At 41.8% G+C, this 140,618-nt stretch overlaps 11 protein-coding genes across 18 annotated transcripts in view; 3 read left to right on the top strand and 8 right to left on the bottom strand.

Annotated features, from left to right (window-relative positions):
- Positions 1–6,435: 6,435 nt before the first annotated feature.
- LOC132995402 (endoplasmic reticulum resident protein 27) lies at positions 6,436–10,834 on the bottom strand. The gene is made up of 7 exons (XM_061065365.1): positions 10,663–10,834; positions 9,405–9,490; positions 7,560–7,697; positions 7,350–7,466; positions 7,139–7,264; positions 6,759–6,956; positions 6,436–6,534 (listed from the first exon to the last, which is right to left on the bottom strand). The coding sequence occupies exons 1-7, from the start codon at positions 10,718–10,720 to the stop codon at positions 6,493–6,495; spliced, it is 765 nt and encodes a 254-aa protein (XP_060921348.1). The 5' UTR covers positions 10,721–10,834; the 3' UTR covers positions 6,436–6,492.
- An 8,853-nt stretch (positions 10,835–19,687) lies between these two features.
- Positions 19,688–21,296, bottom strand: LOC132995560 (retinal rod rhodopsin-sensitive cGMP 3',5'-cyclic phosphodiesterase subunit gamma-like). Its single transcript, XM_061065594.1, has 3 exons — positions 21,263–21,296; positions 20,482–20,599; positions 19,688–20,370 (listed from the first exon to the last, which is right to left on the bottom strand). The coding sequence occupies exons 2-3, from the start codon at positions 20,583–20,585 to the stop codon at positions 20,253–20,255; spliced, it is 222 nt and encodes a 73-aa protein (XP_060921577.1). The 5' UTR covers positions 20,586–20,599; positions 21,263–21,296; the 3' UTR covers positions 19,688–20,252.
- A 4,028-nt stretch (positions 21,297–25,324) lies between these two features.
- LOC132995551 (retinal cone rhodopsin-sensitive cGMP 3',5'-cyclic phosphodiesterase subunit gamma-like) lies at positions 25,325–28,640 on the top strand. The gene is made up of 3 exons (XM_061065583.1): positions 25,325–25,482; positions 27,285–27,404; positions 27,962–28,640. The coding sequence occupies exons 2-3, from the start codon at positions 27,295–27,297 to the stop codon at positions 28,077–28,079; spliced, it is 228 nt and encodes a 75-aa protein (XP_060921566.1). The 5' UTR covers positions 25,325–25,482; positions 27,285–27,294; the 3' UTR covers positions 28,080–28,640.
- Positions 28,641–29,594: 954 nt separating this feature from the next.
- Positions 29,595–67,147, bottom strand: rbfox2 (RNA binding fox-1 homolog 2). 6 transcript variants are annotated; one of them, XM_061065231.1, is made up of 13 exons: positions 66,051–67,146; positions 59,507–59,557; positions 46,316–46,519; positions 44,357–44,524; positions 43,714–43,767; positions 43,496–43,588; positions 39,593–39,680; positions 38,667–38,723; positions 38,427–38,574; positions 37,798–37,843; positions 34,555–34,643; positions 33,661–33,733; positions 29,595–32,641 (listed from the first exon to the last, which is right to left on the bottom strand). In XM_061065231.1, exons 1-13 carry the CDS (start codon positions 66,300–66,302, stop codon positions 32,597–32,599), a joined length of 1,368 nt encoding a protein of 455 aa, XP_060921214.1. In that variant the 5' UTR covers positions 66,303–67,146; the 3' UTR covers positions 29,595–32,596. The 6 variants fall into 6 exon arrangements, 4 of the variants coding, with proteins under 4 accessions (XP_060921214.1, XP_060921231.1, XP_060921222.1 ...); XM_061065248.1 differs by lacking the exon at positions 37,798–37,843 and adding an exon at positions 37,300–37,336; XM_061065239.1 differs by having other exon boundaries at positions 44,357–44,521.
- A 2,258-nt stretch (positions 67,148–69,405) lies between these two features.
- Positions 69,406–73,892, bottom strand: LOC132995383 (zona pellucida sperm-binding protein 4). Its single transcript, XM_061065342.1, has 8 exons — positions 73,779–73,892; positions 73,543–73,665; positions 73,093–73,265; positions 72,771–72,868; positions 71,237–71,364; positions 70,809–70,989; positions 70,446–70,590; positions 69,406–69,555 (listed from the first exon to the last, which is right to left on the bottom strand). Exons 1-8 carry the CDS (start codon positions 73,867–73,869, stop codon positions 69,481–69,483), a joined length of 1,014 nt encoding a protein of 337 aa, XP_060921325.1. The 5' UTR covers positions 73,870–73,892; the 3' UTR covers positions 69,406–69,480.
- A 47-nt stretch (positions 73,893–73,939) lies between these two features.
- LOC132954976 (uncharacterized) lies at positions 73,940–79,107 on the bottom strand. The gene is made up of 10 exons (XM_061027547.1): positions 78,592–79,107; positions 78,006–78,155; positions 77,514–77,629; positions 77,244–77,427; positions 76,837–76,949; positions 76,657–76,752; positions 75,923–76,112; positions 75,447–75,571; positions 74,352–74,598; positions 73,940–74,103 (listed from the first exon to the last, which is right to left on the bottom strand). The coding sequence occupies exons 1-10, from the start codon at positions 78,992–78,994 to the stop codon at positions 73,940–73,942; spliced, it is 1,788 nt and encodes a 595-aa protein (XP_060883530.1). The 5' UTR covers positions 78,995–79,107.
- A 7,413-nt stretch (positions 79,108–86,520) lies between these two features.
- Positions 86,521–90,241, top strand: emp1 (epithelial membrane protein 1). Its single transcript, XM_061065514.1, has 4 exons — positions 86,521–86,658; positions 86,992–87,091; positions 87,341–87,481; positions 88,855–90,241. Exons 1-4 carry the CDS (start codon positions 86,584–86,586, stop codon positions 89,013–89,015), a joined length of 477 nt encoding a protein of 158 aa, XP_060921497.1. The 5' UTR covers positions 86,521–86,583; the 3' UTR covers positions 89,016–90,241.
- Positions 90,237–95,190, bottom strand: f8a (coagulation factor VIII associated). The gene is made up of 12 exons (XM_061065331.1): positions 95,068–95,190; positions 94,669–94,715; positions 94,431–94,503; positions 93,849–94,008; positions 93,565–93,633; positions 93,316–93,436; positions 93,110–93,202; positions 92,467–92,531; positions 91,426–91,507; positions 91,245–91,291; positions 90,797–90,852; positions 90,237–90,692 (listed from the first exon to the last, which is right to left on the bottom strand). Exons 1-12 carry the CDS (start codon positions 95,124–95,126, stop codon positions 90,611–90,613), a joined length of 954 nt encoding a protein of 317 aa, XP_060921314.1. The 5' UTR covers positions 95,127–95,190; the 3' UTR covers positions 90,237–90,610.
- Positions 95,191–95,690: 500 nt separating this feature from the next.
- Positions 95,691–100,888, bottom strand: si:ch211-243a20.4 (uncharacterized). Its single transcript, XM_061065354.1, has 6 exons — positions 100,582–100,888; positions 99,505–99,774; positions 98,281–98,399; positions 96,606–96,734; positions 96,394–96,504; positions 95,691–96,305 (listed from the first exon to the last, which is right to left on the bottom strand). The coding sequence occupies exons 1-6, from the start codon at positions 100,883–100,885 to the stop codon at positions 96,243–96,245; spliced, it is 996 nt and encodes a 331-aa protein (XP_060921337.1). The 5' UTR covers positions 100,886–100,888; the 3' UTR covers positions 95,691–96,242.
- A 2,348-nt stretch (positions 100,889–103,236) lies between these two features.
- On the top strand, positions 103,237–108,183 carry si:ch211-243a20.3 (uncharacterized protein LOC100151507 homolog). Its single transcript, XM_061065489.1, has 4 exons — positions 103,237–103,549; positions 106,400–106,541; positions 106,832–106,961; positions 107,643–108,183. Exons 2-4 carry the CDS (start codon positions 106,427–106,429, stop codon positions 107,977–107,979), a joined length of 582 nt encoding a protein of 193 aa, XP_060921472.1. The 5' UTR covers positions 103,237–103,549; positions 106,400–106,426; the 3' UTR covers positions 107,980–108,183.
- A 4,323-nt stretch (positions 108,184–112,506) lies between these two features.
- grin2bb (glutamate receptor, ionotropic, N-methyl D-aspartate 2B, genome duplicate b) overlaps positions 112,507–140,618 on the bottom strand; it is a 109,140-nt gene continuing 81,028 nt past the window's right edge. Inside the window, exons 8-17 of one of the 3 annotated variants that reach the window (XM_061065162.1) lie at positions 140,444–140,618; positions 139,086–139,257; positions 136,930–137,083; positions 134,650–134,775; positions 132,348–132,577; positions 130,338–130,498; positions 127,625–127,812; positions 122,032–122,270; positions 117,923–118,925; positions 112,507–116,917 (exon numbers count right to left, since the gene is read on the bottom strand). The exon at positions 140,444–140,618 is cut by the window's right edge and continues 31 nt beyond it. In XM_061065162.1, coding sequence (XP_060921145.1) covers positions 116,523–116,917; positions 117,923–118,925; positions 122,032–122,270; positions 127,625–127,812; positions 130,338–130,498; positions 132,348–132,577; positions 134,650–134,775; positions 136,930–137,083; positions 139,086–139,257; positions 140,444–140,618 — 2,843 coding nt within the window. In that variant the 3' untranslated portion in view covers positions 112,507–116,522. Of the gene's footprint in view, positions 118,926–122,031; positions 122,271–127,624; positions 127,813–130,337; positions 130,499–132,347; positions 132,578–134,649; positions 134,776–136,929; positions 137,084–139,085; positions 139,258–140,443 lie in introns of all 3 variants that reach the window. The other 2 variants (XM_061065163.1, XM_061065160.1) reach the window with 2 other exon arrangements.

The raw sequence follows: 140,618 nt of genomic DNA, 5'->3' as shown, positions 1-140,618 counted from the left end.
AAGTCTAATCTGATTGGTCGGCCTGTCGGCTCTGCCGTAATTGGTCAGTCACTCAGCATGGTTCTTGGAAATGTCCCGCCCCTTTTACCATATTGGGAATGCAGCCACTCTGTCCGAGGGTAGCAAATACATTAGCACCTTAGCACTATCAATCAATCAATCAATCAATTTTTATTTGTATAGCGTCAACTCATAACAAGTGTTATCTCGAGACACTTCACAAAAAGCAGGTAAAAGACCTTACTCTTTGTCTGTTAACATTACAAAAGAACAGGTAAAAAGACCTTACTCATTGTTATGTTACAAAGAGCAGGTAAAAAGACCTTACTTATTGTTATGTTACAAAGAGCAGGTAAAAAGACCTTACTCATTGTTATGTTACAAAAAGCAGGTAAAAAGACCTTACTCATTGTTATGTTACAAAGAGCAGGTAAAAAGACCTTACTCATTGTTATGTTACAAAAAGCAGGTAAAAAGACCTTACTTATTGTTATGTTACAAAGAGCAGGTAAAAAGACCTTACTTATTGTTATGTTACAAAGATCCGGCAGGCCGTCAACCAACGATCTTGAGGAGCCTAAGAGAGCTCAAGAGCTTCCAGGAAAGTAGGTGGTTAGTGACTGAGATTTATAGATAGATACATGCAGTAATATGATGTACTGTATCTGCACAGAGAGAGAGAGAGAGAGAGAGAGAGGAGCTCAAGGTGCCAGTTCCCCCGGTAGTCTAAGCCTATAGCAGCATAACTAAGAGCTGGTCTACACCAGCACCAGCCCTAACTATAAGATTTATCAAAAAGGAAAGTTTTAAGTCTATTCTTAAAAATACAGACTGTGTCTGGAAGGCGATTCCAGAGGAGAGGAGCCCGATAACTGAAGGCTTTACCTCCCATAGTACATTTAGAGACTGTAGGTACCACCAGCAGGCCTGCATTCTGGGACCGTAATGTTCTCGAGGGGCAGTACGGCAATAGTAGCTCCTTAAGATAAGATGGTGCCTGGCCATTTAGAGCTTTGTAAGTGAGAAGAAGGATCTTGAATTCTATTCTAGACTGTATAGGGAGCCAGGAGCACCCTGACAAAAGAGAATTACAATAATCCAGTCTGGAGGTAACAAATGCATGAACTAGTTTTTCTGCATCATTTTGCGACAGGATATTCCTGATCTTGGATATATTACGATGGTGAAAATAGGCTGTTCTTGAAATTTGCCTGATGTGAGAGCTAAAGGACATATCTTGATCAAATAGAACTCCTAGATTCCTAACAGTGGTGCTAGATGCCAGGCTGATGTCATTAAGGACAGTCACATCACTAGAAAAAGTCTCTCTGAGGTTCTTAGGGCCTAGCACAATAACTTCAGTCTTGTCTGAGTTAAGTAGCAAAACATTTCTGGTCATCCAGGTCCTAACGTCCTTAAGGCACGTTTCTAGCTGACATAACTGACTGGTGCCATCGGGCTTCATTGATACATAAAGCTGAGTATCATCTGCATAACAATGAAACTGTATGGAGTGTTTTCTCATAATATTTCCCAGAGGAAGCACACACTACTGTGCTACCGCAGGCTACGGCATATCGTGGGCGTGCTACAGAAGTTAACGGGCGTGCAACATGAGCTGCTGGGCTTGCCACAACGTGCCAATGGGCTTAGATCAGTGATCTCACACTGACAAGACGTCACACTGGCAAATTTTTTTCGAGGGGGTCTAGAACCGAGCGTTACATGCAGCTAATGCTGCAGCTAACAGGAGGACGTAGGAGAAGCTGCGTTTCCGCGGACTTTGAATTTTTTTTGCACAGGACACTTGGAAAACACACTAAAGAGCATATAAAACCAGAAAAAGCATAATATGAGACCTTTAATATGAAGGGTGTGAAAGGGTGTGTTTTTGTCAGAGGGCATGGCTTTGGGGGTTCAGCAAACAAAGTTCACCATGATGTCTCAACATGAGAATTAAAGCTGTCAAAACTCGTACATTATCTCAGAAATTCACAAAAGTCACAGTGTCACCTTCTGTCAACAGGGAGTCACTGCTTCTGAATGATTCTTATCAGGTTGGTTGAATCCAACTCAAATTTGATCATGCCAACCTTCAGACCTTCACCATGCTCCATTATAAAACCCATATTTCTACATTTGACACTGTTGCCATGGCAATGAATTGTTCATTGTGAAAAAGGAAGTGCTTTTTGAGGGGCTGGTATTGATACAATTACCAAACTTGGTAGAGATGAGCCCAGTGAAGAACTTAATAATGTGATGTGGGTTTTGTCAGTTCGTAAATAAAAAAAAAAAATCAGCCCACAATTGTTTAGCATGTCTCTTGTATTCAACCAATCAACCAACCAACCAACCAACCAACCAACCCCTCCCAGGGAATTAACTAGGTCCACTTCAGTTTTGGTATACAGGTAGAGGTGGCCTTTATGAGGATAATATATCAAAGTCCTGTTCATAAATCAAAAGGTGCCGTCTCCGTGAAAGGCCAAATTAGATTTCACACGATGAGACAGGCTGTGGCTACAACTTCAAACTACTAGGTCCAAACTGAGATAGACTTCTGTGTCCATCTGTTCTGTGTCTGATGAAGACACTGCGACTGCAGCACACTCTTCATCTGTGCCACATTCTGTACCAAGTACTGGAGAGTCGTGCATTGGAGGACAAAGAGCAATCTGGAAACATGTAGGTGAGAAGAAGAAGGCGGACATATTGACTTGATTACAGATGAGAAGCATCTGTTTGCACAGGTGAGCAGAGTTGAGGTTGATGAGGTGGGCGTGGCTTACATGCAGAGTGGCGCAGAGGGGAGCTGGAAAATTGCTCGGAAGGGTCACTTGAGCAGAGGAGCGGAACTGTGACAATTTGATTACTGTTTAAGTAAGTCCTTGCTTTGTTCATATTTGTATTATTAGTTGCCATTCCATAAAGTAACAATGAACTAATGAACTCCCCCCTCATAACAATCACACATTGATTACATTTACTTTTATTTTTAAGGACATTTTCCTGGATAATTCATTAATAATTTTCAAGGCAGGACTTTTAACCAACCTTACTACACCTCTGGGATCAGCAGTCTTGGCAAAGGTTCAGATATCTTGAAGGACACATTTTCCCTTGTCAAACTGTAATGTTTACATGCTGGTGTTTTAAAGGAAAACACAGAAAAACACATGCAATATAAAAAAAGATTGATGTGTTTAAAAACAATGTTTTATACCAACAGTATACTTATTGCTTACTTATTAGAGACTTGTCTTACATAGAAACCAGATATAGTTCAAGATTTATGAGGCTTAGGATGGTAAGGGCCAAGTTACTGCTCAGTAGACCAGCGGGACAGTGAGATCTCCAGGATTTACTGGTGCTTTGAAGACAAATACTGTATCTGCAATTAGAAGTTGTTTTCGAGCATAGATGAAATGGTGGAGTTGCGTCCCATGAGACTCATTAAGAGAGAAGGGCTTGTTTTCTCACCAGTGGATCAAGAAATTTCAAATAGTTTATTGAAGAGAGATGCTTCACATTTGTGAAAAATAATTCTAAAACCCGTGTTATCCACAGCAGTGCACCATTATACATAGGATCATCATATGTTCAATGTTTGTCAGTCATAGGAAAACCAACGACTGCCACATTTTTTATAAACTCCTGGAAATATCCCTGTTTTCAGATTTGTGATATTTGCAAACACATTTATACATTTCCCTGCTCATCTATGGGAATTATTGTTTTTAAAGGAGGTTCATGATCTCACCACACAAAGAATGTCCTAATCTTTAAATTGATGAGAAAAATAATTTAATTCAAAATGTAATATTTTTTTACTGAAGACAAAGGGGACAGAAATTTTCAACCATCCATCCCACCATCCATCCATCCGTCCATCCATCCAACCGTCCCACCATCCATCAATCCGTCTATCCATCCGTCCGTCCATCCATCTATCCAACCGTCCCACCATCCATCCGTCCATCCAACCATCATCCATCCGTCCATTCGTCCGTCCATCCATCATCCATCCATCTTTCCATCCATCCATCTTTCCATCCATCCATCCGTCCATCTTTCCGTCCGTTCCATCCGTCCATCCATCCATCCATCCATCCATCTTTCCATCCATCCATCCCTTCATCCATCCGTCCTTCCGTCCGTCCATCCGTCCATTCATCTGTCCCTACGTCCCTCAGTCCCTCCATCCATCCGTCCGTCCATCCATCCATTTTTCCACTTATTCTTGTCGGGACACATTGCAGCAGGCTGAGCAAGTGGCCTAGACGTCCCTCTTTCTGGGAATGTAATCCAGTTTCAGTTGCCAGTCCAGATTGGATGTATAATCCTTGAAGCAAGCTTTGGTTCAATTCCCTGGAAAACGTGTCTGGAAAACGTCCAAAGGCAGGCGCCAAGGACACATAATGAGATGTCCAAAGCGACTCAAATGGCTCCATTTGATGTTGAAGGAGCAACACATTTGCTCTGAGCTTCCTCTGGATGTCCTTACCTCAAACTCTAAAGCGGAGCCCACCCATCCTACAGATGAAATTCATTTCAATAGCTTGTATCCACCGTCTCATTCTTTTGTTTACTACCTAGAGTTCATAATCATAGGTCAGGGTTGGTACATAGGGTATTGCTGTCCTGGGCCAACTTTGCTAAAAAGATTTCCTTCTAACTCCTGAAGCCTTCCTTCTCTTCTTGTGTATGACAATGAGTTCTCGGGTTTTGACAAAAAAAAGACACTGACGGCCTTCTGTTCACTTCTACCAGGTATGTTCAGTTCAGTTCACCAGGTGGTGATCAGCTCTACTCCGCTTTACACCAAGACTTTGCAGATAAGGTCACTTATTTCTCACCCTCATTATGGCAAATCCATGTATAGAACAGAAGTCCAATAAAAAACAACTTGGGTTCTGATTGGACAGGCCGTTTCACCCACTCGTCCCCCTACATGTTTCCCTACTCAGCAGAACTATGGGGCCCTATACCTGATCTTCCCCCAGAGACATTTGGCGCATAAGCACAAACAAAAGCCATTACTTTACTCTGATTGTTATGATCATAAATTGTCTGTTAGTGATCATAAACTCTGATTTAAAAAAAAAAAAAGGATCTGATACACCCCATCCTGAGGCGACCCTGTGCTCAACTAACCACAATTTGAACAAATAAAATCACAGATAGACAAACAAAGAACTTAATCATATAACAACAATCAACTTAAGACTGAAGTAACTAAACACAACAACGCACGGCAACACACAGCAGCCCCCACTCCAACAACCCCCCTCTTTAGATGTCAGCACCTGGCTTTATAGAACTGAGGCCAGGTGTACCTCGTTGAGCAATCAGTAGCCTCACCTGGGCAGAGCTGGAGACAACAGAGGAGAAAGGACATCATACAACACAGGAACAACACAGAGCTGTAACACCACCCAAACACATACATTTCTTTTAATGTTGCAAAAAAATGTAAGAAACCTTTATGTCATTTGTTAAAAGAATTACCTATTTGTATTATTAAAACTATGGAGACGGTCATTTGTAACATAATTAAACAGTTTTTCCAGTATTGACTAGTGAACATACATTGTTTCTGGATTGAGCATGCACTTAAAATCAGTTGTTTTAGGAGAAACATTTAAATAAAATGGTGTTTCGGTGGTGTAATACTAAAAGACTGTAATCCCACTACCACCCAGTGACCCCCGACTGTGCCTTATGTAACACTGACTTAACTGTAGCCGTACTCTCTGTTTCCTTTGGTCTCTGAGAAACGTCCACCTGCCAGGCTTTCCCATTTCCTCCGGATGTATCTGCTACACGACACCACTAATTATACCGATTCCAGTCTTGGCCTTGAAATTCCCTTCTCGCTCACTTGAGAGAATATTTCTGGGACAAGCCCAATCTTTATGATTCTTGAAGTCTGCAACCCATCTGTTGTTCTCTTTTGGAGGCTTATAGGCTTTACCGTATTAAATACTCTACCCAGATTTAGAGCCTGCTATGTCATTAAGTCAAATCTCTTGACTTGACTTTGACTGTGTGAGATCCAATAAAACCATTTATGTGGGGGTTTTCCATGTAAGTTCATCCAGCACTGAAGATGTTTTTCAATTCTTTTTTTCCCCCTTTTTCTCCTGAGGATGAATCATATGTGAAATTACTACTTCTTGACTTCCCAGTCTGCTCTCTGTCACTCTCTCTGAGGTCGGTGTGTTGTGGTTCTGACAATAACTTTTGTGGACAGACTAACAAAATCCGCCAGAACTCTACGACTTGTGGCCAGTGACCTGCGGTCAAGTAACCAGGCTGCAGACTGGCTCATACACGGGTGAACACACAAAACATAACCCGCTGTAAACGCATAGCTTCCTTTGTTTCGGAAAGAGCAAGTTGCAGGGAAAGATGGAGGCACACAGAGGACAATTCCTGTTTTATTGAATGTTTTATTTGATTTATTAGACATTAATTACATGTGTTCCTCTAGAGCTCACTTTTGGGTTCAGCTCCCGCCTGCTTCACCTCCTAAAAAAGCATAAACAAGTAAAGAGTGAAATACAGCAGACAATAAAACATAATGTGAGACTCTACATCACTGTGAACTTGATATACACCAAGTTGTCCTCTTGTTAAATGATGCAGACTTTCACAGACACAGATATAAAAAAAAAAAAAAAGTTCATAAGAGGAATTGTTATAGTTATCGTTGGTGTTTGCTTCCAAGAGAAGAAGCCTTAATGGATGCTCACCTTCAGTTCCCCTCGTAGAAAGGACTGGCAGAACTCTTGCACTCGTTCAGCAGAGATCTCTCCTTCGGGTAGGAGCCACTTCATGTCAGAGTCAGCGTCATAGATACCGACTCGTGGGAGGTCCTGAGACTTGAGGCCGAAGTAGCCCAGTGACCGGAAATTTGACTTCACCGCTCCATTTATGAGCACAAACAAAAACTGGAACACAGTTTTTAAATATCATTAAGATGCTTATAAATTAGATCAAGTTTCCTCAGAAATGGAAAATCACTCTGTCTAAATGTAAAGAAAGATGCCAACGCTGTATTTCCTTTGGTATACTCATGTGACCCGATCAGCACACAAATCTGCTGGTAAATTAAACTCCTTGATGTTCTCACCTTCCCTGTGAAGTCGGGGGCAAGAGCCCCGAGTTTCTTCTTGAGATCGGCGTATTCTTTAGTCCCTCTGTTGGCGAAGAGCACGAGATGTGACTTCACCTCTGAGTGGAACAAACCCACCGCCGTCTGAGGAGAAAGAGAACAGCAATGAGGGTTTGGATGGGAAAAGTGAAGTTACTGTTAATGCCTGTGAGACGTGAGTTGGACCTACCACTTGGTTATATTCTGTGATGTATCGGACTTCATTGACGGTGATGAAGTTCACGAGGCCGTCAGCTTCTATCTTCTTGATCTCAGTTACAACGAGGTTCTCTTGGTGGTTGTCGGCCTGACACACAGAACACACATTCACGTTATCGTCGTCATCATAAAAAAAAATGACAGCCCTCCTCACATCTGAAAAGATGAGTTTAAAGATTACCTTTCTGAAAAGGGTGATGGTGTCTGAGGAGACGCTGTAATCGGCCCACACCTCTTTCACTGAGCAGATGGCAACGGGGACTGAGTCAACTCGCTTTGCGGCGGCAACAAGCTCCTTGTAGCTGTCACTCTCCTCTCCCTGATACACCAGAGAGAAGAGGGAAATGTTTGCACACAATCAAGATCATCTGATAACTTTTTGTTTCTCTTTCTTCTTCTAATTTTATACCATCATGCTTTGGCAAAGCAGGAGAATAACCCAGAGGACTTAAACAATGACCTGAGGCTCAGTGTGCTAATTTGAGAACAGATGTGTTAAAGTCAATTCTCTAAAGTTCTTCACCTCAGTCAGACATCTCACATTTGTATCGTTTAAAATATTTATTGCAGCAGAACATAGTTTGTGATTCACGTCTAGGCTCCGCCCTCATCACTCCTCAAAGTTTTAATTTATGCAGACATTTGAGGCGTGATTGGATGAGATCTTAAACCCCCCCCCCCAGTCGGAGCTTACAGGTGGATGATGGGGTGATGATGGTGAGAGCTGAGCAAGAGAGCAGAACTGGTGCAGGTCAGAGCTGGAAATTAAAGAGCAGAGGGAGGGTCTTGCAGACCGCTAATTGGAAGGAGGTGTTGTCAGGCGATTGTTGAGAATGACGCATGTCAAGTATGAAATCAGTGCGGCTCGAGTTGACGGACTGAACGAGTAGCATCGCCTCATTTGTGCTACATCACATGAGAGAAATGTTTCTTTTGCTTCAATTTGATTGTCTGACAATCTTGTCAAACTGTTAAATGAAAGAACAGCATATACCAAGTAAATGATGGTCTTATAAAAAACAGAATACTGCTTCTTATCAAAGCACAGCAGGGTGACATTATAATCCTGTTTGCATGTGAATGCATCCATAAAAAAAATCATTTGTATATCAAATACAAAAAATACAAAAATGATGCAAAACCACTCAGGAAAACGACTCGTTGAAGCAATTTAACACTAATATTTCTACTTATACTCCAACGAGTCAAAGTTACTTTTCTTTGTAAGTAAACTTCTGAGTATGTCTTCCTTTGCAGTGATTGGATGACTGGATGTTTATATAACATATAAACCTTTTCTTGAGAGGGACAAAAACAAAAGCAAGTGAAATTTGTTGAAAAATGCAGCGAGGTGAGGATGACTCAAAGCAAGGTGAATCATTTCTATTTCGGAGACTGTGCTGCATGAGCTCTGGCTCTGCGTTTTATCATTTCGCAGCCTGTAATATATGATCATTCCCCCGTGAGTCACAGCGACAATATTTTGGTGTCTCCTTGCCTTCAGCATCAGCGTCCAGCTTGGAGTTATCCTCGTGTGCTCTCGGCCGCCTCTCTCCTCTCGTGAACCTATACTCCCAGCCTCTTGCACTTGTTTACAGACGGGTCAATGGAGCCAATACCACAAATCATTGGATATGTATGTCCTGTCAAAACACGCCATCTTCCCACTCACAAAGAGTCTGGCCAAAGGGCTCGCCTTTTAAGGGACGGCCAGCCACCCTCTGCCCTCACAGCTCCGGCCCTGCCAAAGGTGTGGCTACAGGAAATACATTCTTCAGTCAAAATCTGTTTGTGTATAGCAGCATCAGCAAGACCAGGGCACAAACAAAAGCAGTATTTTTGGAGCCTTTCACTTTTGGTATCTATCCACAAGCTCATTAGTCTGATTGTGTCTGGTTTGCCGCACGCGTGTTAGCGTCATAAACTAGCTATGAAGCAGCTCCAAAGGCTTTTTGAACGATGTCTGAAAGCTTTTTCAAGCCTGTGGTAAAGACATTTTTTGCTCTTATGCAATGTATTCTCTGACCTCTAGGAATCCGATGACCACCACCTCAGCAGAGTCGATGAACGCCTCAGTAGCTTTGGTGTCATTCAGCCTGGGAAGGGCACTGTCTGAAAAAGAAAACATTTAAATACGTTTCTTAGAAACACTTTTCAACTCATAGTTTGGACCTGAAGTCCCAGGCGATCAACGATACTAAGATTCAACACTCACTCATACATACTGCACTGGGACAGAGCTGTTGGCTGATACTAACATTAGCATGCTAACATCTTTCAAAATTTAAGCTGCACCTTGCTGAAGTTTGGACACAAGCCAAAGTTTTGGAATAATTAAGATATTGAAAGTCAAAGGACTTACACATCATCATGAGGGGAAATATGTCCGTTCCAAAATGAAATTCATGCAAATTTAAAAATGATTGTGGAGATCTTTGACACAAAATGACCAATGTCCAACTTTTGGCAGCGCTGATGAGCCTTTTTCAAACGTGCACTCCTGAAATTGTCTAGTAAAGTTCAAAACAGGTTGCATGTTCACATGTACACCTCACAGAGGGAGACTTTCCCTGTCGGTCAGACGCTCAAGACGGGGTCTCAGGAGGCAGGACGGGCATAGAAAAGACGACTCAACAGAGTCTGCGCTACAGTTTTTTGACTTTGACAAGTTGAGAGATCTGAACGCCATCCCTGCTCGCTTACAGGAAATGTTCCTGCTGTGTTCACACGTCGGCTCAACCCAACTTCACATGGTCATTTTACTTTGGGGCTGGCAGCAAAGAAATCCATGTAAAGTCGGGGTGAAGCAACCAGCCGTTTGCGTTCACACATGCAGCTCACCCCAAACATTTCAGGAATGTTCAGGTGTTTTGTGAATGAGTGAAAACACCAAAAGAATTAAACTCAGTAAAAACACATGATATACCAAGTGGATTGTGGATCTATCCAGTAAATGCTGAACTATTTGACAGATAAGAGGAATATTTGACTTGCTGGGGGGCTTGGGAGAAATCACCAGAGTAAGTGATCCATCCTCCAGGCACCGTGAGTGAATGTCTGTGCAGTAGTTCTTCTAATCCTTGAAACAGATGTTAAATTATAGTTTCACACTTCTGGATTCAGAAGTGCAAGATTAAAAGCCTAAGAGCTAAACTCAGTTCTCAGTAGTAGCAGTCCACAAATGGCTAATTAACAGAACAACAAACAGACCCACAATGAAATTCATTAGAGCTGCAACCCGGAAATTCACATAAAAGTCAAACTTTAAAGTTTAATAGATGTACCTTTCTCTGTAGCAAGGACAGAAGACACCAGGAGGGAGAAAAGCACGGTGATCAGCATGTTTTTAATGATCCGACTGACAGGGAGGCAGGCTAAAGAGATCAGAGACCGAGTGCCCAGAACTCTTTGTAGCTGTTTGACTCTTTTGAAAGAGATGCGTCACCTCTGCTCAGTCGCTGAACGATTGCCAAATGGCAGCTGGCTGTGGCTGCTGCAGATTCTCTGAGATGTGATTGGAGGCTTCGTGGGAACCGGGCAGGTGTTCTGGTTGAGTGGGGGTGGGGGGGGGGGTTGCTGGGACTTTGGACGACGTGTCACCATTCAAAAAGGGGACAGGTGTGAAAGTATGTGTGCAGTATGGCACCTGAGGTTAACAGGGATAATACTGATGACACAGTCTTCTTCATCTTTACTCCAGTGAAGCATCACACAGCTTTCATTTCTCATTAGTAGAACATTTGTCATCCATTGTGGCTCTGAGGCTCTCCTGTCGTATACTTCATGCTCATGTTTTTTTTATCCACGAGAAGGCCTCTGCTTCAGGTACAGAGCCAAGATAAACCAGGCTGCATTTTGGTACATTCACCACTAGAGGGACACGGCTTCCATCTAATCCATTCACTCACCTCAGTGGAGAGTGTGTGGTGTAAAGAGTGAGATATCTGGACACACATTGAAGTGTAACGATGCCTTATATGGGCATAACTGTTCAAACCAAAGTCTTTGTGATTGTACCATCTTATTAACCCTTTTTCTATATGATTCAAACTCCTGAAGTGTCCATTGAAAAGTGAAATATAACTCATGATTTATTGATTTAGTTGTTAGTGTAAAGTTACAGCTATGTATTTCCTGCAAAAACTCAAATATTATCAAGTGTATCTGTCTTATTTCTACTTTGAAATGATATCTCATCACACTTATTATAAGCCACATTCACCTGACAAGTCCAGATAAACATTTTATTGCCCGGATTTTTTTTCAATTAGTAAAAATATTTGCCAATGCAGTGACAGATTTGAGAGTGTCTTGAAATGATGTGTCTTTATTTAAATGAGCTATTATTTCAGGATTCTCAACAAGTATCATTTTCTTACCATATTGGTAAAGTTATTTGCCTATTACAAACACTAAGAGAGACCTAATTTATTGTGTTTTATATCTTGAAATAAGAGGATTATTTTGGGCTTGTCGGGTATTGTAGCTTACATGAAGTGTAAAGAGATATTTATGACCAGAAATTAGAGAACTTGCTGAGATTTGAGTTTGTTTTTTGTGTTTTTAAGATATCTATTACTTTCTCAGTAATGATCCCAACGATCTTTTATGAGAAAAAGATTAAATCAGAGAACTTTAAGATAATCTGCAAATTGATCTGGTAGCTGGAGAGGTGCCAGATCATTTCCTGAGCTTTGCAGAGGTGCTCTTGAGCAAGGCACCGACGCCCCCCCCCCCCCCAAAAAAAAAAAAATGTCATGGCACCATGATGAAGTCAGTTCCAAAACACTAAATCATTTTGTATCAAACACCTGCTTACATGCTTTGAAAAAACAAAGTCCAGTTTGCATGATACATTTCTAAGAGCACACTTCAGTGCGTCTACTGGGAAATATCCTTAAAAACTATTGTAAAAAATGCTTTTCATCAAACACCCTGATTTTAAAGTGATACAGGGAATAATGATGCAGTAACAACTGTTCAAATCTCAACTTTAAGGAGAGAAAACATATCTTTTAAGAAAGTCTCAAACTACCAAAACCACCAGAGAAATGTTGAAATATTTCCGTATTACAAACCAAAAGCCTCTGAAATGCAAACGTACTTATGGCAGCTCATCGGCAAATGTTACACTAAACCAAAAAGATATATTTATGATATGGTTTTTTTTCTTCAAGTAACAAAGAACCTCATAAATCGCAGACAAACAAACAGTTTGGTCGACCGCAGAGCAGAAGAAATTCTTCTGGATGCACAAAAATACAGTGACCTCTAAAGGAAAGGAAAGCAGGGGCAGTTTTTTAGTGCAAACTCTATGAACCTTCTCCTGTACATCCATCAAATCCAGAAACCTTTCACATATCATTCTTAAAATGCTGGATAATTTAAGTTTTTTCTAAAGTCTTAACTCGGTCAGTGGAAGCAGAATAATAAGTGTTACATCTAGAAAATCCCTCAAGGTCATAGATGAACTTTGTAGAGCAACAAAATAAACAAAAACAAAAAAAGAACACACGGCTATTAGTGTTGATGAGCTTCATGCTATTCTAAAGGCTTGTTTGTGTGTTCTTCTTTCTCATGGGGCTTAACTGGGAAACACTAATACTGCAAACTAGGGCAACACCTAACGTCATTGCCGTATGAGTTGTGTGAAACACACTAACAGATGTCCGAGCCGTGACGCCTGAAACATGAGCATGCAACTCTGCACAGGTGAGAATAAAGCTTCTTACAGACACTTGTTCTGTCCCTCTGGTTTCACAGAATATTACAGGGCACGGCTTTAGATTACAGCCCACAATAAACTGTTTTATGAGTTTCAGAGTTTACACAGAGAAATCCATGATACTTTATTGGTTTATTTAAGGACAAGGAAAGAGACAAAGTGTCAGGGAGTATGAGGAAGATTATCATCTAAATATCTCTATTTACATCCAAATAAAGCTGAATTAAAAAAATATGAAGTGTTTTTCAAAAAGCTTAGGACCTCAGGGCGCCGGTAGCCTGGTGGTTGGTGCACGTGCCCAATGTGCGGAGTCCAGAGGTGTTGCTTGTCCACAGGCAAGGCAGGCAACTGCTTGGGGCCCCAGACCAGTAAGGGGTGGCCCAACATGTCCAAATTTTGCAATGACAGTAGAAAATCTCCCTAATGGGGCCCCATCTGACAGCACTCATTCTTGTTGCCCTGCCATGTGTTGCATGCGCTATGACCGTGAAAAACAAAGTTTGTCAATGAAAGTGAAAAAAGTTGGAGGGCCCCCCAATTGATTTTTGCCCCAACAGACTCTAGAATCGCCGCTGATGGAGGGTGTGGTCCTCTGGGCGGGTGGCCCGGGTCCAACCTGTCGCTTCTTTCCCGCATGTCAATCTCTATTTGTATAGCACACATTCATAACTAATGTTAATCATAACATAAACTACAACTTTCAGTCTCCTCAGACGAGAATCTGGATATAACCGTTTAAAAAAGCTTCTTCTGCGTAAATGTCTCCTTCAAGATTTTATTTGCAGACGGCTGTAAGACTTTCTTTGCCTCGCTGCATTCTCAAAGACACCCAAACAGCACTTCAAGATCTTTATGTTATAACCAGAGCCGACACATATGCTTTGCAGTAAAGACAGCGTTTATTGCATTCCTGACACAACAGCAGGCCGGAGAACGCTCGGAAAATGGAAAGGGAGGAAGAACAGAAATAAAAAAATGTAAAAACTAACGCTGTGTTTGGAAATTTCCGACTCTTTGTGGACGAGTGTTTAGTGTTCGACTGGCTGGAAGAAGATACAGTTTAGGTTGAAATTACAGACACACACGCTCATAAAGTTGGTGCTGCAAATGAGAGAAGGCTAAAGTGATTATTACAAACGCACAGAGGAAGAAACTCAGACAGCAGAGTATTACAGAGGCCCGTTGGTGTTTTTATATTCTAAAAAGGATTGTGGTGACCGTTCATCTTTTTCAGGAAGAACATTGTACGGTTTAGCAAGTTTTTAGTTTTTATTATTGGTATTATTTCAGGTTATTGTCGACAAAAATGAGACAATATTTGTCTAATATGATGATTAAAGATGAAACAATCTCTCAGACTTTGGTTGAAACCCTCAGGGATATATGTTTAGACAATAATTTAAGACAAACTTAGAAAAGAATGAAGACATTTTGCTCTCAATCCATCGTCCCCTCTTTGTTAGACACTGATGAGAAACAGAAAGAGAGGATCACTGCACGCTCAAGGTTCAATTAGTGTTGCACACTTGAAAGGGACAACCGGGCGTGCATGGATTTCATAATAACCTTTTCCTCCTTTAGGTAATACAGACACTTAAACGTCTGAGCCCCCCTGAGGCTCAGGTAAAAAAATAAAATCTGTTTTAAAATCAGACCTGGGAGCAAATTTGTAAACTGTGCGCGCAGTTTTTTGCCAAGTGTTGGCATGCTTTCATAATCTGTGCCAATAGTTAACAAATCAGCCGGCACGGATTTCTAAACCTTTGGAATGGATTCACACACAGAGTTTGAATTTTTCTTACCTGAGCTTTTTAAGTCGCCATAGAAACAAGAAAATATAGCTTAGCGTGGACTGAATGACGCATGTACAGAACACTTTCTCACTGACACACACACACATTCAAAATGTCCACACACACTGTAAATTACACTTATATTCTGCACACTCCTTACAAGACATCTGAGTAAGTGAAATATTATTGCAGGTGCTTCAGTTTAAAAGAGTGACCTTGTTAGCTGGCTGCTTTCAGCGGAATGCGTCAGTGGTTGTCATAGTTACAACCGATGTTGAAGACTGCAGGTTAGGTGTCCAAACAAATGCTTTCTTGATTTAAGTTTTTATTTGATTGTTAAACACTCACCACATATGTCTTTATTGTAAAAAAACAAAAAACAAAGCAGCATTCATTAGGGTTACACGTTCTGTCTCTGACATTAGTTGTAACAAAAACAACCTCTAAAGCTTTCAGCTGAAAGTCTCCAGGTGACATGTTCATGCAAACAAGAAGTTCTTCAACAACAAAAAAACCCACTGATCTGCGTCTCTTATCGTGTGATTGTAAGCGTTTGCATGAGCGGCACCATCAGCTCACTCTTTGAGTCTTACAGTGCAGGCAGACAGTTGAGCTCAGTTTCTCGGTGACGTGACATCAGTGATGTAATGCAGGTAAACAAGAGCTGCATGAGATTAATGGTATTCAGATTGTGGCCGGATTAAAACTGTCACTGTTTGTCAGTCTTCAGCGGTTACACAACCTTTAACTCCGTGAGGCTTTGAGAAAGCCTCGGAGCGTAAAGGTCTCACAACATGTGTTATTAATCCTCCCGCACTGCTGCTCATCTTCTCCTCGCACTGACAGTGTCTTTTTAACTTTTAAGGGAATCGGGTTGTCACGACACCAATCGCCTACCTGTTTTGATACCAACAGGAATGAAGGTAGAATTCCAAACATAGTAACACATCAAGACGATCACACCTGTGTGTCTGTTTTCACACTACATGGTCATTTCTTCTCTTCTGCTTCCAGCCCCAATTAATTACTATAAAAAATAATGTGGTTTTTTCGGCTGCTGTATTCTTTTGTGGTGTTCTTTTGAGTTACCCGTGTTTGGATGTGCCCGTCAGTGCGTCTGTGAGGACAGTGCCTTTACCAACTCGAGGGACAGTGGGGGTCCCCAGTCTCTGGCGCCCTTGTTTAGGGGGGTCACAACGCTGCAATGATTTATTCTCTTTGAATTGAAACCAGTGTCTGAAGCCAACACTTCAATGAAATGAAAGTTTAAAACAGCAACAAAGGGACAGCTGCTTGTTTACTGAAGTCCCTGCAGGTATCGGAATATAATTATATTTATCATTTTTCTATCTCTGAAGATGTGATGTATTACACCAAACAACATGCAGTGATGTCATCTCTGCACTGTGCACATTAGCGTGAATATCAATACACTTTTCACACTTGTTTAATGTGAAATCGTAGCTGAGTTGTAGCCACAAAAAGCCGCCTGAATGGGTGCACGTGTTGTCCTTAAATAGCAGTCGTGGTCAGTTTTAGCAGGGTGATCTTGGCTATTAAAACTCTCGTACTGTGACTGTCTGCACTGACCCACATGGGCGAGTCCCAATCCTCTTACAGGCCGATTAAGGTGCCAGCACGTCGAGCCTCAGAGTCAGGAGTCAGACCGACGTGTCAGAACAGAGGTTTAGTGCGTATACTCTCAGCTTTCTGAGACGTTTTTGTTGTTGTTGTTTTTGTTTTTGTTGCAGAGCTGCTGCTTGAAAAGGAATATACAGCGTTATGTGTTTTTAATGTTAGAGCATCCAAAACTAATTTAACTGTGAACATGTTTCAATAACTTACACAGATCTTTGTTATTAATGAAATATTTGCTTTAATGTCAGCAGCATTCTGACACTACAGTGGTCATGCACCTATGAGCAGTGACGGGAAAGTTACTGAACATAAGTTACTACAGTCACTACCAATAGCAGTTTGTTAATGGTGCTTAATTATGGTGCGTTCTAATTGATAACTCCTTCATATGAACGCGAGGAGAGGGGGGGTTGGCGGTGTGTCGCTGGAGGAGAGCGGAGACTTTTACTATGGCGGCGGTGTCGTCAAACAGCAGTTTGTTTTGGTTTCATGCTGGTGCTCAAGGGCGACATCTACTGGATCAAAAAGTTGCACATCCATCCTTTAAATATAATAATAAACTTGTACAAATTGCCAGTACATGTCATATACATGTGAGCTTGACTTTGCTGCAAAGACACTCAGAGGCACCATGATTTGAGGGTTATAACCTGTAGATAAACCCTGCTGTAATTATCTGTAAAGTGGAAGTGATGCAGGGTAAGTGGAAAATTACAAAGAGAGAGAGAGAGAGAGCAGGTGGGCAGTGAAGCCAAACGGTGGCATCGTTCCAAAAAACGAAATGGTGACGTTTGTTGGAGAGACAGGAACAACCACCACTTCACCAGAACTGATGTGCAAGATCATTTCTGGGGTTGGCTTTCAGGTTTGAGTGCCTGAAAAAGTTCTTGAGGACAAATAGTGCCATCATGAATTTTGACTTTAGCAACTAAACTTCTCTGATATTTCATTGGAAAAGCAAGGAGATAAAATCAGGAAAAAAACCCCATCTATAAGTGCAATTCTCTCCGGGCTGAACCACGATTCACTATTCTTCAGGAAAATTGTGCAAAATGTTTTGTATGTTTGTGTTACTAATCCGAATTTTACTGACAAAATCCATGTATTTTATATTAATTTCACGTGTGTCTGCAGCTTTAATGAGTCATATACAGTATCACATTGTATTGTCTCTAAAAGCACACTCACCATTCTAGGATTATTGCAGGCCACACTGAACAAATGACTGTTTACAAACTCATCATTCCAGCAGAACAGAGGCTGGCTAAGACTGTTTGGGCTCATTCTCTTAAACTGAAGCGAACACTCTTGTTGTATTTTTGAAATATTAGCGACTGGATTTGACTGTTTTCTCCCGATCAATTCAAAAATATAATGAATTCTTAAAGCGAAATCTTCCAGTCACTTGTAGATACATGTTGAATGGACTCTCAGAATAAAATCAAAGAAAGGAAGTCATCATGAACTAGATTTAAAACCACAATGAGAGGACTTAAACGTTGCAGCAGCCGGCAGCTGTTCGCTGACTCAGATCTGTTCTTCGGAGCATAAATATGCCAAACGCTTGTTAAAGCAGTCAGAAAACTTAATGTGAGGGCCGCACATCTCAACGTAAACAAACAGCAGGTTAACTTTGTGATGCATCACGCTGATTATACTCCTCTGTGCCTCAGAGAGAGAGAGGCTTCACATTGGCAACCGCACATTTTTGTAGATTCAGAATGCAAAGCTGCAGGACTCAATCAAGGTCAAATTAAGACACAGTGCTTCAGTCTATATGATCACTGCATGTGCTCAATATGACTCTGCAAAGTCGAATCCTGCAGCCAGAGTGTACAAATAGACACAAGAGGACAAATATGAATCATAACCCAAAGACTTCTTGTTATTTCCTCACACCCTCGTGCTGCTGTAGTGAGATGAGGTCTCAGTGAGCGGCCTCCTCGTTCTTTCTTTAACCAGCAGATAAAGCGCCTGCACTCTGCCAACCTCCACTCAGAGAACGACCTGCAGCCTAATCATCCCGACCGCTCGAGCCAGCTCCGACAGATAATCTCACTTAATGCGACTGGAGGGGGCACGCTGACCGACCGTAACACAATTAAAACAAGAGAGGGCTAATCATCTTACATTAAAGATGTTAAGCAGCTTACACATGTCTATTTTTTGATTTGATAAAAACACAGTTTGGGGATCTTAAGAAACAAAAAGGCCACTTTCTCAAAATAAACTAGTGATTTTTTAAATCTCTCTTCTTGTCATCAATAATTACAGAAAACTTGAAGATCATTATCTGATTTCATGGCCACACCTGATCTGAGGTGTAATTCATTAACTTAATTAGAAAGGCGTGTAAGAGAAGAACGAGTCTATCAACAGACACTGTCTCTAAACCGCAGAAACACATTGGCAACGTGTTTGCTTGCAATTTTTTTTAGTAACCGTGTCATAACAAGCTGAAGTCATAATTCCTCATCTGAAGACGTGTAAACATTTGGCTAAGTTGTCTTTGATTTTCTTTCATCACTAACAGCATACTGTACAGGAGGTGGACAAAATCATCGCCCACGTTTTCCAACCAGTTTCTATTGTGTGCCTGTCTTTAATGCTTTGTGTTTCCGCCTCCTTCAGTGGGAGGGTATTTATCTCAATTATTGATACTTTCTTTGTTTTTTTAAAGGTCATGTCTTGAATTGAACTGATTGTATTTTTTTTAACCTTTTCTTGCACTGTTTGTTGACATTCAATCTGTTTGTCTCTGTATTAAATCTTTTCTCTGTTTACTGGGCAAAAAAAAAAAAGACTTATAGCCTCTGCAGTCAGCAAGTCTTGGTTGCCGTGACAACAGCAGCTTCAGATATATACCCATTCTGCCCTTGATGCCAGATTTATTTTTGTAATTTCAGTGAATAATGACAGAATGACAGCCACGGCGGCGTCAGTGACGGATTAAGTGAGTTATTATGCAGGTGTTTTATATTTCATGGACTCAGGAGAAAGAGCCGAGAAGGACAAACAGCGAGCTGGTTTTTTATCGTTAGGTTTTTTTGCTGCCTGCATGTCAGGCGCATTGCGTACAAAATGTTTGAATCATTTGTCTCTCTCAAAAGGGTAGCACTCGTTGTTAGTATAGTAAACACACATAGACAGATACTCTTTGGAAAATATCAGATTTATTGAGTTGATGGATTTGTTCCTCTCTTCTGACACAACAGAGAGAATTAGTTAAACTTTGTCATAAAAATATATTTCAAACTCTCTCTAATACACAAAATAGACCTCTGTGCATGTTGGGTTGGCAGCTTTGAGGAGAAGAGGTAGAAGAAGAGGAGGACAAAACTGAGAGCAATCCATACTTGATGTTTCAAATTGTTAATTTATTTTCTCCTCAGTGGAGAGTACAAATTATCACTCTTTAGAAAGCAGATTTTTTTAGTTGGAGGAAGAGCGGGTAAGAAAAGTATAAAAGGGCATTATGGCAAATCGCTGGACAGGGTAAATAAAGTGCATGAGACAAGAGCTGGATTCTTCTTTGTCCAGGTCAAACCTCTGAATCATCAAAAGCTGCCTCCTCTCTAGATCACACAAGGACAACGTTTTCAGCTGCTGAGTCTACAGCTGGAGTAAGATGACGGGTAATGGTGGTAGAAGGCAAAGGAAAGGAAAGGAGAGGAGGAGAGGAGAGGAGAGGAGAGGAGGAGAGGAGAGGAGAGGAGGGTTAAACGATTCCATATTTCGCCAAGTCGCTGAGCTCCATGTCGCCGAAGGCCTCCCATGGGCAGACCACTGTGATGTCAGTGCCCAGACCCTCCATGCCGGGGATGTCGTCTCCGAATCTGAGAGCAGAGAAGAAAAACAAATCAGACGATTTACAAACTGGGAAAAAAACAACAACAACAACATGGCCTGTGTCAGTTTGTGTTTGTGTGATCTTTGATCAGACTCACCCCTTCTGGCCGGGCTTGGGCGCCTTGCTCTTGAAGGTACGAGCGGCCCTCTGCTTGAACTTGGGTGGGGCCTTCTTGTCAGCTGGAGTTGCAACGTCTCCCATTTCGATGAGTTACTAAAAACAAAAAGAAGAACAGAAGACTGAATCCCTGCTTTTCATTTAATTGCTTTTTAGTATTAATTCATGTCTTAATCGCAGCACAGCTGAAATGATTTTCATTCAAATTAGCTCATTTTCTTATCTTCAAATCTCTTATAGTCCTTTTTTTATTAAATGACATCACTCCTTTTAATGCCCTCCTACATCCAATGCACAGCACTTCACATGGCCTTGTTGCTATACAAATGAAGTGCCATTATTTTTAAGCCATATCATCCAATCATTTCCCCCCTTTGTTTAGTGTTGCTGCAGTAAAAATACTCCCCTCTGTGTGAGGAAACACACCAATCTCTACGATACCTTTTTCAACATCCTGGTATATAACAGAGGGGTAACTGCATCAAGCATTGATTCAAAATAAAAGTGCAACCAGTGCTCAAAAATCAACTCATTTCATCCAAATCCATCCAGGTAAAAAGACCTGAAGACATGATGAAGAGGACAGCCGTCTCTACTCGGTGCAGAGTCCACTCAGGTGTCATTCAAATCAAACTATGAAGAGGAATGCTTAAAAGCCTTTGCTCTGTCCGTCCATCTCTTCTAGCTAAGTTGTTACATGTTATCAGAGCAGCAAACCCTCCTGTACCTCGGCTGAGAAGAAAAGGTTTTCCTCTTACCTTTTCGCTGAGTGTTTCCTGATGCCGTCTGATGAGTCTCTCTCTTACTCCTCTGCTGCAGGATTTCTTTCTCTCTGTGGCCGACTGTCCCCCTTTTAAAGGCCTGCGAGCTCTTAATCCCCTCAGGTGTTCACTCATCTCTCCTTCTGGTGCCAACTCGGCTCTGCCCGTTCAGTACCAGCTCAGCCGAGAATAGACGAGAGAAAAGACAGCAGGTACAAACAAGAGGTATATTTAGAAGTGTCTGTAACCTGTAGGAGAGAAAGCGTCTTTAAATGGAAGGAGTTAGGCACCGTATTATTATCATCAAATTAACGTCTTGAACTCCTCTTTCTATCTTAGGGAAGCTTGCATTGTGCTGGCACGTTTTACAGTTTTAACACATTTAACTGACCGCTTGAGTTTTTCACACAAATAATGAAATGAAAAGTGACTTTGGGTGTAAAGCAATGTGCTCAAAAACTAAAAAGAATCAAGTCTCTACAAAGAATGACAGACAGGAGCCGTCTGATGCAGAAAGCAATACAATGAAAAATGCTAAATGTGCACAAATACCACACATGCAATATAGCTTGACTAAACACACACACACACACACACACACCTTACCTTACCTTCCTTCCTTTAACTTTGTTTTTTCTACCTAGAACAGGTACACATGCAAAGCAGGAGCCATGCATGCAGGTTTATTAAACAGTTCACAGTTTTATTTTTACACTATTGTAAGGTGAACTCTCTAACCTGCAGACATGCTTTAGATATCCATACTCACAACTCTCTGCTGTCTCACAAATACACCACCATGTCAAGAGTTTGGACACACAACAGTAACAGTATGATCAATAATACAGTAAACTACATTATCATAATAAATCTACTGTAAGCTGTATGGAGGGCACACTTACTAATAGAAAGGTTTTTCTTTATTTTGATTATTATCCACATGTTAGAATAATAGTAGATATTAAAACAATAAAAACATTTCCCTTTTGTTTTGGAAAGAAATGCATACAAACGCAGGCATCAACTTCACTATTTCTATGTATATAAGAAACTCATGTAAAACATTTAAGCATACGCCTTTAGATCAAAATGTATTTAAGATAATAACGTGCATTTCAATCAGGTGTGTCACAACTTTTGACTGGTAGAGTTTATCTGATCCAAAGTGTTTTAACATCATCATGTCTGCAGCTGTCTATTCTAAATGTATTTATATTGCTACTGTCATTATTGCTCTTTAATGATCATAGGTCTGATTTTGCCCAATGTGGCTGCTACATGGTCATATTGTTCAGTCCTAATCATCTCAGGGTCTTCGTTAAAAATCTCGATCTCTTACTTTTGAATCCAAGTTTCATACTGACATACTTTTTATCTATGTACAAAAAGAGAAAAGTATAATCTGAATGACCAACAGGGTGCATCGTGCCACCTATATGTTCTCAGGTGCACACATAACATACCATGAAAAATAAATCAAAAATCTGTGACACACTGAAAACAACTTTACTGTGTTTTATTGTGAGCGAACAACTCGTTTTGTCTGTAGATGTAAATAGAAACAGAATCCTTACTTGTGTTTACCACCCTGCCCCATGATTTATTATCTGGAAGAATGACTTTTGCATGAAAAGGATGAGTGGGCATCTCTAAAAGTTTTGCATTAAAGGTGTGATGTGTTTGAGAAACCCTTAATGGGGACTTGGAATCATTCATCCTTTCCTTATTAAAGTGTTGCTTAGTTTGTATATTTGGTCATTTTTCCAGAGATTGAAGATTAAAGTCCTGCAAATAAACATAATTGGACATCCCCCTTTAGTTTTTCTATTTCCTACAGGTGCAGTAACCAATCAATCGGATCACTTTTCTCCCTTTAGGTCAGTAAAGAAACCAGGAAACACACACTGACAGAATCTATAACAGTGATAGAATACAGCTCTGGCCGAGGTGGCAGCTTGTTTGTACACAAACATGTGTCCTAACTTAGCCTGCACGAGAATATACACATGTGATGTAAGAGCAGCGACGGCCTGAGCTGCATTGCAGGTGATGACTCGCTTAGAGGTAAAGAAAGAACACTTAACTTTTCAGCCTTTAAGCTGCAGCCTCATGGCGAGGCTGCAGAGGAATAACACGAGACACCGCCAGCTGCAACAATATGGATGATAACTGTGACATACATTGTGCCAAAACTCAAATCTTACCGTCTCATTTCTAGTCACAAATATCTCATTACACTTAACATACCCAGATTCTCCGGACACGTCCAGAGAAACGACGTATTTCAAGATATTAAGAGGAAAAGAAAGGAGGCTTGTATTAGATTCGATGAAATGTTAATGTTAAAATATCTGTAAATGTAGAAAATAAAATGTGCTCATTAAGCTTTTTGAAATTCAATCAGTATCTTATTACAAGAAATGTATCGATCAAGTTCAGCTTGATGCAGTGGCTGCTATTAAAACATGTTGCTGCATGCAATACAAGCCTTAGTTTTACTTTTCAGTGTCTTGAAAAATATTTGAAACCTGGACTTGTGCGGTGAATGAGGCGTGTTTTTGAGAGGGTTTTTTTTGTCTTTTTAACAAGAAATTAGAAAATACAGTTGATAAGATTTGAGTATTTGCAGCATCAGGAAATGACGCTCTTGATACACTCTCACACTGATCTGCTCTGTTCACGTTATCACATAAAGAAAATGTGATCAAAGATACTTTTCCATCTTTTTTCAGACGCTTATCTTTTATTTTATCAGCAGATTATGAGATATGATTTGTGAATGGAAGCAAGAGAAACTCAAGCAGACATGGAAGATGAGTTTTTCTGTCATATTATTGTTTTTAATAATAAATAATAAACGTATAGACTCAGAATCAGAATCAGATTTATTGGTCAGGTATGCTTAAACACACACAAGGACTTTAACTACGGTGAACTGTGCTCTCTATGTACAACGTACAACATTAAATATCAACATTAAACACAAATGAGCAAAGACTGATATGTACAAGACTAAATAATCATAATAATACATTTAATTTATAAGCGCTTTTGAAACACTCAAAGACAAATAAGATAAGATAAATGAGATGGTGTAGTGGTGAGTAGTGCAAAAGATGCTGAAGTAAACATGATAATAAAAAAGTGTAATTATGTGACAGGTGGTTTAATTTACATGAGGTTGAGCTTTTTTATCTATACTGTATAAACTAGCTGCACTTCATAAGTACATATGTAGATCAGCTGATGATGGTCTGCATTCAAAAAAAAGACCTCCGTCATTGTCACTTTAAATGTCCCTTTACCTGCTTCAGTCACTTTAAATTGTTGTTAACTGTTTTGTTCACCACTTGCTTGTTTATTAATTTAAACTCTCGATAACCATCTTCTTGTCTTTACATTTCATCTCATATTCCCACCTCTTAACTTTTAATTCTCAATCGTCTTGTGAAGCATCACACTTCTACAGGAGCAACATGTCTCACCGTGAACTTTGTGAATGTTTGAAATGACAATAAAGAGAACTGGACCTGGACTTGTACTTGACGTTAATGGTCCAGAACAAACCAGCACAAACATGTGTTTATGTTTCACAGCTCAACTGTGAACTCAGAGTAATTTAATGTCATTGTATAAATTGTATTTTAATGTCTTCCTATGGCTTAATGTCATGTTTCTGTATTTCTATTGGATCTTGTGTTTTAAAAATATGTATTTTCTGTGATTGTGAATGGTTTGTTTTAGTGATTTTTAAATTGTAGTGATTCCGTCTTTGTCACGATGCGTTTGATGTCTTGTGTGATTGCACTTCGAGTTGCCCGGTTGCTGAAATATTCTCTATAAATAAACTTCCCTTGACTCATCTAAACATCATAATATACTTTTTTGAATGCACATTCAGAACTTTGTATTCAGGATCACATCTAACGTGAGCTCCCATGGTTCAGAGATGTTTTCAGTTCTTCAGGCGTCATACTTCTTGTCAGCATCATTATGTAAACGACTTCACATGTTATGACATTCAGTCCAGTCCTGAGCCCCCTCCTAATCTAGCAGAGCGGCTTATTAGACAGCTGGTGTCAAAAAGGGACAGAAAGTTATGGATGAGCACGCCAGGGGGGATTTGTTGGGTGGAGTATATAAGATACCCAGGAGGGAGAGGAGATACACAAACTGACCAGAGAGACTTCTACCAGCATCCGACTGAACCACTGAGACAGGTAAGAGCAAGCTCTGAACATTACTCCTGGAAGTTTTCTGGCTCACTTTCAACAGCGTAGGAAGGATTAAGGTTAGTGTTAGGATCAGAAACGTGCAGATAAAGACTGCAGGCAGATACTGGGGTAGGCGCATGTCACAGATTGGATCTTCTGGAAACATTATTCATTACATTTTGACTTGGACAAGCGGTGGTTGAAAAAGAGAATCATATAACGGGAGCCATATCTTTAAAAGCTCCTTAAAACTCAGCTGATTTCTTTGTTGTATTCTTTTTTATATGTTGTTATTTGTGCAGTTTGAAACCTTATTTGAGTTTCATTCTCTATCTGTCTTCATCATGACACCTGTCTGTAAAACACTTAAGTATTGTTTGAAGCATTAGAGAAGTAGATGTTTGGCTCTTCTATTTCGGCTTTGACTCTCCAGAAGTCATTCCTTATCTTCTCTAAGTTGAAGATATATTTTGCAATTTTTAAAAAGATGATAGAAGACAGATTACATGAAGTCCTGTGAAGTTGTGTTTCAGTGCTTCAAAAGAAAGTTTGATTAAATTTGAACGTGAAGTCTTTTGGTGCAGAGTACAGAACTTTGATTGTTGTCACTTTCGATGCATGGTGATTCTTCAGCCAAACATGTTTCAACGTGTCTTCAGAGGCAAATTATTAAATGCATGTTAAACAATAGATAAATATTTCAAATTCTCCATCTTTAGATCAACTCAGTCTTTATTCTGCTGCAATGTGCATGCAACATACACATTTAAAAGACGGATCAGAAAATAGCAAACAGTGCTGAAAAGTATTTTCTATTTAAAAATCAAAGAAAAAAGCATCAATGATTTGAGAGATCTGAACGAGTTTATACTAATTAAACAGACAAAAAAGGAAAGAAAAAAATCAAGAAATGATTGTTTCAATGAAGCGCGAGAGTATAGCCATCACTTTCAGCGTGAGATATTTGCATGACATGAAGTCATTGTGTACAAACTGAGATGACAGGTCTTCCTTTCTTACTTTTATTTGTTCTCTAAGTGCTGGATCTAATCATGGTTTATCATAAAGTTTGTCTGCCGTCTTGTCTGAAACAAATCATTCCAATGCAAAGAATCTTGCAGGCTTAAAAAAAGTGAAAGGTTGGAGAATGTTTCTCACACAGATCATCAAAACCTGCTGATTAATAATGTTTGTGTTGTTTGTTCTGTCTGATCAGTTAAAGGAGCGCTGTGTTTCTAGTTTGGACATTTTTTTAAAATCAGGCAGGGTTTGAAAGTTTAAATCCTACGGGTTAACTTGGACCTGATTAGGGATTTAAAGAGAGTATTATATTAGCGTGCACGTTCAAATATGAATCCAGTGAGCTCAAAGAACCTTCTGGTGAAGTCCAGATCATTGCTGAGCTTTCTCTCAACTCTAACTGAGATCAGAGTCAGATGAAAGCAGATTTGAAAATCACCTGCTCAGGTCAACATGTCCTTACACTCCTGGTTTATTATTCAACATAAGCTATGCGTGTTAGCATCAGACTCAGTTTGGAATTAGGAGAACTTAGTAATATCCTGGACTCAAGATGCCTGATGTGTCCAAGAGTAAATCTTTAAAGCCAAGGTGTAAAAATAGACAAAGCCGTTTGTGTAACAGGCTCTACCGGAGCTGTATGACTGCGTTAAGCTATGATTTCACCTCACTTAGGCACCTTATCTCATCCAAGCAAGGGGGGCAGTGGGACTTAGCGGGGGAAGGAGGAAGAGGGTCTTACAAAGGAGTTTTAACTAATTGAGCGTAAATTGTTTTTTTTCTTTCAGTGAATAAAAGATGGCAGACGCAGCTGTTGCAACTCCCGCCGACAAGAAGGCTCCTCCTAAGTTCAAGCAGAGGGCCGCTCGTACCTTCAAGAGCAAGGCCCCCAAGCCAGGCCAGAAGGGGTGAGAGAAGAGCACAGTCAACGCTGTGTAACTTTGTTCATTTATGCATGCAGATCGCAGCACGTCGAGATATTTATACTTTGAGTTTTTAAGTTTTCTACTACTTTATAACTTGCCAGTATTTCAGTGTGAAAGTCAAAGTTTTTTCTCGACTGCAAAAAATCAATAAACTGATGAGATTGAACCACGAGAACCACAGTTTTTGGCTTCTCACCTCTTAAGAAAGTTTTCATATAGCTGTGACCTGAGTCATGTTGCAGAGCTGTTTAAGAGATTTACATCTCATGCTGTTGTATCTGAAAGTGTTAAAGGCCGAATAGGTCCAACCTTGTATTATAAAAATGGAATCTATAAGTTAAATTTAAAGTTCAAACTTGCACGGACATGCAGAAAATCTGAATTTAGCTGATTATTCTCTTGTATTTTTTGTTTTATTTTGTTTTTAACGTGGTAAAAGACCAGATATATTCCACCCCTGGGAGTTATTAGTTCAAATAAAACACCACAAAATAAAAACATTCACAGAAAGTTAATCGATACTTCTGCCTCTTTTTCAGATTTGGAGATGACATCCCCGGCATGGAGGGTCTGGGCACAGACATCACAGTGGTCTGCCCATGGGAGGCCTTCGGCGACATGGAGCTCAGCGACCTGGCGAAATATGGAATTGTCTAGAAGCCTCGTCATGTCTTCTACAAAATCAAAATACATCCCTGGACTAATTTTCCTTCGCCCATTTCTCCCGAATCGCCCTTTTCTCCTTCGCCCTCAAACATACCCGTACTGATGTCTGTTGTTGTGTTAGGCCCACACGGGCTACAGGAAAGATTGCACAAACACTGTTATTAAAGCTAAAACCAACTAAGGAACGATTGGCAGAAAAATTAAAGAGATTAATTTGTTGATGCTTCATTGAGGTCCTCATGCTCTGAGTCATAATTCTAACTTTCCTCCCTGTACTTTGCACTTGGCTTGTCCACTTTTGAGAGACAGTGAACAAGCCTAAACCTGTTGTAAGCTGCTAATTCTGCATATCACAACTGAACCTTTGACCTCTCTCCTGCCTTTTCCACTCCATCCCCTTCCCCCTCTTTGGAGCAACTACTTTTGAATGTACAGCTGTTTATGATATAAATATATTTTTATTTTTATGAACAATTGAAGTAGAGAATACTATCAATAGGAATTTGGAGTTGCAGTTGATTGTGTCAATAAATATTTTCCCCAAAAAAGAAATGTTGTTGTCCTTCAATAAACTGAGCAAGTTAATAAATTATATCTGAGCACAGATGAAGAATACTTAGGTATACCGTTTAATATAGGCTACATAGGCTATTATTTGTATTTCTCTGTGAATTTAGACATCAGTACATGCTGATTTGGCCAATGTTAGCATGCTAACACACTGAAGATAGGAAACATGAAAACATGAATGCTGCTAAATTATATCTTAGCATTTGCATGTAGCCAGATGGCTGACATATAGCTTGCCTAACAAATGTAAGCTTGATCACTACAGGTGAACATGATACCAGTTTGGGATACATTGAAGCTGCTAAACAAAATATTTGCCTTTTCATTGTGAGCATGTTAGCATGTAGCTCAAAACACTAACCGAACATCCAACTCCTCAGACCCACTATCACAACGGAGAAGAGTGGATCCTTAGACAATACCATTTATAATGTGAAAGGTTTTGACATTTACAAAACCATGTAAGCTCCACCAATCGTTTAAATGTTTGGATCTACACTTATAGTTGGTAATTAAACGGTAAACACACAGCATGCTAACGCTATGCTACCTGTTCTCAACCAATCAGTAAAATGAAGTGAGCAGTTAGCTTACAACATTGTTAAGAATTAAGATAATTAAGGTTGATATATTTGTTGTTGGAGACTAAAAGAAAGATTTAAGCAGGCTTTGTGTTTAAGCTAATTGTTTGCTAGCAGTTCTCATGACTTAAGCTTGCTGTATGTTGGCTAAGTGCTGTGTTTCTTTCCTCTTAAGTGGTCAGAGGTACAGGATGCATTTGAAGCAGCTGTTACAGACTTCTCTGATCACTATTTTAAATCAGCACTCACAGTCTGACAATGACTGTGTGTAGTTTAATGTGAGAAACTACAAAATAGCACCCTTACATTTGACTGAATAAATAGAATACGTAAAGAAAACAATCTGAAAGCTGGATCACAACAAAACATTTTTATATAAAACATTTTATATGGACATTCAATAACAAAAAAAACATAATGGCAGTCAAAAGGATATAGACATGAGATAAGGAGAGGACTGGTTGTTAACAAACCATATAGCAACTATGAAGAATGGCCACATAGCTGACTATAATACATGGGCAAGAAGACTACGACAGGAAAATGACGCTGCCACGATTCCTTTGCGTGGCAGCCATTTTGTTTGTCAGCCGGTCTTTTTGTCAAACAGCACTGTGCTCTTTGTTGTGCTAGCTAGCGTCAAACTGCTAGCTGCCTGACATTCTCCAGAGTGTACAGCGGTAAAGAAGAACGCAACCGGGCTCGGCTGCTAAGGAGTCAAAATATGATAGACACAAGATTCATGCAAATTGTTTTCTTTTTTTTTTTGTTGTATATATATATATATATTACTTGACAAGTATCACTCATGCTGGTTTGTCCATGCCTTCAGTGGCTTTGTAAGTCCATCTTTGTGTATTTTGTGTAGCATTTCTCAAGTTGGGAGGCAGAACGTGCTGGGGACTACAAGTTAGCATCTTTGGCTAGATTTCTTTTTTCTTCCCCTTTTTTGTCCAGAGCACATTCTAAATGTAACTTGGAAATCTATCATGAAAAATGTCAGATGTGAAGAAAAATTCAACAGCAGCACACATACAAAAAAAACTAAACAAAAAAAAAAAAACGTGTTTTGACCTGTATGTTTTTCCAAGTGTGAGAAGTGAAAAACAAAACGGTAGCTTTGAAATTATTTACGGGCAAAAAAAACCCCACAAAAATAAAAACCTGCCCCATTGAACACACAATATAGATCAAATCCCACAAAGACATTTTGTTTTTCAACATGTTGGAATATAATCTTCCTATGTATGAGAGATAACACTTTCAGACGTTTTATTTGATATCTTCAAACAAACCTGGAGCAAATTAAATGAAATGTAGGGAGAAATAAATAGAAAAACTTACAAAAGAAAAACACAGAAAAGGAGCATGTTTGGTTTGACCAAAGTGCTACAGACCTATGTTCATTTATTCCAAATGTCTCAGTCAAAATATAACCACAGAAAGAGTCTGTTTCCCGCCCATGTTGTATATTTTAAAGAGATAATCATACGTCATGCTAATGTGTATAACGAACTAAACAAAAACAAATAAAGCCAGAAATGCCTGAATATATTTCACTAAAGGGATCAACGTTTGGTAGTGTTACAAGCAAACCTTTAGTCCGTCACTTCTCAGGTATGCAACCGGCTCGAGATCAAGCACAAAAAAAAAAAAAAAAAACTGTTAACTTGCACCTTACTGGAAAGGATTCAGATATATATTTAAAAAAGAAACGAATGAAAGATGAATATAAGTAAATAAAGACAGCAATAGGATTATCAAGGATTATGAGAACATCAATAACAAAGATAATATATTTATACATACGGCAGAAAAATGTGCTTTCTACAAATCTTTGGAACAAAAACAAAAGCCAAAACAAAAAAAAAAAAAGCCACGATTTGGAAATTAAGAATACAACGGTAAAGAAATATGCACAATAGTAAGGTGTTTTGCATTTAAATATTTTCTATTCACTCACGGACAGAATCTCTCTCTTGCTCAGTAATAGCTGCTGGAAAACACAATCACCAACTAAAGTATGTTTCAGGAAGACTCTTTCGATGTTGGACGCTGCTCTAAAAAAAATAAAAATAAAATAAAAAGATGTAGTCTGAGGGGAAAATCCAAACAATTAATCTCTACATTGAAGGATCAACACGTGCTTGAACCTGGGAGGTTTGTGGGCGGAGGATTTTCTTTTTGATCTAAAAGCTAAAAATCCTTTCCAAGAAGAAGAACAACAACATGTTGAAGGAGTAGTGTTGAACTTTCTGTAGTGTTCACACACAGTGCAGTGACATCCTGTGCGCAGGAGGAATCACATGAGACTACAGTTGTGTCGTTTAGTCAAAAGGTGGAACATGTTGGTTATACAGATTCTCAGATTTTAACCCCAAGTTTCACTGTTGGATCTACATGACAGCAGAAGCTGCTGAGCTCAACTAAATCATGGTTTTGTAAGAATAGTAATGAGAATAATTACAATAATAATAATAATTTGGTAACATTTCTCTAAACTAATTTCTTTGCATATCATAACAATTTTAAGTTTAAAGGTTCGTCATTTCCACATACTAAGAAAACTTGAGGTAAGGAGCAGCTCTAATAATCCTCCTCCCTTCAGCTTTCAGACGTGACTTCTGTAGCGTTATAAACCGTCACCTCGTTTCTCCGAGCCGCCATGTTCAGTCCCCCCCCCCCCTCCCTCTTCCGTCTACCAGAACCCACAGCTACAATGGACCTCCTCTCCCCTCTCTATCTGCCCGCACTCTGAGGAGGAACGACCAAATCCGTCTGTGGGTTGTTGTTGTTGTTTTTAAAAATCATTTTAGAGACTCGTCATTCTGCTTTAAAATGTTTTTAGGTGCTCTTTCGTGCATCTTCCTGCTTCCTACAGCTCTGATGGTTTTTTTTATTTGAGGAGGCTTCGATTTGCTCCTTTCCCTCCCAGCTCTTGGCTCCGTCTCAAACATGGTCGACAGCTATTTAAATGTCAGCTTTCCACACACAGCCTTTGGAAGAACATGTGGGCTCCGTCCCGAGTCTTGTGCTGCTGAGTGCCGAGGGAATAAGAAGAAGGGGACTATAATACAGCCGTGCAATAGGGAAGGTGGCCTTTTTAAAGTCTTTTTTTTTTCTTCTTTTTTTTTTTTCTTTTAAGGCCATCCGTCAGTCTTTAATACAGCATTCCTCTATTTCTGTAGTAGCGTATATAAGAAAATGTGGGACTGCTCGGGGTTTGGGATCTGAAATATCTTTGTTTTGGTCGACTCCACACTTTAAAACTGGGTGCAGTCCACCTCCACGACAACAGAGGGAGCTCTTTCAGAGTAAATCAATGGAAGAGAGGAGCTCCTGGGAAATGTAGTGTCTTTAGTAAGGGGCAAACCTACTGTAGCCTCCCCTGTACAGCGTGGCCTGTGGAACAGCAAAGTACAGACATTTAGTGAATTAAACATTTACCTTTATGACATTTTTCATTCAACACTTATTGTCCAGAAATTTCACCCAAAGACTAAAACCCGTTAATCGAGTCTTTCAAGTAGATTTTTTTTAAACAAATAACCTCTTCAAAGCCTACATCATGTCCGCTGTTTTGTTTCATTGCCTCAAATTCAAAACTACATTTTGTCAAATCAAGAGAGCTTTGTTTCCTCTGTACACATTGTTTTGAAGCACTCATAGTGATGTTAATACAGAGTACAGCAAACACACAGTAACTAACAGTTAAAAGCAAGTTAAAAAAAAACAACAAATAATTCATTTAAAATAAAAATGTGAGCCTCGACGGATGATAACACTACTTTTTTTATGACCTATTCTGAAATATCTTTGTCTTCTGCTTTAATGCAACCAGTCAGGACAGAAGATTGTAAATATGGAGAGATGGACTGAAATATTTTGTAGAGCCCGACCGATTAATCATCCAGCTGATATTTTCATATCCGGTGACTATCGGTATCGGCTAATTTCATTGCCGATATTACTAGATTTATTCACCAATCAAAAAGCATTTCATTTGAGTTTCATTGAATTAAACTAGCAGTTCTCTGTCACCAGCAGAGGGCGCTATTTGGATTACAACAACCATCACCACTCTCCAGAGTGTTGAGTGGTGACGCACATACATGCACAGTTACTTTTTCAGTTAAGTGACCATCTTGTCTTCATGATATATCTTTTCCACAAGTGTTTGATAACTGCATACGAGGGCTCAACGTAATAAATGTTTATATCTAAATCTATCTCTACAGATCAAACATGGATACAAGAAAGATATCGGTCAAAAAGTCAGTATCTGATTTTTTTCTCTCCTCAATTTCAATATCGGCCGCAGAAATCCCATATCGGCTGGGCCCTGTTATTTCCTCATCATTACATGGACATAGTTGATAATATGTTGCACATAATAATATAAAGCAGCTGAAGGTACTCACCATGGCTCCTACACCATAGGCAGCTGGGGCCAGGGCAGCGTGGTAAGGGTCTGTTGTGTAAACTCTCCCGTAGCTGTCAGAAAACAGTAAAAAAAACATCAGAAATTAGATCACACATTTTCTGATAACAAAAAGAAAGGAGACATTTGGTTCATGGTACAAAGTGACTGTAATGAAAGCTGCTGAATGGTTTACATTTATTCACTTATTGCCTTCCCCGTCCATGATTTTTATGGGATGAAACTCTAAACTTCTCTTAGTCTTTCCTCATCCAAACCACTTTACTTTATTAATTACATGTTGTTGAATTGTATTGCTTTTAGTTCTTTTTACAACTTTATTCTGTCTTTACATATCTGCATTGTCGTATTTATCCAATTCTTTGTAATGTCTTGTTTTCTAACCACGATTGTAGGCTAACTCCTGCATAAAATTTTGGGTAAGGGTCTACATTGCACAAATACTAAATTGCATCAAACGTTCTAAAGTCTAAACTGTGGTCTCTCTTTTTCTAGTGGCAGCTTGTGGTTAAAAATATGACTGACGACCTGAACGTTTTTTTAAAGCTTAAGAGCTTAATGCCACTATTGATTATTAAAATAATGGAGATTGTATTGATTAAAAACACATGGCATAGATGAGTATCATAGTATAGAACATTTCAACAACATTATGTCCCAGATCTCTGGTGCTTCTTCTTTTTCCTTCACCTAAACGTCTCAGACCGTCTTTTCCAGACCAGTCTTGATTAAATGTTAAATCCCTAACTACTATTTCTAATGTGATTGTGAATTGACTCTTAAACAAAACGACTAGAACACTTTGTGTAAGCAAGCAACTATCATCTGAAGGACCGCCTCAGGTGTTAGAAGAGGAGCTGGACAGCGCACTCACCTGTCACTGTAAGCTGCTGCTGCAGCCGCTGCTGCTGCAGGAGTCGCTACTGCTGTCGGCTGGGCGTAACGATACGCTGCATAGCCGCCCTGTGATTAAAGATGGAGGATGGCGAGGGGGTAAAGGGAAGCATGTGATGGAGGTAGAGGTGAGGAGAAACAGAAACAAGTGTAAATTCTTGTTAGAAGTTTGCCGTATTTCTTGTGCACTCTAACAGACTAGTGGTGAATCTAATGGGTTACATTGTGAGAAAATAAAACTGCTGAGACAGCGAAAGATTAACAAGCAGACAGTCGGCACAACTGGCTAATCTGGTGCAGAACAGCATTCACAAGGATGTAGCTCAGGCTCTGAGGGTCTCTCCCTCCATGACCAACATAGAAACCTGTTTCATCAGGTACACCTTTAAAGTCTGTTCTCTTTTTCTCTGTGTGTTGGACATGGAGGGAGAGAGGTCATGCCCATTACTATGCCCCACCCCTTTTCCCCTCCCAAAAACACACAGTTAAAGAAAGGGGAAGGGGTGGCAGGATGATTATGTCATTATTTATGTTTGGATGGACAGCTGATGAACAGTCACAAAAAAAAAACAACTACAGGTGTAAGAAGACAGTCAGCCATTGGGATTAAAGAGAGCACACACACACACCACGCTCACATGGCCAGCGACCAATCACTGACAGACACAGCATGCTTTCCCAAACTCAGAACGTCCAGAATATTAGGCCAAACATCCCTATACAAAAAAAAAAAAAACATAACAAAAACACACACCGCTGCATTCTACCCTAAAGGATCAGTCAAGACCAAGTCCCCACATTCAGGACCACACAGTGGCTGCTATGGGAGGAAGGCTGGAGGGGGGAGCAGGGAAGAAGAGGGGGGAAGGGGTGACTAAGAGGTCAAAACAGAAGGGTGAAGAGAGAGAGAGGAGGCGTAGAAAAAAAGAGGGGGAGAGAGAGACACAGCGCTAGCGTTATGAGTGAAATCAAAAGGACAGAAGAAGAGGATGAAAAAGGGGAAGTGCCTGAGACACTTTAAAAGGAAACGAACAGAAAGAAAAAGAACGTGAAATAAAGAACGATGAAAAAAAGAAAAGGGGTTTATAGCTGGACCAGTGGAGGGAGGGGGGATAAAGGGGGAACTGGGGGAGGAGTCAGCCTTGTAAGTATGTCTGCATGCCGACATTGATTCAGTTAGCATGCCACAGGTGAAACAGATCGGGAGATTCCTGGAAGGGGTCTGAAGACACTGCCCTACATCCCTCTGACTACTGAAGAAGTGTTTCTGTGTTTTTATCCACCACTTGTTTATCACATTTCTTATTTGTATGTGTTTATAGAATGACAATGCAGCTTGCTAAAAAAAAGTTGTATTTTATTGACGTGCCAGATTTGAAAGTTTGTGCCCTACGAACAAAAAACTCTAAACTGAATTTACATGTGATAAATGAAAACTTCCTTTAAGATTTAGTCTCATTTTGGAGTAAATACATGAAAAATAGCCAAATAATAAAGTCAAAAGTTCATTTTTTTAAAGGCGTGTTCCCTCCATAACATAAAGGAACTTTGCTGCAGGGATGAAATCTGTGGCTATGACGCCAAATTCAAATGAAATCCTTGTTTTTTAAAACATAAGAGAAAAAAAGGGAACAGACTTAATCCCAATTGCAGTTTAAGGTTGTCAAAATCTCAGAAACGTTGATAGTATTTTGATACCAAGTGTCTTAAAACCATCGACTGTTAATATTTATGGACGAAGCATGACGTCAGACATCTGTTCCTGCAGGGAGGCTCATCAGCAGCAGCCGCCATGTTGGAAATCCTGTCTCAGCCTAACTTTCAGTCAACCTAACGACAGGCTGAGAGCTGGAGCTGAGGCGGGTTTTAAACGTCTTGACAAACCGTTACATCGCCCCGCCTGTCAATCATGTCAGCTATGAGCCTCACTATGGACAACACATATCGGATGGACTGCAGGATTTCGCATTGGCTTCATTTTACAACACCAGAGGTTGCCGCTTGCATAAAACGTTACAATCTCGGCTTCTTTAATGATCTATAGTATCAAAAGGAACTGAAGCTTTAAAAGAACACAGACGGATCTTCAGTCATAGTTTAACCTGCAGCTGCAGCGAGCAAGAGAGAGCAGCTGTGGTCGACTCAGATTCAAAAAAGGTTGACAAATGGTGACGTCCTCTCTGCGTTAAAGTAACATTCATGTCTTTTACAAACAGACAGCGAGCAGATGATGTCAAATGTCTGAACTGCAAAGATACATTGATTTTGTTACCGAAATGTTGCCAACGTATTTATGCAATATGACAGCGTGCAGTAGTTTGATGCAATCTTTGGGAGTTTAAAAGAAGAAATTGGGGTGTTTAGACTTTCATTATGTTGCTGTGGTATCAAAAGTGTTTGATTTGTTTCTAGTCTTTTCTTGAGTTAAATTCTGATATAATGACAACCCTTGTGCAGAAGAAAGCGTTCTACCTTTGACCTATCCTACCCTTATCTACCCTGCTTTGAAGTTTTCTGTCGTCTATTCTTCCTGGTTCAGAATCAGATCTAGCCTATTTGTTTTCTCCCCCTTCCGCAACTCCGCCCATGTCAGAATCCAGTGAGTTAGTAGAAGTAGACAGAGAAGGCATTTCAATCTCAGATGGTAAATAATGTCTAGCAGCACGCAGTCATTGGAGACGAGGAGGATGCACACTGGCTCTCAAACAGAGTGTGTAAACCCTACCTGGGGCAATCTGCCACTAATGTCCTGAAACACTAGTCTACAGAGAGAACAGAAACAGCTATTGTCAACCTTGTCACACATGCGCGCGCACGCACACACACAGACCCACACACGCTCAAAATCACATTGGTACAAACTAACTCACAAATGCACAGAGACAAACCCGAGGGGAGTGAACTCGTGAATGAAGACTTTGATGGAAGTGTGTGTGTGTGTGTGTGATATTGATTTTTATATATCTGTGTGGATCAACAAAGAAAATCCTAAATGACATTCTGCATGATGTACATTGAACAAAGTGCTGAGTTTGTATTTAAGAGAATCATAAGTTAAGATTAAGTGAATGTTTATGTAGGTGTGATGAATCAAAGCATCCAGAAGTGCACATCTCTTTGAGTTTGGTCTGTGCTGTTTCACACTTGTCAACCCACAGGCAAGAGGGGGGGGGGGGAAACGTAGGTGAGGAGTGAGGCAGTGGAAGAGAGACGGTATACTTACATAGAGATCAGCCGCACCGTAAAAGCCATCCTGATAGGCCATCACGCTGAGAGAGAGAGAGAGAAAGAGAGAGAGAGAGAGGCGAGGATGGAAGGGAGGAAGGATGGAAAGAAAAGAAGAGAGTCCAGAGAAGCGGTGGTGGAAAGTAGAGGCACAACAAAACAAAAGAATGGTGTGATGCGCCACCATGTGGGCATTGTGGAGAACAACAGAAAAGAGTGACAATAGAGGGAGAAAGATGTGAGAAAATGGTGCCAAACAGATCGTGAAGAGAGAAGAGAAAGAAGGGTGAGATTATTACACACCGTGCAACATGCAAGACAAAATACCACCTCTTTGTATACAAATGCTCTGACGTCAGAGTGATACTATTGTTACTGCGAGTGCTGAGACTAATGTCTCTTAACACATCTGAGAATCATTTCATTATCATTTTTGAGATACAAGGAAATGGTATTTCAGCTCAGCAAACTAGCACTGTCATTACTTCATTAAAATGATATTAAACACACTGCAAGCACGATTATGATGTTCTAATTTTAACCAAGTGAAACATGCATTAGAGTGTAGCTGCTATCATTAATAGTAGTTTACTGATTGTCTGTGTAGGTGTTGGTGTGTGTGTTTACCCAGGGTAGGTGGGGATGGCAGGCTGTGGCACAGCTGCCCTGACCGCGCTGTAGACGGGCCGGGCCCGACCCCGAAGGTGAGCACCTCGGAAGGTGGCAGCGGTCGAGGCAGCTGCTGCTGCAGCGGCCGGGTACGGAAACCCGGGTACTGAGGGAGAGAGAGCGAGAACAGCTTCTTCAGTACAGTTTACATTACAGTATTAGTTTTAAAAAGTATCAATCTAATCCTTAGTGTCATACCTGTGTAGAGTTCAGGACTGTACATGGCTCCAACCATGGGACTCAACTTCCAACCAGCTACAGTCAAAGACAAAAGTCAAATGTAAATATGAAGCCATGATTTTACAGAGAACTCACAGAGAAATGTCATCTTTTTAAATGCTGACATTGATGTCTGTTATTTTAGTCTCGGTTGTAAATTAATTAAGTACAAAGCTTTTTTTTTTTAAAGATGGTTTTTTGTGTGACATTTGTGTCTTTATTAGATATTATATAAAGGACAGAGACACCCGATATTTTAATATCAGGGCTTGTTAAACTGCTGAAAAGTTAGATTAAAGTGGTTTTCTAATACTTTCGAGGTTCCTTAATCAAAAAGTAAAAGTCTCTCTGAGTCTTCATCATCAAGTGTGAAGATCATTATCATTGCCATCATTTTTCAGTTTCCTTTAAACTGATAATAATCTGTGTATGCAGTGACTGTATTTCTGTTACCAGCTGTACGACGGCCGCCTTGTTGCTCCTCTACAAAAGCGTTTTTTTATTTTATCTGTTAGACAAAAAGTTGTCTGCAAAACGCAATCTGGCTTGTTGCTGACGCAAAAAAAAAATCCTGTTATTTAGAAACCGTTAACCATCTGGTGTGAGACATCAGGAGACAACAAATAAATATGACAAAGGATTTTTTTCATAATTTTTTTTTAGGTTCAGTTAACGAAGAGAAAATGGAACACCAGATTTTGTAGAAAAGTAAAATTACAGGAGAATATTAAAATAAAAATCTAACCCTGAAAATGGTGACTGTCTTCTAACACGGTGTAATACATTTAAGACATTTTAGGACTGAGCAGCGTTCCTGTTTCATTGTCATGGTGACACTAAAGCCGTATTCTCCGTACTGTCAGAACAGTCCAACGGGCTCTTTGTGGAGTGTGAAAGGTCGTTACCATATGGCAGAGTGGCGAGGCCCTCTCCGTTAGAGTAAGGTGTGGTCATCTTCTTGTTTGTCATCACTCTGGCTGTGGCATTGTTCACCTGGACACCAGAAGAAGCGATCAGACACTCAGTCAACCCGCTCAAACACAGAAATAGGAATCGATAAATTTAGCAGAATCCAATAATGTTTGAAAGTGTTTGTATATGTTGTGTGCTTTGATAAAAAAGCTGCGCTTGACTTGAGGTGTCAATAAAGTTCAAATCCTTTTTTTTTTTTACTTATGACAGAGGTTAATTCTGTTGATGAGCAACGATGGTATTTAATGCATGCGCTTCTTTTGAAGGAGAAAGACATTTAAAACGAGGTTCTGGTGAGTAGTCAGGCAGTTTTGCACACAAACAATGCAACCGTTGGCACACAGAACAAAGAAAATAACTCAAATATTGAAGAAAAGCATTCAAAAAGAAATCCAAGACCATTATATTGCTACCTTTAAAAAAAAAAAAAAAAAAAAAAGAGGGGAAAAGAAGGTGAATTAAGCGGCAGATTCATCAGTTGAACACAATGCAAAAAAACATCAATCCAAGAGTTCATACACAAATTACACGCAGCCAATCAAGAGCGCATCACATCACCAGAGGTGAGCAGAATTAGCCAATCAGCAAGCATCAGATGCAGCAAGAAACCAATCCAAAAAGTTTGGCGGCCCTCCCAATCAATTACACGTCATACAGAAAAAAAGGAGGACGGGGAGGGAAGGGGAACGACAGAGAAAAGACAGAAATATAGAGGGATGCAGGAGGAGGAGCCAGTCCACATGGAAAGACACAGAAAAAACACAGACATGACGAGGAGAAGAGAGAGGCAGAGAGTGAACAATCCATCCACATGTGCAAATCTTCTAATGAGCAAACAGAAACGACACACACGCACAGGACACATCTGACCGTTTGCCTACATTGGATCTAACCGTACATGAGCAACAATGGAGAAACGTTGAATGGAGAAATAAATAAATAAATAAAAAAACACAAAGAGAGTGAGAGGAGTCTAAAGACAGAGAGGATGGGGGATGCAAATATCATTCCTCAAAATAAATCAAATCAAACCATGGTTGTGAAACACTGCCAGGCATTCCAGATCAGTGTCGCACACCAGAGAGACCTCGAAGCGCACGACAACCAACACACACCATCCAGAACCAAACTGATCAGAAAGTAAAACAAAGACACCTCCTTTGGGGAAATCAGAACAAAGAAAAGCTGACAGATTCAGACGTTCGCTTTTCTTGGGGGCTAGAAAATTATTTCACTACAGCTTTTTTTGTGCTGTTTTTTTTTTTTTTTTTTTGAAAGGCCGTAACGCTAATATGCTCACGGAGCAGTTTTATGTAGAACACACTTCAACATACATATCTTTAATTTGAATTGTTAAATCTGAACAGCCATACCTCTACAACTGTCTGCAGTCTACAAAGTGGCACAGAGAGTGATAGTCAAGTACTCCATGATAAACAGACACCTATTCTCCTCTCTCCGGTTAAGCTAACAGAGCGTTCATGCTTCAGCATGCCGTCCCACTAAGGTGCAGAAATGCAGCTATTGGCTGACACATGACACAGAGAGATGACATAGTACTATATGGCGTCATACAGATGACGAGAAAGAGAGTAAACCATGCAGGATACAGCTCTGAATTAAATGCTGAATGCAGTTAGAGAGGTGATTGGAATGAATGCATAAGAAGTGGTAGTCATAGTTGTTGCACTTGCAGATAGATGCAGTACATTCAGTTATACAAGTGGCCTTTGTAATGCCATGCGGTCACTGGCTAATCTCGTAATCGTTTCATTCACCACCTCCCCAATCAATCACAGGATTAGCCAATCAGGGTCTGTCAATCAATCAAGCTCCCTCCAGTCAAGGAGTCCTTCATTTGGGTGTTGGGTGCATTTTATTTTGATTTTTTTTTTTTTTGACAGATGGGGTGGGGTGGGGGGGGGGAGGGGTCATTCAAAGATGATGCCATGTGTACACAACTTACCGTTGCCTGGGAAACGGCGTGAGGACACGCGAGCAGTTACCGTGGAGACTGACAACAACAACAACATACAAAAATCATCAGGGAAATAGAGAAAATATATGTAAGAAAGAAATGATGAACCAAAAAAAAAAAAAAAAAAAAAAAAAAATCAAACAAACAAAACGAGGTAATGAAAAGCAACCCCCACCCGAAGGCAGAGAGGAAGTGATGTCACAGGTCACGTGTCAACAGTCACCTACAGGTATCAGCCATTTGACAGCAAACTGAACCTCCCAAACCCACTACAAACACAGATTGAAGAGGTTGATAAAGGAGAAAACAAATGGAAACAGAAAATGTTGGGATTCTGGGAGGATCGCTATCCGTCATTATTGCCCTCATTTAAATCAAATAAATCAAAAATAATCCCCTGAAATCAAACTTAATCTCATTCTAAGCTACCTGACTATATCACAGCTATGGGAAATGGACAGAGAAATGGGGGGGAGGGGGGGAGGGGGGTACAGAAGAAATGCAGTTGCATATGGGGGGGACACACAAACTGGGAGAGACGGACAGACAGACTGGCCTGGTGAAAAAGAGCGAAAGAGATGAAGGAGAAACAATAAAGAAATAAAGAAGAGGAGAGGGAACGACAGCTATCGTATGCATTCTCGTCACATGTTCATTCTCTCCCCGCCCTCCATGTTTCTAATTCCACTTCCACACACATACACCCACCCACGCACAGACACACACACACACACACACACACACACAGAAGAGTGCAGCACATTTGAGACCATGCAGAAGAGCTCTAGTAGCGAGTTTAAAATCATAAATAAAAGCGTGATTCAAAAACCAAGAGCCAGAGCAAATGGTGAAAGCGTGGTGCGTTTGATCTCTGATGCCATTTGCAACTGAAACCCCGAGCTCATGCTGAGAAATCAAATTTAAAAAAAAAAAAAAAAAAGATGTCACGACAAAATGCACTTCCATGAGATCCGGTGTTCTTTTTCAGGAGTGGTGGATGCAGGTGTGTGTAAACAAAACATTTTCTTTATTCTTTTTTTTTTTTTTTTGGACCATCCATTTTGCACATCTGAAATTAAACAATGACACCACACTTCTTCACTGCAGTCTCATTCCAAAAAAAAAAAAAAAAGAAAAACTGCCCTTTGAAAATGCCCCCAACATGCATCAATCTCTTAACACATCAAACATAAGAAATGCCACCCAGAGGCCCCCACCGTATTTGAACAGAAACTCCCAACATGACATCTGACCTTATGATCCATCCATGCAACATACCTCGTACTGACACACGCAAGCACTGTTGTTGTTTTATTTTTCAGAGAAAAAAATAACCGCCCGTCCAGTCATAAACACAACCATAAAATCAAAATGGCCGCTCATCATGATCATGGAAGAAGTGATGATGGAAAAGGTGCAGGAAAACAAACAAACAAACAAAAAAAGATCCTACATGCTGTGACAGAAGCGCATATCATCGGCAACCGTGTCGTAGTAGTGATGTCTCACCGGCCATGCCTGTTGTGTAGCCAATCCACCGAGCATGCTTTGCAAACCACACATCTTTTAAGATCAAGGTGCAATGGACAGCCCACAACATCAACACCATCATCATCAACAACAACAGCATAAACATCAGCAGAGGTGCTGTCAGAGAGACGTCTGTGTGCGCAGCACCACTGCACCATGCTATTGTGAAGCCAGAGGGGTTAGAGTTAAACACATACAGCCATCCGAAAACCTCTGGGGCAGAAACGACCAGAACAAACTCATTCTCATGGAGGGAAAACAGAGGAGAAAACGGTCACTGATTCTAAAAAAAAAAAAAAGAAAAAGGGGCGAGGGTGGTGAGTTATACCTCGATTTTACGTCCTTCCACCAGTGTACCGTGAAGCTTCTCCCGGGCCCTCTCTGCATCTGCACTAGTCTCGAATGTTACAAAACCAAAGCCCTGCGAGCAGAGGAGAGTGGAAAATGGAAAAAAAAGAAGGAGGAGGGGGGGGGATGAGGGGAGGTTGAAAATAGCTTGAAAGGCTGAGCTCATTTTTGTTTTTCCAAGACCTTCCATTTTCCTACCTTGGATCCCCGCTCATTGAAAATGATCTCCACATCAAGGATTTTTCCGTATTGCTGTGAAAGAAAAAGAAAAAAGAAAATGAAGCAGCTGAAAAAAAAAAAAAAAAGCATGTCAGCTCATGTCCTACATCTTGCCACAGGGTGTCAGCACTGTGCAACCATGACGGTCTGGCTCTGAGCCAGCTCTACTAGTCTTTCCTTCCACCATATCTTTCTCCCCTCTGCACCGCAATTAAAAGACATTCCACTTACAGAAAACCCAGGCACAAGGCCAGATTCTTTAAACCTTTTGTTCCAATAACCTTTCTACAAATTACATTCTGAGTTTCAGTTTTTCAAGTCAAAAAGTGTAAGACTGGTTCTTCTTAGCTGAACACGTACAACAGGATTTTACTTGTGTTAAAAATCCCACTTGAGGACAGGAAATAACGAGTCTGGGGTCACCCAAGCGTCCTTGTGTCCCTTGAAAGGGGCTTTAAAACTCCAATTCATCATCATTATTATTAGTTCTATCATTATTGGATTTCTCCTTTGAGTCATTAAATCTTCTTTACTTCACATTTTTGATCCATGTGAACTTCTCTGGTTTGTTTTTATGTGATGAGGCAAAAAGGAAAAGAGAGGAATAATCCAGTCTACATACCCCAAACATCTGCCGTAGGTCAGGGTCCCGGAAGCGGAAGGGGATGTTCGACACATGGAGACGTTTCGGGGTCCCCTTGCCGTCTGAATCATCCCCAATCGACCCTCCGCCTCCTCCTCCTGAGCCGACGCCTGACTGTACGTCAATCTGGGAGGACCCATCTGTCTGCTGGGACGGACGGACGGACGGACGGACGGGAGAACAGAAGAGATAAGAAAAGGGAAAAACAAAAAGTGGTGTTTAACAAATGAGTGCTGTCAGTACTGTGTCACCAATAGACCTGCGACCCATGATATGATTATTTTCATTATTTATCTTTCAGCCAGTTATTTCTTTCAGCCAGTTATTTCTGAGATTCATTGATTTGATATTTTAGTCAATTTCTAGAAATACAGAAAATTGTACAATCTAGACACACACCATATAAGAATAATAGTATAACATAACTATTAACTTTAGGTTGTTGTTTCACATAATGAAAGGGGAAAAGTGCATGTAAATGTTGAACATAAAACAAGTTTAAAGCCTCTTAATCGTATAATTAAACTGGGGAATATAAAACTCTGAGAACGCAGATGCATTTGTTTTAAGAGCTGTTTAAATGCTAGCTTGATATTTATCTAGTATTTCTACAACTTTAATATTTGTACAGCAACCTTTTTTATGTTATTCCATTTTTCTAGGAGGTTTCTCTGGGTTCCTATTTTAAGCTTCCTATAGCGCTGAGAGCCGCTTTAACTGCTAGTTTAGCGTTAGCTTAAAGTGCTGTAAATGTAAAGTTACAAACACTACATGCTACACTTCAAGTCCTGGCTAAAGTTGTATTTCTCCAGAAACTATTCTATGTTCCCTATCTCTCACCTCTACACGTCGAGGAGACCTTTCAAAAAACAGTTGCTAATTTCTCCGTGTGTCCTTCAGGTAGTGTTTCATAATCAAAAACGCTGAATGCTGTTTTAAGCTTAATGTTAGCTTAAAGAGCTGTAGATGTAGCATGTTGTAAACACGTCAAACTACTTTCCCGTTACTACTTTCAAAAAACATTTGCAAAATATTAATTGTACCCTTTCCCTTCTTCCGTTGATATCTGCGGCTCGAAGCTACTGAGGCTATCGGCTACAGGTTAAGACTCAAGAGTTGAAATGACTATCTCCAAAGTGGCTAAATATTTTTTAAACACAGGCCTACATCCTTCGATTCAAAACATCCATCTCCCTTCTTTTTCTCTGCAGTTCAGCACAATATTAAACAACCGGCTACATTTACAACGCTTTAAGCTAACATTAAGCTAGCAGTCGAAACAGCTCTCACACTGTGGGATTTAAAACGGACACAGGGAAACAATTAGAAAATGTTTTGTTTTTAATGTCTTCTAATGCCTCATAGAAAAAAAAAAGCTGGGGATGAAGTTGTTGCTGTACAAATATTAAAGTAGAAGAAATAGCCTACTTAGGCCTACTATTACACCCCTCGTAGCTAACGTCAAAGTAGCATTAAAACAGCTTGGCAAATGAGTCCATCCATGTCCTCAGGGTTATATATTGTAAAGCAAAGATAGGCCTTATCAAGAGGTTTAGTGGACTTAGGTAACACAGAGATGACATCTCTGAACAGTGAGTGAGTGCTGGAGCTAAAATGGCTTTTGATCTTTAAAATTAACAGCTGCAGCTTCCTCACGCAAAAACATTGTGAAAGGCTTCCATCAGTTTGGACCTGAGAGGTTCACAGAGTATTTGGAATCAATTCAAAATGTCAGATCTGTATTTGGTATCGGTCAGTAGGCTGGTTCTGCGATACAGAAATTGGTTGTGAGGTGGTGGATGTCAAATTGCCGCATCCAATCGACTTACTACATTTTAATCTAAACACACATTTTTCACTCTCGCTCTCGCTCTCGGCGCCCTCTCCAGGCAAAGACCTGATGTGGGCTGCACACAGAGGAACGCGGCTGGCACTCACTTGAGCGCCGAGGCTGTTGGCAGCGTTGGCGGCGCTGTTCGCTGCTCCGCCGGCTTCCACGGGGCCCTGCACGGCCCCCGCTGTGTACAAGCTGCCCCCGTAATCCAGGGCCAGGCCGTTCTGGGGGGGCGGCGGGGGAGGTGGAGGGAACGCCGAGAAAGGTGGTACGAGTCCCTCCTGACCGCCAGCACTATCCTGAGAGCCCTGTTGGTGGAAGAAAGACAGAGGAAGAAGAGTGAGGGGAGGGAAACTTCAACGGCATCTTTTACTGAGAGAATCACCCGACAACACAGTGACCACTTTCCAGAGAGCTCCAGCCTAAAAGTCATACAAGCATGGATATTATATTTCTATCTCCCTGTGTGTGTGTGTGTGTGTGTGTGCGTATGTGTGCATGTATCTATCCCCCCCACCATTAAATATTCACTGCAGCCACATCTATTATTGAGGGTCAGATGCCTCCACGCTCAGAGTGTTGTAAAATGGTGAGTGTCTAACGCCTGCACATACACTCACAAACGCCTCTGCACACAGATCACCTTTGACACGCAGAACACCCACACGCCTAAACGCTCACACAGAGACCAACTGTTAGTGAGGAAGCCTGCCCAAGTATTTAGCGCACATTATTACCCCCCCATGAAAATAACCGAACGTTACACCAACATTGGAGTGTGTAGGAGGACAGAACAGGCACCCACAAACACACGGCGACACACAAATACAACACGTGCATTAACACACAACACACACACACACACACACACACACACACACACACACAGACACACAGACATTCCTGGCTTTTGGCAGTGGGGCACGGATACCCTAAATGGTAATGGTTAGTGAGCGGACTGAGACAGCAGGGATGACAGAGAAGGCGAGATGGACGATAAAAGGTGATGACTGATAGAAGAGGAATGGCCCGACTCTGAACCGTAGCTGTTAAAGATAAACCCACCCGACACTGTCTTTTTTTTTTTTTTTTTTTTTTTTTTTTCCCCCTGATCTTTTTATAACTGCACCGCACAGCCAATCAATTCGAGACGAGCTGAGAAACTCTTCACGTACACCACGGCTGAGTCTGCACTGCAGTCATGCTAGCAGCTCTGTCGGGTCAGAACAGTGCTTGAAGCTAAAAGCTAATGTTAGCAGACTTACACGCGCACAATGAGGATGCTAAAATGCTGATGTGTCGGTGCTAAAATATTTATGCAAGTATGTTTAACATCTACGTTTTTTTTTATTGTGTTTTTACCGCAGGAGGTCAGCATGACTTACTAAAACACTGCATGTAATTTGCTCAGGGAAAACCATCTTTCTCTTTGGCGTTCACACAGTCTATTGACCTTTTCACAGAAACAAATGGTCACTGTCTGACTCCAAGATGTACGAGGAATTAAAAAAAGATTCATATCTAACAGACGCAGGTTGTTAAACAAGTTAAATGCAAATCAATGACAATCACAGGTATACTACATAAACAAAGAAATGTGGCTTTATGATTATTTTCAGTGCTATCATCATTAATCATTATTATTAGAAGTGACATCATTAGCAGAAGCGCTAAAGCAGAAAGTATCAATAATTATGATAACTGGATATACCTCCACTAATGAGAATCAATATACCTTACAAGACATCTGCTACACTGGAAGAGGGACTGCGTGTGTGTGTGTGTGTGTGTGTGTGTGTGTGTGTGTGTGTGTGTGTGTGTGTGTGTGTGTGTGTGTGTGTGTGTGTGTGTGTGTGTGAGTGACAGGCTGCAGCTATGCCCATCTGAGTCGCACAATAGATCTCTGTCCCTTTGGGAGAGTTAAAAGTGTGTGGGAGAGTGTGTGTGTGTGTGTGTGCCATCTGTCTCCCAGCTTTTGACCTTTCTCAGCATCACACCTGTGACACGGTAGCCAGCCCCCTCGCCTTAGTGACAAACCAGAGGTTGCACACGGTCGACATGGATCACATCGACATTGTGACACGATAGCATCTACTGCGACACGGCAAGAGGCAAACTTTGTTTCTTAAATAACAAAAAAAAATACATCAGAATAAAGGCAGATCAACTTCCTGCATTGTATTGCAATAAAGAAATCATTTAGGTCTTTACAAGAGGTTGGACATTTCTGATTGGATTGGATTTTTAACATCAGGAAAATGTGTATTAAACATTCTATCTTTCTACACCGAGTCTTTAATTCAATCTCATCATGTGGAGCTTATTCATTAAAACAGAGGCCACTTAGGACTCATTTTGATTTTCACAGTCGCTTAAATATTCTGTTGAAAGAAAGAAGAAGAAAAAAAGCAGCCCCTTCTTTCATGGCTTGCAGGCCCTGTGCATATAAACGGCCAGTGTTGCATGTATTTAATAATGTTATCATCAAGTATATGCACAAACTGCTGCACGCTTTATTTTTGAAGCAATGACTTGTTTTTTTTTTAAATGAACTGCCACAAATATATTTTTATTTTCTAACTTGCACGTTCGACTGATTGTCTGTCAGCTGCTTAAATACATGAATCACAAACATCTGACTATGTGGAGTCTAATAGTTGCTTTTGTGCTGCTGTAAGAGCGGAGGAGCAGCATCCGATACTTGAAGAGCGATGCTTTGAACTCAACCTTTTATAACTAAAGCACAGTGGTCATTTCAGCTGGGTGATCACCACCAGCAAGTCCCGTCATCTCACTCGCTCCTCACAGTAAATACGTGTTTATGATTAATCTTGAACACGGTAACTCTGGTGCCAAACTGCTCTGCCTGTTCTCCAGGCCTAAATCCCTGGAACACTTCCTCTACCCTCCCGCATGTGAAGAGACACCATTTTCTCTTTTCTTCTGCGCCCGGCACTCAGGCGATACAGCCTCAGATTACTGACCGCAGAGTCCAAGTTTTAACTTTTCATACAGCAGCTGTGTCCGCTCCTCTCAGCAGCTGTATGAACCTCTTCCAATCTTGTCCACAAGCCTTGAATTTAAGATTTCGCTCAGTGATAACATCCCACATTTGAATTATACCCCGAGAGGGTTTTTGATTATATGATACGACCAAGTAACTACACATCTGAAGATTACTCCACCCATCCTTCTGTTTTAATTGTTAATATCATAATTCCAGGCACAGGGGCTTTGAAAGGAAAATGTATAATAAGGGGAGCTTCTCTGTATTATAAGATTTAATAAAAGATCCACACTGTTACATCACTGGATGTAATGATGTGAACATGAGCTGAAAACCTCTGCTGAGACATCCTGAATATATTAAATTCAGAGAGACAGAAAAATGAGAGCAAAAACAAGGAAATTAGTCAGTGTAGCTCAGGCTTTTGACTGCAGGAGACAAATTACATCAAATGCTTAATGACACACTGGATGGCTTCCTCTTGCATCAGCCCGGCCCGTTAGATTAACTTTTCTTGATGATGTTAGAACGATAGTGGGTGGAGCAAGTCATTCTGGGTCACCAGGTACGGGCCAACTTGGATGACACACAGGATTAGAGAAACTAGACCCAACTCCTGTCATGCTGGAAAGGGAAAGTTGATCACTGAAGTTGGGTCAGATGAGGTAGAGAAAGTAGAAGTTGCAGCAATGAGGTAGCACGCTAAGAGCAACGCAGCATCACTATGTTAAAAACAAACCTGAAGACATTCCCTGTCTTACCAATCAACCCCATCCTTCACTATCAACATCCCCTTATCAGCAGCTCCTCTTGGGTGAGTCCCCACAACTGGTTGGCTAGTAAAATTACATTTGCTTACTCTGGTTTTTGGCCAGAAGCCTTCATGACATTCCCTTCATTCTCAGCTGAACTTTGTGTCAAGGGCTGATTAGCAAATGTTTGCATAGTAAGAGGCCCTAACAGAAAGCAGGTAAACATTGTACCTGCTCAACGTCAGCATGTTAGTATGAAGACATTTAGCGAAAAGCACTGTGTCTACAGCTGTTTTCACACATGCTCTCTGGATTTTTTTAAATTTTTTTTAGAAACTTTCAGCCAGCCTGCCCCCTAACATCATCCTGAGTTGTTTATTAACACATGTCCCTCACATTGTGAAGCTTTCCCCTGTACAGTATGTAGAGGGCGGGGTCTAACAAAGCAAGTCATGACAAAGAAGAGACACTGTGGAAATTCAAGAAGGCAGACAATACTCCAGAGACCTCCACTATACTGACACTTTTTTGCCTAGCTATAAGTGCTACATGGAACTGGACGTATGGACTTGTGCTTTTCTAGTTTTCTGACTACTCAAAGCACTTCTGGCAGAGGCTGCTATGTTGAGTGACCATCAGTATTAGCCAATACACTGCAGACAAAGCAGCGGGAGCTACTTGGGGTTCTTGCCCAACGACACATCGTGACTGCAGGACTTCCCGGTTGAGAGACGAGCGGCTCTACCACTGAGCCACATAATCACAAATGAGTGTGAAGGAATATACCGGCGAGCAGGAAAGACAATTAGTCTGCTTTGTGACAAGAACGTAGATTGCACCAGTCATGTGATCTAAAAGTCATCATCCCCCCCCCCTGCCTGCTTGTGGTGGATTTTCTTGAATATTTCCTGCTGCATTCACACATCAGCTGATCCAACTTCACACAGAAATTCTACTAGTAGGCTGGCAGGAAAATATCTGTTTTCGATAACTGATTCCAGTTAAATTCCGGAAAAAAAAATTGGAAAATCTGTGCATGGGGGAGTTTTGTGCGTGTGAGAAAACACACTGATCAGTAGGCTTAAGTTTGCATAGCTTATCTGAAAGGTCACACTCAAGAGTCAGGGTGTAAAGCTGACCATTGGAGAGTCATTAGCCTGGTTTATAATCCGAAGCAAACATGTAGCCCCTCAAAATAAGCTGCCTTCAAGCAGACAGCCAACCTATTTGGAAAATAAGCAAAAAAAAGATAATAAGAGGAAGAAATGAAGAAAAGGTATTAAAGCGCCCTCAGAGATTTCTTCAACAACAAAACAAAGAAAGAGCCCAAAAAAAAAAACCTTTAGTCAACTTTGTTGGGAAAACTACCCTCCCACTCTGCTTTAAAATGTTAATCATTGCTCCTGTGTTGTCGCACTCGAGTCAACACTGATGACTCATGACACAACTCACTCAACCAGAGATGAGTCAGTCTTTGACTTGACAGGTTGTGATGCAATCAGACAAAATGATAGTGGCTTGGATTTTTAATAACGGCACACTTGGGACTTTCTGTTTTGACATCACTGAATATTACTTCCAGAGAATATACCACTGTTTAGATTTGTATCTCTAGCAGTCATAACCTCCCCCTCATTGTCGAGGCTCATGCACCGCAACAGACTACAACCTAGCAGGAGAATGGACAACCCCGGCTGTTGCTGCTCCTTCTGCCAGACCAAAATAGAAAATGGGAATACGAGCCAAAAACAACCGTGTATTTGTGTTCTACGATTGGCCTTTTCAGAGAAGATGTACTTTAACTTCATCTCTACAGCACTCTCTCTAGATGATAGCCTGGTATATACAAAAATAGTGTGTGCCTGCTTGATGCCCCCCCCCCCCCACCACCACCACCACCACCTCCCCTCTCAAACAAGTTACGGGCCTTTAGCTCACTGCCTTTGTGCTTATGAATAAACGCACAAAGATTGCAGCGTAAGAGGAGAGCCAGAGAAAAGGACGGAGGGCATTTTCGTCAATTTGATCAAAAGAGCGGCCCTGCAGACAAACGGTAGGCTCGTTTTTTTTTCTTTTCTTTATTTTGTGCCGGCACTCAGGTCTGCGTACGTTTTGTTTGTGTACATGTCGTGTGCATGTCAGCGCGTGAGTGTGTGTGTGTTTGTGCTTCCGCTCCCCTGGCGTTAAGGCGTCAGGCATCAAGGGGTTGTGTAAGTGTATGCGTTGGCCAGGCAGAGCCAGTGACTCAGAGCAGTAGCAGTGGCTGGCTTTCTTTCGGGTCAGTTAGCAGCAGCAAGTGTGTCTGAGGAGGCATGTTATAAAATGTGCTCTTCTGCAGCAGTCTCACTACGCTGTGCGGGAAGGAGCCGAGGAGGAGAAAAGAGGAAGCTGGCTAAGAGCTAACTGGGGCAACACTGGGTCATTTAACATGAATAATGACATTTCAGTATCTTACTTTATCAGGCCCCTGAGCCCATTAGTCTGAAGCCTAATTCGACCAAGTTGCTGATGGAAAATGTGATGCGAGCCGTTAGCGCCGCTCGCATTTATGCAGAAAAAAAAACAACATTAAACTGAAGAAGTTGTTTTCCACTCAGATTTTTGGGCTTTTTGACTCCATGCTGATGTTACCCGAGCTGAAAAACAGCTGGAGAAACGTTCACGCCGTGTCTGTGGCATACTGATGAGCCAGGAGACACCCTCTTGTTAAATTATTCCATCCCACGTCAACTCCCCCCCCCCCCCCCCCCCCGTCCTCCTCCAGCTCCATCACTCTTCCTCCTCCCCCTCTCGCTCTTCCTCTCTGCTCCTCTTGCTGCTGTTCTCCCTTTCCTCCCACTCCCTCTCTCTCTCTGCTGACTGCTTTGCTTCTTTACGCTTCATAAAATCCAGACGGGACCCTCGCAAACGTCCCGCCCCCCCCCACGCCTGTCAATCAAGCCCATTTGCTTAGCAACAGGATATCAGCAATGCCCTGGCTCCTCCCCCCCGATACTCTTCTCCATCTCCTTATAGGGTAACGTGTCTGCTCGTCAAACAAACCCCTCCCATTACACCCCCCATCCTTTTCCTTGTAGGGTCTCCCGTATTGTTCCTCTTCCTCACACGGTATTTCTCGGGAGGCTCCTCTTCATCATCATGCATGCCGTGCAGAGACACAAACATGAACACTGGCTTCCCCCTGTCATCTCGCCTCTCGCTGTGACAAAAAAGTCCACCTCGCTTCTCTGCCGCATTTATATTAAAGGTAAACACTCCAAAACAAAAAGCTTGATGACATTATTGTCCACATGTATTCCTCATTAAACACACACACACACACACACACACACACCATGCAGGTGAACACACAAACTCTCAAACAGACATGTGTTTACACAGCATGGACACGCCTCCTCAAGTACATTCAGTATGACCGTGAACGAGTTAGTCTTGTTTGGAGCTCAGGTAATAAAGCAAACACTCGTCCTGCTGTCCAGCGTGCGGCTTCAAAAATGTACACAAGCCAGCTACAGCAGCATGTTGTCACCGTCAACCGCACCGTGCACAGTCAGCGAGGGCAGCCCCCTATCTATTTCAAAGGCAGGTTCTTTGCAACAAAAAAAAAAGGCCACGCAGATGCCTCGCAGTGACTCATTAGAGATGCAAATAGCTTCTAAAGAGGCATAATTGTTAATGCAACCTGAGCTTTGGGGTCATTTCATAACACGCGCTCTTTTCAGAGGCGCGGTGCAAAAGGTGTCTACCTCGCACGGCTTCCTCGCGCCTCGGAAACCATCTAACAAATCTGCACAAAATGAATGACTCATGCAAGTTGCCACGGCAACACGTCTCATTGGGATCATTTAACGACCAGCATTGTTAACCCAGCGAAGAATCAATAACAAGATTTGGGAAAAAGGGTGGGAGTCGGAGGAGGCTGGTGAAACCTCGCTGCCTGTTTTGGGTTTTATGCAAGCTTTGCAGTGTGTGTGTGTGTGTGTGTGTGTGTGTGTGTGTAGTTTTGCAGTAGGTAGGCGTCTCTCCCTAGCCTAAGGGCACAAGCTAAGGTGGGGCTTGAGAAAATATTTTAGTCTTTTGCACCTGATATGCTTCTTCAACTTTCTTGCAGCAAGGGATACAAGTATTAGCGTAGAGTAGCACCGGAAGACAGAAAATAAATTCCCCTGTTTCATAAGGAAACTATGAATAATTCCACACACACACACACACACACACACACACACACACACATACATGTAACTTGCAAAGTCAGCTCTACTGAAATTGCATCACAGAGGCAAACTAGCTCTCTCCAGTTGACCTACAATATTGTCAACTCTGAACGTGGCTCTCCATCTCACTCATTTTTGTCCCGTGTCTGCATGAATTCAACCTCCTCGTCCATGGGCTTTCCCTGCTCAATTGCCAGAGGGTGCCCTGTCACCTTAAAAATCAATTTTCTATTCTCCAGCTCTCATTCTCTCGCTCTCTTTTTTCAAACCCCCATCCCCCTCTTCCAGGGGCTCTTGGAGGAAAACATTGAGATAACAGCTGCCAGGGCCCCAGGGAGAGCGAGAGGAGGGAGAAAAGAGGTCAAACAGTAAAGAGAGCAGGAATCCAAGGTACGGCTGAAAAGAGAAGCACACGCAAGCAAAAGGCAGGAAGAAAGAAACACACACACACACACACACACACACACACACAGACAGAGAGCCTAATTCACACCAAATGAAATGATACAAACGTGACACTTCATGCACCAACTTTGCGGCCCACTGTGTGCCTGAGCTTGTGTGTGCGTTTGTGAAATGTGTGACACAGAAATTACAGTGAGGAGGTGTTGTTAGCTGAATAGAAGAGAGGCAGAAGGGAGGAAGGGAGAGAGAGAGAGAGCGAGGACAGCAATGAGAAAAAAAAAAAAAAAAAGACAGAGACAACTGTTCTGGGGACACCTGTCCCTTTCGCTCACAGGCTGGAGCGATGTGCAGAGACAGCTGCAGAGGCAATAAAGAAGAAAGACTTTTTTTTTTTTTTTTAAACTTACCTCTCCTCCCCCTAATCCTTCACAGTTTCCACTCTGAGATCTCACAAGACTTTACTGCAGAAGCAGCACACTTCAACAGCTTCATGCCGCCACGACAAACCAGACATGTCGTACTGTATGTTCACATGGATTCTTCTGAGCATGCATAATACATGGCAGAGCCGAGTTTCTGGCAGTTGCGGCTCTTGATGTTTCGGATTGCGTGCGCTTTTCTAGCTCTGGGCAGGAGAACAGATGCCACAACAACAACGGCGTGCACTAATACACTGCAGCCCGTGCGCTTCAACCACAACCGAGCATAATTGTGGCGATGCAATCTCCGAAGCCTTTATCTCGCTGTCATCTACGCCTACTATGCTAGTTCTTTCTGTGTTTGTATCCCCGCGTAGCGTACTGGCGGCCGAGTCGTAATGAGAGTCTGAACTGCCCTGACTGGGCCACTCTAGTAAAGGGGGTCAAGTAGAGTCCTCATCTGTTAGTAGTTAATTATCATTTCATGCTCGATGACAGTGCTGCTCCCGCTCTGACGCCTGTGTTCGCTTACAGTGGAGCCCCGATGCTTGGCGAGGAGACGCAGCTTTACACAGCGGAGGATATGAAAAGATATGAAAAGATAAACACTCACCGACAACACGGAAGGATAGTACAGTCCCATCATCGTATTCTGTGCAACAACTCTCACTGTCGCCGCCGCTCCTCTCTCCTCTCCTCTCTCTCTCTCTCTCTCTCCTTTCCTCTTCTCACACTGCCTCGCTTTCTCTCCCCTCTCTCCCAGCCTGTGTCACCTCACCAGCTCCGTCTCTCTTGTCTGTCTCACAGATTCAAAATCTCCCTCTCTCTGCCCCCGCTCGCTCTGTCTGCCATGCCAACCCCCCACCCCTCCCCTCTTCCACCTCTTCTTCTTCCTCCGCCTCCTTCTCCTCCTGTGCTGGCCTCTGTCCCTGTCACTCTCCCTCGCCTGCTTTTCTTTACCCCCCCCTTCCTTCTTTCTCCCTCTCCCTCTCTCTCTCGGTCTCCCACTCACTCTTTTCTTTCCTTTCCTTTTCTCCCACTCGCTCTTTCCTCTCCCTCTACCCTCAGCCTTCTGTTATGCTGCCGTGCCCTTGCCTGCTCATCTCTTCTGTTTCCTTCTTTAGTCCTCCTCCTCCTCTTACTCTCCTCTCTCACCCAGATAGCCTGACGCCTCCCTCCCTCCCTCCCTCCCTCCTACTTCTCTTCCACTGTCACACCTGCAAACTTTCCCCTCCCACTCTGCTCTCATGTCGCAGCCCCTCCCTCCTCTCTCTCTCTCTCGCTCTCTCTCCCTCCCTCTCCCTCCCTCTCTCTCTTTTCTGCTGCTGCTCTCTTTCTCCATATAGGTGAAGTAACTGGGACTGCTGGCACCACTGGGAGAGAAAGTGAACATTCTTCTTCCCTCTCTCACCTCAGGCATGCACCTTGTTAAATAAATCTGCAGCCAAATGTATGTGTCATACGGAGAGTCTTAGCATCTTTCAGCTCTTTATTTTGGTTTTTGAGCAGAATTTTAAAAAATGACTCGCATCGCTCCTACCAAAGCTCGATTCAGAATTCTAACAGATGTTTTGGGGGAGAATGGCTCAAAAAAAAAAAAAATCTAATATGAGGATCCTGCTCAGCACAAAAACCAAAGACAGACAAGGCTAGCGCCTAGCTTGTGAGCACAATGGAGAATTTAGCAGCAACATTTTCCCCTCACACACATTAAGAGATGTGACTCTGATCCATCCAGAGACGTGAACGACTTGAGAACGACTTTCTGAAAGGTTCAGAGGAACAGCTTATGTAACTCTTTTAAAGCGGAAAGTCTGACAAGATATTCTTCATATCCCGTGATTGTATAAAGATATTAGAGGGCAAGTCAACAATGTCTTCCAGCACGGGTTACACTTGGCACACACTGCACTTTTCTTTAGCACGACAGCCAATAAACGCACGCATCTGTGACTCCCCTTGTGCATCGCTTGGCAATTTGAATGTCGCACGAGAAAGGAAGAATCCGCCGGTTACAATGAAACGACAACAACAACGATTGTTCGTTGAGCGAGCCAGTCGAATAATCTAACCGGGGTTTAAGGTATGATTCAAAATATGCAAAATAAATGTAACACATATTCTTTTGGCTTTCTTAAAACGTGTCACTTAAATAATGAATATTTCCATATGTACAAATGAAACAAAATGCTTAAAAAAAATCTTAGGTTTTTGTCACCCTTGGTTAAAAAAAACAAACAAAAAAAATCTGGAGTATCAGACCAAGAGGATCCAAGGCAAGATTTTGGAAAAAGTACAGAGAATAAAACCACTGCAGGCGGTCTCCCTGAACGTCCAATCACATGTAGGTTCACAGTTTGACAACCAATCAGGGCTGGGTATCGCTAAGAAACCTCCCATTTCAATTTGATTTTGAATCTTTGTGTCCTGAATGGATTCGATATTGATCAAGTGCTTTTTTTTTTTTTTTTTTATCAATTCATTAATTCACATCGATGATAGAAACATCCAGAGAATTCAGTACAGTACCTTCTGATATGAGTTAAATAATAATGTGAGCGTTATCTCTTCACAGATGTTGTTTAGGGAAGCGAGGCCTCTGTACAACATGAATCAAAGTGTTGCAACATTTCTAAGGAAATAAACGATTTCAGGATTTTCTGAATGGATATTGTAATTCAGCAGCCCTTCGACCGATCCAAACATTTTGGGCAGCAGCAGCTAAATCAGAGTTTTTCATACATCTGATGCTTTTCGGCACGACCCTGATGAAGGCCACAAGCTGAAACGCGTCGGTCTAATCTGTCAATAAAGTATGATCTTCGCACCACAAAGTGTTGCTGGAGCTTTTTGACCTCTTCTAAGCCTTTCGCTCTTCGTGCACCTTGTTAGCCGGCGAAGTTGTGCCAGAAATTCCTTTTGCTTTTCAGCATGAGAAAATATGCAGAGGCATCAAACATTCATTTCAATAAATCATGAAAAAGAAAAGCCTAGTGTGAGGCGAGGTGAGAGAAGCGATGGCAGGCGTCCTTCATTCTCACAATGGGCTTCAACTGCAGGAAAAATTATTTCATTTTTCTGATTTAGCCACGACTACCACTCAACACCAAATCTGACTTTAGACGTTTGGCTCTTTAAGTTTTAACTGTCATGGATAACCATTGATAAATAAGAAAGCCTGAATTGTGTAATTTTCAGACTTTTAAAGCCAGTAGGGAGACCAAGTTATAAAGTATAAAGACTAAAAGACCACATGACAAATAACCTCATCTTGAGTTTTCATCTCGTGTCTTATGTGCATTTTGTGATTTTCTCGAATGCACAAAACTCTCCCCTGACTTCTTCTGTAAGTTTTCAGGGGTGCATGTGTGAAGACCGCTTACAGGGCTTGTCTCGGACTTCACACATCAGCTTCTGCTGCTCTCCAGGCCCTTCCTTCAGGAGCCTTTGATCACATCATTCTCACACGGCTGCTGACAGTTTAGCACCTCCGTGTTGTGGGAGTCTCCCCGCTGCCCGGCATTGTTTTCTTCCTCCCTGTCTTTTCTCTCTCCTGGTCAGAGGCCAGTTCACACTTTCAGAGTCCCTCAAGTACTGCTCGACTGACTTCTTTACATCCCGACGAGGGGTTTCTCACACGTTGCCTTCTCTATGATTCATTCCTGGAACATTATCATTAGGAGGGAAAAGGCTTCAAAGCGGCATCATCTTACAGTGAAATGAAAACTGGCTAATTGGCTTCCAGGCTTCTGCTGTAGCCGCTAAACAGAACAAAACACAGCCAAGGAGAGAAAATAACCTCAGAGTGAGGCAATTAAGAGCATGCAAGTGAAGGCTTAAAGACAGATACTGTGCAGATAAGTGAGCAGAGGTTGCTGGGCGTCACGGAGAGCGAGGGATGAGGGGATTATGGGTAGAGCATGAGGGGATGAGTGGATGAAGGGAGGATGATCTAAGGATTAACCACATAAACTAAGCAGTCTAATAACACAATCAGCAGGCAAATACAAACACTGGTTAGCAGATTGTAGCCTGACACACACACACACACACACACACACACACACACACACACACACACACACACACACACACACACACACACACACACACTGCTGTCCCTTTTCTCTGGGTGTGTGTTGGTGTTCGTTTGAGGAGAGGAAAAGAGGAATATGGGTGTTGCGCAGCGCTCAAATGAATCCTCAAGTCAGATGTAGAGGCTCGGTAATTGTGGCTGATCATTTGCGAGTACAAAGAAATGCAGTGGGAGGGTGGGAGAGAAAGAGTGAAGGGTATGGAGGCATGTCTTCTTCTACACGGCTGATAAATGATAATCTACACCCCCACCGTGTGGTTTAGAGAGCCTCAGCGAGCCGTGTTCATGCTATATGAAAACGGTATCCAGATGGGAAATCATGAGAGAGGAAGGTGGAATATGATGAATAAACTGTTTTTTTTCTCCTTTGTGTACATGTTTCAGATTAAAACGTGTCCTTACCTGACTGTGAGATGGGTAACCGTGGTAACCAAGGGTCAGCGGGTCGTTGTTCTGAAAAGAGAAGAGAGCGGATTTTTGAATACGCGATCAATAATCTTCAAAAGCAGAACGAGCCAGGAGACAAGTCACTTGATGTAATTTTTATTACTCATTCATTTATTCACTCTCCCCTGTGATCCCTCCATATTTGACGTTACACATCTTCGGGTGTTACTGACTCCTAATCAAATTAACTCCTCCGGCGGTGACACACTCCCCGCGCTATCTCCTGCAAGAGTTCTTCCACCCGGCAGCTCTTTTTTTTTTTTTTTTGTCTGCTTTTAAAAAAGACGCGATAACGGGGGCGAGTGAGATCATGCGAGGAAGCCGCAGATGAGAAAGAACAAAGTGTCACCCACCACTCTTAAATCAGAAAATAGGTCAGGAGTGTCAGGGAGCACGACGTCCGCGGGTGAGACACGGCAACATGAGCCCGTGATGAAATCTCAGACACATTAGTCGTAATGTTCGGGCTGTGTAAAGCAAAGTAGGATACATCAAACATCTGCAGACTAATTACAGTTAAACAAGGCGCAGAGAAAAAAAAGAGAAGCTCGTTCTGTTTCGGAGACAAATAGGAAGCACAAATGACATCCTAACTCCCTGATAAAATGTTATGAGTACAAATAAGAGAGTTGCAAACTGCGCTCTGGCTTTTATGCTAATGTATTCCATTGAAAAGGGAGATTTTCACAGCAATTACAACATGCTTTGAAGGGGGACGACGACGACAGATTTGTGGCTTCATATCACCAGATTAGAAAACAACTCTGCTCCTCCCTCCTCTTTCTGTCCCCCCCCCCCCCCCCCACCCCCCCCTCCTCCTCCCCTCCTCCCCCCCACCCCCAGATCTCGCTTTCATGTGGAACCAATGTCCCTCATCTGCTCCGTCCCCAAGGGGAACACTTTGCTCTGCGCGCTTCACAGCTTGAGTTCTCCTGATTAATACCATAGCCATGTAACTGTGGACCTCATGGGGCTGTTTCACCAAAAACGCAGCACAATGTTTCCAAATTCAAGAGGCTCGCTCCTTGAAGAGAGAAGAAGATGGAGGAGGAGGAGGAAGAGGAGGAAGCATCTTCTGGATCGAGAAATGCAGTTTGTGCGATTTTCTCTCAGAGCCAAAAATGTACTTAGTGAACTGGCTTTGGGAGGTAGAAGCTCTAAATAATAAATCACCTCTTAGAGGCTTGAATAACATGAATAAAGTATAAACTGCATTTTACAGCGAGGCCAAACTCGCTAGGAGACAAACTAGGAGAGAGAGAGAGAGAGATCTAAACAAAACTACAAAAAAAAAGGAGGAGACAGAAACAGACTTAAAGAGCAGTGTGTTGTTTCAGAGTGAAGGGGGAGGTGTTGTCAAAACACATCTGGAATTGATATTATTGCGAGCGGGTGGGGGAGGAATCAGAGCTGGAAATACAACAGGAAATGGACAGCAAGGAGAAGGAGGGGGGGAAAAAAGGGAAAAAAAAAAAAAAGATGGAGGGGGGAAAGACAATGACTCATACATGAGCGGAGTCATGTGCTTAATTTCCTTAAGGAACAGAGAGGAATGAGAGAGGGAGGGAGGGAGGGAGGGAGGGAGGGGCTGCATGGAGGCTGCTCCGCAACACTACAGGCACTCGCAGAGAACTACACAACACAGAAAGGAGTCGTTTTATTTCACGCATGTTAACTAAGCATGATTTTACACTTCATAGGGTCCTGACAAATGATGCACAGCTGATTCCCGGCTGTGGTGGGGGCGGGTGGGGTGGGTGGGGGTTCCTGACAGTGATCGTTTTACGCAGGGTGGGGTGCATTCAACACGAGAAGAGACTGCCTGGGGAGACCGAGTGAGCAATCAGGAGAAAGTACTAAAATGACTTGAAGTCAACAGATGGCACAGAGGGGAGGAGAAAGAGGAGGAGGGGGGAGGGGAGGGGAGGGGGGGGCTCACCCTGTAATATTAAAATCTAAACAAGACAGGGGCGAGGAGCAAGTTTCTCCTTCAAACCAAATCTTTTCACAAGTCGAGTAATCCTTATGAAGCGGGCCACGTCCCCCTACGTAAACTACAGGTGGTGCTCCTGTAGGTGTGTTTGTGAAGGGGATTTCTAATTTTGGTCACAAGACTCGAGTCTATTCCTATCGTGCCTCGAGACCGCCGCTCTGTCGAGGCGGAGCAGAGGAGAAACTACATTTCACCGCTCGGCGAGAGTCATCGTACCTCGCTGCACAGCACTCAGGAGGATGTGAATCCATTTCATCCACAGAGCACTTATGTGCTAAGCCTCCAAACCGTCAGCCAGATGATCTGCAGTTTATTTTCCCTCCGTGTACTTCACATCCCTTCCGACTTTCCGCAGTAAACCTACACGTGCTCTTTCAAGGGGGGGGGGGGGGGGGGGGAGATGTTGGCCGCAGTCGGAGAGAGGATTTTTTTGGAAGCAGCCTCGACAGTCCTGGCTTCGTAATAATAATCAATCACAGAGCTGTGTCAGCAAAATCACATGCTGCATCAGCCAATCACAATGCAGCATAAACACACAGATGTCCACCGTGCTGATCTGCATCTCAAGATAAAACTGTCATCTTCTTTATCGCCCAATTTAGTTCACATCTGATTATTTGCATTTCATTACTCACTGCAGGACATAATTGCTCATCATGATTAAATCGACATCATTTTGTTGCAACATAATGCAAACGGAACTAGAGCCTGACACTGGACTCCAGGGACCCATGTGGATGCCCACGTTGGGGAGAAAACTGTGGCTGCCGTTTGTGTTTGACATTTTAGCAGGGAGCCGTTAAAAGTGATCTCGTGGAAAAACTCCTCATCGAGGAGGCAGGTACGTACATTTTGTGCGTACGGCTCACTGCCAACACCTGCTCACACTAAATAATGATGAGCATTTTTTTCATTACATGGTCTTAATTAGCATGCACTTTTACTTTAATTATGTGTGTAATTGCTTCAACTCATTTTCAATCTGTGGGGTATTTTTATTAATAAGGCTTTCATTTCCTCTTTGCATTTTAAGAAAATAAAAAAAGACCTGTCCTTATTTTCAAACACTCAATAATCAACATCACATATATATGGGGGGGGGGGGGGGCATTATATTATGTAAAAAAAAAGAAGCTATATTCTTACTTTGGAGTCTGGGAATTCTTAAGAGTATCTTGCAATTTTTTTTTCTTGACCAGAAAAGTATGATGAAGGCCTGGATCAAATGTTTTGACTTTATTCTTTCAAAAACTTTCCAAATCAACATCAGCACAGTAAAAGTAAAAAAAAAAAAAATAATCACTTAACTGCAGCTAATAACTGAGCACAGTCAAAGCACATCAGAGCAGCCCAAGAGCACAACACCAGAAACACGCAGCAGTGATTCTCTGAAAAACCAGTATTCAGTGAACAACATCTGCAGGCAATTTATCACAAAAAAAAAAACCCCACTAGGTCCAACAAACTAAATAAATATTCTAAACTGGCAGCAGAAATGTATTTTTCTTGCTGACGTTTTCATTCTATTTCAGCGCCGGGGCTCTGTGATGGAAGCACACAGAGGGGTGATCCACCTACATTAATGTCCGAGTCAAGTCATTTGTCCTCACCGCTGTCACCTCAGGCAAGACCTTACTGGGTAAAAGAGAGAGAGAGAGAGAGAGCCCCCGATCCTCCACACAGTGACTGCAAAACACGGGCCGCTCAGCAGCACAAGGATTGATATTGAATCTGACAACCTCCTCTCGACATTTCCCAAAATCGGGGTCTGAGATGGAGGACATGATTATGAAACCTGCATCGTCCTGAATATGCAGGACTTCCCCTGTGCTAAGCAGACTGAATCTCTTTTATTGGGATAGTCCTCGCTGGGTGAGTGACTTCATATTCATATAAAATCTATAATATTGGATGAGCAGAGTGTCAGCTCCAGGAGGTCAGCGACTCATTTCTCTGAGCAGCGGTGAACATTTGAACTCTGCTGGATGCACTCGGTGAGCTTCATTCGGCCCCGTTAGCGGAGCGCTCACTCGTGCACTGCGATGATTTCTACATGCATTGCTGCTCTTCTTAGACTTTGCATGTTTGGAATTGAGACCTCAACTCCTCCATCCTTAACTTCACAAGCCTAATGAGACAAACAGTGGTGTCAACGGCCAAATGGGAAAGATCTCATTACTGGGCGGCAGAGGGGCAAACGGATTGATCTTTGCCACAGCCACACCCCTTTGTGTCTGCAGCAGTTACAGGTCAGAGTTTAACTCCTGCCATAATGCTTGCTGCAATAAATGTTTTTTTTTTTTAATCAATGGTGGAGGAAGGGAGAGAGCCAGTCTACTGTCTGCTGTAATGTTTTCCATCTTGTACCCTCCTCTGGTGATCGGCTCTACAGAAGTGCTTTTGTGCATTTTTCTTTTTTTATAGACGTTACTTTGAAAGCCAAGAGCTCCGATTTAAAAAGAGGAAAAATTGAATGTCACTCAACACAGTTTGCTTCAAGAATATTAATGGTGCCAATGTGTTGGGCCAATAGAAATACGTCACACGTGCTTTATACATGCTCTGGGATTTGGAAGTTGGATTTTTTTGTGGAACAGAAGTTTACATTTTTTTTGGTACAGGTTTTGTAACCACAAGGCTTTATTTTCAAAAGATTCAGGGCTGCCCGAACTATTTTCAATGCTGATTCATATGCGAGCACTTTCTCGGTTAATCATTTAAAAACACAAACTACAATTATGAGTCAGTCCAATCTGGTATCTGTGCATATTTTATTCTGTCAGGAATCAAAATTATTATCTTAAAACGGAAAGTGTTCAAAATCAGGAACATTTTTGGGTCCTTTTTAAAAAATAAATATCATCATGTATTAATCTGTTGAACAGCTAATTAATTCAATCACATCTCTATCTGCATTAAAACAACTGATGTGTGTGTGTGTGTGTGTGTGTGCCTGTAAGTTGTATAAGCCCTCTGCCTTAGATAAGGATCTCAGGATCAGTGTGGTTATAATGCCCCCTCCAGTATGAGATGTGATCCCATTAGCTGGAAACAAAGCCTCTTTGCTGCCAGTGATAGGGCAAATCTGTTCCTGCACCAACTGAGAGGCAGAGAGGGGGTGTGGGGGGGGTGTGGGGGTGGTGAGGGCATCTCTCCCACTCTCATTTCCGGACAGTCCAGCCAGCTCACATTCAATACATTTTAGGGGCTGGAGCTATTGATCTGTGCTTCTCTTTCTCCCCCACACAAAACACTCTTCCACTCACATCTGATTCTGTAAGTGCATTACGTTCCTAAGCCTCTCTGTCAGCACTCGCCGGCAGCATGACGACGTAAAGCCAGCCATTTAGGTTTCCAAACAGGAGCAAACAGGCCACTTCACCTCCATTACTGGCGCTCTCAATGGCCAGGAAATAGCTTCCTGTCTTCCAATGGAGTACTTCACACTACATATTACGCCATAATGGTGTCCAGAGCATCCTCCTGTGCTCCTGTGATTCTCTATTAGGAATCATTTGACCTATTTCGGATCGCTGACAGGCAAAAAAAAAAACGGGCAATTGATTTGACTGACTCGGAAAGAAAAAAGGAGTTAAGAGGGTCTATCACATTTGATGACACAAGCACAAAAATGTTGCAGGTCAAGTGTTGAGACAAGCAGGGGTCTGAGCATCAAGGTAATTAGACTGATTACACTCTGGGCTGCTGCCCCCCCCCCCCCCCCAGTAAACCTGCAGGTCTTTGTTTGGCTCAAACACCCCCTCATGTCTGCCCTCCCCCAACAAAGATCACACATGCAAACACTGACATCAATCCCTATTCTTAACCAAATGTTACCCACACCATTACGCCACATGGCAAAGGGGGGTTTTGCATATCAAAGGTCAAGTTTGTTTACATTGCCAACACTCTGCTGGGACTGTGTCTGAGCATTACAGATATTCATAAAGCACATGCCGCTGTTTGTGGATGTTTTTTTTGTTTTTTTAAAGCAACATAATACCCGAGCTGCAATCAGATAACCCTGGATAGATATAAATGAGACTATTGGACATGTCTCATTGAACCTTAAACTAAATGTCTGAGCTGCAATAATACTGCAGCTGCTAAACAGCCCTGTGAACATCATGTATTACATTCTCACATTTGCAGTCCTCTCTTTCATCTGAATTAGCAGCATGTAGAGACATTTACTACAGCTGTGAAATGTGCTGGTGTTTCCTGCAGTGCTTGTCATGGCCAGTCGATAGCAGATGCTATGCTGGGCCATTGGGGTGGGGGGGGGCTTATGCTGCAAATGCTGCTACAATATATATGCAGTTTTCACATAGACAAGTGACACAAATCCACTTTGGAATAACTCAATAAGTCAAGATAAGATAAATGCATTATATATTCTCAACATGCACACAAATAGCATCGTGCACCACGCTGCCTGCGTTACTGTATGTGGACAAAAGAATAAACCCCCCGCCCTCCCCTTCCTTATTTTTTTTTTCTCCTTACCTGACCAACCTCGCCGATGCCCCCTGAGCCGTCGATCCGGGGGCGCTTGCACTCCGCCCCGGCAGCGTCCACCAGAGCTGCCGCTGTCTGAACGTCGGGCTCCGGGTCTCCACGCTTCATGCCCCGGACGACCGCTGGAGCTCCACCCGCGTTTGGATGCACCCCGGCGAGGGTTTCCAGCTCTCTATCCCGGTCCATGAGACCCCGGGACACAGGCAGCATAATGGATGCGACGTCGGTCGACATTAACATTTAAAAATCCTATTTTTCACCCCCCCTCCTCTCTCTCTTAAAATATTCTAATAATGCTTTCCTTTACTGCGTTTCCTATTGGGCCTTTTGCATGACCCCCTTAAAGAGTTTAGTTATCTAGAAATGTGTTGGCTGCGTGTTGAAAAATATCATCTGAACACTGCAAAACACATATAATAAACGCGTATTTGACCTCACTAGGAAACACGGCGGCTTAATAATAATAATAATAATAATAAAAAAAGATGTTTCCTTAAATGTAAGCAGGCTAATTACCGACCCCTTGTTTGGTCGTGTATTTATTTACTGTAGGGCTTCTTAAGAGGCCTACGCTTTTTTCAGTTCATAACAAACCAATTAAACACCGACCAAAACAATAGCTCCCGAGCGTAGCCTACCGCCCAATTTCCATTAGCTCACGTTTTGGAAAAAAAAAAAAAAAAACTCCTCTGTTTTAACGGCACAACATGAACATCCTACCGCAGCCCTTAAGACGAGAAGCCCCTCAACATGTCTTCCCTGTCGCCTTTTTTTTTTCTCCTTCTCCTGCCTGTCTATTGACCACAGAGCAGAGGTTCACTGAAAGTCAATCCTCGTCAGGAGCTCTCTCTTCCCCCCATGTTAGTCCGCAAGTCTCCGTTAAAAGAAAAGACGATTTTTCTGTTGCCCCCCCCACCAACACCTTCACTTTAAAAAAAAAAAAAAAAAAAAAAAACAACAAGCAGCGGACGAACAGGCAGGTTGCGGTGTTTCCTTCCCTCCCTCTCTTTCTTTCTCTCGCCTATTATTTCCTTTCCTCTCTCCGTTTTCCCGGTGTGATCTTGTAGCGTGTGTGTTACAGAAAGGAAATCGTCCTCCCCTGCCTCCCTCCCTCCCTCCTACTCTCTTGGTGTAGTCATTCCCCTCCTCCTATCTTCCGCTCTCCGTTTGAACGCTGAGCCAGGCAGCCATGCAGCCTGCAGACACACGCAGTATGCCGCAGTGCCTCCATACATTTCACTGAGGGGGGGAGTGTGTGTGTGTGTGTGAGGAGGGGGGTCCAAAAGCTCTGAAATACAGTCGTGGTCTTACAGTACCCAAATCTTTAATCCAAATGCTTATTTTCTCTCTAAATAAAGACACACCGACAATTAAGAACTATTTCAAATCACAGGCTATTTCTATAAAACCACATTTCCCTTCTTTGTTTGCAGTGGGTCGTTGTTTTATGGCGGAGCAGCAGAGAGTGTGTGTGCTTATCATGTCCAGCAAACCCAAGATTTCATTCCTAACTCATTACACAATCGGCACACACAGGCCAAGGTCTTCACACACAAGCCCAGCTGTGAGTCATGCAGCATGGAGTACCTTATGTTCTCTTAGTATTTTTATTGCTTGGATGACACCCAGTGGTCAAAGGCGACCACAAGAGGAGAAATCTTTAAAGCCAATTTGCTGTAGCAAATTATAATCAAAAGAAAATAATGATTCTGACTTGCAGAGGTTGATGTGGTTTGGCTTACTAAATATGTATTTAACCTTATGTCATATATGCCACCATGTCCTTTACACTCTCTGACCCTATTTGACATTCATTTAAAAAGACAATCTGTGTGTTACGCTTCCTCCTGGAAAACATTACTGATTCCAACTTAAGCATACCCGTTATCTTTAAGCAACAACACATTTCTTTAAATACTATTATTTGTTGTTTTGCTTTGAAATAGTTTAGCACAAAGACTTCACACAGAGCAGAACAAGCAGCTTGGTTTAAACAAAAAAAAAAAAAAAAAAAAAAGCACATTTATGGGGGTATGCACTTCACTATTTCTTCTTGGCTGGGAGCGGTGATTTCCTGAACTCTAACCTTCCAAACATGAAAAATCACAAAACAAATCCTCTCATTTTAATGGTCACAAATGAGGACTTATTAGTGAGCGAGCTCCAAAGACGCCGCAAGGGTCTGTTTCTTATCTTACAGGCGGCCAAGTCATTTGTTGCCCCCAATTAACGGTCTCAAGTCCACGATGAATAAACATGTTTTCATCACATTTAAAACGATTGTCCCGTGTGATAAAACTCCCTGTAAACTTTAAATTAACTTTTTGAACACTTGATTGGATTACAGAAAAGGTGTGGCTGGATTAGCGATGTGGAGGTCTGCCGCGGGGGAACTAGAAGGCCGAGGTTCACTGTACCCTGAGGCAATTTGTTAGCACTTATTTATTAACTGTTAGATTATTTCAGAGGGGAAAAAAAACTAAAGTTACAAGATCAAAAACGGTACAAGAGCTTTTGCATCAATAGATGCCTTAGCACACATCGTTTTTATTCCTAGTTTATTTTAATCAAATTAACACGCAGTTACCTGAAGACTGTGATGTACCAGCAGAGGACAGAGGGGAGAGATCAGCACACAGAAACTCCCTTTACTCTCAGCGCTTTAAATCAACTGTATCTGGTTATAACCGCGTGACAAGAGTTTGGCTGGAAATAATCTGAAGCTCCATTTCAGATGCAGCGACAGTACTGATGTGTAGCACCTCATTTCCCTCTCCTATGGATCATTGGATAGATGCAAAACATCCCCGTTTCTTGCCATTTCATTTATAATGCATTGCTGTCAACCTACGCAGTCTGAGAGCCCGTCTGAGTCTCAGATAGTTAGTCCGCAAGGGCCAAATGTTCATGTAAACAATGCTGCCTCCCACATTTAGATGGTGAGCCACTTCCTGCTGTAAAACCTAGTGGCTGCCAGTTTGGGAACAAAAAAAAAAAACACACTCAGACATTTAGGAACTTTTATTGGTGGTTGAAGGGGTGATGTCAGAAAGCCTGAAAAATAGAAAATATAGTCAGCGTAGAAATGTAACTTTTTTTTCCCTTTTCTACATGAGCTCAACATATAGCTTACCAGATCATCATCATCTCCCACACAAACGTGTAGCCTCTTTGTAACTGGAAAACAGGAAATGGATCAGTCTTGATAAATAATTCAAAACACTCCTCATTACTAAGTCATTGTCCTGCTGTCATGTGGAACTGCAGCCACTGCTGGCTCTCGGGCTGTTTTCAGTCAGGAGTGTTGTAATGGGACTCATTCATGGGTGTTTTCATGTGATCTTCCAGAATTAAAAAAAAATAATAAAAAAGGGCGTGGAGGGTAATAGGAGAACAGAGTGCTCGTTTTTCTTACCGGTCACTGGCCAAAGCATCCCTCGACACAGGGCCCATCCTCTGGTGAGCAGATTTCCGTTGAGCACATGAAGTAGATCTGGGAGGAGGCAAAAGTACAGCAGGCTCTGATGTATTGTCCGGTATGAGAGCGTGCAAAGTAGTATGACAAACAGCTGTTGCAAATTGAGAATTGGACAAAATATGCGGCCTACGAAATGGCCTCTCCACATTTTCATGTAATGAATGCTGACTCCAGAGATTCAGAGACACAGATGTCAATGGTTTAGTGTTCCATGGATTTTGTGTCTATGCAGACGGGAGGAGGGGGGGAAAGTGTGTATTTATTCTAAGTGGAAAGGCACACACTTTGACAAACAAAGACAGAGATGTTGCCCTCCAACTGTTACTCTGACATGAGAATAATTCAATCTTCGGTCCTAAATGAATGCACTCAGCAGACAAGATTTTCTCTTCTCTTTATAAAAACAAAAAATGTAGGTAAAACTTTGGCAAAATTCTGATCAGAAGACCTATATCACTCACGTATAGCCTATGGTCATTAAATATAAGGCTGCAAACAAGGAGAATCAGATAATCTTACTGTATCAAGGTAAGAAATAAATACATATAAAAGCACCTTACAAACCACAATCTGACTGTTTTACACTCGGATGAAATGGAGAAACTGAAATATATGTGTTCTTTGGAGATGCTGGTAGGTGTAGTTTTCACCATGAATGAAGCCAGACCTACATTTACCCCTCATTTTAATTATTTAATGTTACGCTAAACTATCTCTTAGCTTCATATATCCTACAATTGCACAAGTTTTCCACATTTATTTTATGGCACATGAGCTTCTTGTAATGTAAATTCAATAAATCATACCGTGAGATGTCTACAAAACCGTAAAATAGAACAAACTTAATAAAGTAAAGATGTATCAATCATTATTTCTAGGACTGTAGGGCCCCTGTTTATCCTTACCTCTTCGTCGGGGTCCTTGAACTCACCATCCGGAAGGAACTGGAAGGTGGTGATTGTGAAGCGGCGGGTCTGAGCCTGAGGAGGGGGCGGTGGAGGATGTAACAGAACAGCCTGCTGCAAAGCCGGGTCCAAGGGGTTTGGACATCTACATGTTAAAAACACATCAGTTAGACCATTAGATATATAAAAAAAAAACACTTCCCCCCTATGTCACCTCTCGAAGAAAAAAAATTATCAAAATATGATATATATATATATAAGTTTATCAATGTTGGCTCCTTTTGCACCGATGTCTTCCTCTGCTGAGCTCAATCGACTTTTTTCATTTTTTGTTTCCTTCACATCAGAGATACTCCGACGTACCCGTTGTAAAGCAGCAGCCACACAGCTTTGCCAGAGCGGGGGTATGCCACACAGAAGTGAACCAGCAGCACCAAATCTGGATCCGGGGAGTTGAGCAGCCGCACTTCCAAGTAAAGGGGTCTCCCCAGCAACATCTGCAGGGGCTGGTGATACTGAGGGTAGTAGCTGGTGTACAAGTCATCTAAGATTGAAAGAGTGTGTTTAAACAGCAGCATGTTATCACTTGAATCCAAACTTTAAACGCATTTAAACCAACATTTTTTTTGTTGTTGTCCTAATTGGATTCAAGCATTCATACGTTGCCAATATATCTGATAAAAGTATACGTATCATTAAATTATTGTTTTCATCCGACCCGACAAGCAGAATATTTAAATCCTAGCATTTACAAAGTAGTTTTTTTTAGTATTGCAATGGAGACCACCCACTTTCGGCAATCCTGAGCTGGACTCCAAACACCGCCTGAGACTGGACATTAGGTCCCAGTGTGGGAGTTTTGACCATGTAGCTCACACTCAGAACAGTATTTGGCACATACCGGCACTCCACCAACAACCTGAAAGTGATACAGAACACATGATGCTGAAAATAGATACAGTTTATTTGCTCTCTTTTTCTGCCTTCATATTTGAGTGTGAAGATATAAGAGAAATGCCCGTTCAGAAGGGATCCTTCAGTTGCATCTTTTACTACTAAACACAACATCGGTATAAAAAGTACATTCTGCCAAGACAGTCAACGTCAGATCGGCATTAAGAGTCAGCTTCAATTAATTGAGTTTCCTCCCAGAATGAACAGGAAAAGTCATTATGGACCACTTTTGTCAAAGTACCAACGCATTCCTGTGTCAAACTTACAGACTGTTTTATAACTTAATAATCTCGGTCTTGTGAATATCAACAAAACATTTTTTCCAGATTTTTCCCATTAACCTTTATCTTTCCCTTTCCAAAGAATCTTTGATCAGATTTTTTATTCTAACAATGCAAAAACTATGAATGTAATGCTACGTGAAAAGGGTCATCAACACGCCTACTCGCTCCATGCAGAATTTTTACTCGAGGGTCTGACAGGAAAAGGACCAAGTCAGCTGATGCAGAGATTGATGATCTTAAACGCCGCCTACCAAAGTACTGTTTGGATATTTTTAGAAGTGCAGCGCATGTGTGAAGGGGCTGAAGTGAACTAGATTTCTGCATAGTAACAGCTGGATGTCGAATAGCAACCATTTCTTCTTATTAACTTGAGGTGATCCGTCAATGTTGTGTTCAACCTCCAAGTAGCAGGAAAAACACTTGATGTACGCTTTGCGGGTGATCAACTGAGAAAAATTGTGAAAAATTGTGCAGGTGGTAGAATTTGAATTAAGGTTTTGCCTGTTTTTAATGTTCCGTTTCAATGGGCCACAATAAATTTGTTTCATGATGGTGCTTTTCTTCGTTAAAGATTATAGAATGGGAATAAATGCATGTCATTCCAAACATGTTTACATTTCAAGAAATAAAAAAAAACACGTTCTTTACGCCTTTGTCTCCTCCTTGCTACAATAAGCAGCCATCTGTTTGTAACAATTGGCACCTGGATTAGCATCTTCCTTTCAATGGTAAATAAAGAAACACAATGTGACATTCCCCGCTATTATTTCCAGAATAGGTAAATCGCAATGCTTGTAATAAATTAACTTATTTTCTCCTCCTAGAATTTTGCACTCTAGGGAAAAAACGCCCCATATTGCATATCCATTATGGCAAACGTACTTAAATGGACAATGTGTGTTGTCTTGCACATTTGAAAGACGCAATCCTCACTGCACGCTGCAAGTAGATCAGTTTGCACATCTGGTGGCAAATATCAAGTTTACACACACACAAATCTTTAGTACATCAGGCCCTAAGTGTGTAGTAAGAAAGAAACTCTTATCATTTAGTTGTATTCTTATTATCAAAGTGTCTCTGGCCGGACCTGACAGGAGAATCTCTTGTAATGGTGCCGTAGTTGAGGGAGAGCGTCTGAACCGTGTTGATGACCTCCACTATGTAGACCATGGTTTTTCCCACCATCTGCACAAAACAGAAACAAACATGGAATTTAGTTTTTGATGACAAGAAAAATTGTTCAAGGAACTGTGACACATTAACTAAGATAGTTTGGCTCGGGGGAATTGTTGCACCTTCAGTTCATTGTCTGTTTTGATTTTGCATGGGTATGTTGACGTTAAGAAAAACGTGTGACATCACAGGACAATCCACTTGCCGTTGTTTTTGGATACGTTTTAATTCATTACCACTCTGTGCGTCCCACAGCTGTCCATTGGGATCTTGAACAAGGCGTAGCTAGACGTCACTTTCTGAGGTTTGCAGGGCGAGTTACCAGCAGTAGCAAGCAGGGCAGGGGAGAGAGGGGGCTCAGTGAGGGAGGCAGGCACCGAGAAGACAAAGTGACGGTCGACAGTGCACTCTGGAGGAAGACGCAGATACACAAGCACGGTTATGTGTATGTCAGACAATTAAAAAGGTCAGAAATCTCAGGAGGCAATTGATAATGAGACCCAAGGTATCTTTTACCCTTTCCTCAATCTGTGTCACTGCCAGCTTGAATCATGCTAGGCAGGCACTGAATGTGCCTCTTCACACATCCAGCAGCGGTTACATTTTCTAACCAAAACCAGCTCAACTGAACTCAGCCAAGTGGCACCAAAATGTCAGTGGGGGGGGGGACACAAACTGCAGCTCACCATCCATGGGGTAGTAGCAGGCACGGGGTTTCTTGCTGAAGCAGCAGCCCTTGGAGAGGCAGTGTGGCTTGGATACAGAGCGGTGTCCGCAGAGGAGACGCTGTTCCATGGGAAGGTTGCACTCTGAGGGACAGCACGACAAATGTCAGCCCCACGGTTAAAGTAACTCTGGACGGCCAAGAGGACGTTGGTGAATTGAAAAGCCTTTCAGAGGAGCGCAGATAAAATCCACCTACCTTGTCCTGGGATTTTGATGCTGACTGGACAGGAAAACTGAGCCTCTCGTCTCTCATTTACTATCATGTAGTCGATGGTGATGACGTACATATTACCCTTTTAGAGAAACATGTTCATGCAAGAGTTAATAGCACAGCAAATGGTCAATTATACCAAAAGGTCACAGGCTCAGTGTGAAATCTGAGTCAATACTTGCCTGCACACTCATGTGGCAGCGTGAGTGCAACTGGAGACTCAAACTGATTTTGCCATCGTCGCCTTTTTTTGCAGAATACCCACAGTGCTTTGGGGCATCTTGGAGGTTCACCTGGTTCCCTTCGATGTCTGAAAAAGTAAATGTTGAATCATAAAATTTATTATTTTCTTTCAAGAGAATTTAAACAGCACAATTAAAGCTAGAGAATCAAAGTTTAAGTGTTACCGTATTAAAACAAAAGCTACCCCCCCACACACACACAGTCCCACCCCCAAAATGGCCCCCCTGAACTATGTTTAAATTCAACCCATGCAGGTATGATGGCAACCATATGCACCCAGAACATATACACCATGATACACAAGCACACACACACCCTTTACAATAATTTCAGAGATGGGACCAGAGGGGAGCTCAACAGTCATCTGATCGGAGTGACAGACAACTTCAGGCTTTGGGACATCGGGCTTGCTCTTGGTGGTCTCGGGTAGGGTAGTGGTAGGGGACGGTGATGGTGCAGGAGTTCCAGGAACAGTTTCATATTGGCATTGCAGGTCAACGGTCTTATACTGAACCAAAGAATGGTCCCAGAACTTCAGGTTTAAGGACATGGTCGTGGGAGTCTAAAGAGAAAGAGAGATCAATAAAGTCAGCGTGAACGACCATGCACAGCTTTATGCTACAGTTCAAGTTTAGCACAACAAACACAAAAACTGAGTTCTCAACATTTGAGTTGTACAGAACAGAAAAAAAACTACACCCAGCACAGATGCATGCAGAGCGAATGATGCAAATTCCATATGGGATTAATCATAAAAATGAGCCGCCGACTGGGAAAAACTGCTGGCCTGAGTTTTATATACAAGCAGGAGTGGTGTCATAAATCTCTTTAGGGACAATCCATGTGATTTAAACCACCTGCATCAGACATCTCATTGTGTTAGACTACATGAATTAAGTATTTTTACCATCCATCTATATAAAGAAAAGCAGAATAAGAAACAGCCCTTCCAACCAAATTCCAACCCAATCTCATGTTATGATGAAAAAGACAGTGCTGATTATTACTCATTCCCTCTGTGGTTTCCTGTGTCAGTGCTCTACTCATGCTGTTCCCGATAAATTGCATGTATTGATCACAACCTTCTAATTAAAGTTCATGTCTTTATAAATAGCTGTGGCATTGTTAATATTACGGCGTGTTAAGGAGTCAATAAATGCTTGTTTTTTTAACATTTATATACAGACAAAAAAAATGTCTGCCTTGTGAATAGTTTGATGAAACTGTGACCGTCTCAAATGTCAACAATAATGTGAAAATTAATCTTGATTTAAATAGTTTCCCACTGCAACAGATAAACAAAATCCAATTATTGATTAAAAATAAAAATCAGGGACTTGATTAAAGTAAAGCAATAAGATAAAGATCACACATTTGTATAGGTTGACAAAGTGTAGCAAACTCGCTCACCGTCTGGTGGCTGTAGCAGGCAGGCAGAGGAGATTGAAGGAATACCCCAGAGTCTTTAGCCACGTGCAGCATGAAGCCACACTGTGAAGGCACCTTGGAGAGGAACAGCCATGACTTCCCCTGGGCTGATATCAGAAACAGTAAATGTTAGAATATTGATCACAGACTGTATAAAACATAGACACTACAGTGGCATCACCCATTGGTTTCTGAAAAAGGCTTTAAAAACCCCAAAATGGCATTCACTGTTGGAAAATCCTGTCTCAACCTAACTTTCGGTCTACATAGAAACAGGAAAAGAGCTGGAGCTGAATTGGGCCTTTAGGCTCTTGGCAAACAGCATTAGTACAATGAAAACAGACAGCTGTAAATATACCTGGGCAGCCCGCCAAGGTATAGTACAAGTGTTGGAAACACTGCGCACTATATGTTACCCCTGGCCACCTGCCCCACACTGATTTAAAAAAAACACTTACCTCTAACCTGGATAGATTCTGGTTGAGCAAAACGCAGGAAAACAACCATCCTGTCCTTCAGACACCGAAGATCGGGGGTCTGTGGTGTGGGCCTAGGTGGGGTCCATTTTTCGGAAATTGTGGTGGGAGGATATGTAGTAGGAACAGAGCTGGTAGTAGAAGGCTTTTCAGTCGTCGTTGGTGGTGGAGTCTGAGGATAAAAACAATGATAAGAGGCATGCGGATAAAACGGGTGCTGTGATTGACCTAAAGGTTGTTTTGGTGGAGATGGAGGAGCTGGTGGGCTGGGGAGAATAGCAGGTGCTTGGGTCAATGGTGCAGAAGCGGGTTCAGGATAGTAAGGGATTTGATGATAATAAGGATTTGCTGGAGGTTGTGGTGGCCGGGTAGATGGAGGAACTGTAGTAGTAGTCGTTTTTTTTTTAGCTTTAGTGGTCGGAGGTTGGGTCACTGCCGGGTAGTAATACCCAACAGATGGATATTGGTTAGGGCCAACAGGTAATTGGGGAATTTGATGAGGATATCTTTCCAGCTCTGGGCCAGGTATTTTGGTTTCCTGGTGAGGCGGGGAAGAGTATTCTGGGAGCGCTCTAAAAAGAGTAGGGCAGCTTTCCAGGCCCAGAGGGGGGTAAAGGGACTGATGGGGTTTTGGCTGTGGCCCAGGTGGGCTGCCATGTTGTGGGCCAGGAGGGTAGACCTGGGGAAGCTGCTGGTAATGGGGGTACTGAAGGTACCTGAGGAAACTGAAGATTCCTAGGAGACGGAAGAGGAGATGGACAAGAGAGGATGTATCCCCGACAGTTTAATATTAGGTGGAGGTGGAAACCATCCTGGAAAAAAGGCATCACATACAAACATTACTGGTGAAAAAACAGAAGCAGACTACAAATATAATTTCTAGTAGAACAACTTACCATACTGGTGAAACAAGGAGCACTGTAGGAGATGAAGAAGTTAAGCGCTCCAGAACAGGAGCGCACACGGTACGCACACTTTTCAGATACAAATGGACCCCAGAATCCATTCACTGGAAAGTCCATCACATGTTTTTGTTTAAACAAGTTTGAAACACTGCAGTGAATAACATGGGGAGAATCTGAATTTATATTGGACTACTTTTCAAAAGGCCAAAAAAAATATGAAAAACTGAGCTGAAAATATATACAAAATTAATGTATATAATCGGAGGGAATTTTTTTAATTCATTCAGGGTGTGATTCTATGTATTTAGTAATAAAGTACTATGCACAAGGTTTAAAAAATTGCCAACTATTGAAATCAGCGTCAAAACACTAATTATTGCCAAAAAGCGCCAACATACCTGCTACTTCCATCATGGGCATTTCCTGCTCCTGCCAAGGTATCTGCACTGCCATGCCGTACTGGGAGCAGAAGAGGGCGGGTCCAGAATGAGAAGGTGTCGGGGCGGGAGTGGATAACGGCATCGGGCAGGAGAGCGTCAGTGGGAGGCCCCGCCACAGCAGGGGCAACACATAATCGCCATCCTGACAGAAAGATAGGGGGGGGGGGGGGGGGTGATAAATGCAAGATAACTGGGGGTGAAGTTACGGATGGGTGCTTCTTCTGGTACCTCCTCTGTGACGTAACATGCACCATAAGGCACCGTCAACTCAAGGTAACTCCATGTTGTCCTCACTGAGTAACCACAGCATGGAGGTAAATGGAAGGGGGAGATGGGAGTGGCCCCTTCTGTAAAGACAAATGTTGAACAGCTCATTTTAGTGTGAGGATACTAGAATGATTAATCTAATGAAAAGCTATTTTTGATAGGGGTGGGGGGGGCTTAAACTGTTTCTAGTTTCTAAGAGTAGGGTTTACCGATTTTCTTGAGGGTAGAGTTTTACACTTTAGTCCACACAAAAGTTGTAAATTAAAAATAAAAGTTTATAAAATCTCATGCTGTTATCCATTTTCAGTCATCGTTATGTTGAATATAGACCTTACAAGTATGGGGAACTGTGTGCTTCTTGTAATAAATACTGGCATCCTGAACAAACAAAAAAAATAAAAACAGTTTCTGAACTCCACAATCACTTTTCATAATTATCACCACATGTCCTACCGCTGGAAACTAACAGGTGTGTTAGTCCTTCTCCAGATGCTGTGAAGGTCATGCCATTATTATCACAGTACAACAACGGCCTCATGGCCTGCCACTCTGGATTGGAGTCAAGTGATGGGCCCAAAATCTCCCCTTGGACCCCTTCAAAATCTAAAAAAGGACAAAAACCATGGAAACAAGGGAAGGTTTGTTTATCCTGGCGTGTTTGGTGTAAAAAAAATAAAAAAATAAAAAACCTCCCAATTCACAAGTGTGAAATGAAGCTCATCAAAATTTAATTGACAGATTCTTCATTTGATTCCAGGCGCCTACATTACCCACATTGCAACTCTCTAAAATCTAGCTAAAAGTTTGGGGGTTAATGTCAGCTTTCAGTTGCTTACCTTATGTATCCTAGACATGAGGAACATTATACACCTTTCTCTCTAAATAAACAAACATATGGACTGAAATATCTTCTTCAGCACCAAGCAACGCTGACTCAAGTGACGTCACTGGACATTTAGCTATATGCATGCATGCATTTCCCTCTCTGAGGCCTCAGCTGCGTAGATTACCATAGAGGCTTTCCTTTAGTAGCCATTACCTATAGAATCCGCTTGATATCCATCTCCATCTCCATCTCCAGAGCTCGAGGATGAAGACTTTGGTCGTGGGTTGGTGTGACCAAGTGTCCAGGAAGAGCCATTAAGAGCGACGTTCCTGTCAGTTTCATCCGGTGTACTTACGCTGAAACACGGGACTGGCCCTTCAGGGAAGCCAGCAGATTGACGCCGAAGCTCGTCGATACCTGTCTGGACGGGTTCACGCAGACGTGGACTCTTGTTGGCCTGCCCCACCAGACGCCATCCCCGCTGCTGGGCGTCGGAGTGAGTCCTTAAATCCTCCCCCTGCTGTCCTAAACTTACCGAATAAGTTACTCCAAACGCTATAAAGTAAAAAGTTATCGCCACTAACAACCAAGTTGTGTTTTTCTGTTCGCAAGACATCGCTGGATTGTTGACGCTATTTGCTCCCGCGTGCTCAGAGGCGTCATCTGAACATGAAGGCGATCAATTAAGAGCAATCAAGAATGGACCAATGAAAACGCTGCAAGTGCACAGACGACAAGAACAAGGAAAGTGACACGTTCAGCCGTGTATATAACGCGTTACTCTTTTTAAAAATACATTATTTTGATTTTAGTTCAAGCATGTTTTAACTGTAATTAATCACAAGTTGTTTTCACAGTGAATGAGAGGTGAGTGCAGCTTGCAGGGATGAGTCATGAGGTGTAGGGCAAATTCGGAAGAGTCTGTGAGTCACAGTATTTCGCAGTAGTCTACTTTACAGGATCAGGAGTCTCTAGAGGCCACACAAGTGTTTCCAGTGAATAAAAAAAAAAGTTCAGGACCTTTTTAAGGCTTCGGAATAATCGAGTAGTTATTATAAGAAATGGAAGTGGTGGTTCAAAAGGAATCATGTAGACTTGGAGCTGAAGGGTGCAGGACTCAAAGGAACTTCTTGCGGGTAACCAACTATAGGCGATAGCCAGTGCCGATTCTAGACTCTGTTGGGGTCCGAGGCAAAAACTCACAGGGGGGCCCGTCCAACCAGCGTTCATCACCATAAATAAACATGGTGACTTTAAGTTACACGGGGATATTGTGACACTTGTGAGCACTTTCAGGTGGGGCCCACTTAGGGAGATTTCCTACAGTCATGTAGACATGTAGTGTTTAAAATTCAAAACATTGGAGAGAGCTATTTGCCCGAGCCCTGACAGAGTCCATGTGGATGCAGGTTGCCATACTGAAACTTCAGTGTTTAGCCTGCGCTGTACCGGTCCTGAAACCTTTCTGTGTTCTAATTTTTCTCCATATTTCAAAAGCCTCTCTAGTTTTACCACGTTTCTGGTCGTGGAGCTTATTAGAAAAATGCTGAAACGTATTACGTCGGGTAGAATCAGTTATAGCTGAATCCGTTGGATTGTCCAGGAGTGTCCAAAATGGCTGTGTCGGGATGGGGGTGCCTTAAAACTGTCTACCTTCTCTGGTCAAAAGAAAAACAAACCATTTTCGCACCAGAAACTTAAGATGAGGACAAACATTTGATGAACGTCAGACGAGTGGTCAAAGTCCTGAGAGTTGTTCTTGTGTGCTGAATCTGTGTCTGACACATTTTACTTGAAACCCAAAATGTTTATATGGTGGCGCTACATGAAGGCATCACCAGTAGATCCACAATGGCACACTCAGTCATGTATCTTGCCTGGCTGAAATTTGAAAACAAGCCTCTTTTGGAAAGGTGGGAAACTTAGGAGTTCGTCAGTTTGATTTTTTTAAAATTTGTGTAAACATTTTGTAGCAAAAAAAACATATCGAGCAAGGTAATAAGTAAGACCATTTTGCAGCCACTTGTCTTCAAAAACCAAAGTCTCTGCGATGGACACCCACTGCACAGTTGATGTTAAATTGAACTTCCTGCAGAGGCTGACATGCTGTGACAAGAATAGAAAACTCCAGTGACTCAGATGTGACATACTGAGGGGAACCAGCACGGCTAAGCAAGGACCCACTCACTACTGTGAGGATATGACAAACCAACGAGGGTCAGGTGGTTTCAATCTTAACTTCTATTCAGACTCGCTGCCAGAGAAAGTACTTCCGTCGACTCTCTTCCTACACGCCCTGACAAAAACACAGCTCTGCCATGATTTTCATCTCAGCTGCACTGTAATGAAAACAGAGACTTACTCCACTGGCTCCACTCTATCAGCACACAGTCAGTATTGCAAAAAGCTGTGTGACACAGAGCCTGAAAGAAATCATTCCTTCTAAAAACCGAAACCCCAGTGATGGCCTCGAATGTGTTATCACCTTTCAATGACAGAGCAAAGCATCAGATTTTCATCTTCACCTTAGAACAACATTTTGTTCTGAGGTTTTCCTGAAGTCTCACTCCACTTATTCTTTATGCAATCGAGGATTTTTTAATACATTATTGAGATCTCTTCCTAAGTACCAATATGAGGTGCCTGTACTATACTTAAACTACAACTTCATTACATCACAGCAGGGAACTATTGTGTTTCCTCCAAATGATTATTTGTGGATTGACAGAAAATAATTGATTGTTTTGATAATCATGCAAGTTTGCTCTGTACATGTGTTTGCTCTGTTTTGACCTCTAGCACGTCTGTGTGACCCTTGTGATTTGTATTGTATGTGAACGATGTGATGAACAGTATTCCTCTGATCCTCAGGTGTCAACACACCAAGAATGAAGCAATGCTCAGACAAAGGCAGGAAAGAAGAGAGCTGCAGGGTAGTGAGTATGCATTTAAATGTTGTTGGATTTAAATTACTTTAGAAATCAGCTGGTCACATGTTTTCTGGCATAGGAAGTTTCATTTTCATGCCAAAAATATGAAACATTTCATGGTCCTGCTTTTTAAAGATTGTGATTTACTGCTTTCTCTTGTTATTATTTTATGTGACTTGATTCAAATTCATTTAGATTGCTTGCAAAACTGTTCTTTGGGTCAGACCTACTGATATATAACCAGCATGTTTTCAGATGAACATAATTCTGTTCTATGTCAAATAAATATTAAGTAAATAGCGAAGATGCTACGATTGGAAAAATCAAATCAGGGCCGATCCCGATGATAGGAGAAAAAAGATCATTATGAGGGAATCTTTCAAACCGTCTCCTCTTCATCCTCTACTTTAAGTGCAGCTCATGTTTTATTTAAAGGTCACCTTGAGTCTGCTTATTACATTATGTCTACAGATTGTTTCATTAATGACACTATACAAACATTAGTATGAGAGCGTATAGCCCTCGGTGGAGATCCAAGCCAAACCACAGAAGCAATACATTCGTCTTCCTGTTGAACTTCTGTCACAGTAGCTGTACATTCTGTACGTTCCCTGCTCTCGGCACTGAGCCACGTTAACTGGATATTTGACTGGCTTCATTTTTTTTCCAATATTTTTATTGCCATTTTTTATAAACACAAAGGAAACATACAGTAACAGTTAAACAGTTTCAGACCTTAAACCCATACATGTATCGAAAAATGACACAAACTCACATGCCCACACTCTTGCACACATTTTTAGATATAAAAATAAATAAATAAATGACTGGCTTCATATTATTGTAACGACCACAGACGAGCAGAGAGAGTGGGGACGTGTTGGCGTAATTCCTTAGTCTGGTGTTCTTCCAGGTCAGTCTGCTCGTTCTGAGTAAATGTTCTGTCAGCAAAATAAAAAGGACGTAGTTAAATCTCTCCTCATCCCACCTCCAGGAGGATAAAGCAGCCTTTGTAGTATTCAGATCAAGACGCCCCTGGTCCATGTGGTCTTCAGTGAGAGACCACGGCCTGAGGGGAGATAAGACAGAGGCACAGATTATCTGAGTCCTGTTAGAACAAGAAGATCTTTTACTGTTTTATTTTCTGCATGTTGGGATGAAAGCATTTCGATTCAGTTCCTTAGCAAAGGGCTTAAAGGACACTTTGTCCTAAAATACTCTGCTAGATTAAAAGCCCTGCACAGAAAGTGTACTTAAAGGGTTAAAACACTAAACTCGACAAACATGTCCCCTGTGGCTGTTCTAGTAAACATGAGATATTAAAAGTCGTGAAGCAACATTTAGCAAAGTAACAATGGCAGATAAAAACTTCCTTTGACATGCAGAAACCTCGAGCAGAACCAGACAGCTGAAACCGTGTTGGGGATGGAGCGAGATGCAGGAAGAAAGAGACGGATAGAGTCCAATAAAGCAACAACAGTAATGAATAAGACAGATTTTTAAAGCTACAATGCCAGTAATAATGGTAACAGTACGTGGGATCAGGTGTTTATGAAGCCTTCACAATGATTCTTGCATGAACAAGGACTGAAATTTAAAAAAAAAAGTTTCTATGAATCCTGTCTCAACCCTCCTATAGAATCAACTTCAGGATCATTTATTTAATACAAAACATTATGTTTTTAAACTCATGATGTGTCTCGTACAAAGTGTTCAGAAATCACAAAGTAACGAAAGCTTGACTGATAAGGTGTTCATTAGGGCTGGGAATCTTTGGGTGTCTCACGATTCGATTTCGATTCTTGGGGTCTCAGAATCTATTTTCCATTCAAAACGATTCTGGATTCATGGATTCAAGGTCTAATTTTGAATAAGTACATCCTTCAGGATCAACTCCAGTCATCTGTCAGACTGGCTGAATTTCTTGCTGCTCCATTTGGCATTCTGCTGAGTGAAAGAGCTAGCATTAGCACGTAGCAGGGAGCGACTGATTAGCCAAAATAAAAAAAACTTTTGGAAGTTATGAATCTATTTAAAATCTCAGAATCTCCATTTTTTTGGTTCATAAAATGTTTTTTTTCCCACCTCTACTGTTCATGTTAAAATAACTTTCTGTATGAAATGTAATAAAGTAAAAGTAGCATTAGAAGAAAAACTGAATGACAGTGAAAAACTCTGATTTTGTGTGAAGAACAGTCTCTGATGTCATTAACTTAATAACCATCCAGCACTGTACACTTCTTCTCTGCAGACTCATAACTACTGGAGTTCTCTCAGCTGAGACAGGTGATAAAAGGCTTGACTGTGTCTGCCCACTTATCCCCTAATACCATGGTATCATATGACTGCAGCCAGTAGGAACTCCTACCTGACTGTCTCTATTACACATGTCTCTGTTTGAGCTGCTGTATTCATCTTTGTGTTGGCTGTGTGAGATAACAGTCAGAAGTTTCTTTTCTGCTCAGTCCTCACCTCTTGTGTTTCTATTTGACAAAGGAAGCATGTAGCGTTAAAAACGAAATGTCTCGTAGGCCACTGATGAGTTTAAATGCCAGAAACAAGTTTCTTACTCTTCTTATTTTAATGACATTTGTAGCAAAGACTCGGGCTGCTGCTGCATGTGTTATGTGGAAATACCAAGGACGTGAATGTCAAAGTAGAGCTCATGTAAAAGCTTAGTGAATATGTCATCTATAATCTATATCTCATCCAGCCCCACAGTCAGAGAACATTACCGTAAAGTGAAGACTAAAACAGATTTTATGCGCTACAGTAACTCACACTGGACTTGTTCTGTTTACACTGTGAGGAGATTAATCCTGGAAGATACTTTGACTGTTAATCATTAAACATGTTCCTCCATGACTGAACAGCTCCTCCAGTGCACCTTTGGTACATTAAGTGCTTTTATATTTCTATTTTATATAATTTAAAGTTGCTTATTATATTTTATGTTATTCTATTTCAGGTGCACTGCTGTCTTATAGCTTCTTACTCTTTTTTGGTTTGACCTTTGCTGAATGTTTTGCACCAAACATCTACATTCAAGATTCAATATTCAAGATTAAAAAGAAAAACTTAATTGTCTATCACATTGTGACAGCAAATTACCTTTTGTTGAGGCTCAACACGAAAACATACAAACATTCACAGTCAGATTCATTGAAAATCTTCTTGGCAATAAAAAAAAAGGGATAAAAGATAACACTTTAACAAATCATTTCACATTAAGAGCAGTTATATGACCTCAAGCCTTTATTTGTAACCTCTTTTGCGTCCTTATTTTGTGAGTCAGTATTTGTTTATTACCTCATTTAAACCCTGGAGGATTTTTGCTTCATCTGCTGTTTTATTATAAACAAATAAAGCTAGGCCGGTCTGGAGTGTGTAAGCTTTAAAACTCACTCTACTTAAGCTGTATACGTTTTCACTGGCATCATTTACAAATCAGAATATTCTCCTTTTGAGATACAAACATCTTTCTTTCTGTTTCAGCTTCTCCTATACAACGCAGAGCGGCCCCTGTGTTCTCAGTGTTAAAGTTGATCCTGTTGTGTTGCAGTATTTTCCCTGATCCCACTTTGTATCGCCCAGCAAAATCGAAGGACCATAGTGTGAGGAGAGAAAAACTGCACTTCAAATCCACGAGCTTGATGATAATGTGTCTCTCTTAAACGAATCAAACTAGCAACAATAAAGCAAAACTTTCATATCCTATTTGTTTATTTCCTCAGTGTGTTTCAGCTTTAGGAAAGATGAAGATGCCTCTGGTGTCACTTCACTGCTGTCTGTGATGCTTCTTAATGTCCCAGCTTTGTTGAAGTCATTATACTTGCATAATGAACCAGCAAATGTGTCTGAAGGCGGATGGGGAAAAAACAAAAACCATTAGCGCAGCTCTGCAAGCCATTTATCTGTCCATACATAATTTCATATTCATGAGGAAACAGCTGAAGCTGATGTGGCCAGGATGAGGCACGGAGGTGAGACACTAAACTGAAGAAATCATTTTGAAGCAGCTTGTTGGGAGGGTATTTGAGGAATGATAACAGCCAAAACATCACTGCACATCCAGAGGCTTGAGGTGTTTAAAAAAACCTTTTTTAATAGATGCATTTTGAAGTCTTCGCTGCTCTTTGCGCAGCGTTTGGAGTTTAAGGGTGCAACCTGAAACCGTTTGGGTTGGTCTGGAGATTTCATTGAGGAGGGAAAAAAAAAAAAGTAAACTTTCTGGGTGGGGCTTGGTGAGAGGAAAGAGAGGGAATAGAGAGAGGGAAAACAGAGTGATGTGTGTGCTGTGAAGTCAAAGCTGGGTGGGTCTACTGTGTCTCACATTCCCAAATATCTCCCGGGCTGTGCCGCGTTAAAGCGCTTGCAGGTAACGTTTATCCACGCTGTTTGTATTATCTGAAGTCTTAATAGTGCACTGTGAGGTGATTCATTTGTGTGATTTTTTGTTTTGTTTTGTGTGAAGTTCAGGAGAAAGCTAAACATTGAGCAGTTTTTCAGAAGTGTATAGATTTGACCTTAAGCGCAAAAATGGCACAAAAAGCATTTTTCTTACTGAACTTTTTACACCACCACAGAGTTAAGAAGATACGAGTGTTTCTATTCTTTGGGTTAAGATTTAGTTGTTTGTTGGGTTTTCATTTGGTTGTGGTGTTCTCGCGCTCTTTTTAAAGTTGCTGTCTATAGTAAAGCAGGGCCTGTGTGTGTGTGTGCGCGCGCGTGTGTGTGTGTGTGTGTGCGCGTGTGTGTGTGTGACGGAGCGGCACTATACGGGAAAGCCCTAACACCGTCCAAACAAATGCGCCTTTCTTGTCGACGGAAACAGACGAAGGCCATTAAAGTTTGGTCATTAAGCAGACGGCTGCGTGTTTCTCCCTCACTACAAATGGACGGTGTTTCATTTAAGCCCTCTTACTCTTTGTTTACATGTTTTCCCCCCCCTCTCTTTGCGTGACGTTTTGAAACGTGAATCCATGAGCAGAGGGTTCAGAGAGGTGAGTCAGTTTGACAGCAGATGTGTGTGATTCACTTTTGGGGGGGCAAGTTTGGACCTGCATGTCACAGCTCACCTCTCAGGCTGAGTGTTTTCTTTTTCTGTTCTTTCTGTTTGAGACAGTATTCATTTGGGGTGTGTGTGCGCGCGTGTGAGAATGGATGCTTCCCCGTGCACGAGCCTGTGTTACAATAACTCTGTTTCTGGAAAATAAATAATGATGTGCATCCTTCCGCCTCTCCCTGTTATCAGTTTTTTTTTTAGAAGGCCACAATGTTGGTGCTGGCTGGAATCGTTGTTGTGCACATTACCACCATCATCCTGCTGCTGGTGGCCACCATTGATAATGTGAGTGGATCTGATTTTCTTTGGTTCCACACATTGAAAACACAAGACCCTCAACTTTTATTAACAGACAAAACACACCTCTATCAGTGTGTATTTCTCTTTTAAAGCTCAGGACAGCACTGCTATTAAACCACTTAGTAGTATAGTCAAAGTGTGTTCATGTATTCAGCCACAAACTGTGTTTCAATACTGACTTTAACATCACAAGTATATTTAAAAAAGAAAACGGCATTAGATCTGTGTGTTAACACGGTGACGATGAGCTAAAACGTACGTTGTTGTATATTTACTTGATGTTCATGCTACCTGTGATTTCTTCCTGTTTGTCCTCAGGCCTGGTGGATCACTAACACGGTGTCCACTGACCTGTGGGGCAAGTGGGTGTTGACGGGCTCAGACTGGCATTACACCAACCTGAACGACTACCCAGAGGGTAATACATGGAGGGGATTGGGAATGGGATTCAAAATCAAAGTTTAAATGTTGACTTGATCGGACATTCCAGATGTTCAGATAAAGAAAGGGACAGGCTTTTAAACAGAACTGGTCATGTGATTAAAACAAAAAAAAACTGCTGTTATAATTCATTGTCAATAATAATTTGATCAGTTTAATGGTATGAGTCGACCTGTTCCTTGTGTTGTTGTGACTGTGTGTCTGTGCTCTCATCTTGCTGCTGCAGAGTTCCTGCAGGCGGTTCAGGCCACCTCGGTGCTGGCCTGTGTTTTCGCCATCCTGGCCTTGTTTGTGTTTGTGGCCCAGCTGTTCACCCTGCCCAAAGGCCAGAGGTTCACCTTCACCGGCGTGCTCCAGCTAATCGCCTGTAAGTAACCTGGAGTCAAACCTCCTCGCCTGCAGCTGCGAGAAATATTGATTTATGAGACAGCTGATATTTGTACGCTGTTCAAGACCTCGGGGTTTCTACACTGAAACTATTTTATATGGAAGGGGTGAGCATCAACATTTCAAGAGTTTAACTCGTTAAAATGATTATTTTATTTGCCAGAGCATGTCTGACCTCTGCTGGCATCACTTACACCCCATTAGACACTTCATCTATGGAGGCAGCATGCACAGTCTGTCTGCATGTAGTGTTAGAGATAACATTGATAAAGACACGGGGGGGGGGGGGGGGGGGGGGAATCAAGAGTCTGCAGGCTCTCAGTTTAACTAAACTCTAAATCAGCAGTTTTTACATGAAGCTGAAGAAGGTCAGACCTGATGGACTCTCACTGCTGATGGTTTTTCTTAACTGAAGCCTTAATGTGTCCTACACACTCAGATTGTAGTTTTAACATTCACCTCCAGCCTCTGTAATGTTTGTTTGGATAGTATTTGTAGCTGGTAGATAGAATCACAAGACAGGAGTATATATTTAAGTAATGTGTCTCAGACTTAGACAGATAATGTCCGCAGTGTGGCTGAACGATACTGGAACACACGGCTGCTATTTCTCTTCTTTCTGTGATATTTTTCAATATGGAAAAAAAAACAGGAAGTTTTTCCAAATGCATGCGGTGAGTTTATGTAGACTGAAATATAGGAAATTAACATTTGAAGTTTGTTTTCTCTTAGGCCTACATGAAATGACAAAAACAATGTGAGGTGCAATAATAATGTTCAATATTGATATATGGTGTGATAAATATACTAACATTAAAGAATCAGTATTTGCTTTAGCTGCAGCTGTTTGCAACATGTCTCTACTGAAGCCCCCAAAAAAATCTAATAAGCATCTTTTTATTACCACTAAATAATCACTAATAAATATGACTGCATCAAAATGATGTGAGATCATGGACGTCATACTCAGGCCTCTATTCAGAGGGTATTATGTAAAAGCATTGCTTGTCTCCATGAAATAAGAGTTCTTATTTATTGTGATGGATCCAGACTTTTCTGTGATTTGTTTATTGTGGATGCTCATATTGTGATTTATTTTCAGCCCTAGTCTGAAGTTATATCATTGGATGGTTTGTCATTTATCCAATCACGACAATGTCACAACCTACAGTTTCATTAGTCCCACCATCAGCCAGTTATTCAAAGGAATGCCAGCTGTGGCTCAGTGGTTGACTCGGTCGTCTCTCTACTTCTTGTGTTCCTGATCTCGATCACATATCAGGGAATATATGAACCTCTTGATTGTCTCGTCTTTGTGTATATCATAGTTGTCTCCTCTCCCCCCCCCCGCAGGCCTCTGTATAATGATCGCAGCCTCAATCTACACGGCGGAGCTTCACCCCAACGACACAGAGGGAGGGTACGGACACTCCTACGTCCTGGCCTGGATCTCTTTTGTCCTCACCTTCCTCCTAGCAGTCACCTACCTCGTCCTGCGGAAGAAGGGCGAGTGAGAGGGAGGAGAAGAGGAACGAGGGGCGGGCCTGGGATCAGATTCCCTGTTTGAATTGAGGGGGGGGGGGGGGGGGTTAAACAATAGGATTTTTGTTTTAAGAATAGGTCAACAGAAAGATTGTTGATCGACATTTGCAGCTAGAAAATTGTGTGGGAATGATGTTCAAATGCTAACTAGAGCCATTTGTGTAAAAAATATTATAGATTGGAAAAGAAGCCAGGACACACGACACGAAGTGCTCGACAGTCTGACTTTAGATTTCTCTTCGAGAGAGAATAGGGAAATATTCAAATCATTTCAGTACTGTAACGGGGGGATTCACATTATTTGATCTACTTATTCACTTAGAGAGCTGGATAAGAAGATCTACTCCGCTCATTTCCGTTAATGTTTAAGGATGGCACTAGCAGACAGTTAGCTTAGCATCAGGATGGGAAACAAGGTTACATGCCCAGCTTAGTCCAAACAACAGTCTCTAAACTCTCACTATTTTGTAGTTTAGTTTTTCAAAAGGACAATAAGTGGATGTTTCTGGTTAAAAAACGAACAACAGGTGCTGTGTGTTATTTTGTTACCTTTGTACAGCAGTTTCCTGTCTGTATGCTAACATGTTAGCTGCTCTGGTGCTTTCAGTAGCTTCCTGTTTACTGCATCATCATGAGTGGATTAAATCTTTTCATCAAAATCTCAGGAAGAAAAATAGAAACATTTCCAAAAACGTCAAACTGTCCCTTTAAGAATCAAACAGAGGTGAAGCGGAACGAGTCAGGCCCCTTTTAGAGAGTTAGTTTATGTCAACGTTAGGGAAGATTATCATCCAGTTTATTCCCCTCGTGAGGCCGACAGTTTTCACTGCAGGTCTCTTAAGTCTAGGATCTGTGAAGTTCCTCTTGAAGTTCTTGACCAATCAGAAGAGACGAGCCTTCGTTTTCTGTACAAGTGGCTTTAATCATGTATCGTTATTTTACAACTGAAGTCTAGTGTATCCTTTTTATCCATGTACATTATAACCAATATATTTTTGTAACATTTTGTACGGAGTGTTGTGTTGTTTTTTTTAAACCGTGTTTGATTCTGTGTAGTCGGCTGCTATCGTAAGAAACGTACATGAAGCCTTCATGTTTCATGTCACCATGTTTCATAACTTTACAATAAAAGGTTGTGTTTGTAATTACAGTGGAATGAAAGCCATATCGTTTAATAATAAAAACAAACTATATCACAGAGCTTGTGTGTTTAATGAACTGTTACATCATAAATAGGTGTGAACGGGGGGAGTCAGGTGAACACAGCAGCTCAACAATGTGTTTACATTTAGAGTTCACATTTGAATAAAAGTCCAATCAGGATAATAAAATTGAACATAACAGTTCTAAAGGTCTAATTGAACATTCATACTTTGTTTAATCTTCACGACTCTGCCTGATAAGAGCAAAGTTTGCCGTGTGTGTGTGTGTTTCTTAGTGCAGGCGACAACAGAGCGGTTTGGAGAACAACACTTCTTCAGGCCTTACAACAGACCCAGTCAGAAACAGGAATGTTCCACCATATAAAGTATCGCTCCCAGAGGAAGTGAGTCAACACTGGACTGTACTAGATGCCTTGCCCAGACGGTGTGATGCGCTCCTGAACCACCAGGTGGAGAAGGTGATTCTGCTCGGCAGTAAGAAACGGCCTGGGAGGAAAGGAAACAGAAACACAATCAATATGGAAAGTTAGAAAAAAAAAGCTGCTCAAATCGCCAACACGTGATGGAAATCGACATATTTGAATGCTCACCATAGCTCAGTCTGGAGAGACTTGAGGGACTCTGTGTCTTTCTCCTGACACGCCATCTGCAAAACAGATCTGCTGTTATAAAGTGCACACATAAAACCAGAACGGACGATTCAGACGACCTTCACGGGTTCTTGTCAGTGTTTATTCTCTCTTATATCTCCAGCCTGTTCATCCCGGGGCTAACTGCTCTACAGCATATTTGTCTTACCAAAGAACATTTCAGGTCATAAATAAACATCAAGCATGAACAGCAGGTATCGACTGTTTCACATGAATGAGAATTTAAAGTGGATTAACTCCAACATGACTCCGCTGACACAAAGCGACAGACTCGGGCACATGAATCAGTGTTCTGTGAAGGACACGAGGACCATCACTCTTCCTGTGTGAGGCAGGAAGGATCAGGAAATCCTGTGAAGTGTACAAGTATGTGGGTGATGAAACTCACCACGACTGACTGCAGGAGCAGGAAAACATTCTCAGGCAGGAAGGTCACTGAAAGAGAGGACGAGAGGCGAGTTAACGGCACTTCAAATAAACGGCACATGAAGTATTCATGATACAACATCTGCTATAAGAGTGGAAAAATGTTTGAAACGTGTGCTTTCATACCAGCTCGGTGTATTTACCTTGGCTGTGAGGGTCAAAAGACTCCCATGCGTATCGCTCCAGAGTCTGAGCATGTTCTGGTAACAGCTTCTGAGGCGGAGGCTGAACAGGAAATCAGCAAGAAAGGAGCATTAATGTTTCTGCTGCTGTATCAGTAAGTCATGGGTGATGTCAATACTCTTGGCATCAGTACTGCAGTATTCTCTGTAGCTCTTCTGGTGTGGAGGTGTTCCCTTCTTTTAAAGCATGCTCTGCTTTGTGGCAGGTTGATCTTTGGCCACTTGTTGGACGAAGTATTGGCAGGTGTTGCTAAGTATCTGAGGTAAAAATACTCGGCTCAGGAAACACATCTCAAATATCTCAAATAAAATAATTCTGTTTAACTGCATGTTCTAAACCGGCCACTTTGGAGAGACAGAAATGCAGAACTTATTTGATTCACAAGCTGTGAACATTGATTTCAAGTTGTTGAGGTTATATTTTCCCCTTCAGTCACATAAACATTATCGATGACTTTACAAAAAGCTGTTTTCACATAATACACTCCTGAAAATATCTAGATTATTTCAGGAGGACTGCTCCGGAGATTCTCCTGACCCGGCTGTTCAGATGATCGTCACAGCAGGAGACTATCCCTCTCAGACAGGAGGGGGGGGGGGGGGGGGTCTACTGAGGTAAGATGTGACTGCGGGCAACTAGTGGACGAAGCAACAGAGCTCGATATACAACGATATAATGAGAATATTTTCCTTTATATCAATGCTAAGTGTAGTCCAATGGAATCAAACTATCAATTAAAGAGCGGTGAACAACATACTGACGAACAGAAAACACAATGCAGCTGTTTAAATACTTGCACAGGGGTCGTAGCGTTCCCGTGCAGATAGACTATGCATGAACCTCGGCAACATGATGTAACCGCCATGACCGAGTGTGACACTGACTTCAAAGCTACAAATAAAAAATGTACCTCCAGGGTCCAGAGGAACTCCCCTCAGACAAACTATTCAATCAGGATGATTTTCTTGTTATGTCTTTATGTTTAAAATCAAGGAGCTTACCTCAAGCAACATCAGCAGCAAGACTCTGGAGATCTCACATTTTGCCACAATGTCCAGAAAAGCTCCTTTATCAGAGAAAACATAAAAAGAAACAGAAGAGAAATGAACACAGTTTAATATTACACAGTTTATCAGTCAGTGTCATCACATTAACAATCACACAGAAGATGAAACAAACACTGCTTTATCTTTCTTTAGTATGTTTGAACAGCCACCATTTCTCAGTTTTTGTTTAAATGTTATCTTCCTTCATTTGGATCTGTTCATGTTTGAGAATCAAACAAGCAGGTTGTAGAAAATCCCCCTCCTTCTGTTACTGTCACCTGGCTCTGTGGGAAATCCCCCCCCTCCTTCCCTGACTCTCCTCACTCCCCTACCTGCATGGGCGGGCCTTCACCTCAGAGCCAATCAACGCTGCCAGCTCAGCCGTGTCATCCCTCTCAGAACAATGGAGCACATCACCTCATGAGTTTGTACTGAGTGTTTGAAGTGTGAGCTCTGCTTCTGTGTTTCTTCTTCCTCATCAACAACAGCCCGTTAGGATGGAATTAAACCTTGAACTGGTGTACCCTGCTACAGTTACAGTGTTCCTTACTATCAAACATTCTTCCCAGGTCGAGCCTGTAAGTAAACCCAGTCTTACCAACAGGTGTGCTGGTGCCCGGTAGCTGCAGTCCTCTCTCCTGACACATCAGCTGCATCTCTGTGAACACTGACAACGCACCGTCGTAGTCGCCTGTAAATAAAAAAAATGAAAAAAAGAGGATAAATCTCAAACTGCAGAAGATCAAGCTGAATCATAAACATTAACTTTGAATATCAGAAACATAGTCGATCAAATAGACTTACGGGTGAAAATTTTGCATGTGGCCATTTCTCCCATTGACAGCAGAGCTTCTATTGGAGTCTGTGTCTGTAACTCTGCAGCCCTCTGGTAATGAACGATAGCTTCTCCTGGTCTGTTCATCTCCTATTAATACCACCCGAGGAGTTTGGATTGACAGGTTAAAGAATATCCAGTAAATCAAATAAAAAAATAAAAAAATCTAACAAAGCACAGTTGTGTTTTAGGACATGTTGAAGCCGTGATGTTTTTACCTTGAGCGCGTTGCCAAGTTCTAGACATAAGCTGGCTGCCATCACAGGCTGGTTCATCTCGATGTAAACCTGTACACCATATGTACATCAGCATTACTTTCATGTCTCTATAAGAATGTGTGAACAATACTGTGATGTAGAGACTTTAATATGTGTTCTTCTACATGATGTGCCAACAGAAAACTAGTGTCACAAACTACTACTACTACTTTCTCTTCTCAGATATTTTCAGGGCACATCTGTCGCTCTATTAAAAACTGTCAAAGAAGGAGTCACAGTTTTACCTTGATGGCAAAGCTGTAGCAGTTGAGCGCAGCCTGAAGATGCTCATCGAATCCTGGAGCCTGCAGCGCCCTGTTCTCCTTCTCGGATAAGAGGAAAAGGCGGGCAGCGTCCGTTAATGCCAGAGCCTCTCCAGGAGCGTTGAACAGCGTCTGCTCACACCTGCAAGTCGTGAACATATTCAGGATGAGAAACCTCATCCAACGGGAAAGCTGCAGTGTTTCCCCTACCATTATATATATATATATATATTTTTTTTTTTAAGATTGATTTTTGGGCTTTTTGTGCCTTTATTGTAGGGATAGGATAGTGGATAGAGTCGGAAATCAGGGAAAGAAGTCATTTAAGGATACCTTTCCGATAGAAAAGGACAGCTGTCATTAAAAGTAACGCATGAACACCAAGATTCCTTCAAGTGTTTGTGTCGGCTTGTCCCCACCCCCCCAACGCTGTAAACCTGAGCTGGTAAAGCCAATTACATGAAACTGGGGGAAACACAATTATGTATTGCTCTGTACATGGTGGAACACTTGATTCTGTAGCATGAAGCAAAGTTTGGTAAAAAAAAAAAGGGGACAACTCACCGAGCCATGGCGAGGTTACAGAAGGCAGCATACTGAAGGCAGTCCTGCTGCTTCAGCTCCTTGGCTAGCTGACCTGAAACAAAGGTAAAAACAAAACACAAAATGAGACACACATTTTTTTTTTTTGCAATTTAACCTCTAGAAGGAAAAGGACAGATGCTGGTGTTAAAATACTGTTATTTTGATGTTTAATAATAATATAAATTTGTCGTTAGGATAAAAAAACATTTGCACTTACCAAACTGCTCACTCGCCTCCGCCACATTTGGCTTCCGTAGAAAACGTCTGCGTCAAAGAAACATATTTAATTACCTCAATATAAGAGCTTTCATCGTTTTAGCAAAGTGTAGGTAATAAAATTAAAGTTACTGTTATCTATCAGACCCACAACACATCCTTTAGTTCGTCTCATTAAACATTAAAAACATTAAAACCATTAAAATGCACATAACGGGATGTATTGTTATGAATGTGACAGCTGCTCCACTAGCAGTGGCTGGCTAACAGTTAGCTTAACCGAGCTAACATCCAATGGCTGGCTGTTTACTTATCTTTAACATCGTTGTCAAGTAACGTTTGTTTTAATATGTTAACTGGACGTCGTCTATTCAACCTGATAAGTCTTAGAGAGCCTTACTTCTTCAGTTTATTTGACACAGCACGGTATCTCGCTAGGAAATCGCCCTCCGCAGCCATGATCGATACAGAAAACACAACAAACCGACCCGGAAGTGCGACCGAAAGACGCTCGTAATCTACGGCTCTCATTGGTCAATGTAATTAAAAAGGGGGTGGGGCTTATGGTGATGAGTGGAATGATGTGAGAGATTTTTTAAAGAAAGTCAGAAATCAGGCCGAGTCAGTTGACTGAACAGATTTATTTTATTTATGAATTCTTTTTTTTTTTTTTTAATTCACAGCCAAGAGGGGGTGGGTTTATGGAAGCCCATTTTCGCCAGTTAAAAAAATAAAAATGAAAATAATAAAATCATAATAATGAGATATAAAGTCATAATAATGAGATAAAAAGTCAAAATATGAGATATAAAGTCATAATAATGAGATGAAAAGTCAAAATATGAGATATAAAGTCATAATAATGAGATGAAAAGTCAAAATAATGAGATAAAAAGTCAAAATTATGAGATACAAAGTCAAAATAATGAGATAAAAAATCATAATAATGAGATATAAAGTCATAATAATGAGATAAAAAGTCAAAATATGAGATATAAAGTCATAATAATGAGATGAAAAGTTGAAATTATGAGACTTTATTATTTTCATTTTTTTTACTGGCGGAAATGGGCTTCCATAGTGGGTTACTATCTCCATTCACTCCAGTAGTGCACAAAAGTACAATGATGATGTGCAACACTTTGCTTTTAACTACTAATCTTACCGCAGAATTTCACAGGAAATTTCACAAGTATTTTTTTTCTGTTCACATGATACAACTTCATTTTTTTTCATTGTGTTACTTGGTATAGATTCACAATCGACAAACAAATAATGTACAAGACTTGTTATGGAGTAAATCCAAAATAACAAAACAAAATAGGTCAAATGAGTGGTTAACACACAGTATTATCCATTATGAGTCAGCTCTTAGAGGCCATTCTTTCTGCATTGTGACCTTTATTAATTTTAGCACAGTTTCTAATACTTCTGTATTTTTCATTTAGGGTTAGAGTCATTCGAAACATTTTTCTTGTTCGGTGTAAATACTTTTGTCTAAAGTTAAAGGTGACAATGACACAGCAAAATACAGATATAAATATCAAAACCTGTTGAAACAAGTTTGTTAATGTTTTAAAAATTCTCATAGACAGACTCGAAAACACCTTCTTGCTGGATCTCTGTTGTTTGGACCATCTGTGGAGAAAGTGAAAGAAAGGTCACCAACTGCATGTTTTTCCACTGTGACTGGAGATGTGACAGAATACTTGAAGTTTACACTGACCGTTTGTTGGGACTCCTTTTTCTTGACTTTAGCTTTGCTTTTGTTCGACCCTCCTTCAGTAGTTGAACGGTCCAGCACGTCATAAATTGACCCGGGCCGATGCTCGAGACTCTGTGAGAGTTGTGAGTTAGTTATACCCAAATGAACTACTGAATCATTTCATTCAACTGAAAGATGTGTGTCAGAAAACTGATGGACTGAAAGGTGCTCACAGCATAGAAAGAAGTCGACGGATCTGTGACCACATTCAGGTTGTCTTCCTGCTCCTCCTTTGCCATCCTTTCTTCTCGTTTCTGCTCATGTTTTCTGTTCGGCTGGCCACAGCTAGTGAAGTGTTCTTTCTAAAAATGACACATAATGCTTTAAGAAGAAGAAGAAGAAAACAAACAAACTTCTCCCATGATTGTTTTCTTGTGATGTAGCACCACCAAGTCTCATGATTATCAAATGCATACATTTAAGTCTTCGCTCTGAGAAATGTGGCTGGATAATTGCTTTTGGACTTTACATTTGAAATGATCACAATTTCTGTCAGGATGAGGAAACTGTGTTTGCTGATAAAATACAGTTCCTGTTGTGAAGGTGGGCTTTGATCTGAGTGTAGCTCTGTTTTACAGTTTATTGTGTGTGGGTAAGATTCCATATAGTTTACTATTCTGTATTATGATGATCTGTACAGTGTTGAAATTAGAAACGTCTCAATCACTATCCAGTAATTTGACGATCTTAAGAAGTTACTCAGTTGATGGAACGCAACTTTACAAAGATCTTGTGTTTAAAGGTAAGGTGTGATTTTTTTTCATGGTTTCATGGACTGCTGTGTAGAGGCGCTGGTTGTCAACGGACAAGGCGGGCAACAGCTTGGGCTGATGAACTTTAAACCACAGTAGTGGCTCAAAATGTGCAAAGTTTGCAATGACAGTAGGAAACATCCCTGATAGGGCCCCATCTGACAGGACTCACTCATGTAATAGTAAGTGACTGAATGATGCTTGTCAAGACCTAAATATGGGGAAGAGACACTTTATTAGCATAACTTCTGCTAAATGTTTTTTAGCCCCCCCCCCCCCCCCGTGAATTTATGCCTTAGGCGCTGATGGGGGTTTGAACTTTGAAGGGCCTTGATTACAACAGGTTGTAGCTTCCCACCTGATGTAAGAGAACTGCAAACTGTTTCCATTTGAGGAAAGTTTCTCAGAAGCGTTTATTATTTTCATTTTTTTTACTGACGGAAATAGGCTTCCATAGTGGGTTACTATCTCCATTCACTCCAGTACTGCACAAAAGTACAATGATGATGTGCAACACTTTGCTTTTAACTACTAATCTTACCGCAGAATTTCACAGGAAATTTCACAAGTATTTTTTTTCTGTTCACATGATACAACTTAATTTTTTTTCATTGTGTTACTTGGTATAGATTCACAATCGACAAACAAATAATGTACAAGACTTGTTATGGAGTAAATCCAAAATAACAAAACAAAATAGGTCAAGCGTGTTGGTAAAGCTCAACAGTACAATCACAAACTTCTTAAAATGCCTTTCGCTGACATTTTATTTTCATTAACTAACTAGTTATTATGTTTGATTATTCTGCAGATGACGCTCACTTCATATATTTATTAGTTAAAAACATCATCAGAAAACAGTGATGACTGTACCAAGAACTGAAGATGGCCTCTTTGAGTTATCCTAAGAATGGGAGTGAGAACTATCTCGTTTTTGTCTTGAAAAATCAATCAAAGTAGAACTGTACATTATAAAGATGTTACACAGCTCCCTTCAACATTTCCCTGTGAGCTTAACTTCAACTGTGTAACAAAACCTTTCTCTCCCACTGAAGCATGATGTTTACAGTCGGCTTGTGACCAGGTGCCATCTTACCCAATTTCCTCTGAAGACACACACCGAGCCGACCACACTGAAAACCAGCAGCCCGCTGGTGAGTATGGCCAGGATGCACTCAGCAGGATTCCACGCTATGAGTTCAGTGTAGCCTTCATCTGGAAAACACACATTCAGTTCAGTGTGTGCAGGAATGCATCACAACTGGACGGCTGGTAAATTCCTCATCTGTCAAGAAAGTGTTCTGCAGGCTGAAATTAATTTCAGATTCATATTTTATATCAGTGGACTGTTCTGGGTTGAACTGAGTTCTCTGTCAGCAACACTTAAACCCTCTAAGTCTACGGGCTTTCTAACACCCCATCCAGAGCTCAGGATCCTCTTTTTGTTCTAAGGATAAATCTAAAGGGCTAAAATAATCAGAGGAAGCAGACAGAAAAACATATAATCTAAGAGAAAATCTTTATTCATTTTTCTCACTTTCCTCGTAAATCTTGTTCTTTATGAATTTGTTAATAATTGAATCAGGATAAATCACTTGAACTGCTTCAAACTAAACTATTAAGACTAGAACCCTCGGCTGATATTAGCATATCATTAGAATGACTTTCGCTTAATGTTGTCACAGATATGCGCAGATATTACTAGATTTATTCACCAGTCGAATAGGATTTCATTAGTATCATAGTATCAGCCTAGCAGTTCTCCAGCAAAGGTTGTATTTGGATTACAACAAGCGTCATCACTCTCTGGAGTGTCAAGCCATGACACATGACAAGTACATGCACAGTTACTTTCCAGTTGAGTGACCATCTTGTCTTCATGATATATCTATATATAAGTGTTTGATAACTGCATGTAAAGGATAAACGCAACAAAAATGTTTATCTATATATCTATCTCTAAAGATTGAACATTGACAAGAAAGATATCGGCCATATCTCATATCAGTCGGGCCCTAATTCAGACCCATTGGATATTAAAATAATGCACACACTGCTTTTCTTTCTGTGGGATAACAACAAGCACATGGTAACCTGTTGATAAATGTTTGATTCAAATAACATGACATGATCATTTATATTCAACAGGACTGTTGCAAAATGGTTGAAAAACTAGCATCAATGTCTGTATAAACCTTAACTCGTTATCATCACCAATTCAAAGATGTTATACATAGAAGTGCCCTCAAACTGGTAACTTCCCTAAAAAATATTTTCTCTTTCCTCCTTCCTTCCTTTCCTGTTTTTTGTTTGAACTAACCTCTCAGTCGAAGGAACCAGTACACCGTGGCTGTTTTATACTGGCACTGGTATTCCCCTGTGCTGGTCAGGTTTTTCATCTCCAAACTCAGCATCTGGACGCTCGGCTGGTTAGCTGTGTCAGCGACGTCACAGCTGTAAATATGTTGCAGGGAAGGATCGAAGCAGTTCAAAATGTCTTTACTCTGGTTAGCTGGAGTCTCCACGCGAGCTTCAACGACGATCGCTTCACCCCGGAGAGCCACAAAGACCGTGGTGTTCAGGTGCAGGCCTGTGAGGGGACGTGACATGGTTAATGCAGGTTGAGACGTGGCTGATGATTCAGCATCAGAAAATAGAACAATATGAAGAGCTGATCACTCATTAGTCATTGTTTTGGCATGAGCAGATACATTTAGCTTGTTCTGAATGAGTGAATGACTTTATTTCAAAGCAAAAATTAAAATAAAAAAACAAAACAAAAGTGTCCGAAAATGAGTAGGTAGAAGTAAAACATATATATCTCTATCTCTTTCTCACTTTTCTTCTATTAGTTTATATATTATTCCAATGAATGGTCACATTTATTTACAACTAATATACAAACATATATAACAAAAATAACAATCCAACAACAATTTTTTACAATCCTAATATCCACCCAGTGTTACGACATGATCAGGATTACCCCTAAAACAACTTTCCTCTTCCATATACCCGCCAAAATATATATTTTTGTATAGCTTTTTGAATTGATTTAAATTTGTGCTTTGTTTCAGCTCTTCACCAAACCCATTTCACAACTCCCCCTGTATCCTGAAATACAAAGACTCTTCTTATTAGTTTAAGTTAGTTTTTAATTCAATTATAACCCCCCCCCCTTTCATGTCTTTGTTGACCTAATCCTTTTCAGTTCATGACGGACTAAACAAGAAGTCTGAAACCTTCAGAGAAACTGAAGAATAGAAAAACTAAAGCTATGCTGTGGATATAATTACTGGTTGATTTAAAGCTACAGAAACACACCTAAACATTCGCTGGCAGTCAACAAAGAACTTCACAGAACATTTTCAGTTCAAGTACATTTTTGTCGGCTTACTTGGTACGTCGAGTCCCGAGCATGTAGAAGGAAGGTAGAGGACAAACACACAGGTCAATCTGAGGAAAAGGCGCCGTTTCTTTGGAGGCTCCATGTTGTGATTTGAAGGTGTTTTAATCGGTTCTCCTGACTTTTTCTTTCGTTGTTCCCTGATATACTCTGTGTTTCTCAGTATTCTTGCTACATAGACTGATCTTTTGGGTTTCCTGTTTCTATGCAAGCAACTTCCCCAAAATGTCAATATCTTTCTTTTTATTTCTGGACCCTGACTCACAGGAGTCATTTCAACTAACGATACGAGCATTCAGAACTCTGTTATACATATACATATACATATACATACATTCAACATAGAAATCGTCAAAGCGTTGCCTCCTCAGAGGACACATTCACATGTAAATTAAAATAGTACATAAACACAGCACCTAGCTCGCTCTGTGTTGTGTAACGAAGGAATTCTCTGGTTGCATTATTCTCTTACGTCAGCCTCTACATGTGAAGCTTGGTGCAATGTTGGCTTTTCTCCACAGAGAGACGATGTTGGAGAAATGAAAGTGTGAGCCTCGAGCTCTGTCATGTGGTTTTAAGGAGACGGGTTAAGACTCACACAGAGAGAGAGAAAGTATCGTGTGTGTGTGTGTGTAGCTGGGATCCAGCTGAAGGTGACAAATTGCCTGTTGTTAAAGTGAAACAGCTGTGGATGGTATACAGTGACTTCTTCACAGCAGTAACTCTCTGCTCAATCTCTCTCCGAGGCTGCAGGAGAGACGCACAGATGTCAAAGTGTGGAGGGTTTTTATTATTTAACCCCATTTGTCTGCTCGTCTGTTTTTCTTCCTCCCTCTTAAACCACGTCCCTCTTTTCTGCAGCTACACTTGACTTGGAAGTAACGGTGGCCAACTCTGACCTCATATCAGCTCCAGCATGAAAACAGACAGCGCGAGCTCGCTGGAATAACATCTGGATGGCATTCAAGAAAGAATAATTCATTCCATTTCACATCCCAGCTCCCAGCGTTTCCTACATCCTCTTCTACACTAAACATCCACATACAAACACATTTCATCAGTGTAATCCATCTCCACTGAGGAAAAGCAACTTAACATGAGAACCTGCAATATTTAGTATTGTTTCTTTAGGAGACTTCAGTACTTTCATTTCAGGCTACATAATGCTTTTTTTGTGTTTTTATGTACAAAACACATCAGTTTAGAAATATGACAAACCGATAAAAGAATGTAGCCACCTTAAAATATAATGTAAAGTATATTTTGAGCATTGATAAATGTGCTAATTATGATCTGGATTAATCACTCAATAAAACGATATTCAGATGTCTTGTTTCGTTTTGACTTAACGGCCCAAACACAGGATACAGATGTGGAAGAAAAGTCATGTCAGAAACAGTTTCTTCACAGAAGAAGGAGTGGAGTAGAGGAGGGATGGTGGAAGGCAAATATAAAGATTTGGCTGGATTTCCAGCAGGAGGCTTTTCAACATGAGTCAGCGTTCTGCTCGCGGTTTCTGCCTCCCCGTTTCATCATCATTACAGTTGATAATGTGAATGTTAGACTAATCATTATATGATCATACTTAGCTGTTACTGCCCATTCTACACATACTTTTACCATTATTACTGACATTGTAGCAGAAAGATGATAGGCTAAACATGAAGGTGAGACACCATGCTTTTGGATTGATGAGACAGCCAATAACAGTAACCAGATGATGATTGCAGGAAGTGTGAGTTAGCGTGCAATGACAGGGATGAGTGAGATATAAGCATGACTTCTTGACTGAACTTATAATTGAGCCGCATTAGTTTCAGTAGATGTGATCTGTGGAGACAGAAAGGGTAAATACATGCTATTCTCTGTACATTTAGTTTCGGTCTGGTAGGAAAGTGGACCTACGCTGCAGCCCCGCAGAAACAGGGTACATGTGCTGCAGCCAAGCAGGACTGGGAGACTACTGAAGCTTAATAATGGTCGTCTGTCAGGCTGCTGTCTGGTGTCCTAGCTGGATGGCAGGGCCTTAGCGGGCACCATACTGGGGTTTGGAGAGCTCTTGCTGTGTCCACAGGTTTACAGAGTTCAGATTATGTGTCGGTGGGATTGACTCAAGAAAAGAGTCGACGGGGATCACAGAGGTGTAATCTATAAAAATGTGTCATATATTAAACACAGATCTTGTGCCTGTATGTAAATCTCAATATGCTGGGAAACTACCAATGCCAAATAAATGTAGTTGTGCAAAAAGTAATATACAGTGTATATCTCTGAAATGTGGTGTGAGTTATGGTCAAGTGAAAAAAAGATTGACTGTCACACAGCTTCTCTTGACCAGATTCAACCCAGATATTTTTCTGCTCTCTTTTTTAGGGTAAAAGTTTAAAGCTGTGTGAGGGTAAAGGGGAGGTGGCGAGAAACAGAGACCAATGAAGTTGGTCCATAACTTCATCACGGTACATTTCTGTGGAAACAGGATCCTGCAGCAAAGTGAGATACAGCCTCTGAGCACGTATACCTGTCTGCTCCACGCAGGGGTAAAGAGAGGGTGATAGAAGGGGACATGCAACACATCTGGCAGCAGCTGTATGTCATAGTGTGTGTGTGTGTGTGTCTGTGTGTGTGAGAGAGAGAGAGAGAGAGAAGGAGAGAGAGAGGGGAAAATAAAGAACAGGGGGGTTGACAGAGTTGGGCGCATGTTGAGCTGTTAAGATATTACAGCTCCCTACAAATAAGCAGTTTTTGAAAAAGTGGATCAGCCCTGAACCTGCCACACTCTTCTCCTGGAGAGAGTGTAAGCGAGAGCGAGAGGAAGAGAGAGAGAGCGAGAGAAAGAGCGAGAGAGAGAAATAAGGAGAATAGACCTGGGCAGTTGCAGAGGCGAGAGGCGAGAGAAAAAGAAGCCTCTGTGTTAAGAGTAGATCGGAGAAGGACTTCTTGCTGATCGTCATTTTAATCAGTGAGTAAATCTGATTATTGGACTCGATTATTGTGCTTCTTGACTGTGGGTAGTGGGGGGTGGATGGTGGTGGTGGGGGGGTGGGTTATAGTTGCTTATTGATTTGTTTTTGTGTAAAGAACTTTGTGCTACATTATTGTTGTATGAAAAGTGCTATAGAAATAAAGTTTGATTGATTTTTCTGCCAGCGCTCTGATAGTTTAAAAGTTAGAATTGTATTTATTCCAACACAAACACAAACATCCACCATCACACTGCGGTGTAAGAGACTCGACCCTCCAGTGTTGTTGATGTGTTTTGCCAGATGTGAAACGAGCTGCATCAGATTATTTGCTAAGATAATTTTCACTGCGCCTTTGATTGGCCTCCAAATTCATGTTCTCCGAAAACATTTGTAATACTTGCACAGTGAGTCACCAGCTTATTATTATCCAGTATGATTCACAGACGCGCGCATATGGATGCAATCCGGATTTTGTTTTTCTTTGGTGTCCACTTGTTGGCTTTCACCTCGTCTCTTGTTTCAAACTTGGAGTCATGGGGTCAGAGCAAGAAAAAAAAACCAGACTTTAAAAACTTCCTTGGGCGGTTAAACTGAACTGAGGTCATTCTTTTGTCACAACACAAAAACCCCTAACCCACAAAAAAAGCTGCTTTATTTAGTAATACAGGTTATTGGATTTTGCAGGTCAGATCACTTTTTATCTCACAACCCAGCATAAAGTAAGCCGGTGTACTTTGATGAATGTATTGATTCATGGAGGTAAAGTTAGAAGAAACACAAGAACACAGAATATCACACTCTGAAAGGTCTCACTCAATTATCAAAGTAACAACTCTATATTGAAGTAGTTGCTGCTAATTTAAGTTAAATCTCCAGAGAGCAACTTTTGGTTTGTGTTGATTTTGGCGCCCCCCTGTGGACGAAGCCTTACCTCTTATCTCTTTGCTGTTTTTGTCCTGTACATGTGGATGTTTTCCTTAACAAAGAAATCTCATCCTGCTTTCTTTTACGTATCAATCACTTAGAATCATTGCAATGGAAGATGGAAACAAAAGTTCTGTCTGTGTAGCGCTCTGTTAATCACTTCCTCTGACACCTACGCCGCGCCGTCGTTTCAGGCATTCAAAAATAATTGAATAGAAACAATAATAATCTTCATACTGATGGTCTTGTTTGCTTTTTGAGCTCATCCGGAGGTGTCAGAATCAATTTCAGTCCGTTTCATAGCCATCAAAAAACTTCTCACAGGAGCTTTAAAGTGTCAAATGTAGATGATGAATGATGAATGAACCTTTTCAGGCTCAGTATCTGAAATACTTTATATAACCTGTTGTGTCTGTGTAAGTTCTTTGTATGTCTCTTTACATAGATTATTACTTTTAGACTAGCTGTATTTTGTATGTGAAAAAAATTGTCCTTTTTAAAAAAAAAAAAAGCTACTGAAGTGTGAAGACAAAATTAATCTAAAAAATTTAAAAGCTGAAGTTCTTATTATGCAGATTGATCCAAGCTCAGATTGTAGAGTCGGTTGTCTCTCAACCTGTAGATCGGGGGTTCGATCCCCAGCTCCTGCAGCTACATATCTGATATGCTATATATGCAGTCTTTAAAAAAAAATATATATTTTTTTTTAATTAAACCAATCAGCTGACTTCAAAGATTCTCTTTCTGGTGTCGTCCATTCGATCTGCAGAGTCCCTCTGCACCTTTAAGAAAAAGCTAAAGACCCAGCTCTTTCATGAATACCTACTAACTTAATGATGATGGTCTCCATATTATTGATGATGATGATGATGGTCATGACGATGGTTTTTGTTTGATAACGACGACTTATAAGATGGTTTCTATACTGATTAGAGCTCTCAAGAACTGCCCTCAATGTTGTGCTTTGCCTCTGGTCACTTCCTGTCAGCACCTGTGTGTCCAATCAGACTCAAAGATGATCGTTTGCTCTTACTCACATTGTTCCCTTTTTTTCTAGATCCTTGCTTGTGTTGTACTTACTCTCTGATGTACGTCGCTTTGGATTAAAGCGTCTGCTAAGTGATTTGTAGAATTGGTGTAAGTGAATATGATGTTACTGTGATAGTGACTTCAATGGTAAATGGACTTTAGCTTGTATAGTGCTTTTCTAGTCTTCTGACTACTCAAAGTCAGGTCACACCGACACATTCACACACTGTTTCGTCGGCAGCGTAGGAATGTGTGTGTGAATGGGATTAGTTACTTCTGACGGTCACTTTACATTAAAACCTCTGCCATCAGTGTGTGAATGGTTAAGTCTGACCTGCGGTGTAAAAGTGCTTTCAGAAGACTGGAAAAGCATTATACAAGCTCGAGTCCATTTACCATTGAAGTCGATATCACAGTAACATCATATTCATTTACACTAGAAACAGAAGCTTTGAAGTCAGCTGATTAGTTTAATTAAAGAATGCATTTTTTTTAAAGACTGTTTGCTCTGTTTGTAAAATCTAAAAACTGAAAGTGAACCAAGGGCAAGAGGTGTAGAACATACAGTATAATACTCAAGCAAAGAAGACGCTTGTGAAAAATAGAAGTGAGTCTTTCTTCAATATATTGTTCTTGTTTCTTTTCCACGGCTGGATACAGGCGTGTATTTCCACATCTGCACGTTGCTGAGTGTTTAACTCTAATGGAATCTGTTCCGTTTCAGCAGCTGCCGCTCATGAAGCACACGTGAAGACTGGTTTCCATCTCGCCTCTCGTGTCGCTCTCATAATATCCGCTTTATTTTGTTCTCCTGAAAGACATATCAAGAATTTCAACCGCTCATTGTCACCTCATGAGAGTTTCTTTTTTTTCCTCTTATCTTCTTTTTAAAGGGGAGCGGGGTTGCCTGTCTTCTTATCATGGCCCCTCCTTATCTGTGGATGGGGCTGATGGTGGTTGCCGTAGCAACAGGGGCCCATTCAGCCAGTGAAGAGAATGAGCTGGATTACGGGTTCTGGAACTACAGAGAGGGCGGTAAATCACGACCCGTTTGATCTCCCACGTTTTAGAGATACGAGGCCTGTACATCACGGGGTGACTTAAGTGTTTGAAGTTTTGAATAATAAAGTGAATTTATGGGGGAACTGAATGAAATGCAGCGCTCACAAAAACACTAGAGGGATGAGGCAGCTATTTGGAGCATAAAACGTTTGTAACACTTGTTTGTTCTGAGTCACCAATAATATTTATGAACTATTGAGGCAGGTTTTTTTTAATTTTTTTTTTTTAAACTGAAGCCTGATGATGTCATGTTTTGGTTTCAGCCGACAGTGTGAACGTTGCCACGGTGCGCAGTGTGACCAGAGTTTTAGACGCCTGGGGAAAACGCATCTTTAATGAGATCAAGACTTTACTGCACTCTCAGCCCAGCACGCTGCTGCCCGACTACTCCAGGTACCACCTTCATTACACCTTACACATGTTGTTAAGTGTATAAGAAGCAGACTGGATTTGCCTCTTTAAACGCGATAAAATGAGACCTTCAAGGGAAAACGTTGGGGACCACTTTGAGCTAACATCGACAAAATTCCTTCTCAGGGGGCAAAATGATCAATTTGATTATTTACAGCTAAGGGAGGAGTGGACACATTCCAGCTACATCCTGATTGTAATTTGTTTTTGTATTCTGTATACACGACCCTCACTGAATAATAGTCCTTCTTGTTTTTCATTTAGTCCTTGTTAAAGAGTTGTTGTGTTGTGATTCTGGTCCAGCTGGATATGAAGTTAAGAGCTGCACCGCTATAAATAACTTACAACAAATACTGATCTAAAAATAGATTTATATAAGGAACATTTCAGATTATATAACTTGTCATGTTTTCTTCTAAATGATGGTGACATGATGTGGGCTGAACTGTGATAGGGTCATGACGTCATCCTGCAGCCTTTCTTTAATTAGTAGTTGATAAAGCATGATATTAAAGTGAGTGAATGACAGAGTTGTTTTCAAACAAAAGCTCTGATGTAAATGATAATCAGCTCTCGATCGGTTGTGTTTAAATGTCAGAAATCAATAGTTATTTATAAACATGGCTTGTTTGTGAACCTGAGCCGCCTCTGATCGTCCTGCAGGGTGCGCCCTCTCTCCGAGTCCCTCAACGACCTGTTCAGAGAAGTGTCTCTCCTGCGCAGGCGCATCACAGAGCTCTCCCATCGCCTAGCAACCTTGGAACCCTTCCTCCGTCATCATGGCTACCTGGAGGAGGCGAAGGAGGGAGAGCATGAGGAGGCGGATGGGGTAGGGGCGGGAGGCGGACGGGCTCTGGCTCCTCAGACTCTAAGAGGGGAGGTGGAGAGTCTGTCCCGGTACAGCCCGCCCAGGAGGAGCCGGGTGGTGAGGAGGAGACGGGTGAGAGTGGTGAAGCCCGGGGGAGTGAAGGTGGTGCAGAGGGAGAGACAGACGCACTGAGGGAGAAAGAGGAGCGTGGGAAAGTTACCATATAATCCATGTTTATGTAAGAAATGACTTTTTTAAACTAAAATAACGATATGATAAATAGACCCTGATGGTACTGTGAGATTATTATAGTTTGTATTGATCAACAGAAATCTAACACATAACTAGGACAATCTTTAAAAATACATTTTTAATAAACTTTCACTATTATCAACATTTCATTTTCTGACTCTAGCAAACGTTAAGTTAAGATCAAAAGAGGATTTATCACACGCTCTCATGGGCAGGTAGACTCCAGGTGAAAGGTGCTCAAACCAATCCAAGCTTAATGTAGCAAGGCCACCAGGCCCCCTCACACACACTCACTTGGAGACAAGGATCAAGTTAAAATGCCTTTAATTATTCAGGGTGTTTATCAATATGAAACTCAAACACACGGCCGACTGATTTCTACCACACAGTCTTCTTCAGGGTGTGGGAGTGTCAGGACGCAGTGGAAGCTGAGGTCCACTTACATCATCAGGCAGCCTGGAGGATAAATTACACCAGCGTATATTTATATGAACCATTAGTGTCAATATGAGGAATATTTGGAGATAAATAATGTGTACTATAAAAAAACACAAGTGTATACTGATAAACATGTATATACTGTATATAGGCCTACATATTCTTATATATGTAGATACACATATATACATACATGTATACATACATGTATATACAGTACATACATACATATCTCAATATAGACTTATTCAATTCAATTCAATTCAAAAAACTTTATTTGTCCCCGGGGGGCAATTCAAAGGCACACAGAGCAGTAAATTAACAACAGTGTGTTAAAAAGTAGACGAAACATTTTAACCTAAATATGAAGTGTCAATTTAAATACAACTTAAAAATACAAAATATAAAGGAGTAGATATAAGTGGACAGTGATCGGACTAACAGATGTAAACAGATGTAAACAGAACTATGTGCAGTAGTGACCAGATGTAAACAGAACTATGTGCAGTACACAAGAAATCAATATATATATACAGAGCTGTGTGCAAGTAGGCAAATACTAAATGATAAGTTATTAAGGTGCATGGTGAATAATGGAACAACAGAACTAATATATACAATATAACTGTAAAGGTAAAAATGAGATAAATAAAGTGACCGTAGTGCAATGATGGATAAGAAACAACAGGAATAAATTAACCAGAACTGTATGAATACTGAAATAAAATGGATAGAATAAAGTGATGTAGTGCATGAGACCAGATAAAACAGAGGCAGTTGAGGTGCAGGGCAAATATAAAGGAAGTAAAAAAGCAAGTTCACAGCTGAGAGTCTGGGAAGAGAGTGTGTGAGGGGTCCTGCATAATCCGACCTGCTAGCCTGATTGTCTGTTGCTCATAGATCGATGTCAGAGTCCTTACAGGTAGTCCAATGATCTTAGAGCAGACTGTGACCGTGCTCTGCAGGCGGTTTCTGTTCTGGAGGGTGGTGGAGTGGAACCAGCAGGTTATAGAAAAAGTAATAATGCTCTCAATGAAGGAGTAGTAGAAGGTCAGGAGAATGTTCTGACTGACTCCAAAGGAATTGAGCTTCCTTAGGAGGTATTTTCGCTGCTGACATTTCCTGAGAATCTCCTCGGTGTTGGAGGCGAATTTCAGCAGGCTGTCGAAGACGGTACCCAGGTACTTATACTCCTCTACTAGTTCGACAGGATTCCCATGGATTGTGGTGATTGCTGATGCAGCCAGTTCCCTCTGCTTGTTGGAGAAGGTCACCACCAGGTCTTTGGTCTTTGCTTATATAAATGAAGTCATTAATCACATGTAAAGCAACATCCTTCAACAATAGAATATGAGACAACAGCATCAGATAATCAAACAAATCTGAAAATCTACGAGTGAAGTGACCAGACTCAATTAGAGGGATGGTTTAAAATCGAGCTCCTCATTAAGTGCTGGGAGCGCCATGGCAACACGCTTTAATATCAAAAGATTTCTCTGTGCTTTTTTTTTTTTTGGAGACGGTCGACACCTCTGAAGGATTGTTCCACCTGCACCATCCTGAGTTATTCTTTGAGCATGTGGAGCAGGTTTCCCACAACCCCACTATAGGATCGTGATATACGTTGATTTTTGAATAATCACCATATCCTACACATAATTCTCTACAGCTGTTCTTTATAGTTGAGGAAAACAGCAGCGGTATATTAAGGATCCTACAACTTAAAACACTTCAACTCAGGTCCTCAGAGATCCTAGAAATACATTCAAATATTTTAATATTTTTACTCTGGCTGTGGTGTTATTGTGAGCTGCACCATGAGTCAACTGCTTTTCAAAACTGTCATCACAGCTTTGCAGTCATATCCATTCTGTAACATCTGCATCCACACATGTATTTGCAAGGAGCACATGATGATATATTTCTTTTAGCACAGCCCTTATGTGGAGCAAGGTTTCATTTTACCACAGGACAAACAGGCCATACAACACAACCTGTAAATCCATAATAAATCCATAAATAGTTATTTCTATTGAAGCTGAAAGAGTAATAATAATGTTTTATATTTAACTCTTGTGGCCTGTAGGAGTTGGATAATATTTGGTGCTCTGCAGATATTGTGCAAAGTAAATAATAAGAATAATATTAATTCTAACCATGGTTTGTGCTACACATGAATATATTTTTGGGCAGTTTGCCTGTCAGAGAAGACCCTGTTGAGTTGCATTGTGGGATATGTATGAAGCAGCATGAAAACATCGCCCTGTTTCAAATAAAGAATTGCTCATTGGGAGCTGAACAGTGTGAACACCTTTCTGTTTTTTTTTTCTGCAGTGAATACATGTTTTGTCCTGCACCTGGATGCATTTTGCTTGGATGTGTGCAGACTAATTTTCTTTTTTTTTTTTGAAGCAGCAGATCCACAAGAGAAGTAAACGATAAGCTACTTCAGCCTCTAATGCTCCGATTTTAGAAAATTATGTTTCTATTGAATTTGCCATATTGAAAGTAGCTGAAAAGATTACTGCTGGAAATCTTTAAAAGAAACCCTCAGAGCTACAAGACAAGAAAGAGAAAAAGGTATTTTCAAAGTTGATCCTACTCTGAGGCTCAGGATGTTAAGAGAGACTTACAGTCTTTGGGTCAATGCCTTAAGCTCCATAAATAAATAAACGGAAAGAAAAACAATGAAGATAATCCAGTCTATCATTTCCCCTCCACCTGATCAGCTGATCCTGAACTCAGCTCCTGCCACATGGTGTCAGTGCTGGCCTACTGCTGTGATCACATGCAGCATTCGCACTGATTCGTGCAGGCTTGATCTTTTTGTGTCCGCCCATCTGAAGTCAGGAACCATCCTCCCGGACCCAGCAGGGGGTGCCTATTATCTGCTAACATAATTATACTGTTTGTTTGCCTATGGTGATCGTGTGCGCGCGTGTGTGTGTTGGATGTGGGCTCAGGCAGACAAACTTTTTTTTGCCTTCATTAAAACTTTGCCGAGTGTTTCTACAGCAACTGGTTTCTCTTAGCGTCTCCTCTACTTGTCATCCTCAGCACATACTGCAGCATGGCGTCTTCTGGATTTTTCTTTTCCCACCTGCATCTTTTCTAGTCAGTTCCTCTTTCGTGTCTCTGTGATTCCCCCTGTCCTCCTTCTTCAAAATCATACTGTAATCTGTACATCAAACAGCCTCTTCCCCCTCCTACTCTTCTCCTCTACGCTGCCATGTGTGGGCGTTTAGCTCAGGCTGTACTTTCCTATTTTAGTATTGTATCGTCAACGCATTGTTGCATCCAACCCAGTCAAAAATGCGGTGGGAATACTGTATAAACCTCTCTCTGTACCCCTCCCTCACTTTCTTTCTCGTCACCACCTCCCCCCCCCCTATCTCTGGAAAAAGAGCCAGTTGCTAGGTAACGCTTAATTGTCAAGAAGTAGTTGCATGTGTTGCGATGCATCCTGAGGTTGTTGGGTTGGTGAAGAATTGAGCAGGATAGATGGCAGCGAGTGGGAAAGAGTAAACAGTGGATGTCTTTTTTAAGAAGAAGAAGAAGAAGAAGAAGCAGGAGATAAAATGGATTATGAGATTACTTCTAGCGCCTCACCTCGCTCTGTGTCAGCATCCAGCCGCCTGCAGATGTTAAAATTCTCCCAGCAGATCTACACCCACAAGAAGGCATCTGTACATTTTCCAACCTGCGGTTTCTTTAAATAACTCCTGTTGCTGGACGAGCCTGTCAGAGTCAAAAGAGAGTCTGAGGAGAGAGAGGGAACAAGAGGGGACTTTGATCTTTTCTGCTCGCTTCACTTTACATCACTTCTTATTCCTTTTGAATACTCTTCTTCTCTCCACCTTTTTAGTAGAAGAAGACGCTCAGCTGCAGCCATCGTCTCACATCCACTCGTGACCTGTGAGACCTAATCATTTCATGCGTTAAAACACGACATGTGAAGCACGTCCTGGTGATGTTCCCCCGCCTGTAAACAAGAGGAGACTAGAGAAGAAGAAAAAAAGACACAAACAGTTTGAGATTTATTTTTTATTAATACTCAACACTTTTATTCCAAAGAGACAGAAGAATAATATTTCTCAGCACTTATTTTCACATTGACTGTGTTTAATCTCATTTTCAAAATTACTAAATATTCAATCAAGTTTGAAATACTCTCTTCACACAAGTAATTTCTCTCCATACAAAAAGAATGCGAGGGTGAACTAGATTTTTGTTTTGTTGTATGTACATTTTTCACAATCTGTACAGCTCAGGGGGGTGGAGTCGTCTGATCTTCTGTGGCATAACACAAAATCAGAAGATGAGCCAAAGAGGAACAGAAACAAAAAGAGAGACTATCTAGTAAAAATGCAGATTGATAATCTGTTGTGCTTTCTGTGTACCGATGAATGATGGTGCTTTACAATTTTGCCTTTTAGAAAACAAACTTCTTAACCGGTCTTTGACCAGATTTTCAAATAAAAACACGTCTAAACAAGCCTTGACCTATTAAATGTGCATGTTCTCTGTTGTATTAGATGATTGCACTCATCCTGGCCTGAAGTCTTTATAAAAGCAATTTTGCAAGGGGACCTATATGAATCAAAGATTTATTCGAAATAGATCTATTCTCTGTGGTTTTGTACAGTTTTTTATCAAAAGTCCATGAGTGTGAGGTATTTACAGACAGTTTTATAATACATGAACAATAAACGGTAATCTCTCACACTCACACTCTGCCTCTCGTCTATATGAGCACACACAGAGGTAATCAAGCGTATGTTATCAGGCACATACAGAAAAGAAATGAGATACTCAAAGGGGAAAATAAATAGTTCAAATGAAGAAGGCTTATTCAGTGACAAAGAATGTGTTAACCGAGACCTTAACCTTGTTTTCAAACCATTCACAAAAACCACCCAGTAAATTCATCTGTGAATAACGATAATAAATAAATGTTCCATATCCTTGTGAACGTCTTAATCAAGTGTAGCCATTTGAGTTGAACTGAAATGTTGACTGTAAGATCAGCGTCTTCTCTTACACACACACACACACACGCGCACACACCTACAGTACTACATGGATCATCAGTACCAATGAAGTTGATACAATTTCAAATATTGTTCAAAAACGCCCGTGTTTCCTGGGCTAAAAGTTTAAGATAAAAACAGAAATAAAGAAAAAAAGTGTATACATGCAAGTCATCACAAACACCAGAGACCCCCTAATATCATACATACTGACTTGTCAACCAGGAGAAGGAAAGTCTTGTAAAAATTTGACCAGGATGTACGACAAACTGAACATTGGACCTGTTCACTCAAATTGTGCTTCAGTTTTGATTTGATTTGGTATAAACATCGTATATGAATCAAGTTTAACTAACGCTCTGGTTTTGGAGAGAGGGTTATTCTAAATGTTAACTTGTGATATTATTTCATAAGAGAGAGCTGGGAATTCAACAAAACATTTTTTATACGTTTGTCTTTGCAATGTGTGGAGCAGAGATGTCCTGTGTTTCTAAACCACCTGCCTTAAGGACGGGACAGGATTGAAGGAGAACTGCTTGTCACCGTATGACAGATTATGTTGTTGAGGGAGAGATCAGTAATCGATGCTACAGAACATACTCAAATGATTTTGTCTGTTTGGTTTGGTAATACGTTTTGGTTTAAACTTCAAGGAGAGAGAAATGTGGTTCATATTTACTCACTTCTCTTTTAAAACTTTGGACAAAGTTGGACCATTTGATGAATATATTCAATTTCTTTTGGAGAGTTCGATGAAAAGATCGATAACGCGCTCTTATATGGTATGCATGTTACATATAAAGCTAGCATACCAGCTAGCTTAGCCTAGCTTAAAGAGTAGAAAAGGGGAGTTAAAAAGAGCCCCGCTCTGTCCACAATTATGCTCCACCTAGCACCTCTGAAGCTAATTAACGAACACATTATATCTTTAAGTGTAACAGTATGTGAGAATTTGTGTTTTTCTGCCCTTAGCAAATAAACTTAGCAACATGAGAGTCCTGTTAGAAATGCTACAGATTGAAAATGAAGACATAGCATGTTGATAAATTAGCTTTAGATGTGCTTGTTAGTTGATTTTACTACTTTTGGACCAAACCATGTTAACTATTGAGCCCAATTTAGTTTTTATGCTAAGCTACGCTAACTGACTGCTAGCTTTAGCTTAATTTGTACTGTCTGGTCTAAGGAGGAGAATCTACCTTATCACCTAAATCTGAACAAGAAGGCAGATAGGCATATTTAAAAAGCAGAGAGTTATCACAAATCTGAAGAGTTAATTCATTTGAACTTGAAGACTGAAGTCTGACATCTTTGGGATGATACTAGCATGGCTGGAATCACGAACCTGCCGGCGTTATTCTTTTCATTTGCGGAGTAAAAATACTCAACACTTGGTCTCTTCCCATCATTTGAATATGCCCATGTATTACAGCAGACATGGCTTATGGCTGTAATCATGAAATAATTAACATGCCAGGCTGCTCATTCCAGTAACAGAGGCCTCAGTCTGAGAGTCCATTATGTCCCCCGTCCTCAACTGCAAAACTGTCACGGCCAATTGACTCAGACCCAATGAAAAGCTCTGAGAGCAACGAGCAGACATTAAAAGGGATTTATTTAATGGATAGTTGGTTCCTGGGTCATCTGTTAAGCAAAAAAATAAATGGTGGGGCTTCAGTAGGTGAGGGGTAATGACGCTTGGATTAATTGGGGAGTTGTTAGTGTAACAACATGCTTCTGTTATTTTTGAAATGTATTTCTTCATGTGGAGCGTCACAGCTTTGTCGTACCTGACATTTAGGGGTAATAGGAATGTGTTTAATCATGGCACTGTGGCTTTAACCCTTGTAATCCTGCTATTTCTTTAATAGTAGGGGGGCCGTTAGTGGGAAATTAAGCTCCCTCTACTGCAGCAAGTTTTAGGTTTTTGCTTCCCAGTATACCATTGTTAAGCGCAGGTGAGACGTTTTCTGGTGTATTTTCAATCCTGTCTCATTAACTGACTTATCATTAAGAGGTTGATTTATCTACAAACAGAGCAGGTCTTGTGTTTAGAAAATCTGTATTTATCCTTTAAGGCACATCCAGCTCAAAATGTGAGAACCATTTGGTACTGCCAAGCAAAAAAAAAAAAAAAAAAAAAGCAAGAGGAAACGGCAAATCAGTATGATGATGTTGCTTTTGCAGCTGAAAAAAGACCTTCTTTGCAAATGTCTAAGTACTTAGAATGTACCCAGCAAGTCATGCCTTTCACATACACTTCACAGCACTCAAAAGTAAGAAAAGTATAAAAAATCAAACATGAAGAATTAATAGCAAAGAAGAGTCCAAATTACAGGAAGCCAAAAACAAAAAAGATCTGTACTAACAACGGATCTCGCAGTCTCCTGTAATATGGGTAAGCTAAGAAAGAATTAACATCATACAAATATGTAACACGAACTATTTAAATCAATAAATTGAAAAACAATCCAACTGATCATCATTAAACACTGGAATAATATTCAATAATAGTATTAACATTATCAATACAATTATTAGTTTACCCTGTTACTTCAACAGAAGTGTTGATATCTCATTCATGATTGTATTTCCGTTGCTAAACAAAATGTTTGTTTTGGTGTTAAAGATCTGCAGGAGGGAGGAGAAGACAACAAGTGTGTGAAGAGAGCAGAGACGGTTGATTTTATTTCACATTTTTCCATCCATCCCGCCCTCCCTCCCTCTCTCCCTATCTTTCTCTGAGCGTCGGAGCAGCACCAGAATCCTCTCTTCTCATTAAAATCGCGTTTCCCGCCGGACTTGAACACAGCTTAGCCTGCAGTGGCCTCTGTGCATCGTCCAAATTCTTTCCATTTAGTGGAGTGAGAACAACACACATAGTAATGTGTCTGCTTGTTCTCTTCACACAGAGAACACATCAGCCTGTGCTGCTTCTTCTTCCCCCCTCCCATCACCCTCTTTTCTTCACCCACTCCATCTTCTCTCTCTCTCTTTATTCCTCTGTCTTCACCCTCAGACGTCTGACTCAATGCTGGAGAGCTTTTCATAAACGTGTCCATTGCTGGCACCGTTGAAGGGTCTCTGTCCCTGCCCCAAACCTAATGTGTCCCTGCCCCCGGGCAGTAGCTTGCTGGACCCATGATGGTTCCCCACCCCGCCCAGACACAGCTCTTTAGGGAACCTGGGGGCCACATTGGACATCACCCCAGCTGTGGCCGACGCGGGTAAATAGGAAGCAGCTCCCATGGAGCCACGGAAGTCCCCTCCTCCTCGATTGTTGTTGAGAAGTTGCTGCTGCTGCTGCTGTTGCTGCGTCTGTGGCTTTTTGATGTAGTATGGTTTGGCGCCATGTAATAGACACTGGTCGTCTTCGAAGCTTGGGATGAAGGGGTTCTGGTTCACCTTATCTGGGTAGAGAGATTTAGACAAGGAGTAAGTCCCGGCCCCTCTGCTGCTACCACCACCACCACCACCACCACCACCACAGCCCCCACCTCCCATCATAGCTCTTTCTCTGTCCCTAAGGCTGTCCCTCAGGTCTCTCTCTCCCACCGACCGCTGATGCAACACACCCTCGCCACGGAACAAACTGAAGGAGGAGCCCCCTTTGGCCCTGTCCCCACCTATTCCTCCAAACATGGGAGAATCCCTATCCCCTGAATACCTCTCAAACATGTGAGCGTAAGGGCTGGGGCCCTCCATGGACCGTTCCCTGTCCTTCAAACTCACACTTCGGGGCTGGGGGAACTGCCCTCCTGCACCGCCACCAACCCCTCCCATGCGCCCCGCCCCTTCCCTCTGAAGGTCCACGAATGTGTCATATGAGTGTTGCCTCCGCAACACCCTCCCGCCTGGCCCTAGCTTCCTGCGCTGTGCCTGAGTCTGTGGTTGGCTGGGTCCTACACTGCTCTTCGCTGCAGCGAACACCATGTTATTATCCTCACTGATGTTGTAAAGGTTGCTCGACTGGATCTTGCACGTTTTGCACGAAGCAGAGGTGGGGCGACTGCTGGTTCCCCCAACCCCGCTAGCCGCGCACGTGCCACCTCCCCCTATTCCTCCGCTGTGGTGACACACACTGTGGCAGTTACGACACTCCCAGTCACCCCCTGCTATGCCCCCACCTCCTATCCCAGAAACCCCCTTCTCCCAGCAGGTGTGTGCCTGCTGCCCTGCCGACACTGACCCCAACCCACCTTTACACTCTGGCTTCTTGCCTTTACCTTTGAGGAAGTCTTCTACAGGAACTAAGCTTTTACAGATACCACCACCGCTACCACCGCCCACACCGCTTCCTCCGCTTCCACCCTCTTGCTCCCACATGGCCTTGCCATCCTTGGAGCGGAACTGGTCCGCATAGAAATCCCTCAGGTTCTCTTTTTCTTTGCGGAATAAATAAGGTGAAGAATTACCCCCTCCTCCTCCCCTCTTCCGCTCCAGGGGAGGTGAGACCGTGTGGTGTGACTGGGGCCGGTGGGGGAAGTGGTGGTGGACGGTGTGGTGGTGGGCTCTCCTCCTCAAACCGCTCAGCTCTATCTGGTCCTGCTCCCTTCGGCACTTGGCCGAAGCCGGCCTCTTTTTCAGGCTGTCCCTGTACTGCTTACGCCGCTTGTTGTTGCCCTCCAGGTTGCCGTAGGTGACGGTGTGCGTAGAGATATCTGACACATCAGAGCGAATGTTCCCGTCATCGCCCCCTGAGCCTCCCCCACCCCCGCCACAGTACCTGTCGTGACCCCCGATGAGCCCTGTGCTGGATGCACCTCCTTTGAAAGAAAACCTTCCGTACACATTGCTTCCCTTGAACCCACCCTGGTTGGAATCCGCTGGAGCATGGCCGGCAAGCAGGTCAAATTTACTGGTGTTCCTGTGAGACATGGAGGGGCGGGGCTGGGTGGTGAAGATTGGTGCTACCCCTCCCCCCAAACTGTCGCAATCGAACATGCCCCCCTCCAACGAGCTAGCGCTGCCTAAGCTACGTGGTCTATTGGGCGGGGGGCCGGACATACCCAGAGCCGAGGCCGGGTGGTGGTGCAGGTAATGCTCCTGGTACAGGTTGCTGTCCTTCAGGGGCATGTTGCCAAAAGTCCTCTCCACCTCGTTGATGTAGTCACTGAACATGTTTTCCTCCGGCAGGTAGGGCGGAGCGGTCTTGCAGTCTACAGGATGACCCACTAGACTGCGTCGGTGCTCCTGGATGTCATAGATCGCGGAGTCGCGACTGCTGTGGCTGTACTCCAGAGCCGCATGAGGAGAACCGTTAATACCCGGAACAGCCGTCATGTCCTTGGCTGTGCGGAGCAACCGCAGGATGTTGGAGTGGGTGTTGTTCATGTTTTTCTTCATGGTGGACGAGGGTGAGTCTATGGTTGACTTGTTTTCCTCAATTTGTACCCCATGGATGCAGCTGTAGATACCCTGGAGTGTGCAAATGACAAGAGAAGGGAGGCAGAGAGAGAAAGAGAGGGTGAGATAGGCCATGGGAGGCAGAAAGAGTAAGAGTGAGAGTGACAAGGTATGATAGTGAGAAGAAGACATTCAAATGTTAAGCATCAGTGAGAAATCAAGAACCAGAAGGGAGTAAAGAGTTGGAGGGGAGGGAGCCAAAGAGCAGACGCATAAACAAATAAGACAGACAGACGACAGTTTGACAGACAGAGAGAGAGGCAAACAGACACAGACAGAGGCAGAGAGGTTAATGTTTTGCCATGCTCCCTCTGACCATCCTCTTGTTTACACACTATTAAACAGTAATAGGGGCTGAGTTCATCAATGACTTTTCTCAGGGGATCATCGTAGACCCTCACAGCTGCTGCTTAAGACTCCACCTCACACACTTGGCTAAGTGAGAAGCGGGGTGAGCAGATTAAAGCTTTGATTGATAACACAAGGAGCAGAACTTCAACATGCTTTGACCTCAGATCAATACGTTTAATCACTTTCATTTGAATCCGACTGACACTGACACTAGCTCTCCGTTTGGCTTTTTTTAAGGCTTTTTCTTTTCTTTCTCTCTTTTAAGGAAATGACTCACTTGTTAGTTTGTCCGACTTATTGACATCAGGGACAAATGCATTCAAGATCATCGCAAGTCGAACAAGCGTGTTTAAATGGGGGCTGAGCTGAATGTGTGGTCGAGGCGACAGTCGAATCAGAAAGGTCGAGGACACACTACCCACCAGCCAGCTCGCAGGCCAACATTCCTCAAAGGCGTCAACTTGTCACAACCACTTTCTGTCTGTCTCTTAGTCATCTTCCCCGTCGCAGAACTACATTCATGAAACTGAATCGTAGACACCCCCCTCCCCCCCCCACACACACATCCTTTTATGCCTCTATTCTCTCTTTGTGTCTGTTTTATCACTGTGTCCAGGTGCTCAGCTGAGTGGCAGCAGCTCCAATGGGATTGTCTGTCTTTATCTTTCTTCATCTTTAGCTACTACAGCCGCTCTGAAGGGTAACAGAACAGAGGTTACTGGAGCAGCGCTACATCTTTTCCTTTCTACTCTGCCTTTGTCCTGCTGTTTTTTTTTACTTATCATTAATGCTCTTTTCCTCCTCTGTATTTCATTCTCCTGTCATAGTGTCTTCACTTGTCCATCCTTACCACTTTCTGAATATTGTCAATGCACTCCAACTCTAATATTGTTTCTTTCTCTGACACAACTTGTGCGTTAAACCGGGCATGACCGAGATATCTGGTATCCGCTAGAGTAAATGGAGCCACTTTAAAATGTATGTGCACTTAAAATGGATGCACTAATGCAACAAGTAACAGCAGCCTCAAGCACATGAGAGCTTAGAGTGAATCTTTAAGCCACCGTGCAAAAAGGGCTGTTATGTTTTGCATAAAAATATGAGTATAAGAAGCTACAAAGACACCGAGATTGCTGCCAATTCCACAAAAAAAAAAAAAAAAGAGCGAGAGGAAAAAACAAGTGTTTCTGAAGTGCTAAGGGCCAGATCTGAATTCAGTACTTGGAGGTTAGACTGAGTCGGTGTTTACCACATGATATTACAATTAGAAACACCTTCTGCCCTCACAGAAGACACGCACACACCAGTGCCCTTTTCTCAGGCAAACAATAATTGAGACAATTTGGATGCGACAACCGCCACTCTCCTTAAAAGTTTACATAATGCAAATGAATTACAGCTCAAGCGATTGTTTTTATGGACCTTAACGACCTGCTGCAATAACACCGAGACACCTTGTTAGGTGACCCATTAGTACAGAGTCGTTAGCACGCTGAGCCGAGCGCCGAGACATCCACACAAACACACCTTCAAGGCCGCTGAGCTGAGAATGTGCGGCGTAGTGAGAAGCTTTTATTGCTTCAACGTGAAGTTTTTTTTTTAACCCTTTCAGGGCCTGAGTTGTTCTTGCTCTTATCCAACATAGTGTTTGAAATGATCCGAGCCATAATGCTATTTCAAATACGGTAGCTTCTGACTTCTTTTAATGGCATCAAAGGGAAAGAGGTGTACACTCTCTGAAATGAGTAAAGAAGCACCAAGGAGTTGATTTAACAACCCCCCCTTTGTTAATTACTGATTATGAATGTGTCAGAGTTTTACGCTCCAGCTAATACATCGGACATTTTTCGTTGTATTCATTTTTTAATCAAACAGTGTCAATCAGCTTTGGCCAGGGTTGTAGTGGTGAGAGAGTTAGAGTTGCACCGTTGTTAGATTGAGCTAAATTTTAAGACATAATAACTTTTTCTGTGTAAAAAAAACAAATGCAACACAATGAGTACCTTTAAAGAGAGACAGCAGAAAGTGTTCCACATCTTGTCCCTCTCTGTCATGTCTGTCTTTTTTTATTGCTTATTTTATTACCATTCATGGTCATTATTATTATGGTCATTACACAGAACACTGACTTCTACACTGCTTAACTTTTAGCACTTCTCTGTAGAGTCTTTTTTAAGCCCTGTAGTGGCAGTCAATTACCCCCAAAACCGGACTTTTTTTCTACACTGCTTAACTTTATTTTCAGTTATCACTCTGAAAAAATGCTTCTCACCTTACAATTCCAATATTAAGTTTTCGTGCCAACTTATTATCATCCAGTTTTTAAAACTCAGATCTTCCTTCACTTTCAAATATGACCTGCTCTTCGTAGAAACGAGAACAAAAAGTGACCTTGAAAGTATTAAAAAAGTAGAGTAACATTTAGGTTTGGGACTGAGACTGATCGGGTTAAATTAACAAACCCTAACCCCTTACACAGATTATTATTCTTCATGATTACAATGCTGTCTTTTATGACTAACCGTGTGTTATAAATATGAAAAGGATTTATTGCTGTTGTTTGCACAAATCATTTTTTGGGATTAGTGTTTTTTTTGACTGCCTGTGCTAAAAAAGCTTCAGGTAAGTCAGGTGAGTCATTGTATCTCTCCGACTGACTGGATACGACTCAACCTCAGCCTGTGGTTTTAAAAACAGCCTCTCCTGTGATCTTTCTGTCAAGAGGATTAAGTCTAGACCTGAAATAAAAAAACACGAGTGCACTCACTCTGCTGATGGAGAAGGTGAACCCGGGCTGCCCGGAGCACACGCCCATGAAACAGAAGCGTAGCTGCCAGTAGAACCAATGTTCACAGATGAAGGTGATTAATGAAAGAATCATGGCGGCCCCGAGCATGTAGAAGACCCCCGCCATGTTGTCCACGTCCAGCTGACTGCTCATCACCTCGTTCTTCTCGTTGTGACAGATCCCTGTGAGCCACAGGGCCTCGAACTCCTCCATGTCACCTGGAGAGAAGAGGCACATACACACAGGTGACCGTATCGTTGAGTTACTGTATGTGTGACACTAGGCTCAATTTACCCTTGGGTGTCTGAACATGTAAGTGTGAGTGCAAAAAAAGAGGCACAATTTTATGGATGGGGATGCTGATGCCAAAAACAGCTCAGGTCTCGTGTACGTTCAACAAATGTCACGTCGCATTATTTTGACTGAACGCCCCCTTGGGGTCGATACTCATTAAGGACTGCTTATGCAAGGATATCGCTTCCTCTTTTGGAAAAAAACAAACTGCCTGCTGGGACACAGTCCTCAGGGAGGAAGTGTGTGTGGTCATGTGACAAGTGTTTCCGCCCTAAAATGTCTCGCACTAACTTCCACATCTCCGGGGGGAACTGCCGAGGGGGGGGGGGGGGAACACGTCCAGAGAGATTAGTTTGAGCTGCACTGATGATCTGTGTCTTGTGTTTCTGTGTTAGATCAAGGGGTTATACACAGTGTTTTCTCAATCGGTGCACAACACTGTATTTCTTTTTTTGTTCGTGGTCGTGTTTGCCTCAGATTGGATTTAGTTTTAAAAATACTTTCTTACCTTAATGTGGCTCAGTGAGAAAAATGTGCAATCTACAATTAATAAAATGCTTCATGTGATCAGATGTGATCATGATGACATAAAGGAGTTTTAAAGTTTGGGAGATTATGAAACTTTTCTCTGTTTATCCGAGCTAGTAAAAAAAAGTGAGAAAGGAGCATGTAGTAGCTGCTTTTTTTTTTTAAAGTCTTTAGGGTGCAGCTTGCAATTACAGAATCTGCCATTCCTCCAGCAGCGGCTTGATATGACATCATTTGTGGGTAGGAGAACCACAGGCTCTTTCAGCTTGCTTACTCACTTATATTGCAAACCAGCTCGGAAACGCTGCTAAAAACACTGAAAATAAAAGTATTTGACAAAGACATATAAAGTCTAAACACTAAGGACAAAATAATTATATGTCAAGTGCCAAAGGCTTTGTAGAAACTGCAGTCACAAGTGAACCAGATCAAAAGTGTTTTTGTGACACAGATCAGATTCTTTTTTTAGGACAGTTTTAACTGCACAAGTCACGCATGTGTATCCTAAATCAGAGACAGGTCGGATCTTTTGCATACGACCTCAGTGTGAACAGACCGGTCAGAATGCATGCAACTTTAAAATCACACTCATCACCGCTCTGCACTGGCGGGACAGGGGGGGAGCGGGAGTTACTTAAACCCAATGAAAACAAAATGGGGTGACAGCAATGTAGGTAGTCAGTGGAGGGACTGTCTCCCCGTATCCACGGCAACATTCAAAAATCATAGTCTTAATTATTTGTCACGTTGTTTATCAGACAATGAATCAGGATAGTGAGAATGAAAGTGTTTTATGTCCTTGTCAGAAGACGAACAGAACTCCAATCTGTCTGTTTTTATGCATAAACGGTTTGATCTTTCCCGTATCTACGCGCACGCCCTGAAATAACTCATGATCAATGCATCCACATGCTGAAAATCAGCGAGGAGAGTTAACCAACGAGCGGCTATAAGATTTTATTAACGCAGCTCAGTCATGAGAGAATAGTGAATTGTTTATTGTTCAGAACCAGTTTAAGTACTGATTCTTCTTATCGTCCACTGATCTCAATGACAATGACATAAGAGCAGGACGAAAAATTCTCTCCAACGCATGACCCCTGCTTTTGAATCTGTGTCTACGTTCTTGTTTTCAACCCAACAGCGTGACCCAGATAGAATCCCTGCAGCTGGGTCAATAAGCAGAATGTAATAGAAATCTATATTATTATAAGCATGCTCTGCTTTGTAATCCTCCTTCTAGTCTCATCTTTCATCTTTCCCATCGCTCTCCAACATTTTTCACACTTTTCCCACATTTCTCCTGACCCTGTATCTTTGCAGAGATAAAGTTAGCGGGCTGCTTCTGCTGCTCTCTCAGCACACATGACTTACGTCTTTATTCATGTGCGGACTCTTAACAGGAGGAGACAGATATGAGCAAACATCGATGAGTCTGATCTCTAACGTACGTGTGCTGACAGTAGCAGTAATAAGAGGAAACGTGTGATGTGCTGACCTCATGTACATACTCAATACAACAAAATGATTTGACTGTCGTTCGGTAAATTTGAGCAGAGAATGTTGTCTGATGTTTAGGGAGCACACAATCAAGTCTGCACACATTTCCATACACTAATACATCACAGACACACACACACACACACACACACACACACACACATCACTCAGCAGTGTACGTTGGAACTCGATCTATCTCTTCCAGATCTGATCCAAGGAGAATGTTCTGTCTGCGGTGAACCCTGCATCCATCACTCACACAGGGATGGAAGGCTGTGAAGGCTCTGTGTGTGTGTGTGTGTGTGTGTGTGTGTGTGTGTGTGTGTGTGTGTGTGTGTGTGTGTGAGCTTGCTGCATGGTAAATGTTCTAGCAGGTGGTGAGCAGTATGGAGCACATACTGTCTCTGGAGGTGGAGTGTGACTGTAGGTGTATTCGCAAAAGGAAAGGATTCACATAAGGGACGAGTGTTTCTCTTGGATGAAGCTTTTCCTTCTTTTAAAAAAAAAAAACAACGGTAAAAGAAACCAAAGCTGCTTATACATTTAGACATCCTTTTATCCAGGTCCCTGTTCCCCATAGACCTCCATTCCTTCTCTGTAAGCAGAAACAGTGTCGATTATATTACGGTTGGAGATTAGTGTAAAGCCTCGGTAACTGCTGAGATGACTTTTATTTAAAATAAAAAACATGCAGCATATTCATAAGCACACGCAAAAGTCCAAAACAAATGCAAAAAAAAAAACAACTGCATCAACATCAAATGTGACGCTAATACATAAAGGATGCAAATCACAAATAAACATTACACAAATTAACAAACGCTGCAAATCCAGACCTAAACAGAGGTGGGAAAATGTCAAAGTTTAACAACAGAAAGTATCGTTAAAAATACAGGAGCCAAGAGATTACAGGCAGGTCTGCCTCTTTGTCTCTTACTACATTGATCTAATGTGCCCAAATTGCTCTTGAAGGCACCGCCATCGTCGTGAGTGTGTGAATGAGAATGTGTTTGTGAAAGTGTTGACATGTTGAGGAAAGTGATTTCATCGTGGGAAGTTTAGAAAAAGACTTAATGAGTAGAGTCCATTTATCGCTGATTTTTGTCCTTTTGTTGAAACGCTTGAATGTTGGTGTTAATATTCATATTTATAACCGACTTTGTCAAATCTGCATTTCATAATGATCTACTTTATGTTTGGCTAAGACTGTTGGGAGATGAGAAAGTGTCAGGGCGAGATGGACGGATGAGTAAAACAAACACAGGAGCTTCACCTCAGATGTTTTTTGGCCTAAAGTGAAGGTTGGGACGTCCTGATTGTGTAATATGTGAATCATGAGCTTTAGTAAGTGTTTAAAAGGGCTAACTTCATCTCCAGCTGAACCTGAGCTCAGCTGCAGTGCTCAACTTTCAGCTAACACAGCGTTTGACGTGCTTTTATTCCTGTGGTCGTTACTAGGGGTGTGTCGTCTCACGAGCCGTCTGTACGGATGGAAAATGTTCCTGCTGTGTGTCCTACATCATCATCTGTGTCCTCTGAATTAGCGCAGTGTCATTTCAAGCCAACCAGTCCAAACAGAGGTGCCAAATGGGCATCCTAACATTGAACACAAACCACCTCAACTGGCACAATCAGCTCATCCTGACAGAGCGGCAGCGGCTCGAAGCAGAGGCCCTCATGGATCACCGCACTCGTCATCCTCGCACAGTGACGCCGGACGCCCGGACGGCTTCTCTCGGTCACTACCCAAAACTCACAACAGCAGCTGGGGCTCAAAACAAAACTGACCTACAAATGGAGAGCATCGCTCTGTGGCACATACAGTACAGTAAGTAATACTTTCTTCAAGCTGCACACCAACTCAGGATTCAACTTTCATTTTTAACAATTTGAAATGTCTTCCTCTTGTAGCTGTTTTCAGTTTGTAACCTGTATTTTTAGTATTCATATGATAAGGTGCTGGTGTTGTCCTGCCTTTTTAGTAGTCTGGTGTCACATCTATTGGTAATGACTTCTATACACACACACATATTGGTAATAAACACTCACTTTAGTGTACTTCAGAACTCCCTTCACATCATTTACCAGCCTATTGAGGTGGGAAATGCTTTCAAGTATTACAGCAATTTTCAAAATTGTAGGCTGAGTTTCAGGTTTTGATGTCTGCTTCTTCTTCAAGACGTCTAAGATGTTTAAATTGTTCCTCTGTTTTTAATGTGTCAAATGATGACATTTCAAAGATTTTAAGACAAACTGAAGGAGATTGAAAACATGAGGAAGTGGTTTATTCCAGAAAGAATCTCACAAATACTGTCATGGAAAAATGACCATAACTCTTGAACAGACTTTGCCAAAACAAATAAAATATTTAAGGTTCTCCTGTTTATGAAAGAACAACATCTAACACCCCAGGCTACAAAACTATGGACTCTGCTTCTGAATTCTCTTTCACACTGAGAAAACATGTCAATCACTACCCGTCCCACCATGTCCAGACACCGCAGCCTTTCACGACAGTTGTCCTCCCCAGAGCTCAGCCACCGAAACAGCCTCAATCTCAAGACAACAACTTCCACTTCTACAGCAGCTGCAGCCTCTCAGGGCCTGCTGCTCTATCGCTGTTGATGAAGGACTGAACATTGCCAACCTGGCTCAGGAAGCCTCATCCTGCTGCTGACACCAGGATGTACCAGCAGGTTATCACCACAATCAGCAACGACCACCTTCACAGCTCCTTCACAGCTCCTTCACAGCTCCTTCTCTGTCTCCTTGTTTCCAGCCTTATCACAATGACAAGAGCTTGAACTTTGTTTGATCATTTAGAAACCTAATTCTAATCTATTCCATGAAATGTGAAGCAGGGATTTAACGCAGGGAAGGGAATTACAGCTACAATGAAATTGTCTTTAATGGATCCAAATGTTTGTTTTTCAATATTGTTATGAGGCGCTATTTATGGGTTAATCACTTTAAGGATATTATGATCCCAATAGAAGACCATACAAACAATATTCTTAATAGATACATTTAGATTTTACTACTTGTGTGTCTTTTATGCGACAGTGACAATAAAAACAAAACCCTGATTATTGGGTTAATGTTAATTATCAAACAAATGCAACCATAACAAAGGAAAGAAATAAACAAATGCACTCACTATGAATCCAAACACATGTAAATAAATTCAGCTCTTTGGATATTTACAAGGATTTGCATTAGAATAAAAAAATTGTCTCATTTAATTCCTTACCATCTCCAAACAGCATGAGGATGGCCAGATCCACAGCTCGCTTCCAGCCCGAGTCTTTCTGGATGGCGATGCCGTAGCCGGTGGAAGCGAAAACCTTACCGCTCCCGATGGTGACCAGCTTACAGCCCTCGTCTCGGCCCGCCATGTAGTTCAGCACGGCAGCGTCGTAGATGAAAGCGTCCAGTTTGCTGGAAGTAAAACATGTCAGAAGAACACTTTGTGACAATCTGATAGTCCTTTGTGGCTGCAGTCATATAGTGACAGGTAATGAAAGAGTTTAAAATCAACCCCATGCTCTCTCATTCGTCTCTCTTCACACTTAAAGGTCACATATTATACACAGCACACTTTACCATGGTTTTCTAACACTAAGGTGTCTTTAACCCCCCCCCCCCCCCCCCCCCCCAGTTATGAGATAAGTTCATCCTCTCTGTCATTTCCCTGCTCCACTTTTCAGAAAAGTGCGCTCATACAGGCCATTTAAATAAATTCCCCTCATGACATCACAAAGGGCAGTAACCCCTCCCCCTGTGGGGTGACACTCCCACAGCTAGGTGTGTGTTCTGTCCCCTGAGTCCACACATTTCCACCGTAAACACTAGTGCATGGGGTGAGAAATCCCAAGCCACATACCCTTCCAGAAAAGGGCGTGGTCAGACACAGCTCATTTACATATTTAAAGGTACAGACACAGAAACAGCCTGTTCTGAGCAGGGCTGAAATAGAGGGGTTTATAGACATGATCAAATACAGGATCAGAGTGGATTTAGAACAAGAAACTTCACAGACATGTTTTGGGGAGCTCTGAGACTTATTTAAACTGGTTGAAAATGATAATTATATGTGACCTTTAAAAGCTTGGTTTGTTTGAATAGAAACTTAACTTCAAGACAACAAGTGACCGGCAGACGTGGGCAAGCACGGAGAGACTGACGTGCGGGGATGCAGGACGCCGCTCCGTGTGTTAGATGAAGCCGTTTGGCAAAGCCCAGTGCTTTCTGGACAATACTGGTTAACCAGCATTAGGAGTAATGAGTGCAGCATATGCAGGAGTGCTTTTGCACAACTCCAGTCCAGCTCATCAAAAGGCAGCCCACTGTTTCTCCAAAACAAAAAAACACAAGCGGTCATCTTCAGCGGTGGATGTGCAGCCAGGAACGGCACACACAAGCATGGCGGAGCAGCGGCAGGAGCCGAGTAGCTTTGTGGCACTTCATTCAGGGGGACATTTGAGTAGGTTTTTAATATTGGTTTGAAACTTATTACACGATACACTTCAGCGCTAACACCGCCCACCTAACACCCAACGTCTGAAAACGTTCAAATACTTCAATGACAAAATCTCAAAAAGGATTGGAAGGTAAATGTAATACTGGTAGAGAGTAGAGATTATGTTGAAAAGATAAGATAAGATTACATAAGAAGATTCATAAACAACATACAGTAGTTCGACGCTGTTTGTGGATTTGGTTTCCAGGCGCTTTAAAGGAAATGATAAGAAATACCCAAGATAGAGAGTCATACATGTAAGTGTTGACTTGCATAACACTGAGATTTAAAGGGAAAGGGAGTGTTCATGCTTCATATAATATATATATTTTTGTTTACATTGAGAGAATTTTGTGATTTGATTTTAAGTTGGTAATCTTTAATAAAATATGAGCCAGTAAATGTAGGAGTATTTGATAGTTGGTCACAGAGTCTGAAAAACAAAATCCTCTTACAACCAAAAGAGCAGATTGATTCTACCAGGTGAGAATATTCAACCTTTAGGCTTTTAAATACATGATGCACTTTGTTTCTAAGAATGTAAACCACATATTGTTGCCTCCGTCAGTGAGAGGAGATGTTCAGTTGTCATGCAGACTTTGGTTGACCTAAGTATAGATCTTCAGAGATATGAGGGGAAAAAAAAAGCTTACCGTCACCATGACAACTGTGCACCTCCCTCTGTTAATGAGATATAGTACAAAGCTTCTGAAACAATAGCGATTATTTTTTTAATCTGTTGATTTGAAGGTCAGGAAATGATCTTCAAGCTCAGGTATAGTGTTTAGGAGAAATGACTAAGCTGACCCCTGTGTGTCAGGCCCTGACACGCATGGCATATCCCAGCTGGAAAAACTCCAGAGGACACTACGTAGTCTCTTCTATTCTTCTCCCATGAGTGATATGAAAGGTGAATTGACATGACAGTCCCCAGCTTGGTGACAAACGACCATCAAACAGCGCCTCGGGCTCTGCAGGCCTCTGTGGTTGACCAGCTCAAACTCTCACCAAACACCGGAGGTACTTTACTGCTTTGCATTCTTAATTCTCTGCCAAGGCTTGATGGAAACATTGGAGGACAGGGAGAGGGAGAGAGTGCACAGGGAAAGAAGTTATTAACTTGCTTTTAGAGGCAGAGAGAGTGAATATTAGCAAGTTCTCACAGCAACCACAGGCCATGCTGCTATTTCTGGGCGCCAGAAGCAGGAAGATACACAGACCCACTTGCTGCCCACCCACATTGCCCAGAATTCTCCCTCTCCCTCAGCGTCGCTCTCTCTGCTTTTTCCATGATCATCTTTTTTTCTCTGTGTTGCATCAGAGCTCTACCTCACAGCCCCATCATGTCTATTTTCTCCCTCCTGAGAACCTTTTTCAACTCCCTTGCCTTGCCACACTCTCCCCATACGTGCTGCATCCTCCCCTAAATGTCTCCCCTCCTTACCCAGACTTCAGACTGTACAGCGCTTCGTCTACATTCTTCTGGTGGAAGCTCGTCATGTAAGAGTGCATGTCCCGGTAGTTGTTGCGGATGTTGCGCTCCGTACTCCCGTTGGGGACCGTGCCGAACCGGAACGGCGGCGAGAACTCATTAGGCTTCTGGAACTGTAGTGGGGGTTTACCGGAAAAGAAACCACACAGAGAAAAATTACAGAGAAGTGCTCGTTAGCATGGAGAAAGGCACTGAGCTGCAACAAATAGCCTTTAATGCACTGTTGAGCAGGAGCCTAGGACTGTGCTTTTGAAAGTTTAAAATTAGCTAAATGCTTAAGGTTGTGCTCGACATAAAGACAAACATGGGAGGATCTGGAGGACAGATTTGGACAAACATGTACTGAACTCAAGTTCAAAACATATCTTTGAGCTTTATGCTGAATAAGTGTTAAAAGGGTTCATCTAGGACTGCTGCTTTAATTAAAGCCAATCAAAATGTCTCAAGCCTGAGGGGACAATTTGTCTGAACAACAGTCTAGCCAAAGATGTACAGTGTCTGATACCACAAGACAGAGAGAAGCAAATCCTCACCGTTAAGAGGTTGTGGATCACATTACGCGAAAATGATTGTAGAGTGATAACATAGAAAATGTTAAATTATTCATTGAATCATCTGTGGCTACCTGATTAATCTTATTGTTATGTTAATATGTGTGTGGCAGGAGCTCAGAGAAGAGCAACTGAACAAGGTGAGTCGATTCACAGCAGAGCTGGTGAATATTTATCTTTGAGAAAATCGATTAAGAAAACATGAAGAAAGAAAAAAGAATTGCTCGATCACGCTTCTCAAATCTGAGCGTTTGCTGCTTTTCTTTGTTCTGCATATTTGCATTTTGAGGACTTGAAGGTTTTGGACTGTTGGTCAGACAAAATAAGACAGTTTGAAAACATCATCCGGGCTTTAAGAAGTGCGAAAGCAGTTTTTGGTGCTTGTGGTTCCAGAAAAGAAAAAGGTGAAATGTGATGAAACGTGTCCGAATATCTGAGTGTACAAGAAAAATAAATATAAAAATATGATAAATCAAACCAGTGTTTGTCTAAACTAGCTAACACACAACCCACATCAGAGTGACTGCTGAAGACACACGTTCAATACGCCTTGAAATCACGTCTTACAATCGGGTGTTCATAATGGACGTAATATAAAGTAAAAAATAATTTAACACTTGATATCACTGATAGCATCAAAATGACCTTCAAATCAAATGGTGCCTGGTGAACTTCCATGACCATATTTCTGATCTTGTAACTTTTTGTGCACGTGGTTGCAGTTTGAGATCAACATGCAGGAACTTTGTGATCATCCTGAATCTGGAGTTGTGACTAAAAGGTGATCTGGCCTTCACTGGTCCGGCCCCTTAGCTTTGGATTCCCTGCCAGAGGATCTCAGATTAGCCGATCTGTGTGCACTTTAAAATCATTGCAAAAAAACGTTCTTTTATCTGAGGGCCATCTCTTTTATTTATATTCATGTATTTAGTTTACTTTCTACATATTTCATATCATTTTGTTTTTTTTACATTTTAATAATGAACTTATTGTTTGCTTGATTTACTTTTAATGTCTGACACTGGTGGACCTTCTTACTGGTTTTAAAAGGTACTTTATAAATAGTAATTATCATTATGTTACTATGATGAGTTTAACATACGACACATGAGCTCCTCTAACAGTGCTTTGTTAGGAACACCCGAACTGTTCAGATATTTATGAATAAAACAAGATTATTTTAAGTTCAGTGTTTCTATACGGGCTCCATCTCTGCTCTTTTTATTTGTTTAAACAGAACCCATCCTAAGCAAACAAACCCTGTGTAGACTAGAATATACATTAAATCATGAGGTCCCCCATGGCTCAGGTTCTGTCCACACTCAGTATCACAACTCCCCACATTATGTTCCTCTCACACCTGCTCCCCCGCCCCATAAGCCCCCCTTTTGCACGGCTTTTGAATTCACACCTTCTTGTCTGAAAGGCCCGACACCTGGTCCACATACTCCTCCTGGATCATGAAGGCAGCCAGATTGGCAGTGTAGGAGGCCAGGAAGATGACAGCGAAGAAGGCCCAAACGGACACCATGATCTTACTGGTGGTACCTTTGGGATTCTGCACGGGGACGGAGTTGTTGAAAACCAGACCCCAGAGCAGCCAGACGGCCTTACCGATGGTGAAGGAGGGACCTCCGGGCTCTGGGAGGGAGGGGGGAGGCGAAAAAGAAGAAAGATGAAAAAGACAGAAGATGCAAAAAGGTCTCACAGATCCCAGGTTACATGTTGTGATCTCCTCTGCTACACTATTTACACATTTAGCATTCTTTATTTTCATGTCTGTTATGTTCATTTAATTATTAGTTCTGCTGTGGAGACAGTTAAATGTGTGCCAGATTTCAGTCTAGGTCACATTTCCCCACTGTCATGTCACATTGTACCCTGTTGTATCATATTAGGGCCCGACCGATATGTTTTTTTGGGGCCTATACCAAAATCGATATTGGGATAGAAAAAAAAATCAGATACTGATATATATATCGGCCGATATCTTTCTTAGATCTGCGCTCGATCTGTGGTGATAGCTAGATGGATATAGATAAACACATTTATTGGGTGTTCCCTCAAATGCAGAATCCAGCACTTGTGGAAAATATATCCAGTATAACAACACAAGATGGTCACTCTACTAGAAAGTAACTGTGCATATACGCTTGATGATGCTTGTTGTAATCTATATAGCGCCCTCTGCTGGTGACAGCCAGAAAGAGAACTGCCAGTGTAATACAATGAAACTCAAATGAAAAGCTATTTGACTGGTGAATAAATGTCGGAATATTGGCTACTGGATATGCTAATACCAGCTGATTGGTTGAGCTCTATATTATGTAATTTGATATCGTATCGTATCGTATCGTATCCTTTACCATCATATTGTATAGTATTGCATCGTGTCTTATGGATCCTATCCTATCGCATTGTTTTCTTAGCCTATCGTTTAGTATCATTGGTGCTACTTGGTTTGATCTGCAGTTACTCGTAAAAAGTACTAAATGAGGGAGTAAATAAATGGCGGCTACAAAGACTGGATTTAATGCCAACCTTTAGCTTGTCAGTGATTGCAGGATGTGCTGCACGCTCCATATGCCCTCGTCCAACCTCTACTGTGACAACCTGCTGTTACAGACTAACTCCGCTCCACCTCCCTCCACATTACTATGACAAGGTAGCAGGATGGAAACACTACCTACTGTAGCTCTCTCAGAGACACACACAGAGAGAGAGAGAGAGAGAGAGAGAGGGTGAAGGGGAGTCGATGGGCTCACAGCAGGCTACAATTATGCTACAGCTGTAAAGGACAAGAGCCTTACATAACCTAGAGATTAAACGACGCATAGCTGTGCACACTGACGCTATGACAGAAAACATTCAGACAACGCCGCTGCAGTAAACGCTACTTAACTACACAAATGACACATCATGACTCTTCCCCACTCTGATAACAAAAAAAAAAAAAAAAAAAAAAGAGTGTGAGCAGCAACACTTGTTTTGATTTCGCTCTGAGTAGCTGCTGTTGTGTCAAGCTAATGCAATCCCGGGAGTCAAACAGAGCTGGGTGAGTAAAACTGCAGGAGGAAAAAAATAGATTGAATCTGAACCATTGATTTTGACGTGTAAATGGATTTGAATGGAGCAGAATTTGATTCAACAGGGTAGTGTTGTCCCATACTGCCAGACACAAAGCTGACACATATTTTCAATGCGTGGTAATACATCTATTAAGGTTTATTTACTGTTAGGCTGCCCTTGAGGTGGTGGTGCATCAGCGTTGTGTAATATTTGAAAATGGCAAAATGAAAAATGGTCTAGAAACGGGAGAACAGAGGAGTCTTTGTTGACACAAGGATGTTAAGAATACTTAAGATCACCGATCTGCTTCTTTTCAATGATCCTTTTCATTAGTGAAAGAGCTTAAGTGACTGTGGCTGAAGATAAGTACTTGAAGATATCGAGTCCAGGAGCTCCAGTAACTCTCATTCAGAGGGGATTGTCAAAGTGGTTTTAGTCAAGGAGGCCACGGTTTGGTTGGTGTACTCAAGGTAGCACAATGTCCATTCTAGCACATGACACTGCCTGTACATGTACCTCATTGTCACCTTTTTGAAGCATCAGTTGTAGAGGGTGTGAGCTTATATGTGTGTTACTGTTCGTGTGTGTGTGTGTGTGTGTGTGTGTGTGTGTGTGTGTGTGTACATGTGTGTGTGTGTCCTCACCTCGCCCATCTGCCAGACAGCGATTGTAACCCACCGGGCTAATGTACTCAAACGCAAACACAGCTACAGCCGACACAATCAGCAGCATCACAAACATCATGACCCAGACATCGGCGCTGAAGGGCTCTGCAACACAGAGCGGGAGAGGAGTGGGGAAGGAAGGTGACAGGGAGAGAGGAGAGAGAGAGAGAGGGAGGGAGGGAGGGAGGGAGGGAGAGAGTGGGGAAGGAAGGTGACAGGGAGAGAGGAGAGAGAGAGAGGGAGGGAGAGAGGAGAGAGAGAGAGGGAGGGAGAGAGGAGAGAGAGAGAGGGAGGGAGGGAGTGGGGAAGGAAGGTGACAGGGAGAGAGGAGAGAGAGAGAGGAGAGAGAGAGAGGGAGGGAGGGAGAGAGTGGGGAAGGAAGGTGACAGGGAGAGAGGAGAGAGAGAGAGAGGGAGGGAGGGAGGGAGGGAGGGAAGGTGACAGGGAGAGAGGAGAGAGAGAGAGGGAGGGAGAGAGGAGAGAGAGAGAGGGAGGGAGGGAGTGGGGAAGGAAGGTGACAGGGAGAGAGAAGGAGAGAGAGAGAGGGAGGGAGAGAGGAGAGAGAGAGAGGGAGGGAGAGAGGAGAGAGAGAGAGGGAGGGAGGGAGTGGGGAAGGAAGGTGACAGGGAGAGAGGAGAGAGAGAGAGGGAGGGAGAGAGAGAGGGAGGGAGGGAGTGGGGAAGGAAGGTGACAGGGAGAGAGAAGGAGAGAGAAGGAGAGAGAGAGAGAGGGAGGGAGTGGGGAGCAGGTTGAAGAAGAGGGTACAGCAGGGCGCAGATGAAGATGAAAGAGGGAAGAAGAAGAGAGGAGGGAAACACAGAGGGGAGGTTCATTAAATCAATCAAGACAATTAAAAAAATCACCGCTAGTGTCAACATGATTATTTGTATTTATGTGCTGTGTGCTCCCTGGTTCACACTGATGGACTGTGATTTGAGTTTGTTTGAACACTAACAAGCACTTCTCAGGAGAGAAGCAGAGAGGAAGGTAGGTAGGTAGGTGTGAATGGACACATGTACTCATCCAATTGGACACATTTTCTAACTCTTGCACTCAGCAGTTTTCACACACACGAAATATCAGGGAACAAACACTGTAGTCAAAAAAAAAACAACATGTCGCTACGCGGTACATTTAGCAGCGCTGGAGCCTCAAACAACCTTTATCAGAACACAGAGCCGCTCACATTCAAGTTAAAAGTATTAACGGCCACTTTTGGTACTATTTACAGACAGCATTTCTTAGCAACAGGCAGTAATTGGTTTCAAAATTAGTATGAAATATTTGTATTCAATGCCTCAGTCAGCTGCTGCCCTGCTGGATTCAAATTGAGTTTAAATAGGAAAGGGGATTCACAGAAAAAAAAAAGCAGCGTGCAGACCAGCGTAGCTGCAATATGGTGGCATTTTCGAAGCAGCAGCAGCAGCAGGAAAAGCAAGTTATTAATCACAGAGTCGACGGCACACATGACAGCGGTCGTTCATCTGATATGAGGCTATGAAAACTTTTTGGCATTTTTTGCATCAATCTGAAATATAGTAGGGAGTAATTCAATAAGAAGGAGCAGCCACTGTGACGACTTAGCTACAGAAACGTCTCACTGCTAAGGAAGATAACCAACTGTACTGTGAGGCGCTTTCTGGAACGACTCACTCCAGCCACAACATTTTATCAAGTGATATTTCTAAGACAGTGACGTGCCATTAGTGGTAACTGATGATATAAACTGATGAACATTTTCCATCCTTTTATTAAACCGACATGAGTTTGTTTGGCTGATTCATAGGTAGATACTCCATTTCTATTTTTTCTGTTGAGTTGCTGCTCGACTTTTTTTGGATTTCAGCAGAAATGAAACATTTGGGACTTCAAGACACTTTTAAAGCAAAGACTGAAAGCCTCAAAACTGTGTTCATAAAAATTCAAAATTAAGCTCTCACAGTCACCAATTAGACCTAGAGTATGGTGTGATTATTTTGTATTTCAGAAGTAAAGACTTAAAAACTTAAATCTCAGTGTTTGCACTTTTAAAATGAGGTAATGATGGAATGCATGTGAACACATTCAGACGTTTTTAGTAATTTTGATAGAAAATGCACATTTTCTGTTGCACAACTTTGAATAATTATAAATCTTTAAAGGTAAACCGTTCCCTTACTGTGTGACAAACACTCTCGTGTATTTGTATGTGACATGAGTGTATTTGTGTGCAGAAGTGTTCTGGAACCTGCCAGAAGCATCAGCTCTGTTTCTCCTTACCAAGAAAGGCGGAGGGGGAGACAGTGCCGTTGCTACGGGAGACCATGACACTGATCCCAGTCTCGATGAAGGGCACTGAGAAGTCGATGACCTCGGACCGCTCTTCGTTGATGGTGAGCGAACCCACCGCCATGTGCGCATTCTTCAAAACAACCTGCGGGTTCCACCAGCGACAGACAGACAGACAGACAGACGAGGGGGAAAACACAGAAGATCAGCAGGAGCATGAAGCTGAATGTTCCTGGGACATGATGAGACGAATTTACAACTGCCGACATCCGTACAAAAACCACAATCTGTCTTTCGATTCATCACTTTTTTTGTTAGAGTGTGATCAGGAGGAAAAGCAGATCATTACTATGCTTCGTCCACATCTGACTTCTCACTATTCCACCCTCCCTCTGCGCACACTCAGGTGTATTTAGTGCTCAGTTTGAGAAGCCTCTGGACATGAATAAAATGGAGGACTGTTAATAAGAAATATGTTTGCCAAAGTGAGCAGGAATCCTAAACGCACTTTTATTTTCTTTGTTTTTCACACTTCTTCATTGCAGCCTTCTCTCTCTCTCTCTCTCTCTCTGTTTTCTGCCTCTGTTGTTCTGTTTTCCCCCCTTTGAAATTAAATCATTATCTACTTACTTAGGCATTTAAAGACTAATGCAGCCGTGCATGAATGCACAGCCCATTTGCATAGCGTTGACTTTATGCTGATTTATACTTCAGGAACGGATACTTGAGATTCTCTCATTTTATATCACTGCGCACATCTCCTTTGTTCTCAAGATAATAATGTGGCTCGTTCTCTTCCATAATCAATTAAGTTGGACATCACATCGATTTGTAAGGGCTGCATTGTGCTGAATGTCTAATGTGTAACGAGTGCAGGAGAGAAGTGGGTCTTTCCCCGAGGCTGCTTTTCCTTCTCTGCTTCTCTCGAGAAACGGCTTTCAACTTCTACATGTTTTTTTTTCTTTTTCTTTTCTTCTCCCCATCCCTGATTAAGAACCTCGTTGCTCTCCTGCTGAGGTTTTTACGCAGCTGATCACAGCTCCCCCTCAGGTCAGGTTGGGGGTATAAGTGTATAATAAGTGCTTGATGGCTGACAGAGACGGTGAGAAACTTACAGAAATAAGACTTTCAGATGCTAAATTAAGCCGTGCCATTTCAAATGGCAGTAAAAATGTGCCCAGTTGTAGTAGAGTTAGCATTAATAATACAATACAGATTTAATATTTGAGTACCTTTTAAAGTCAATGTTTCAATGAACTGTATTTGTGTTGTACAGAAAAGTGAAATAGTAGATTCCTTATTCTTCTTTTGGATTTTACAGAGAGAGAGAGAGAGAGAGAGTGGGGAATGACATGCGGGAAAGAAGACAGATTTGAACCCGGGCCGCCCGCTTGAAGTACTATAGCCTCCGTAGACATGGTGCACGCACTAACCACTAGGCTACCAGCGTAGAAAGAATGAAAGATGAGCAAAGAAAAAGAGAAAAAAAACACTAAACACCCACACATGGATCGATATATATAAATCTGAAAGTACATTTTAAAATGAAATGTAATCAGTGATGATGACAGGAAATACGTCAGGTTAATAACCAAAAAAGAAACACTACATTTAGTCTTCATTTCCGCTGTTTTATGAGCTGCTTGATATTTTGGGAGCCTTTCTGGAACTCGTTCCTATTCCCCAGAGGGACACGCCGCCCACAAAGGTGAGCTAATCGGATGCCAATTAAGAAATAGAGCTGCGGTAAAAAGTGGATATAGTGATGTAACATACTGGTTCTGGTGGAAGTGAGAGAAACTCGTGGAATACATTTATTGGGAGGTACACGGCTATATTTAGAGGCTCCGCCGGTTCAATGGAGGTTGTGTGCTGAGGTTTCCTGCGTTCTGCTGCAGTGCTCTCTCAGCTGTGAAAAACACAATCAGCTCATGTGCCAGCAGGTCTGCATGACATCCACTGAACTTGCATTGTGGCTATTTTAAATCCGTTTACAGCCAATGAGGTGTGACTTATTTTCTGGTGTCGAGCTGTTTAAGCTCGTGTGTAACTTCGGACGACATCATTCGACAGATCAGCGAGACAGAATCACAGCCAAGAAAGGATTGAAGAACAAGTGGAGTACATTTGAACACAAGCGTCCTCACCTCACCAACCATGCCGTTCCACGTCCCATTAACCTTCTTGCCGTGTTTGCCGTTGGTGACCAGGTACAGGTCATATGAGAATTTAACCGCCTTGGCGATCTTCTTCAAGATATCAATACAGAACCCTTTGCAGCAGCGCTTGATGTAAATCCCTGAATCGCCCGTCTGATTGCTGTGAGGTGTTACAGAGTGACAGACGGGGAGAGGAAGGAACAGATGAAAAATCAGCGATCTGAGATTAAGGTTTATTTGTGTTTAGGAAGAAAAGATAGCAGTTTAAAAAGAGAGAGGATCAGGAATAAAATGGAATAAATCCATAATGAAACACCTCTATGATATTTGAGACTGAATGATCCGTAAAACATGAACCAGGGGTTTATCTACCTGCATGGCTCTGAGGCTAGTTTTACAGATTTGGCTTTGGGCACACACAGATAAATCTACACATCTCTGCGCATCTGTCTCACTCAGAATGTTTGGCTGGAGAGAAATCCAGCATCTTATTCTCGTTGGCACAGAGCTTTCCATCCCTGAAATGCAGAATGTGAAGATGTCTTTGAAGGCAGAGGTGTGTGCGTGTGTGTGTGTGTGTGTGGAGGGGGGGGGGGGGGGTGTCAGGAAAAAATAAGGCAAAAGATCAGTCAATAAAAGAACCACTGAGCTGGAAGATGTACGACGCCCTCAGGAGATTTCAGGTAGGCCAGTGATAGAAAACGAGGCCATTGAAGAAAATTCATTATCACACACCAAGGAGAAGTGGATGGCAAGAGGGTGAAGGGTGAAGAGTCCCAGGAGAGGGGAAAATAGTCCAAGAAACCGAGACCATGATCTAGTTAGCAGAAGCGAAGCCGGTGGAGGTAATGACAGAACGCTGAGAGACTGTGAGAGGACCAAAATGATCCTTCTGGAGGAAGAGAAATACCACAACACGGTACAGTGACAGCAAAAAGAACTAACAGGAGGACACAAACAAGGAATATTCAAGATGTTCAATAAGTCATGACTTTGAGCTTTCCTCTTAATACAAACATGCATGGTTCCTTTATTTTTTTCTGTCTGCTGACATCGGCACATTCTGCATTATATTCTGCTAAACGAGCGACGCAGCGGGTTGTTGGTGTTTTTTATTTATGGCTTCAGGTGATTTGTTGTGTGGAACAAATCACCTGAACTTCATTCACAAGGTTACATAGTCTACAAGAGGAACTTTAAATAATTCATGTTTTCAGATATATAGACATTTCAATCAATATACCTCACTCAGATCCATGAAGAAGTTTTCTTTTAGCACTTGACTCTGCAATGTTTTGTCTTGATTCACATTGGACACTGGTCCAAATCCAACTCTTATCCCTCACCTGAGTTTGAGCTGTTTGCGACACGGCACAGTGTTCCTCATACAGGTCCCACTGAGCGGGTCCACGTCCTCCACGATGACAAACGGGGCCTCCTCCAGAGTCACGATGGACAGGTGGTCCTCGTGCTCCTCGTCCGTCGAGTACAGCTCAAAGCGCGGCCACACGTGGTATCTCA

Source organism: Labrus mixtus, chromosome 2 (assembly GCF_963584025.1).
Source record: "Labrus mixtus chromosome 2, fLabMix1.1, whole genome shotgun sequence".
Classification (NCBI taxonomy): domain Eukaryota; kingdom Metazoa; phylum Chordata; class Actinopteri; order Labriformes; family Labridae; genus Labrus; species Labrus mixtus.
The sequence above is the reverse complement of the archived record's forward strand: the minus strand, read 5'-3'. Positions and strand labels throughout refer to the sequence as shown.

What these genes read in the sequence shown, in the direction of transcription:
- LOC132995402 (XM_061065365.1), bottom strand. Translation starts at nt 10,720, where the DNA reads ATGCTGATCACCGTGCTTTTCTCCCTCCTGGTGTCTTCTGTCCTTGCT. An exon ending in TGTCCTTGCTACAGAGAAAG is followed by an intron (nt 9,491 to 10,662) that starts GTACATCTATTA and finishes TTTCTTTTTCAG; the next exon opens with ACAGTGCCCTTCCCAGGCTG. An exon ending in CCCCCGACTTCACAGGGAAG is followed by an intron (nt 6,957 to 7,138) that starts GTGAGAACATCA and finishes ACTGTGTTCCAG; the next exon opens with TTTTTGTTTGTGCTCATAAA.
- LOC132995560 (XM_061065594.1), bottom strand. Translation starts at nt 20,585, where the DNA reads ATGGGAGACGTTGCAACTCCAGCTGACAAGAAGGCCCCACCCAAGTTC. An exon ending in CCCAAGCCCGGCCAGAAGGG is followed by an intron (nt 20,371 to 20,481) that starts GTGAGTCTGATC and finishes CTCTGCTCTCAG; the next exon opens with ATTCGGAGACGACATCCCCG.
- LOC132995551 (XM_061065583.1), top strand. Translation starts at nt 27,295, where the DNA reads ATGGCAGACGCAGCTGTTGCAACTCCCGCCGACAAGAAGGCTCCTCCT. An exon ending in CCCAAGCCAGGCCAGAAGGG is followed by an intron (nt 27,405 to 27,961) that starts GTGAGAGAAGAG and finishes CCTCTTTTTCAG; the next exon opens with ATTTGGAGATGACATCCCCG.
- rbfox2 (XM_061065231.1), bottom strand. Translation starts at nt 66,302, where the DNA reads ATGTTAATGTCGACCGACGTCGCATCCATTATGCTGCCTGTGTCCCGG. An exon ending in CCTCGCCACTCTGCCATATG is followed by an intron (nt 38,724 to 39,592) that starts GTAACGACCTTT and finishes CTTTGACTGTAG; the next exon opens with CTGGTTGGAAGTTGAGTCCC. An exon ending in GCAGCAGCTTACAGTGACAG is followed by an intron (nt 33,734 to 34,554) that starts GTGAGTGCGCTG and finishes GTTTTCTGACAG; the next exon opens with CTACGGGAGAGTTTACACAA.
- LOC132995383 (XM_061065342.1), bottom strand. Translation starts at nt 73,869, where the DNA reads ATGTACGTCATCACCATCGACTACATGATAGTAAATGAGAGACGAGAG. An exon ending in GCTGTGGGACGCACAGAGTG is followed by an intron (nt 72,869 to 73,092) that starts GTAATGAATTAA and finishes TGTTTTGTGCAG; the next exon opens with ATGGTGGGAAAAACCATGGT. An exon ending in CCAGCTCAGGATTGCCGAAA is followed by an intron (nt 70,990 to 71,236) that starts GTGGGTGGTCTC and finishes TTTCAATCTTAG; the next exon opens with ATGACTTGTACACCAGCTAC.
- LOC132954976 (XM_061027547.1), bottom strand. Translation starts at nt 78,994, where the DNA reads ATGTCTTGCGAACAGAAAAACACAACTTGGTTGTTAGTGGCGATAACT. An exon ending in ATATCAAGCGGATTCTATAG is followed by an intron (nt 78,156 to 78,591) that starts GTAATGGCTACT and finishes GTCCTTTTTTAG; the next exon opens with ATTTTGAAGGGGTCCAAGGG. An exon ending in GGAATCTTCAGTTTCCTCAG is followed by an intron (nt 76,113 to 76,656) that starts GTACCTTCAGTA and finishes TTTTATCCTCAG; the next exon opens with ACTCCACCACCAACGACGAC.
- emp1 (XM_061065514.1), top strand. Translation starts at nt 86,584, where the DNA reads ATGTTGGTGCTGGCTGGAATCGTTGTTGTGCACATTACCACCATCATC. An exon ending in TGGTGGCCACCATTGATAAT is followed by an intron (nt 86,659 to 86,991) that starts GTGAGTGGATCT and finishes GTTTGTCCTCAG; the next exon opens with GCCTGGTGGATCACTAACAC. An exon ending in CGTGCTCCAGCTAATCGCCT is followed by an intron (nt 87,482 to 88,854) that starts GTAAGTAACCTG and finishes CCCCCCCCGCAG; the next exon opens with GCCTCTGTATAATGATCGCA.
- f8a (XM_061065331.1), bottom strand. Translation starts at nt 95,126, where the DNA reads ATGGCTGCGGAGGGCGATTTCCTAGCGAGATACCGTGCTGTGTCAAAT. An exon ending in TGTAACCTCGCCATGGCTCG is followed by an intron (nt 94,009 to 94,430) that starts GTGAGTTGTCCC and finishes CACGACTTGCAG; the next exon opens with GTGTGAGCAGACGCTGTTCA. An exon ending in AACTTGGCAACGCGCTCAAG is followed by an intron (nt 93,437 to 93,564) that starts GTAAAAACATCA and finishes TGGTATTAATAG; the next exon opens with GAGATGAACAGACCAGGAGA.
- si:ch211-243a20.4 (XM_061065354.1), bottom strand. Translation starts at nt 100,885, where the DNA reads ATGCTCGTATCGTTAGTTGAAATGACTCCTGTGAGTCAGGGTCCAGAA. An exon ending in CTCGGGACTCGACGTACCAA is followed by an intron (nt 99,775 to 100,581) that starts GTAAGCCGACAA and finishes GTCCCCTCACAG; the next exon opens with GCCTGCACCTGAACACCACG. An exon ending in AAAAGGAGTCCCAACAAACG is followed by an intron (nt 96,306 to 96,393) that starts GTCAGTGTAAAC and finishes CTTTCTCCACAG; the next exon opens with ATGGTCCAAACAACAGAGAT.
- si:ch211-243a20.3 (XM_061065489.1), top strand. Translation starts at nt 106,427, where the DNA reads ATGGCCCCTCCTTATCTGTGGATGGGGCTGATGGTGGTTGCCGTAGCA. An exon ending in CTGGAACTACAGAGAGGGCG is followed by an intron (nt 106,542 to 106,831) that starts GTAAATCACGAC and finishes TTTTGGTTTCAG; the next exon opens with CCGACAGTGTGAACGTTGCC. An exon ending in CTGCTGCCCGACTACTCCAG is followed by an intron (nt 106,962 to 107,642) that starts GTACCACCTTCA and finishes ATCGTCCTGCAG; the next exon opens with GGTGCGCCCTCTCTCCGAGT.